At 39.2% G+C, this 144,179-nt stretch overlaps 5 protein-coding genes across 8 annotated transcripts in view; 2 read left to right on the forward strand and 3 right to left on the reverse strand.

Annotated features, from left to right (window-relative positions):
- The first annotated feature begins 1,028 nt into the window (after nucleotides 1–1,028).
- Nucleotides 1,029–26,426, forward strand: nisch (nischarin). The gene is given in 29 exon segments (XM_054617276.1): nucleotides 1,029–1,222; nucleotides 2,596–2,679; nucleotides 3,584–3,766; nucleotides 4,542–4,590; nucleotides 5,742–5,905; nucleotides 6,026–6,121; nucleotides 7,035–7,130; nucleotides 7,227–7,379; nucleotides 8,088–8,156; nucleotides 8,560–8,745; nucleotides 9,357–9,485; nucleotides 9,747–9,860; nucleotides 11,616–11,832; nucleotides 14,190–14,308; nucleotides 14,593–14,681; nucleotides 15,467–15,527; nucleotides 15,529–15,752; nucleotides 16,470–16,768; nucleotides 16,862–17,073; nucleotides 17,758–18,212; nucleotides 18,343–18,512; nucleotides 18,657–18,720; nucleotides 19,655–19,793; nucleotides 20,436–20,586; nucleotides 20,926–21,045; nucleotides 21,185–21,346; nucleotides 22,199–22,371; nucleotides 22,482–22,669; nucleotides 23,987–26,426. Coding segments are annotated over 29 exon segments (4,575 nt in total). The 5' UTR covers nucleotides 1,029–1,141; the 3' UTR covers nucleotides 24,315–26,426.
- Nucleotides 26,427–34,430: 8,004 nt separating this feature from the next.
- stab1 (stabilin 1) lies at nucleotides 34,431–103,671 on the forward strand. Its single transcript, XM_054617810.1, has 70 exons — nucleotides 34,431–34,810; nucleotides 37,554–37,675; nucleotides 37,862–37,977; nucleotides 39,702–39,787; nucleotides 40,057–40,126; nucleotides 40,331–40,426; nucleotides 41,161–41,280; nucleotides 42,781–42,968; nucleotides 43,179–43,315; nucleotides 43,827–43,954; nucleotides 44,846–44,922; nucleotides 46,701–46,823; nucleotides 50,723–50,860; nucleotides 51,117–51,188; nucleotides 52,001–52,114; nucleotides 52,513–52,566; nucleotides 53,427–53,507; nucleotides 53,645–53,803; nucleotides 54,017–54,079; nucleotides 54,619–54,711; nucleotides 55,248–55,334; nucleotides 55,426–55,537; nucleotides 56,191–56,377; nucleotides 57,535–57,628; nucleotides 58,431–58,589; nucleotides 58,997–59,092; nucleotides 61,515–61,613; nucleotides 62,461–62,508; nucleotides 62,848–62,981; nucleotides 63,324–63,435; nucleotides 64,329–64,406; nucleotides 64,801–64,902; nucleotides 65,061–65,165; nucleotides 67,013–67,147; nucleotides 67,744–67,869; nucleotides 69,766–69,819; nucleotides 69,963–70,076; nucleotides 70,883–71,078; nucleotides 72,375–72,470; nucleotides 72,576–72,621; nucleotides 73,760–73,839; nucleotides 73,993–74,118; nucleotides 74,371–74,444; nucleotides 75,435–75,506; nucleotides 76,133–76,252; nucleotides 76,338–76,385; nucleotides 76,618–76,698; nucleotides 76,960–77,106; nucleotides 78,958–79,092; nucleotides 79,188–79,247; nucleotides 80,760–80,936; nucleotides 81,347–81,436; nucleotides 82,051–82,197; nucleotides 82,915–82,971; nucleotides 83,049–83,214; nucleotides 83,927–84,076; nucleotides 85,697–85,801; nucleotides 86,896–87,012; nucleotides 87,945–88,077; nucleotides 88,208–88,268; nucleotides 89,166–89,310; nucleotides 91,963–92,096; nucleotides 92,440–92,605; nucleotides 93,410–93,516; nucleotides 95,629–95,748; nucleotides 96,066–96,200; nucleotides 96,341–96,445; nucleotides 101,474–101,623; nucleotides 102,613–102,717; nucleotides 103,487–103,671. Exons 1-70 carry the CDS (start codon nucleotides 34,751–34,753, stop codon nucleotides 103,559–103,561), a joined length of 7,665 nt encoding a protein of 2,554 aa, XP_054473785.1. The 5' UTR covers nucleotides 34,431–34,750; the 3' UTR covers nucleotides 103,562–103,671.
- Nucleotides 47,082–50,048, reverse strand: LOC129106423 (E3 ubiquitin-protein ligase TRIM35-like). The gene has a single exon (XM_054617814.1). It carries the CDS (start codon nucleotides 49,804–49,806, stop codon nucleotides 48,412–48,414), a length of 1,395 nt encoding a protein of 464 aa, XP_054473789.1. The 5' UTR covers nucleotides 49,807–50,048; the 3' UTR covers nucleotides 47,082–48,411.
- Nucleotides 103,672–114,059: 10,388 nt separating the features above from the next.
- On the reverse strand, nucleotides 114,060–132,018 carry ccdc71 (coiled-coil domain containing 71). Its single transcript, XM_054617820.1, has 2 exons — nucleotides 131,927–132,018; nucleotides 114,060–117,622 (listed from the first exon to the last, which is right to left on the reverse strand). The coding sequence occupies exon 2, from the start codon at nucleotides 117,610–117,612 to the stop codon at nucleotides 116,539–116,541; it is 1,074 nt and encodes a 357-aa protein (XP_054473795.1). The 5' UTR covers nucleotides 117,613–117,622; nucleotides 131,927–132,018; the 3' UTR covers nucleotides 114,060–116,538.
- A 5,468-nt stretch (nucleotides 132,019–137,486) lies between these two features.
- The window catches only part of kctd6a (potassium channel tetramerization domain containing 6a), a 9,695-nt gene continuing 3,002 nt past the window's right edge, over nucleotides 137,487–144,179 (reverse strand). Inside the window, exons 2-7 of one of the 4 annotated variants that reach the window (XM_054617822.1) lie at nucleotides 143,565–143,670; nucleotides 141,506–141,649; nucleotides 141,225–141,394; nucleotides 139,620–139,872; nucleotides 138,155–138,313; nucleotides 137,487–138,034 (exon numbers count right to left, since the gene is read on the reverse strand). In XM_054617822.1, coding sequence (XP_054473797.1) covers nucleotides 137,924–138,034; nucleotides 138,155–138,313; nucleotides 139,620–139,872; nucleotides 141,225–141,394; nucleotides 141,506–141,649; nucleotides 143,565–143,591 — 864 coding nt within the window. In that variant the 5' untranslated portion in view covers nucleotides 143,592–143,670 and the 3' untranslated portion in view covers nucleotides 137,487–137,923. Of the gene's footprint in view, nucleotides 138,035–138,154; nucleotides 138,314–139,619; nucleotides 139,873–141,224; nucleotides 141,395–141,505; nucleotides 141,742–143,564; nucleotides 143,671–144,179 lie in introns of all 4 variants that reach the window. The other 3 variants (XM_054617824.1, XM_054617823.1, XM_054617825.1) reach the window with 3 other exon arrangements.

A 144,179-nucleotide genomic window follows, 5' to 3' on the forward strand; every position in this document is an offset into this window, starting at 1 on the left:
ACACAATGACTATTTAGTCATTTCTTTTACAAAATAAGTCATCACCGTATATACAGTACCAGTCAAAGGTTTGGACACACCTTCTCATTCAACTACTCTGAAGAATCTAAAATATAAAACATATTCTGGTTTGTTGAGCATTTGTTTGTTTACCACATAATTCCATATGTGTTCCTTCATAGTTTGGATGTCTTCAATATTAATCTACAATGTAGTAAAAAATAAAAATAAAGTAAAACCATTGAATGAGAAGGTGTGTCCAAACTTTTGACTGGTACTGTATATATATAAATAAAAAAGATATATATATTTATTTATATATATATATATATCAATATATATATATATATATATATATATATATATATATATATAGTATATCAATATTTATATATTATATATAAATAAAAAATATATATATATTCTTTATATATATAAATAAATATATATTAAACATATATATATTTATATTTTATATATATATATAAAAATAAATAAAACCATTGAATGAGAATATGTCCAAACCTTTGATACAGTACCAGTATCAAAAGTATTTGTTTCGTTGAGCATTTGTTTATTTACCACATAATTCCATATGTGTTCCTTCATAGTTTGGATGTCTTCAATATTAATCTACAATTTAAAAAATATATATATAAAAATAAATAAAAAACCATTGAATGAGAAGGTGTGTCCAAACTTTTGACTGGTACTGTATATATATATATATATATATATATATATATATATATATCAATATATATATATATATATATCAATAGTACAGTACCAGTTTGAATGAAAGGTGTGTCCAAATTTTGACTGGTACTGTATTATAACTATTATATTGTAAAACCAGTGAAACAAGGAACATAGTAGAAAAAACAAGTATTTTAAATAAGTAAGTAAGAAAAATAAAAATCCACAATAACTAAAAACTCCACAGAATGAAGATGAGTTTCTGTCACTGTCAAAGCAAAGCTACACATAAAGTTTGAGGGTTTTGAATGAGGCAGCCACAACAAACATGGCGTCCGGAGGCGGCTCGCTGGGAAGAGACGCTGGGAATCCTGCAAAGCTGTTTTAATTGAGAGTTTTACTGCTTAATGACAGATACAAATACTTCATTCTCGATCTCAAGATGGAGCCCGACACGTTTGCAGAAGAGGTTTCGCAGAGGAAAGTGTGTGTCGTCGGCTCGGAGCTGGTGGAAAACTACACTGTAAGCTACATCCGGGTCCTTAGGGTCCAGCGCCTGTGTAGCTCAGCTAGCATGTAGCCACCATTAGCTCCAGACCTGTGCTAGGTGGCTATGCTAATGAGGTGCCTGCTTGGCTTCCAGGGTCAGGGGTGATATGTTATGACTGTGTGGGGGTCACTAAAGGGCAGGTTTGTGATTGATGAGGCCCAGACCTGGCTGGGGAAAGAATGAACATTGTGTCCTTTTATTCCCATTAGAATATGTTTTTAATTATATCTAATAATGTAAGATATTCATAATGCAAAATGCAGGTTCAATGGTAAATGTTCCAAATATAGTTTGGACACCTTCTCATTCAATGGTTTTTCTTTATTTTTATTTTTATTTTTTTAATTAATTATGTGATAAACAAACCAGAATATGTTTTATATTTTAGATTCTTCAAAGTAGTTGAATGAGAAGGTGTGTCCAAACTTTTGACTGGTACTGTGTATATATATATATAAATAAATAAAAAAATATATATATTTATTTATATATATATATTTATATATATAAATAAAAATAAAATAAAGACAAACCATTAAAGACAAACCATTGAATAAGAAGGTGTGTCCAAACTTTTGACTGGTGCTGTATATATATATATATATATATATATATATTTATATTTATATATATTATATATATATACATAAATATATATATATTTTTTCTATTTATTTATATATTTATATTTATATATATATATATATATATATACATAAATATATATATATTTTTTTCTATTTATTTTTATTATATATATATATATATATATATATATATATATATATATATATATATATATATACACACACACACACACACACACAATACCAGTCAAAAGTTTGGACACACCTTCTCATTCAATGGTTTTTCTTTATTTTTATTTCTTTCTACATTGTAGATTAATATTGAAGACATCCAAACTATGATGAACACATATGGAATTATGTGGTAAACAAACAAATGCTCAACAAACCAGAATATGTTTTATATTTTAGATTCTTCAGAGTAGTTGAATGAGAAGGTGTGTCCAAACTTTTTGACTGGTACTGTATACATTTTGCACATAAAGGATTATTTCTTTGTATTGTTGTGCATTTGGCAATAAATAACCTTAAAACTTACATTATAAGGTGAACTTGAAGGTTCACTATTGAACTTGGACATTAGATTATGGTCTGGAGCTGTCATAGTGATTTTTCAAGTGTTATCACATGCCTTATGTCTGGAACTTCATCTGATAATAGTCGGTTGACTAGAGGAGATGGTATTTAATCTTTCTTCACGTGGTTACTGGAGCATACGTGCAGATTGTAAACAGTGAGATTCCTGCTGTGCTGTTTCAGGTCTATATCATCGAGGTTTCGGATGGAGAGCACAGATGGACTGTGAAGCACCGCTACAGTGACTTCCACGATCTCCACGAGAAGGTGAGGGACTTTTGCAAAGCATGACGGCTCACTAGTCAACTTCATTATTCCACAAGCAACCATATTTAATTATTATTACCCATACTTATGAATAATTAACAGAGATCTTCCCGGTATTGCAAGTGCAATTTTTTTTTTTCCATGGTAGTTACCATAATACATTCAGTCTTTACTGACATCCTTATTATTGTGCAAAGCAATTCATATAAAGTAATTAACTCACCTGTGTGTCATTATACAAAGTCCTTATTCTCATTATACTCGTGGTGTTCATTGACCGACACAGAGGAACCACATGCAACAGCTCTTGTGTGAAAAGGCTCCATATTATTGTATGCAATCATCGCCTGATATTCCATTATCAGAACAATGATTTATAATTAAAATGTCTTATTTATCAGGGGATAATATACTGACCATTGAAATATTGTGCATCCCCACATGTTTATAACCATAATACAGTACGTCAGCAATGCACCACATCTGTTCTTGACCAAAAATGTTGACTAAACATTGACTCTGAGTGATTAGCAAATCTACTATCTGAATATCTGAAATAATTGAATGTGCTAAAACATAAAGACGTTTCTGAGGAGACTCTGAATTCAAACCTGCAATAGAATAAAGCAGGAGCTTCAGACTGTGGAGAAAACATCACTATATTTTTTGGTTAATTGATAAATGGTTCATATAGTGGTAGAAGTATCAATCACATTGTCCCATAGTCTGTTTCAAATGTTTTGTTTGTCTGACCAACAGTCCTAATCTCAAAGAGAATCCGTTTACAATGATATGAAACACAAAGAAGCATCTAATATTCACATTGGAGAAGCTGCACCCAGACAATGTTTGGCATTTTTGCTTAATAACTTCAAGTTTAATCCTGATGTGTGTTTCCCTGCAGCTGACGGCAGAGAAGAAGGTGGACCGAGGGCTGCTTCCTCCAAAGAAGATGTTGGGGAAGAACTCAAAGAGTCTGGTGGAGCGGCGGCAGAAGGAGCTGGAACTCTACCTGCAGACGCTCCTGCAGCAGTTCCCACAGGCCACGCCCACTCCGCTCTCCTGCTTCCTGCACTTTCACCTCTATGTGAGTTCACCTGAGGCTCCTAAAACCTTTGCACCTGTGCAGTAAAGTGTTCAGGTGCTTCAGCCTTCTAGTACTAAACCTGACGTTACAGTTGGACGTGTGATTCCAAAACCATTGGCACTAATCTGGTGCTATAAACAATCCTCTGGTATTCCACCAGATCTTGAACATGGCTGCAGAAAATGTTTGCAGTCAGCCACAAGACCATTAGTGAGGTCCAACACTGATGTTGGGTGATCAGGTCTCACGTGTCGGCGTTCCTGTTCATCTCAAAGGTGTCAGATAGGGTTGATATCAGGGCTCTGCAGACCAGTAACCAGACTGGTAAAACCATTTCTTTATGATGCTGGCCTTTTACAGGGGGGACTACGTACTATTGAGTACAATAATACATTTCTGGTAAATTTCTTGTGATTTATTCTTGTTCTTCCATAAAGCTGGAGGAGTTTTATAAAACAAGTTGCCTCTTGTTCGGGTTCTCAACATGGTGGTCATGTCAAAAGTTGATGAAAGGCAGAAAAGTGCTCTGGGTCCTGTTGTAAATACTGTTAAACTAATCCAGGCTAACATGATGTTATCCAGTTTAAATTAAATTATCAACCACTCCAGTTAGAGGTTTGATTAGTTAATCTTGAATAGATATTTTGAGAGTTGAAACCATGTCCATCTGTCTGCTGTGCAGTGAATAAATAACATTATTTTACTGACTTTTCAAGCTTAACTGATTGTTATAATGAAATGAGTCCAGTTTTAACAAAGTCTTTGTTTCTTTCAGGAGATCAACGGCATCACAGCAGCTCTGGCTGAGGATTTGTTTAATAAAGGTTAGCTTCCTCTTTGTCCTCTGACCTCTTTCCTCTTATCCAATATGTTTAACCGTTAACTCATTTAGTGGAGTGGTGTGTTTCCACTTTGTGTAGCTGCAGAGGCTTTCTTCCTGTAGCTATTGCTACAGTATACTTGTCATTTCAAGAGATAAAGTGAAGTGAGCCAGAATGCTCTGTACTTTATTAATCAGGGACAACAAACATTAATTTAATCACAAGGATGTAAATGTCGCAGATTTAGTCAAATGTCAGTGTCCTTATTAGAACTGAGGGTTGAATTCACAGGAGGATTTCGCATCTTTTGCAGACGCTTAACCTGCACAAATAACACCACATTTTTTTTATTTTTTAAAACACTCGTAAAGGGTGAAATAAATCGATTAGTTCACTGCCAACTAAATAGCGACTCTGTGCACGTGATGAGGTAAAGAGATAATATGCATTGTAGCCAGGCGGAGCCATCCTTATGCTCCCCTCAAAATCATTTATTTTTAGATGCAGTGAAAAGATGCAGTGACAGTAGTGTGATTAAAAATTTACGTGTCATTTTTGAAAAGAATTTGAAAAAAAAAGAAAAATATATTTATTATATAAAGAAAATAAACTTATAATTTCTTCACGCTCCAGTTGCAAAAAGGGAAAATTGCACTCATCTGTAATTTTGCAGCTGTGTTTGAGCGGTAATATGTTTAGTGCAATATCTTTCACACCTTGAGATGTGGCAGATAGCAGTTGCAAGTTCTGTGCAATCCATTGTCGTTACTTTGATTGCATAACGACATCCTGTGACAGCAGTCTGTTTCTCCACATTACACTCTGCGCTGTTTCCTTTCAGTTTTTTGGTTCCTTATAACTTAAAACTGTTCCAATTCTGTTTTTAACAGGGTATAATGTGCTGCAGCTGCATCAATCCAGTTTCCTTAAAATATTTCTTAAAGTTTCATCTGTCCTTGGTCGTCACAGTTCTTGTTAATACAACCACATATGATTTGACTACTATATAAAAAGCAATATTGCTGATTGTTGCAGGTGTTGTCAACATCTGGTTTTGTAGATGTTGTATTGTGAAGCTGTAACTTGTTCAGATGAAATCCTGTGCAGTGAGCAGCATGAAACCGATCTAAGTATGTTTGTTTGTTACTCTGTAGGTGAGCAGCTGCTGCAGGCTGGCGAGGTGTTTTCTCTCCGTCCGCTGCAGCTCTTCTCCGTCTCCCAGCAGCTCCGTCTGGCCAAACCAACCTGCTGTAACGGAGACGCCAAAACCGACCTGGGACACATCCTGGACTTCACCTGCAGGCTGCGATACCTCAAGGTCCCGCACCTCTGTTTTGATCTAAAATCCCCATCGTATAGTTTAGTGTTGTGTCCTGACTTCACCGTTCAGGAGCAGACGTGGTGAATGTTCTCACTGGTTTTTGTCTGTGTTGTTCAGGTGTCTGGGACCAGTGGCCCAGTAGGAACCAGTAACATCCAGGAGAGCAACCTCCCCTTCGACCTGTCAGTCTTCAAATCACTGCTGCAGATAGAGGTAACTGTCTGTCTGTGTCTCTGTCTGTCTCTCCTGGAAATAATCTTGTCTTGTAGAAATTCCTGCCTCATTCATATCACACACACACCTCATGCTTGTTAAAGGGATAAAGAACACCAAGTAAACCCACATTTGACCCATTTACACCAGAGAATGGTGCCAGTTAGTGCCTGGTCACACCAGTTAGTAGCACATCTCATTAGACAAAGCAGGGTTGTATAAGATTAGACTGTGAAAGATAGCTAATATGTTAGTTTATTCATTTTTTGACTGTCAGGCCCTCAACGTTCTGCACTAACAAGAAGGTTTGTAGTTGGTCTGCCTTGCAAATTAGCCTTTGAAAGTTCACCCACGCCTAACTTGTGATGACTCACTGTGGAACTTTTTTGTCCCGACAAATACATCAGCGGTTTCCTGCGATTCTTCTGAAATGAATAGATTTTTTTTTATATTTCACTTTCATAAATGGTGGTGTTAGCATGCTCTTGAGCAGCGTTCACTTAACCAGGTTTGCAGCTGTTTCCCATTACTGATGTGGCCAAAAGCAGGAGGACAGGGGGGAGGGACAGGAAATAGCATGGGTAGAGGTGTAAACATAATTTGCAGGAGCTAGCAGGCAACCGACCTCAAGGTCAACTGCTGTTGCTGTGTTGCATGAAAGTGCCGTCTCTAACAGCAAAAGTAAAAATACTAAAAGAGGAGACAACATGACTTTATTATGATCAAACAAATGCTAGTTGAGGTGATCAGCAGGATGTATCTGAGAAATCGGTGCTCAGTTTACTATGTAATCATGTCGTGTTTCCTTGAGTATATTCCTAAAACAGATACTGATAAAGGTTATTTTTTTACTCAAAAATTCTCCTTAAACCTGCTAATGGATGATAACTTCTGTCTCTCTCTCTGTCTCCAGATCAGTGAGTGCAGCTCTCAGCAGATTCAAGGTCTGTCGTCTCTGAGGTCGAGTCTGGCAACTCTGAGTATCCACCACTCCACGGAAACTATGACGGTAAACTAACATAATACCAATAAATACTCCTCTGTAGCGTTTACGGAGTGTCTTGTACGTCACATACTGATGCGTGTTATTTCTGGCCTCTTCCAGTCGATCCTGGTCCCGGAGGCGAGCGAGTTCTCACAGTGGGAGGCTGAGGGGGCGGAGTCTGGCTGTCCCGTCACCGCCGTCATCCCCGTGTGGAGAAACCTGACCACGCTGGACATGAGCCACAACGGCATCGGCATCATCGACAGCTCAGTGGTGAGACACACGCTGCAAAGTTAAAGACAGTCGATAACTGTGTTTAAAAGTCAGTGCATGTTTTTTTTCCACACTGAAGTCAGTGGAAGAAACACTGACGGACTCTAGTCCATTTCATAAAACATCTCATAGCCATATTATTGATTTTTTTTTTTTACTTCAATTTCTTTATGCAACAACATACCAAGATAAATAAATCCTGTTTCAACCAAAGGATGAGGCGAAGGGAGGATAAATTCACCTTTTGTTGTTGATGATTCTTTGAAATGATTTCCATCACTTCTGTGAATTACTTCTGAGTTCTCATGAAAATCCTGGAAAATGAGTTTTCCAGGCCTAGAAAAGCTGTTTAAAAATGTATTGAAATAATTATGAAGTCCAACATATTTGTTAAACTGACAATTATTACAAGGTTAAAACACCATAACAGTAATTATCTGCTGTAACATACAAAGTCATAGTGTCAGCTGATTAACTTTTTGTTTAATGTCCAGATCATTTTACAATATTTGCTTCATGATTTTTCAAATGAAATGGTATGTTGTTTGATTAAGAATACTTAATACAAACACATGCTGGTTTAGCTAGCTGTTGTATCACAAGCTCCTTGATATCAACCCCTCTGTCTACAAACGGGGTTGAAAAAGTCAGAGTATATGAATAAATGAAAAGTTTAGGTTCCATAAATCAGTTTTTCCTCTGTTGCAGAAACTGATTCCTAAGGTGGAGTTTCTTGATCTGAGCCACAACCAGCTGTCTACAGTGGAAAACCTCCAGGTATGTGACGAAGATTACATCAGCTCTGTTGTTACTTCACAACAGTGTCGGTGTCATTTCTAGAGTTGCAGCTAAAGAAAACAGTCAAAGAGCCCAAGATGATGTCTTCTTATGTTCTGTTTTGTCCGACCAAAATTACCAAACCCATTTAGTTTACTAATAGAGAACTAAGAGAGAAGAAGTAATAACTCACAAGGTAGTTGCTTTGACTTTTGTGCTTGATAAATGACAAACATTTAATTGATTCTGAAACTAATTTCCAAAGTATTTTCTGTCGATTGGGACAAACTAACACTTAGCTGCTGCTACAGGAAGTTTGTCCTAACAGCTGCAGTTTGACACCTCTACAGATGTGTTGTTTCTCATCAGCAGAAGCACTGAAGTATCTGTTCTGTGTTTGCAGCACCTGTACAATCTGGTCCACGTGGATCTGTCCTACAACAACCTGCTGGTCCTGGAAGCCGCTCACACCCGTCTGGGCAACATCAAGACTCTGAGCCTGGCCGGAAACCAGCTGGACCAACTGACCGGCCTCACCAAGCTCTACTCGCTGGTCAACCTGGACCTCAGCCACAACCAGCTGGCCCAAGTAATCACACTGTGGATGTACTGATGGTCCAGTGGTTTTTACATTAAAAGAAAGGAAACATTAAATATGCTTATACCAAAAGGAGGAGATAAATAGACACTTAAAGTCACTGTGAGGAACTTTTGACATGTTATGAAACAGTTTCAATTTAAAAAATTGGTGCCTTAATATGACCTTTACGAAGTTTACGAGACAATCAGCAAGATGGTTGGTTCGTTATTCTTAATACTTGTCATCGGTGCGACAGAAGAACGGAAGAACCAGAACCAGGACAGAGCAGATCAGACTGTCAGAGCCTGCTGCAGTAAAATGAAAGGTTTTCTAAAGGGACTCCGGTGCTCTGAAACACTTCCACTTTTGTCCTCAGGGGGCGCCAAAATATACAGAATAAATAAAAAGTTCCTTGTAGGAACTTTAAAATTACCATCCTGTAGGTGTAATTGATCATCCACATTAATTGCATCAAAGGTCCTCGGCCCCATTGAGTCTTCATAACACATTCAGGAAAAACAAGCTAAAAAAATATAAATATAAATAAAAAATACAGAATTTAACGAGGGATTTGTCAGACTTTGTTTTTGTTTTTTGACTTCATGTGTGTTTGTTTCCAGTTGGAGGAGATCAGGAACATCGGATCTCTGCCGTGTTTAGAGAAACTCAACCTGTCCAGTAACCCCATGTGCATCATCCCAGACTACAGAACCAAAGTCCTGACCCAGTTTGGAGACCGTGCAGCAGAGGTACACCACCATCACACCGTTAATATTACTACTGTACTAGTACTATTACTACTTATTTTACTTCTACAGCTGCCAACAGCACCAAAAGGTTTTTCTTGCTTTACTGTTATTGTTGCTTGTACGGCTGTTCTTTTACTACATCACAGGTAAACAACCAACCACGGTTTATGCTACTTCAGTTATTGCTATTAATACTATTGATTCTACCAATCGTGTGTAAGTGTTGACGTGTTTTTTTTATCCTTGTCTCTGCGTCTTCAGGTTTGTCTGGACGGTACGGTGACGACAGAGAAGGAGCTGGACACAGTGGAAGTGTTGAAAGCCATTCAGAAAGCCAAAGAAGTCAAAGACAGAATGAGCAGCGGCGACAAGAAGGTAAGATCCTCCAGCTTCTGGATACTTTTATGTCAGTTATAGTGACATACGGTATACACCATAAAGAATATTAAATGGTTAAGAAATGTTAAAAATTTAAATGATTAATATTTCATTTATATATCGAGTGTAAATAGGTTATTAAGAATGTCTTTAAAGATTGTGAGAACACTTTTTTCACATAAGAGGATTTTAATATATTTTTTAAACATTATAAGTATCAAAGGAAATTACCTTTGATAAACATCTTTGAGTGTTTTGTCTTTCTTAGTCATAATTTTTTATCATATCTTCCCAATGAATTAACCCTGAAACCTTCTGTAGATGTTTTATAATTCTAACCTGATAATAGATCAATCAGAGGTCATTATTAGAGTGACTAATAATGAAGTTAATTACTAACAGATCTCTGAAGCCTGAAGGTTGAACTCTGTCAGCAGCTACAGTTACCTCATTTGTTGGAGTCACAACATGCAGCTCAGTAACGACAGCTGGACATCAACAATTACACAGATTTACCTTTTAAGATTGATTGAGATTTTGCACATCAGCAGCAGAGTTAAGATGTAATAAAATTAAAGACAATAAATCAGAGAATCATGATTAGTCATTTGAGGTTGTCCCAAAATAAATGAATCAGTAAAGTTTGTGAAATATCTCTGTGTATTTAAACATGCCTTTTATTAGTGCTGGAGTCTTCAGTTGTAAATATGCAGAACATATTTCTTCGATCTTTTTATTTTTTGGTGTGACAAAAGTTTTTTTCACAAATTGTTGTGAACATCAGAAAATATTTGTGGCTGTTTCCTCCTGCAGAAGAATCAGTTTGTTGGTATTTGTAAATGTGTCCACGATGACTTCCTGTCTGGGTGTCCAGCCTTCAGAAATAAGGACCATTTTAAGTTCAAATAGTGATAACCTGTTTAGGAAGATGACAGTCCCGCCTGCGAAGCTCTGATTGGCTGGGTTGTTTGTCCAATAAGGGGGTCAATAAATAGAACACCCAACGTGTTTGAACATATCAGAGACGTGGATTCAGAGCTCTGGAACTGGACTATATAGAAAGATCAAAATTATTTTTCATTTCTCCATTTGTTAATCATAAAATGCATTTGTTAGTTAAACTTTGCCATATTTAGATTTCTGAGTATTCTTTCTTTTTGTAACAAAAAAAAGGCTTAGCAAAGGATCATTACCGAGTGTGTTTTTGGACATACAGTCTGACTGCCATGCATAGTAAATACCCTGCATTTAAGTATTCAAGCTTCATCTTTAAAGCAGAATGTTTAAAACTAAAAGGTTGGACGCCCACACAATCTATTAATATCTCCTGAACATAAACCTTTATAAGGTCTTCCTGCAGAAGGTAACTGTGGTCCACAAATATTCTCAGAGGGTTCACAAAGGCAAAATATTGATTGCAGCTTGTTCACAGAATTCTGCACATTTGCACAGTAAGAAAACCACAACTACAAAACCACCAGACACAACAAGTCTGAAGGCTATGTTTGTACTTACAGAACACAGTTTTAGCTCTTGTTTTTTGTGTTTTTTACACAACCTCAAACATGTACCGTAATTATACAACTAGAGCAGTGCTGGAGTAGTACTACTGGATACAGTCTCAGTAGAATGGCTCTAAATCAGAAAGCCGTCATTAGATGTTTCTCTGCTGCTGATGGAGCTTCAGGTTTGTAGGATGTGATCCGATGGACCGCTGCTCTCTGAAGGCTTCCCTCTCTGTCCTCTCGTCAGATCAGTGAGGAGACCAAGCTGTCTGCCGCTGCTGCACCTCCTCACCTCTCCTCTCCCCCCTCTCCTTCCTCCTGCTGCTCCTCTGCTGTTGCTCCTCCTGCTGTCACCTCTTCTTCCTCCTCCTCCTCCTCCTCCTCCTCTTCTTCCACCTCCACCTCCACCTCTTCCACCTCCACCTCTTCCTGCCCGGCCCAGCAGGCTGCCTGCCCCAGCCAAGGTAATCATGTATGTATCAGGCTGTGCAGAGCTGAGGGAGGGGGTGTTTTTTTATTTCTGCTGTCAGGCATCGAACAGACGAGTTTGTTTCTCTGCTCTTTGTCTGGAAATTAAATCAACTGATTCCGCTGACTGCACTCGCTGGGGCTGCAACTAGTGATTATTATCTTTATCAATTAATCTGCCTGTTGTTTAACCAATAAAATGTCTCTTTAGCTGATGAAGCTAACCCGCTGCTGGCACTCCACGTAGAGAACGTCTTGTTTTAAACCAGATCTCCTCAGCTTTATGTTTCCTGTTAGTCACTTCACTTTCTGCTCTGTCTGAGAAGAAAACAGCTTTCTTTTTTTTTTTTTTTTTTTTTTTTTTTACTGTTTATAGCTTTTAAAATTGTGATGAGTGGCTTGTTGCTTCCTCTTGCCTTATAATTGTGTACTAAGTTGATATTTATCCATCAAACAGTCTGCAGTATTAATTCTTACATAAAACGTAGCTGTAATTATATTTAGCCAAATAAACTTCCTGGTTTTCATGTGCCAGTAAAAAAAAAACACAGGCTGCGTTCCAAATCACATACTTTTACTTTTAGTACACACTGCAGCTGCCCTGTGTATCAAAAGAACGTACTATTGCATGCATTTAGCATTCAATTGGGACGTTCTACTTCCTTGAACTTTGACCCACTTGCTCATACATCTGCTGCGGAAAAGGATTGTGGGTCAGAAAAGCCAGAAAACAAGCTGGCTTGGATTCTGCAAAATGCCACCGGATGTTATAGAACATCCTGGTATTTTTTGGAATACTGCATTTGACATACTATGTTTTGGGACACACTAAATCTCTACTGGCATACTAAATAGTCTGATAGTACAGATATTGAAACGCACAGATGGCAACAGTAAAATGACCACAAAAATGTCTAAATAACCCCATAAAAAAATATCAAAGATGTGTTTGAAGTTATTTAAAAACATTTCCCAGTGTATTTTGTCCACCAGAGGGCACTGACTGTTTATTTCTGAGCAGTTAGACTTGATACACAAACTGAGGGATGGATGTATAAACAACAAGAGAAACACTAATATAAGACTAATATTCACTAATGTTTGTTTGGAGGTCGTGTGACTCCCTGCTTATTCTCACTAACCTCCTTCTGTGACACTAATATCTGTTCTGGCTAAGTGCAGGCTGCTCACTGTGTGAATGTCTGAGTGTTTAATGCTCGTCCAGTGAAGCAGTGTTTGACTGTTATGTCTCATTTATGTTTTGGCTGTTCGTTTATTTGTTTGTTTTTATGACGTTTGAAATTTGTATCCATTTTAAAGTTGGCTTGAAAATATATTTCTGTCAGAACTGAGTATGCATGAATATGTCTTCAATTTAAACTCGGGGCATCCATCATTTTTGATCATTAAGCATTATGTAGGGTTGCTATAAATCATTATTTTCATAACGCAAAATAAATCAGCTCTTGATTAAAGTCAATAGACTGTATGTAAGAGGTGAACGTAGTCACCTTGAAGTCACCCGTTGGTTTGTGGACTGACTGTTGTGAAGCCTTTAGTTCGGCTTTGGGGCTGTTGCCATGTTGTTTTATTTAACCATAAGTGATACAAGAGATGCAGCTAAATACAACACGACATTTCTAGCCATCCAAAAGGTTATAATTAACTTGTATGAACTGAAAACATCGTGAAAGGGTTAAAGATGTAAGACGAAAACTCTGATCACTCCCAGACCGGACAATGCCGTGGTAGCAACCTGTCATTCACAAGGTAGCCCCGCCTTAAAGTATACCCAGCTTTATCGTTTATTTTTCTCTAATTGAACCATAATTTACTAAATGAACATCATGCTGTATTGAAGAAGACTTGAAACTAGAGATTGAGACCATAAACTCATGTTTACAATGTTTACTGAGGGAATAAATCAAGAGAGAAGTAGAGTCATTTTCTCATAGACTTCTATACAACCAGAGGAGTCGCCCCCTGCTGGTCAGTAGAGAGAATACAAGTTTAAGACACTTCTGCATTGGTTTCACTTTTCAGAACCGGACTTCACAGCCTGTATGTGGAAAACTGTGAAATAAATGCCCATCACAAATTCTTAGAGGCCGAGCAACAGTCCAAAACCCAAATATATTTAGTTAACTTATGTTCAAACAGAGAAAAGCATCAGTTATTCATATTTAAAAAGCTGCATCCATCATATAATTGCAGCGTTATTCTGACCACAATTTGTCTTATTTAAGTTAAAACGTACTCTGCACAGAAGTAGTCATATCTAAAGACGTCAAGCTGTCAATCAGCAGACATTCTCCTCCCAGCGTCACTGATCTATTTGGTTTCCTGTTTGCAGACATGACGAGCAGAGAAGAAGAAGCAGTTCCCCCGACTGTTCTCCCTCCTGTGGACGCTGCTCCTCCCCCCGCAAGCTTTAACACTAATACACACCTCCTGTCTGCTGAACCCGCCCAGGTGAGACTCACCTGAAACACCAGGGAGGAGAAGGGGGGGGGTCTGTTACCATGACAACCAATGGGATATATCAGTTAGGGAGTGAGATAGAGGCAGTTTGACTGTTCAGAGATCTTTAAAAGATTTTATGTAATTATGTAAACTAACTATTTAGATTTGGAGGGTACAAGCTTATCTTTAAAGAATATACAATTTAAAAAAAAAAAAAAAAAAAAAAAGAAATGTATCATAAAGAATGTTTGTCTCAGCTGTGATCTAATGTTGCTTCATGTGTTTGTCTTTAGGTACAACAAGCTGCTGTCAGTCTGTCTGAACACAAACTCTGTGGAGCTCCTCCAAGTGTTACTACTACCACTACTACAAATAATATCAGGTCAGTGTCAAATAGAACAATGTAGCATCATTTGAATGAACAACTCGTATAGATTTTTTTATTTGTTTTTCAACTTTTTGCGCAATGATGCCACAAATATGCATCTTTCTCCAGCTTTAAAGCAAAATAACTTGTCTATTGCTACTTTAAAGACTTTTTGATTGCTGTTGAAACCAGACTTTTAATGTGAAACACAGGAAGTGTGGAGTCTCATCATGCTGAGAATATATTCAATCAGGGGAAATAAAGTAAAGGCAAAGTAGAGGTGTCAGTATTGAGTATAACAAGACGCATGTATTAACGTACTCTTATTTATTTTAAACTATTTTTTAGTAGTATTTTTTAATAGTTTGTTTATTTTAGTTTGTCTGTTTACCATATGGTATTGTAAACTCTCATATTTCTATTTTTTTATTATGTCTTATATTATTGCACTGTGATTATTGTGATGCAACAATCACAAAGCCAAATTCCTTGTATGTGTAACGTACTTGGCAATAAACTGATCAGGTGTAGTTCAAGATGCGTCCAACTAGAGGTGCAGCTGCTCCTTCTCCCAAATCTGTCTTTGTCTGTTTTTGTCTTACACTTTTATTGAACTTTATAGACCTAGAAGAAAATAGGAAACATTAAAGAAAATGATGTGGTGCAGTTGGTGTTTTTATGAGCTGATAGGACGACTGAAGCGAGTGGATGATGTCATATTTGCAAAGGCGTTTCTTCTGTGATCATGACATCATGGAAAGTATAAAAACAATCTCCGTCACTGTCTTTCTCTCCTCCAGTTGTGTCTGCTGCTCTCCCTCCTCCAGACCTCCTGAAACCTCGTGCTTCTCCTGCAGCGCTGTCCTTGTTTCCTCATCTTCCTTCTCACCTGCTCTCCCTCTCCTCCTCCAACAAAGACTTCATTACCCAGCTCTCCCAGCGTCTCGGCTCCATCCTGAAGGAGCAGAGGACGGAGACGGAGGAGGAAGAGAAGGAGGAGGAGGAGGAGGAGAAAGAGGATGAGACGAGGTCTGAATCCAGAGAGGTTCAGTCCCATGTGGAGGTCACCGAGGTGGGAAGTCCCAGGTAATTTAACCAGCAGCCTTTTCTCACTGGTTTCTGGGATTCCCAATTCTTTCTGAGATCTCCTAAAATCCAGACTAATCGGGTCTCTGGTTTCTGGAAGTACTGGTTGTGTTTGAGATCCCCTAAAATTCACCATGGCTTCTGGCATTTCTGCAATTGTCTTATGCTTTCTGGGATGTTCTAATGCTCCCACTGCTTTCTGAGAAGTTCCCACTGGTTTCTAAATATCCTCAAAGGTGTCTGATATTTCCTAAACATCCCACTGGTTTCTGGGATCCCAGAGGTTCTTGCTAGTTTCAAGGCTTCCCAGACATTTCTTGCTGTTTTTTATTTAAATTTTTATTTATTTTTTAATCTGACTGGTTGATAAGATCCCTTAAAAGTCGCTCTTCTTTTGATGACTTTTCGACGTCCCCACTGGTTTCTGGGATTCCAGGTGGGTTATTAGAGCCCTCAAAATTCCCACTGGTGTCTAGGATCTCCTAAATATTAGACTGGTTTCAGAGATCCCTTAAAAAACTGATTTCTCAAGGATCCCACTGATTCCTAGGATTCTGAGATCCAATAAGTTTCACATAGTTTTTGGGATATACAACTTTTTTTTTTAGATGATGACCAGTTTGTAGCTTTACAGAATATTAATATGTGAAAAAAGTATCAAAAAAGCACATAAAACCTAATTCTTGATTCCTCCTCTGTTTTATGCTCATTATTCAGTCCAGGCTCTGGGGACGGATACTTCGAGATGGGTCTGGATGACTCTGTAGAGGAGTCCGTCTGCTCCTCTTCCTCCACGTCGCTCGCCGTTCCTCCTGCAGATGAGCTTGATGGCCACCAGGGGGAGCTGTGTGGAGAACATGAGGAGGACGAGGTGCAGCTCAGGAGGGTTCTGTGGTGCTACTGTCTCCAGGTGAAGGAGGAGGTGGAGCAGAAGGAGGTGTGTCTGGTGCTGATGGACCGGCAGTTGGGCCTGCTGTTCCTGTCAGATGATGTCACAGGGACCAATCAGGACGCAGGTAAACACACAGTCAGCTTCAGTTGTTTGTTTGGATTTATTGTGCAAAAATAATTTTAAAAACATTTAGACCGATGTGTTCTATTGTCCTCAGACCCGGAGCAGAGTCGGCCTGTGGAGGAGGTGCTGTCCAGTCTACAGGTGGACCTCCTGCTGCCGTACTCCCAGCTCCTTCTCTCCTGCAGCGCCGACCTCCCTGACTCCTGCCTCGCCTTTGGCCTCCACAACGGTCTGACCCGCTGGTACCTCTTCTCTGAGGTCGAGCAGCTCCGGCAGACCAGGACCGAGCTGACGGCGCTGATCCAGGTCAGAGAGCAACACATGAGGCTTTTAGACTCCCTAAATGAAAGGGCAGTCTTTTTTTCTATTACATTTTTAATTTTTTTTATCACATTAGTAGGTATTTCCTGTATTTAGGCATTCAAACAAATTGGCTGCAGTTCAGTACTTTGAAATGCAATTGGCAGTCATTTCATGTCATTATTAAAGACCTAAAATAGAGACGTATAAATGTAATAAGATTCAAATAATAAACATGTCATTTGACACAGTTCAGTCTATAATTGGGTCAAACTGAGCTTTAATTTCTTCTGTATTATGTAGAAACATGCAGCTTTATTTGTTTTTATTTATTTATTCCATACAGATAATAACAGACGCACATTGTGGTTTGATGTTCTATACTTGCTTTTTTTTATACTTTTATTTATATTATTTAAAACGTTTCTTTAATTTGTCAGGTTTACTGATTGATAAAATATAACACAGTAAAAATCTGTTCAATTATATGTTTCAGTTTTGATGACATCAGCAGGTATTTCCTATATCTTAGCTGTTTTTAAATATAACAGCTTTCTACCAGAAGAGATCAGTACAGTTCAGCACTGAAATGTAATTATTAAGTAGGGTATCATGTGTGAAGCATGAATCTGGCTTGATTTTGTTGTTCCAGCATCTTGAAAACTAAAACCTTCTCACTTGTTTTTCCAGGCTGCAAAGTCTCAGACTGACCCGGACCCTCCCATCACTCCTCAGCTCCTCCCCCGCTCACTCATCAACTCCTGGGAGCTGGAGGAGAGTCAGGGAGCCCAGGGAGGCTATCCTGCCTTTCTCCTCCTCTCCTCCTCCTCCTCTGCCGTGGACCTCCACCCTCTCCTGTCAGACATCCTCTCCGAGAGAGACGACTCCACCCTCCCCTCCATCCTCGTTCTCACCCACCGACACCTCTGGGTGCTGAAGATGGACTTCAGAGAGCTGGCAGAGAGAGAGAGGATGAGGAGTGCTGACCTTCATCACTCCTCCTCCTCTTCTTCTTCCTCCTCCTCCTGGTGCAGGCTGGTCCGTGTGCCCCTCGGCTCCGTGGTGCTTCACCCCAGAGAGAGAGCTTCTCCGGTCGGGGACAGAAGCAGCAGCACCTCCTGCCCCGACCCAAAACACCGCTACAGGTAGAGAGGCTGTGATTGGACGATGGATGTTCTAACTCTATAGTCTGTAGTTTTTGTAAAAACGGATTGATAATAGTGATTATCTTAAGTATTTCCCTTATCTGTATTTTAACCCTCGTCTTGTGTGCAGGAGGACTCGCACTGTGGAGCTGCTGCTGGGCGGTCAGAGGCTGCTGCTGCTCTTCCCTCTGGCCCAGAACAGGAGCTCCTTCCTGGGGGTGCTGAGCCAGCGGAGAGCCTCTCTGGAGGGTCTGAAGATGGTGGCCCTGCCTCAGCCCTGCAGGCCCCGTCCACAGCAAGGTGAAAAACCAACTCCCTGCTCAATCACTCCGACCAAGACGGGAGTTTTATCTCAACTGTATTTCAATTTCTTTTAGTTTTACCCTTACTTGTTTCTTCTCCCAGTATGTTTGACGTTTCACCTCCTTGTGGGTTTGTTCTCAGGCCGTCACAGATCCAGAGACCAGTGCTGTTGTGCCACTACGAGGAAATCCCACAGCACCAGCAGGTAGACTTCTGAAGCACTTCTTTGTACTCCATCATAGATTACTTTATCTTCATGTAATCCTTCCTCTTCTTGTGCCTGCACTTACAGCCGCATTCTAATATCACATTATATACTTTGATTAAGGCCACACAGTTCTGTAAACATAAAGTACCAATCTTATCTGGGCACTCATTTATCAGTGAGTTTACGAGACATTTATTTACATAAAACAAACCATGATGCAGAGACAATCCTGACGGGCGTCAATGAAGCTGTAATGTCACTGCACTATCACAAATAGTGGACCGAATCATTGGCATTTGTGATAATACTAGCTGATATTATCTGTTTGCTGATAAGTAATAAGAAACACCAGAGATACTTTTGAGGTTATACAATTTATTTTATATATAGATAGTTTGTTTCTTGCAATGTAAAATGTCCTTCTCAGTACATTAATTACAGCGATAACCCAAAAAAACGAATTTTCTCACATGTAGGCCGTCTCAGAACGATGTTGATGCATAATTAATAATGTAGAATTGCTAATCTTTATTTTATGAGCTATTTGGGATTTTTGGGGTATTGCAAATATTAAAAAACAAACGATAAATAACACATTCGAACAAGGTTTTGGAAGTTGATTACCACGGCAACGGTCAAAGCGTTAATGACGTGTCACACCTTCACATCTCAGCCTTCCACTGCAAGAATAAGTAAATGAGTAGAATCACACTGGCCTCTCTAACGAGGACGTCACTCTACAAACAACATCTAAGACTTTCAGATTTTAATGAAATATGAGGAAATGATCCATTTTCTAATAATTTTGCCTCAAGAACCACTTTATGTTTTATCTTTTTCACATCATCAGGGAGCACAGAGTTGCATATACTTTTCCCACAGGTTACTTATTGCTGTTGTTGATATTTTTCTCTTTCCTCCTCTTCCTCAGCTGGGACTCCACCAGCCTCCAGGTGGAGGAGAACCAGCCGTCACCCCACCTCAACCCAGGTCTCTCCCCAGGATTGAAGCTCCTGGCTGGGCTCGGAGAACAGCAGCTACTGACCTACTTCCACAGATATATAGCAGTGGTAAGACACGCAAGACACACACACACACACACACACACACACACACACACACACACACACACACACACACACACACACACACACGCTTCCTAAACCAGTGTCACATGATAGAAGGAAGTGATGGAGCTCTTTGACTGTTAATCATCATATGCTGTATTTCATCATAGACCCATCAGATTTCTGTTTTAAGAGCAAAATCACCTCAATGCTGAGTGTTTTCCAGAGTAAACTGTTGCAGTTTAAAATGTTTGTTAACAACTGACAAATATTTATTATTGATTTATATACAGACTTATTTTTTGATTAATTTATCTAGAATGTCAGGAAATGGTAAAAATCGTTGGATGACAAATTCCCAAAGCCCAAGGTGACGATGTAAAATGTCAGTCAAGGAAAAGTCGAAGAGTTTCGTGTCCATAAAGAAACAGAAAAGTAATCTCAAGAAATGTTATCATGCTCGTTTTTATTGATTTCTTGAGATAGAATTTGTCAATCAGATGACTAAGGTCAGTTCTTTTTCATCTATGATGAAGCCCAGTTGGTTCTTTTTTCTGTCCCAGTTGTTGATGCAGCGTTGATGTTCATAAAGAGACACATCTTATGCCGTCTTTGTTTGAATTCAAATGTTCTTTTTTGTGTCAGTCTGAGGCGGAGGAGGTGAGACAGGTCCTGTGGCTGTCTGTGGTTCTCTACAAGTCTCCAGAGTCTGAGCTCACCTGCTGCCTGCTGCTCTCCACGGATACAATCTACTTCCTGTTGGAAGACTCCGCCTCCACACTCGGTCATAACTCAGGTATAATGAAGTGACATTTAATATCAATTAAAATAATATCCAAAATCCCCTCTTTAAAAACTTTCCACTCTAATATATCAACAAAATGAAGCAAGAATTTTAAACCTGGATTTATGTTCAGATTTCTGTTATTGAAATGAAAGCAAATTAGCAAATATTTAGTAATATTACTTCCACTATCTTTGATTTACATAGCTACATGAAAACTTTTGTCCAAATATTATTATTTTGTTTCATCTAACATGGTACAGAGAACAGCAGCAAAGATGCAAAAGTGTCCCTGTCCACTTTTGTCTTTATTAAATCTTTTCTTTTTTTTTTTTTATCTCCATCTGTCAGTGTTGGACATAATGGACTCTGGAGATGTGGACGTCTGTCTGTGCTGCTGTCTGTCCATCAGACTGTCTGACCTTCTGTCTGTCAACGTGGGACTGTTCGACCAGTACTTCAGAGTCGTAGGTCAGTGCATTGCAGGGCTCATAAATATTTATACCAAACTGCTGCTTAATGCTGATATTACACCCTCTTACCATCTGTCCGTGCATCCTCTCTCTCTCTCTCTCTCTCGCTCTCTCTCTCTCTCTCCTTATGTTTGCAGGTCGTTCGGCAGATCACATCGTGTGCTGTCTCAGCAGGGACAGTTATGGGACGGGCGTCTTCCTTCAGGAGCTCATGTCGGCTCTCAGTCTGCAGCAGCAGCTTCCTCCTCCAGAGCCGTCTGATCAGGACTTCTACTCCCAGTTCACCAGCACAAACACAGGTAACCATGCTGGGAGCCTCAGAGATTTACAGAGACGGACATTTATTATCTGTTTTGACATCAAATCCTACCTGAACAACCTGATGGCTGGTCGGATCACAAATAACGATGAGACTTCATGGAGAGAGTAAATCAATAATCTTGCAGAGTGGTGCTCAGAGAACAACCTGCAGCTCAATGTCATTAAAACCAAGGAGCTGATTGTTCATTTTAAATAAAAGGAGGCGGAGCCACACAACCCTGTCTACTTCAAAGGAGGTGGATCAAATGAAAAGTTTAAAGTTGCTTGAAATCACCATCACAAACAACCTGACATGGTCGTCACAGATCTCCATCCTGGCGAAAAAACTCATAAACTGCTGTGTTTCTTAAGGAAACTTAAGAAAGCAACATTCCTACATCAAGTTCATATGGATTTTTACAGAGGAGCAACATAACCTTAAAAACCTAAATATATATTGTACATATTTTGAAAGTGAAAACTAATTGTTTCCAGGATATTCAACCTTTGTTTGCCTTTAAAACTTGACTTCTCTTTTTACAGGGCTTGTGTAAAGGCAATAAAGTCTGTCTGTGAATATGATATAGGAGTAAACAGTTAATTACAGTTCCTCCTTTGCATTGATGAGATCAGTTTATGACGTTTTGCCAGTAACACTTGTCGACTTCTTGCTTCTTCACAGTACATTTTGTTTGCACTCTCTCTGTCGTTTCGGGGAATACTGTAACGCACAGCACATTTAGCATAATCACGTTTTGTGACACGGTTCCTCTGGCAAATATTAACAAAGCTTGACCTGGTGTTTGGCTGAACATAATGACAGATGTGATTTATTTTGTCTACCCCTTCAGGTAAGATGCAGAACTACGAGTTGGTCCACAGCAGCAGGGTGAAGTTTATTTATCCCAGTGAGGAGGAGATGGGAGACCTGACCTTCATCGTGGCAGAGAGGAAGGCTCCGGCCAGCGCAGCATCCTCGTCCTCACGCTCCTTCAACGTCCTGCTGTATCTGCTGGTCTTCCAGGTAAGAGCTTCTCCCTTTTGTGATTTTATAGGCGTTAATGCCCTTTAGCAACAGTGTATCCTAGGGCTACTGTGCATTAATTATAGAACAGTAATGATTCTCTCCTTCAGGTCCAAATCCCTGGCAGTCTGCCCAGCCAGGGCTCCACTCTCTCAGGCCACTCCTCTGTTTCTGGCTCTGGTACGTCTCCGGTCCTCCAGCCCAGGACTTTGATCCTGACCAGCACCGACGTGTTCCTATTGGACGAGGACTACGTCAGCTATCCTCTGCCCGACTTTGCCAAAGAACCCCCCTCCAGGTGAGCACACAGGAAGCCCTGCCCTACTTTATTTTTAATATTTAAAAAAAAAAAAGGTTATCCAATCTCAGTTAAGAGCAGAGTTATTGACAGTGACAACCTTTAAGTCTGGGAGGCAGGGCAACAAAACATTAAGTCAGTGAAACGTGTCGTCTCCCCTGAACACTGGAGAGTTAAGGAGGGGGAAATAAAACAAAAACACTGTTCCCTCATGTTTGTGCTTGTCTGCTGCAGGAAAAGAGGAAGAAGAGTAGACACTGACTGAAATAGTGTGTGTGAGACGCGTAGACGGTTCAGTCAGGGAGCATGGGGCAAAACAAGAGGAAATCAATATTCACTGAAGTCTAAAAACAGAATCAGTCAATGTGAGGAGGAGGAACAGGAGAATGTGACTGAGCAAGAAATGAAAAACTCAAAGTGTTATGATTCTAATAATCAGACTTAATTGCTGTTTTATTGCATTAGTCAGTTTGACATCGTGTTCATGTTCGCTGTTTTATGTACAGAAGGGCGATCGTTTATCTCTAACCAATCAGTGCCGGTGACTGAATATGTCCCGTTTGTGTCATATTTGTTTTCTTGATGTGTATCTCTTGTGTATGAAAAATACATAAGGTGTTGATTTAAGAATTTTTAGTTCAGTAAGTCGACATGTACAGTTGTTGTGACCATTCGCCTCCATTCTTACTACTTCCTACAAAGATCTGATGTGCTTAGTGGTTTTTCCAACCAAGGAGAAAACCACCAGACTTATTTGAATCACTTTTCAGATAAAGGTGGGTGTATTATATTTGTCATTGTGGTTTTATTACAGCAGGAAAATATGAACCACATTCAAAACAGCCCTCTTTTTTTTTATCACACCCATAAACAAAACAATTGAAATCCTAAATTCAGCACTTCTGAGATCCACCTGAGAGAAATGTTGCTGAGACTCAATCAGAGACGGTATTTCTCCGCTGCTGCAGTTTACTGACTTGCTATTTCGTTCAGGAGGAGAGTGTTTTAACTGAGTAACCATCCAAAAGTGATTTAGCTAGATTGCTAAACAGCTGATGCATGTATATTTGGAAATTGTGGCTCAATCCGCCTTCATCCCTAATAATAGACATAAACATGACAATGAAAAAGCGCCAGGCTATTGAATCGTGATTAGAATGGTTTGTAATGTTTACTCTTTTAAGTGTCCATAATCTATATTTTTATAAAAACAATGTATCAAACGACAATGTGACATTGTGAAAGGAGTCGCTCCTTCAGCAGAATGGTATGAATGACCCTCCTCCTCTTCCTCTTCCTCATCATGTCCTCCTGCAGGGAGCGGTACCAGCTGCGTGAGGCTCGGAGGATCCGGGACCTGGACCGGGTCCTGCTGGGGTACCAGACTTACCCTCAGGCTCTGACCCTGGTGTTCGACGACCTGCCCGGCCCAGACCTGCTCTGCCACCTCACCATGGACCACTTTGCCGCCGCAGGGGAGGATGCCCTGCCTGGAGGGGGCGGAGCCAGCAGCGGCGCAGAGGGCGAGGTCCAGTGGTGCGTCTTTGTCCCCGGAGCCGACAGCAGAGAGAGGCTGATCTCACTCCTCGCTCGCCAGTGGGAGGCGCTGTGCAGCCGGGAGCTTCCTGTGGAGCTCACCGGCTGATTGGTGGATGACGGATGGACCTAGCTGGTCGTTGGAGGGCGGAGTCATCATATGACGGGGATCATTTATACAGGGAATCAGGGCTCGGCTGGCTGCTCAAGACCTCAATATGCTTCAAACCAAGTAGTTCAGACAAACTGTGACCACATCTAAAGGCAAAGCATTTTCTAGCTGCTCCAAAAGGTCACACTGAAGGGCATCCTGTTGTCATAGAGACAGGCCAGATGTGATGACTCATTCAAATTATGTTAACAATGCAAACGTTCATTCAAGTCTCTCCTACAAGGCTTTTATTGTGTTGCTTGTGCACATGAAAAGTGACAGAAATAGTTGTGTGAAGAATGAAGAAAGAGTGCTTGGGAGAGTTCAAATACTTACACACCTCCACTCTACATGCCATTTACATCATATCACAGCCTGATATGTTTGTGACTAAGCTTTAACTCGGTCTCAGTTTGGCTTTTCAGATTGTTTAAATGAGGTCTTTACTTTAAGAAGACTAATGTGGAGTCAGTATGCATCAAATTAGTAAGTAAGTAAAAAAGCGTTTTTCCTCTTTTCTGCATGTTAACACTTGTCCTGGCTGCATCCTTCAACACTTTGTAGTCCTGATTTAATGAATTGATCAAATAGACGTAACGAAAAGCACTTTCAGAGACTCCCTCTTTGAAGACTTTCATCGAGTTGCACTCTGTTGTTCACATGAAAAGTGACTGAAGTAATTAAGTAAATAGTGAAGAAAAGCTTGAGAGATCATTTAAAACTACCACTACTTACTCTCCCTCCTCCACTCACCAGACCAATCACTGCATGAAGTGGGCGTGACTGTTGGTTTCGGAGGTCACTTGGTTTGAAGCATACTTTGCCTTTTAGTTGTATTTCCATTGAAAGGGATGTGGTTCGCTATAAAAAAAAAAAAAAAGAAACCTGAGGGTTATTCGGACTCTACAGACACCAGACTGCCATAACAGACCTGTGACATCACACTGAGCCGAAATGATGGGAGTTTCTGGCACAACTTCACTTTGTTGCAAAGTGTCTCACACGAAGGAGATCTACAGATTTCGTTGGATGACTTGACTGAGGAGCAGACAGACGGACTGGTGTTGCACAGCAGGGGGCGCTGCAGACAGTCCACAGGAGTTAAACTAGTTTTAAATCAACATCAACTTAAAAGAACAGTCATTTCTGGTAAATCCTCTTGTTCTCTGTCATCATATTAGAAGATGTATATCAGTTTCATACATGTGTGTGTGTCCAGCACAAATATAAGTGCAGGATGTGTTAGCCTAGCTTAGCACAAAGACTACAAGCAGGGGGAAACTGCTAGCCTAGCGTCATCAAACGAGGAGAAAAAAAGAAATATAAGTGCAGGATGTGTTAGCCTAGCTTAGCACAAAGACTATAAGCAGGGGGAAACTGCTAGCCTAGCGTCATCAAACGAGGAAAAAAAAGAAATCCACCTTCCAAATACTCCAAAGCTGTCTGATGTACATGTTATTTATGTTAAGTTGCTCTTAAAACCAAAAGTAATTTTTTAGTTTTGCACAGTTGGATTCTGTTTGAGGTGACAAGAGGATATCCAAAAATGTTGTACTGTTGTTTTAAGTATCTCACACACACACACACACACACACACACACACACACACACACACACCGACACACACACCGCTGCTCGGCACAATCTGCTCTCTGAACATTTTATTCCTTGCACATTGTAATTAATGAAGCAGTATTATTGAACTGTATAATGAAGCTTTTTATTATTAGTATTATATTAATATAAGTATGTTTTGGGACGGACGGATGTTTTTCCATCCTGAAACAGATTTTGTATTAAACACGTAAGTTCTGATGAAATTTCCAGAAAGAACTTTTACTTGTCATATTAAGCATCATCATTGAGTATTCTTTTTTTTTATACATTTCTTTGTGTTTTATTTCATTGTATGTTGTGTTTTTCGTACATTATTATTATTATTATTATTGACAAATGGGAAGCCGGACAGTGTTTGACCCCCCCACACACATCTCACCACTATTGTTTACGTTTCATGTTTTTGTCTTGTTCATGGGGAATGCCACTGAATTAAAGTGAAAATGAAAACTCCACATGTAGCGAGCAGTTTTATTCTTCAGAAATCAGCAGGGTTTAACCGCAGTCTGCACGCTGTTGAGCTGATGCAGCAATTAAACCAGAAAACCAGTCTCACCATGGAACCGACAGGATACGAGTCACTCCATGTTTCTACAGAAATACCAACTAAAACTGATGCCATGCTGGACACAGTGAATCCACAAATATATGTTATGATGTATTATAAAGTCTCGAAATCTTAATGTCTTACAACAAGTGTCAAAATGTGCATATGGTGTGAATTTATTCCCCATTTCAATACAAATTTAGTTTCAAGATGTTTGTACTGCAGGGATCAGCAATGTTATTATTACAGTGAACAGCCTTATTCTGGTTGCTTTTTTTAAGCCTTCTACTGTTTTTGTGATTGTCGCCATAAAAAAGGAAAATTATTGCTGTCGTGACAACTTTTCCGACTTTTAAAAACCCTGTGTCATGGTCTTAATACCCTCTGGGGAGTGTTTCAGCTTCTGAGAAGTGTTAAAACTCATGGATCTGTTAGCAGGCGTTCAGTCGACCGAAAACGGCCCTGCACTAAAACAATGCAAGGCAATTCCAAGTGCTTTACATAACAGGCATTCAGAAAATAGACAATGTAAAATATGTTTAAATTAAATTCAAATTACAAAGGGTAAAATATATATATAGAGAGAATAAACATTTCAGTGCAGTGCAAGATAAATAAATAGTCCCAAACTGTATTTAATAAAAGGCAGTTGCAAGCAGAACAGTTTAGGCCCTGAATTAAAGAGTTGCAGACAAACAATGAAATATGATCCAGGAAGTACATTTCTTAGAAACGGATCAATAATTCGACTTGGCAGTCCACTGAAGGACTGTTGGTTGCTTAGTCACATGTGGATGCATTTGATTTGCGTCTCCACCAAGAATAACGCTCTTAATTGACTCTCCATTGGCATTATTTTCGTGCTGTGGGATATAAAAAAAGACAATTCGTGTCCCTGGGCACGAACCAATAGATTGAATTTACTATTTCACGAACTTCCATGATACTGGGCTGAAATTTCACTGGCAAGGTGGAAAAGTCTTTGAAACAGTATTTAGACCTTCCATAGAGACCTTGAACTCATTACCTCAGTATTTATAAACTGCTGTTTCCCCAGAAACATTTGTTTCCCAAAGAAAAAATAACAATAAAAAAAAGTTCCTGTCAGCAATTCATCATCCTCAATTCTCAGTGAGATTTTGATGACTTGGCGGACCAGCAGCACGAAAAGGCACTGCCACCTTTCAACTAATTTAACTTCCTCTATTTCCTGTCTGTCAGAGTCGCTCGCCAAGAAATTCAGCTGATTTCCTTTTTAGGGACACTAAAACAGACCTCGGTCAGAGATACTGTACGTGGAAGTGTGATCAGCAAAACTGGCGAACTGACCTCTGATTGATTGGCTCCGGGTGCCAGTAGGTCAAATGACCAGTGGGAAATAATTTTTCGCTCCAGGCTCTGCTTTCATAAGAAACTGTATTAAAGGATCTAATTCAGTTGTCTGAATCTTCATCACATGGAGAGATTGGATCCAAACAGGATTTCTGTTTGGAACAAAGTGACTGTGTGCCAGGATGACATGACAATGCGTTTTGAAGAAACAATAAGGGCTGACAGTCAGGGTCGGAAACAGCTTTACAGATCATGTGCTTGTCACATCTGCCTCTGATGTTTTTTTGTCCCATTAGTTTGTGAGCAGCATCAACTTTATCAACATATTTTCATTAAATTTGGTGGAAAATTCAGGCATTTGCCATGAACATATTCTATTTTGTTGTTTAGGTATTTTTCTCATATTGAAAGTTGGACATTTTTACTATTTTCTCATGACTTACTGGAATAAAAACAATAAGCTTTAGACATTTTGATGTATTCTGCCACAGTTTCTGTCATTAAGATTATAAATTCAAAGGACTGAGCTGGTATGTGCAGCATGAAATGATTTAACGTTAGTGATAGTTCATTTTTCCAGTTTAGCAGCAAATCTTTCATGTAGTTTAATTAACAGTTCTGTTTAGCCTCTTAAACAATTGGCTCATATAAGTTAAAAATGCAGTTTAACAGATAACAGCCGTTTAGTACAGGTTAGCAAACAGTCCAGTTTAATGGCTGTAACAGTTTGGTAAAGGTTAGCAAACGGTCTAGATTAATGACTATCACAATTTGGTACAGGTTAGCTAACGGTCCAGTTTAATGGCTTTAACAATTTGGGTCAGGTTAGTTAATAGTCCAGTTTAAAGCCTACAACAGTTAGTACAGGTTAGCTAACGGTCTAGATTACTGACTACCACAATTTGGTACAGGTTAGCCAACAGTCTAGTTTAACGATTATAAGAATTTGGTACAGGCTAGCTTACGGTCTAGTTTAACGGCTATAACAGTTGGTACAGGTTAGTTTATAGTCTAGTTTAACGGCTATAACGGTTGGTACAGGTTAGCTAACAGTCTAGTTTAACGGCTATAACGGTTGGTAGAGGTTAGTTTATAGTCTAGTTTAACGGCTATAACGGTTGGTAGAGGTTAGCTAACAGTCTAGTTTAACGGCTATAACAGTTGGTACAGGTTAGTTTATAGTCTAGTTTAACGGCTATAACAGTTGGTACAGGTTAGTTTATAGTCTAGTTTAACGGCTATAACGGTTGGTATAACAGTTAGCTAACAGTCTAGTTTAACGGCTATAACAGTTGGTACAGGTTAGCTAACAGTCTAGTTTAACGGCTATAACAGTTGGTACAGGTTAGCTAACGGTCTAGTTTAACGGCTATAACAGTTGGTACAGGTTAGCTAACGGTCTAGTTTAACGGCTATAACAGTTGGTACAGGTTAGCTAACGGTCTAGTTTAACAGGTTAGCTATAACAGTTGGTACAGGTTAGCTAACGGTCTAGTTTAACGGCTATAACAGTTGGTACAGGTTAGCTAACGGTCTAGTTTAACGGCTATAACAGTTGGTACAGGTTAGCTAACAGTCTAGTTTAACGGCTATAACAGTTGGTACAGGTTAGCTAACAGTCTAGTTTAACGGCTATAACAGTTGGTACAGGTTAGCTAACGGTCTAGATTACCGACTACCACAATTTGGTACAGGTTAGTTTATAGTCCAATTTAACGGCTATAACAGTTGGTAGCTACAGGTTAGCTAACGGTCTACATTACCGACTACCACAATTTGGTACAGGTTAGCTAACAGTCTAGTTTAATGATTATAAGAATTTGGTACAGGTTAGTTTACGGTCCAGTTGAATGGCTATAACAACTGGGTATAGGTTAGCTAACAGTGCAGTTTAACGGCTATAACAGTTAGCTACATGTTAGCTAACGGTTTAGGTAAACAACTGTGACAGTTTGGTACAGGTTAGCTTGAAGTCCAGTTTCGCAGATTTGTTTTTTTGATTTGGGTAATCTAATAAAGTAGTTCAGTTTAGCAGCTAAAACAGTTTGGTTTAGATAAGATGATAAGTCAGATATTCAGATTATATTTGGTTCGGGCAGCTAAAACAGTTTGCTTTCGGTCAGTTAAGCTAACTGCCCAGTTTAACAGTTAAAACCGTTTGGTTCAGGTTAGCTAACGGTCTAGCTTAGCAGCAAAAGCTTTGGTTAAGGTTTGTAATTGTCCAGTCTAGAAGTACAATTTTAATTCAGGTCGTAACAGTTCTGTTGAGCAGCTAAAGATTTAGTTTCGATGAGCAAAGATGTGAAGTTAACACAGTGGTCAGTTTCATTGAACAGTTCAGTTTAACAGCAATAACTTTGGTTCACGTTAATTGATTGTTCAGTTTAGCAGCAAAATCAGTTGTGGTTCAATCAATGAAAACCTTTTAAGTTCCCATTAGTAACTAATTTTGTTTAAAATTCAACATGCATAATGGAATTTAGCGTTAGTCACCTTTTTTGTAATGTCACAGTAGTTTAGTTTTCTTTTGTCCTAGCTGTCAATTTTAGTAAATTAAGATAAGTACACTGCTTTTAATACAATATACATATATAAGTTGGGGCAAACATGCAGACACTAGCATATACAATTATTGAAGGTTTTACATGTGGTTTGAAGGAGTGAAGGGGAAAACATATTTAAATTATTGAGCGTGAAAGCACCGTTGTTTATTCTTTCTGGATAAAACAGATTTAATTCAGTTTGAGCACATTTCTTTTTCTCCTTGGTGGGTTACCCCATAGTTTGACAACCGCTGGTAACCCGGTGAAGTAGAAAATAGAAAATGTAAATGTATTCATGGTACATTGAGCTGTTCTGGGTATTCTGTTCTATTCTGTATCTAGTTAAATTCCCCTGATTAACAGTCAGAGCAGAGATATGCCAGGGAACACCAGAGGGATGTGACACTGATAGTAAATCCTTTCTCACTTCCTCTTATCTTTCATGTTTTTTCTTGTCTGTTCGACTGTGTTCCGGTTCAGAGTGCTGATCCGAGGCATTTGTTGAGTTTGAGACTTTCACTGGGACCTGGGCCGAGAGACATCCACGACCTCTGGCTTCGGCCTCTCTCTCTCCCTTTGCTCCTTGATTCATGTTTTCCTCACTTTTTACGCGAGTCAGCAGTTAGTGGCCGTGTGTGTTTGTGTGTGTGTTGGTGCCAACATGCAAGACTCAAAGATAACAAATATCTTCGTGTCCTTCACACAATGTTTTAATTCACTTGTCTTGTATTTAATCAGGCAGTCACAAGGCATCACAGATATGGGACCACATCACAGGAGTCAAAACACAACATATATATCGAGGGTAATACACAATATCAGCCAGTCAGTAGTGCGCACAGGAATACATTATCTCAAACTGACCAGATTTATTTAGATCTTATCAAGGTAAAAGAATTGCCAGCGGACCATATTAGACCAACTATAATCTATTTGAAACTTATTTAAATAGCATAATTTGTCTTAAAGGCAGCATGATTGAATAGAAAATCACTGCAGACGGGAGTTGATGCAAATTTCCCAGATCAGATACACAGTGGGTGCATAAGTTGGTTCAAATCTGCTGTCCAGGGCAAGTAAACACAGACTGCAGAGGTTGCTGTTTAAAATCTCCTTGCCATTTAGCAAGGCAGTAAAACTCAGAGTCCTGCACCGGTGTATTGTCTGCCTGCTTCCTGCTATTGTTCTGTCTGCTTGCAGTTTGACCTTTGACTTCTCTCTCTGGTCAAACTCACCTCGCTGCAGTCTGTCATCGGTTCTTAAAGTCAAGCTAATTTCAAACAGGAAAAGAAACTCAGCTTTCACGTTGGTTCCTTTTCATTCTGCGAAGTAGACGAGGAGTTGTGTCAGCTGACGAGGAAATCCGTCCAAATTGCACCGCTCCGCTGGGACGACCAGGAGGGGAAATCCGCCCAAAACTTCCTGTCAGGAAGAGAGAGGTTCTCTCACAATTCCCCTCTCTCTCTCTCTCTCTCTCTCTCTCTCTCTCTCTCTCTCTTCCTCTCCTCTCCTCTCAGACAGGCCTTATAGTTAGAGTATATCCACTTTATTTGAATCACCCAAAATCACTTCCAATGTCTCAAAGGGTTTAAAACAGCAGCAGTTACTGTCCTCTGACAACCTGATGTGCAGTAGCAGTCAAATGACAAAGTTTTTAGTAAAGTATAGTTATAAATTAAATCCGGGGTCTAAATACATTGAAAACTATGTAAAAAAAAAAATCAAATAAAAACCCTGTAGAATAAGCCCAAGAGACATGTCAAATGAGAAGTTATTTTCTTACAAAATACACCAATCTGTATTTATGGAGTAGTTTTCAAAACAGTTTTAAAGTGTGTTTGTTTTTTCTCCGGTAGCTCCAGATCCATACTTCAGACAGACCTTTATACAATGTGATTTTGTGTTTATTTTTTTTGGCACTGCAAATGCAACAAAATAAAGCACAATATGCTGTAACTGCTGCTGCAAAACAGGAAGTTATTCAAGTACTTCTACTCACATTTTGTAGCTTTGATCAATTTACTGTGGAAGAGCATGTGATCCCTCAACTGATCTGAAAGCAGCAAAATCATCATAATTTTGAGATACGTGCCAATGACAACGTGACACATTCGTTTTTTTTATTATGTAGTATGACACCGCTTCACTGGCTTAATGATTTGAAACTGAAACAAATCGTTCTTCACAGTGATACTTTTGTTATTTCATTATTGAAAATATTGACATTTCTGGAAATGTTGAATGTTTACATTGTGTCGTATTGTTACTTTTAAATGATTTAAAATACTCCCACCAGTGTATGACTGTTGTAGGCCTTTCTTACAGCATTTAAACAAGTCAAAATGAAAACAAAAAAGGTGTAACTTATATGATGACATAAGCCAGGTCCCTGGTGTTATGCATGTTGGCTCACACTTATTATTTCTTGCTTATTAAATTCAATGTTTTAATTATAATCTTTCTCTATGCCAAAGTGCAATGTAGCATGCCAGCTTAGCAGAGGTGCTAGTGAGGCTTCAGGAGCAGTAGAATGCACTTTTTCATGTGTGGTTCATTTAAAAAAGAAGAGAAAGTATAAATCATACTTTCATAAAGGTTATAATGTTTATGTTTATTAAAAGTGTTTTAGCTTGAGCTGGGCGGACCTGATGAACTGAGTGAAAGCGTACAGGTAAGTATGACTCATAAATAATATACAAATACATGATATATAATATATACAGCAGTGTTATCATGTTTAATGTATGTGTGCGGGTTTATGTGTTTGAATATACAGTAAGGTGAAAGACTGTGTAGTCTTGAACACTGGTGACCAACCATTGACCTTATCATGTCACTTACATCTGAAGTTTAACCAGACAGGCGTTCGTTTCTTTAATTGTTTCATTTGAAGAGTTTTTACATTCCTGAGGAATTGAAACTGTATTTCACCAAAGGAAGTCAGAAAAATAACCATAACTTTTCCTCTTTCCTTATTTATTAACTATCACATGACTGCTTGGGCAACCAGTGGTTTACTGTGGTGGAATGTAACAAATAACATTTATTCAAGTAAGTCAATTAGGTACTTTTTGACATACTTACTACTTAACTTGAGTATTTCTACTTTATGCTACTTATACTTTATTACTTGTTGAACCTTAGATTATTAGTTACTTTTTTACAAGAAACTTTTTAAAGAAAGATTTGCATTATGAAATGTTATGATAAGATTGAGTTCCTTGTAATCTTTTTTACTTCTAATCTTCCCAGAAGTATACAAAGTATTTCAACATTAAAATAATCTATCGTATTGGTTAGCGCTTAAAACTGAATAATATGATATTATACAATAATATAACACTGTGAAATGGGCGATTCTACATAATGAGAACTTTTACTTTTGATACTTTAAGTACATTTTGAAATCAGGACTGTATTGTGAGATGGAGTATTTTTAAACTGTAGTATTTCTACTTGTACTTAAGTAAAGATTCTGAGTACTTTTTCCACCACTGCCGGTCCAGAGTATCATAGATGTTGGAGAGGGAGAGTAGGGTATGGTGTGTGTTACTACATGTACAGTATACTTCAGCTGCTACAGTATACTGCTGTTACTAGTACTACTGTGACAAGTGCTACTGTAACGGCTGCTACTACTTGTACTAATACTGCTGCTACTACTGTCTCTACATGGGGAGTAGTAGGAGGAGGAGATGACCTCTGCTGGGAGGTTCCTACTTTGCCAGTTTCTGTTGTGTTCTTTTTTTTCTTTCTTCCTAGATTAGAGAGGAAAAGACGTGACGCAGCAGTCGCTCCAGCCTCTCCGCCTCGCTGGACACTGAGCTGAGAGTTAACTCGTTATAATTTGTCTGTTAGTTACTAGAAAACAGTAATTGTTGCCTTCAGACTGAAAATGAGCAAAGAATACCGCTGATAATCCCAACACTGCCTGGATCCAGCCTGCTGTTATTTTTTTATATATATATATATATATATATATATATAAAAATATATATATATATATATATTTCAAGTACTTATATTTTTATTATTTTTTTGGCATCTATTACGAGCAGGTTACTTTCAGTTTTTACTTTACACTTATTAGAGCTGGAACCGAGGTCTGTTGTTTTCCAATAGTTAGGTTTTTCCTGCACATAGGATGTCGTTATGTGTGTTTTTTCCTGTAGCTACCAGAGCAGGTTGTGTTTGAGATTCAGACCAGATACAAGAGGAGAAAACTGATGTGTTGAACCAACACTGCCTGAAGACATTCTCTACTTTTTCCACTTATTTTTTCTTTGTTATACTGAGTCAGGAGGGTGCTGGTTTGGTGGATTTATTTTCCCCCCCTGGATGTGACACTTTGAGCCATGCTGATGCAGCTGATGCTTCTGCTGCTGCTCTGCCTGCAAACTTCACTGCAAGAACAGGTAACACACCTCCAACTCTGTTACACTGAGAGAACATATCACCTGTTTACATCTCTAGATTGTAAGTGGGTTGCTTTGCTCTCTGTTTTACTTCAAAGGCCTCACAGAATAGTTTTGCTAGTTTGTATTGAAAACGTATGGTCATCATTTGGTCACTGAATGAATGAAAGGTTGTGATGGAGGGGACTCAGCCAAACCTTTATGCATAAATGGAACATTTCTGAGATGACCTACTGTTGAAGGTACAATACTAGTACACTAGTACAGTCCTGACAACCTTAATAGAGTACTCTAGCAATTCATTAGTGTATTTTATGGAAAGTTCGGGGACTTGCAAGAGACGATTCAAAGCAGCAGAGGTCGATCTATGCTGAGTTTTTCTGATCAAACGGATCAAATTTGAGACTAAAAGTCTAAAGTCATGCCAGCTTCTCTGTGAGGTTACATTTAAGAACAGCTGATTTTTTGATGCTCACAGTGACAATGCTAAACTTGCTGATGTTCAGCGGGAAATATTATCCTGGTTTATCCTTGTAGTTTAGTTTTTAGATTGCTTAATTTTTTTGCATCAGTACAGCTGAGGTTGAGGGGAATATCAGCAGATTTGCTAGTATTTGGTCATAAACCACATTTTTAAGCAAGTTTACATATTTACGTAGCGGTGGCGCTAGATGAAATGTCATATGAACAACACAGAATTTTTCCTCTTGAATATCTGAACCAAATTTCATTGCAACGTGTCGTCAAAATATATCACTTAAAAATATATCACTTAAAAATACAACATCTTATGCAGACATGAATATGAATGTGTGTAAAAAGTGTTTTGGTAAACCATCAATAGTTTTAACTCACTAGTGTCTCTACATCAAACACTACCTGTAGGTGAACAGCTATGTCTTTCAAACTGAACCATGGCTTTCTGTTAATTTGTAGTCTCAAAGCCCAAGCTCAGGGAACCCCGATGACATCACTGTGACATCATCAGGGTTATTTTCTCAGACTTGATAGTTGCTCCAGAGAGCCACATAATAGAGTGCTCCTTTAACAATTCAACCTAACCACGGTCACAAATAGAGAGACTTGAACCTTGTTGACAAGTGTTGTAGAAAGTTAATAATACCTGATGCAGCAGCTGCTTTTTATTGCTACGTTGTTCAGAAATATATTTCAGTAGACAGTTAAAGAGAGAATTGACAGCTCCAGAAGAGTATCCATGTTTGTCAAATTTGAAAACCATTGACAACCCAGTTTGTTTGGTCCAGTCTGGTGTAGAGAGGGATCATTTTGTTGTCTAAGTAAAGGAGAGATGTGTCAGTCTACTGTTACTGAAATGACATCAGCTATCTTCATAGAAGCACAGCCATTAACGTCAGGATGAATAAAGTTGTATCTTATTTTAGCTGATTCAAACATAGACCACAAAGATCAGAGTGAACACTGGGGCTTTAATGCAACAATTTGCCTTCAAAGATACGATACGATCAGTACGATCAGATGCGTCCTCACAGTTATTCACCTGTGGCTCAGTGAAAGAGCGGGGTCTTCCTTCAATCAGAGGTTCAGCGGTTTGATTCCTGGCTATGTCCCTGTGTCATTGGGCAAGACACTTAACCCCAAAGCACAAGTCCATTTAACATCTTGAGTAAATCTGAATAAATCAACAATCAACAGCCATTTTTAAAGGGAAATTACACAATAAAATGTAATTTACATTGATTATTGGTATTCAATTGATTCTGAGTAGAAAAAGTAGATTCAAGATTCAAATTGAAGAGGCCATCAGGTGACACTTTTAAGATTTGGTCTGCTGACATTAATGGTTTTTTTTTCATAGAAGAGTTTGATTTTAAGAGTAAATCTTCCAGCTATGAATCAGAAATGTGTCCATGTTCCAGTAAAACCAGCATGGTAGCTCTGGTAGAATCCCAGTATGCCCAGTATTCGCTGTCTGTGGAATTGCCCTCACTACTAAAACATCTCCTCAAATATCTGAGTTGCTGGTTCTCACAGAGCCAAACCTTGCTTTGAAAATGATTCTTCACTTCGGTCATCTTGTGTCGTTTTCAAATGTTTTTTATCCCGTGGTGAAAAGTAAAACTCAAGTACTGTTTGCGTACAGTTTTGAGGTACTTATACTTCAATTTATTGATAAGCCTACTTAATATTTCTACTCCACTACTTTTCAAAGAAAGATATTCTACTTTTCACGTCACTACTTTTGTTTTACAACTTCAGTTACTGGTAACTTTGCAGGTTCAAAGTTAACATGCAAAACATTTGATCAATAACAAAAATATGACATATTTTTATAGATTGAACTACCTAACTTGTTAAAACGATCTCCTCCTCAACTAGTTGCAACATTTAAATACTGCTGACACATGAATACATCAATAAATTTGATAGGGAACCACTTGTTTTGTCAATTAAGTGACTTGTCTGCTGCTGCCACTGCTCCTTATTTAAGCTTTTCCTGAAATCTCTTCCATTCTGTTTGACGTGAGACAAATGAAGATCAACTTTCAGATGATGTTTGAACACACATATCGATATACTTTAGTATCACATGTTTATCGTCTTGTATGTATCGTTAGTATCTTGTGTGCTCATGTGGACTGAGCACCTCGTTGAATATAAGATATCACAGTTCATCCAGTAGCCTGATGTGAAGTGAGAAGAGGAGCCATTGAGAAGAAAGTGGTATCAGATTGTAAAAGATGAAACTCCTCTGCTCCCTCAGACTCCTCCTCCTGGTCGGTGTGATATCTCACAGAGGGTGGACATGCACACCTCCTGCACTTCTTGTGCCGTCGTGACCAGATGCCCCCACGGCTTCAGCAGCGTGGGAACGGCCAACTGCAGGTACGTACCTGGATACATAACCTACAGTTCTTCAGAGCAGCGAAGGAGTGTTTTCACTACTAACACACACAAACTTTAGCTTAATAAATGTGTCATCAATGTAGTAAAAAGTGGGTTTGTATTAGTAGAGTAGTATGTGATGTGAATGAAGCAGTCTCTTCACCTCGTGTTCTTTGTGTGCTGCAGTTACGTGGTGGAGATCGGCGGCAGGGAGATGGTGCTGGATGGATGTCAGCACATCTGTATAAAGGGGTTCATGCAGCCACAGTGCTGCCCACAGCACTGGGGACCTCTATGTCTCTGTAAGACACACACACACACACACACACACACACACACACACACACACACACACACACACACACACACACACACACACACACGACCGTGTTTGTTCAGCAGCGGGGGTCATGGCACAAAGAGCTCGGGCAGGAAAATGTGTCTTGTTAAAAAGTTGAATCTGACTCAACACAATGTGACATCATCCAGTCAATGAATCACACTGGCCAATCAAATACATGCAGAGTCCCATACCTGCTAGATTAACATGTAACATGAATAATTCTCCTGTGCATCTGTAGATCATAATGTGGAGAATACAGTGACTGTCACAGTGATGACTTTAACCAAACAGAGCTGCGAATAATTCATTATAAAATTACATTTCTACTGCTGATTTTTCCTAAATATTCATCAGAATATGTGGTATATTTTTAGTAGAAATTAATTATATGTATTTTTATGTTCATTTAAGTAACTAATAGGCATACATCTCAATTACACACAGTACACCACGGCAAGACTGCTGAGTTTTTTTTTTATTGTTGCTAGGCAACCACATTATCGCTTAGCAAGTTTTCTGAAGAGTCTGAGGAAATTTAAAGCTCAGGTTAGGGAAAAGCATCTGTCAGTCAACATATCACGCTCCTACTGATGAAGTGTATCTTAATATTCAAGGTTTAATATCTTTGACAGAAAATGAATCTATAACTATATATCATTTGGGTTTTTGACTGTTCTTCAGACAAACAACATATTTGAGTTTGAGCACTCCGAATTATGATTTGAAAATCGGTTAGTTGTGAAAACAATCAACAGATAAATCGATAATGAAAATACTCCTTTAAAAATCAAAAATAAAATAAAAAAATATCTTATTTTAAGTCTTTCTTTCTTTATGGTTATAGTCTCAAAAAAGAAAGATAAATCAAGTTTCCTATATTTTTTAAAGAACCAGCCACTTAACAAGAAGGCGGGACTGTTCTGTTTTCCTGTAGCTCTGATTGGTTGTTTCATTGAATGTCAGATCTTTACACCAATCACGTTCCGCGGTGATAACGCCTCACAGCACAGCTCTCATTTTCTGTCACAGGTAGAAGAAATAACGTCAGAAAAGTTTGGCGTTTGAGTGAATTGGGACTTTCAGTTGCTCTATTTCGTTGTTGTGCTGTCAGTTGTGTTTATACGACAAGAAGTAAATGTTTTTGTTAATCACCGGTTTATGAAGGAAGCCGATGTTACACCTGTGCAGGTCAAAAATTATAACATTAAACCTCACAGTTAGGTAAACATTATACAACACACAATTTCTGTTTTGACTCTCTTGCATAGAAGTTATCATAGATCTTTTGTACTCTTGTGTTTTGGTTTAAAGCAATTAGTTTAACTATTACTTGCAGTATCGTTAGTCTATATTCTTTTTTTATATATACAATTTAAATTACTATGACTTCCACTCAATCAAACAATAATCCCAAACATATTTGAATCTGCACAGAGACAAATGTTAGATAAGAAAAAATATCTACTGAGAGCTAAACATTTTATAGAGAAATTATTGATTTATTATTTCCCATTCCATACAGAGCAGTTTGAGTGTTTTTTGGAGCAATGACAAGCATATTATTCTGACATATGAAGCTGCAGTGTAAACAGTACAAAATGGTATCACATAAACAATAAACAGTTATAATTTACTAATCATCTGTCCCTCTGTCTGTCTGTTGATCTGTCTGACTGTCTGTAGCTTGTCCCAGCTGGTCAGGGAAGACCTGTAACTTCCATGGAAACTGTCTGGACGGAGACCTCGGCAACGGGACCTGCGTCTGTGATGTCAGTATCCTGTCTGTGTTTAACTAACCTACCTGTTTGTAAAAGAGTTCAAAGGTCATTATTGTTTATGTATTTATAGGTGACGGTGCCCTTAACGAGCCATTAACAATAATTACCTATGCTCAAGTCTCTCAATGTCTCATCAGTTTGGGATAATGTGTTTCTGTTTTTGGGTTAAGTTGTGGATTTGGAAACACAGTGGTTGTTTTTTTAAAATGTTGTTTAGATTGTTGATGTCTTGGTGATATTGTCTTGGTTTCCCTCTTTAGGACGGCTTCTCTGGTTTTGCCTGTCAGGAGTGTAAGAATCAAAACGCCTTTGGAGAAAACTGTGATAAAAGTAAGCTCTCTCACTTCTCTTTCTCTCTGATAGAAAAACACTCAAATTGTTGTGTTAACATCTGCAAAAATGTCCCACAGTTGTTTGACTCTGTGTGTGTGTGTGTGTGTGTGTGTGTGTGTGTGTGTGTGTGTGTGTGTGTGTGTGTGTGTGTGTGTGTGTGTGTGTGTGTGTGTGTGTGTGTGTGTCTGTCTGTCTGTGCAGAATGTGACTGTGTGAATGGAGTGTGTAATAAAGGTCCAGAAGGTGATGGACAGTGTTTGTGTCAGCTGCCGTACACTGGGAAACGCTGTGACCAAGGTAAGACCATGACACGCTGTTTTAAACTATGTTATATTATATAAAACATATTAAACTATATATCAGACCATATTACTGCATGTTAGTAGGATAAAATATATAATTCACAGAGACTCACTCAGACTGGGTATCATATGAATGTTTTTTAATAATATAAAATAATACAAAATATTATTTTGAAGAAAGAAAGGAAATAATCATGAAACTATTTAAATTATATTTGCTTAGTTTATATCAAACTAGAAAAAAACATAATGCTGAAACCTCCACTATAATAATGGCAGTCTAAAAAAATATGCTATGAACCTACTACTGAAAATAACATTTGGTTCAATTGACATAACAATTTCATAGTTATAGATAAGGCTATATTTGTATCTTTAGATAAACAAGGAATTTCCTGTTCTGCATAATCTCTTATTGATATTCAGTTGTGTTTTTTTGTGTTGTATTTTGGACAAAATAAGTTTTTTTGAGACATTAAAATGGTTTTTCACTGAACAAACAAATGTCAAGCATGTCTCTTTATTCAGACAAGCTTTGTCCGAATAAACTATATATTAAAACTGGCAAAATGATTGTTTAAATCAGGAACTGTCTGATTAAAGAATAAACAAAATAGAACACATTTTGGTTATTGCCAAAAATGTCTTAATGTTTTCTACCCCATGGCGTGTCTGTTAGTATGATTGTTACCAAAAGTGAGCTGCTGTTGTGTTTTGTGTCGTTGGCAGCGAGTACCAGGTGCAGTAAATGCAGCCCGAACTCGTACTGTAAAGGAGAGGGAGACGCCGCCGAATGTGAATGTTTACCCGGATACAGGAAGACGACAGTGGGCATGAAAAATTGTGCAGGTAAACACAAAACCCAACATTCATCTCGGATTTCTCAGTGTTATTGTTTCCCAGATTTTAGTTTAATTTAAAAGTAAGAGGTTTTTTTTGTCTGTCGGTTCATCAGTTGAATATGTGTTAAAGTGACTTTTTCACTCTTCTTTCGTGTGTTATATATATTTTTGTACATGGAAAAGGTCCGTAGAGTGTAAAACCTGAAGTCCTAAAAGGAGTTACCCTCCCCCTCAGAAGCTCCTGAGCTCCTGAAACGGCTCCATTGAATTCTTTCCTTCACTTCTGTAACTTTATGAGGTCACAATGTTACATAAGTGACGTAAAACTCCTTCCGGCTAGTTTGGCCCTCAAACAACAAAAGAGAGAGACGGAACTGAAGCTCCGGAGGAAGAGTTTTTTGAAATGTGAAACGTTGACCAATCACAACAGAGCGGGCTAGCTGACCAATCAGAGCAGACTTCTCTTTCTGGAGGGAGGAGAAAGCGCTACAACGGAGCGTTTCAGAGAGAGGGTGAGAAGAGGTGCCTCAGGACAGCCAGGATGAGAAAAACAAGGAGGATTATGAGCATTAATGCATGTAAACATGCTGTAACTGTAACTGGAGATAAAAATATGCACCCGGAAAATAGCATAATAGCGCCTGTTTAAGATGCCAAAATTAACATGACAATGTTAAGCCTGAAGAAAGTTAATGTAAGTAAAAGTATAGACCCTTTTGAGAGCTGTTATAATAATGTATTTTACTCACTCACTAATAACACAAAGATCTGGAAAGTCAATTTAGGTTTCATTTGTGATCTTCTGCGTAGCTTGACCATAGACTGTCTTACATTGACATATTTTTGTTGCCAAATTGCATGTTTACAAACTGTAAAAGCGTCTACAGAGCTGATATTTGTAAGCTGAATCTGTGATGTCCTAAAATGTCCATCGTACAGAGGGTCAAGGTTTTGCTGTTGATAATGTGACCTTTCCACTGGCCCCACCCTCAAGTACAGACTTTACATTTGTCCCCACTAGTGGTGACGATCCAAGAATAGTTGTTTATTTCTCATCCGTCCAATCATCCAATCATACAGTCTCCCAGAGCTGCTAGCTGATTTCGGCAATTTTAATGGTGTCTCCAAAGTCCTTTAAGATTGTCTTTAGATTTTTGTATAAGCCAGGACTAGAATCTCGCTAGAACTAGGACCAGGAACAGGACTAGAACCTGATATTTGCTCACCAGAGTCTTGCTAAAATCAGGACAAGAACTAGACGCTGGTCTAGAATAAGATTACAACTAGACAAGGACTAGAGTCAGAAATAGACCCAGAACTCACTTTGTCCTATTAACTCAAACCAGGGTAAGAACAAGACCTTGACCCAGAACAGATTCCTTTGTCTCACTCTCTGTTTCTCACCCACTAGAACTAGACTAGAATAAGGACTAATGTTTACTTTTGTCTTGAGAATAAAAAAGAAAATCTCATCTGTACTAAGTTGCATCTTTGTTTTCCTGATCAGCTATTTGCTCAGCGAGGGACTGTGACGTCAACGCCCATTGCTCCTTACAGGGGTCAAAGGTCACCTGCGTCTGTAAGCCGGAATACCAGGGCGATGGCAAGATCTGCGTACCCAGAAACCCTTGCTCCGAGAACAACGGAGGGTGTCCCGTCAACTCGACCGTCTGTGTCTTCAAAGGACCCAACAAGGTTAGGGTACCTCCAGAGCCAAGACCAGAACCAGGTCTAGGACAAGACAAGTCCTTGAACCAGAATGACCGTCAGAACCAAGACCAACAACACAGTTTATGTCGGAACAAATATTTACGAGTCAATATTATGTTTAGACTCTAAACCAGATCTAAATCCTGAAAGTGTGTTTAACCACTGTGTCTGTTTGTCTGTCTGTCTGTCTGTCAGTCCAGCTGCGAGTGCATGTTTGGGATGTCCCCTGTAGGTGGCAGCGCTGAGTTCGGTTGTCATCTGGTCTCTGCCTGCTTAGCGAACACCTGTGACCCAACAGCTATCTGTCAAACTGAACTGGATGGACAACCCAGGTCAGACAACAAAAACACTTTGGATCCCTTGAACTAGAGCCAGGTCCAGGTCTAGACTAGGACTAGAACCTGAAGGTAGACCCAGAGACAGTTTCTTTTGTCTGTCTGTCTTGCTCTGTAGCACTACAACCATATCTAGACCCGGATCTAAGACGAGGTTTCTCTCTGTCTCTCTTTTGTTCTCTAGTACTAGACCCAGAACTAAAACCAGAACTAGCACCAAGACAAGAATTACACCCAGGGGTCTCATTTATAACCGTTGTGTACGCACATAACGGGGTCTGAAAGAGGCCACTTCCCACGCACACGTTGTGATCTATAAAGACAAACTTGACGGCACTATGTGCTCACCTGTACGGAAACTCTCAGCCATGCGTACGGACATTTTCGAGACTGTAGAAATGAAATGTGAGAGACTTCATTACACGTTTAATGATGTCTCTCAAACATCATTAAACGTTTAATTATTTATTTATTATTTCATTATTCACCCTCCCTCCCTCCCCCTCAGGTGTGTGTGTGAGGCGGGTCAGATTGGTGACGGATACCGTTGCTATGGTAACCTGATGGAGCGGCTGATAGAGCTGGACAGGAGTGGAAGTCAGAGAGAAAATCTGACCGGAGCCGTCGCCATGTTTGGTAAAAGAACCACAAATACACTGTATAAATGTTTTGATATACTATATACTGAACTGTACTATTTCAGAGGTGTGAATCACTTAGTGGTGTAACAGACTGAAATGTATCTGTGATCCTTAAAGAGTTGACCCAGTTGTTTGAAGGAGATGTTTTCACAACAATATAATATATAGATATTAAAACGGGAATAATGACACTAGCTCTAAGCAGCTTATTATACATCCTTAAAACTCAAAATTCAAGATTCTTTCTTTTCATAAATAAAAATACAATCTTTATTTCCCTTTTCAATTTAATTCTGTTATTTTTATGCCAAAAGCCACTATAGATGGCTGTAACAAAGTTAAAAGATAACATTCTGAATTTTTGATGGTTTGCACTGACCTCAGAGCATTTTTAATTCTTTTTCGGGACGTTGGTAAAAGAAAATAGTTTGCAGCCTTCTAAACCAGCTGCGAAGACAAAACAACAACAAAAAAATGACCTGATTAAACGGATATGTTTTTGGCCATAGCTCAAAAATTCATACATTAATTCAACATCTCCAATAAGATAAAATAATGAAGTTATGACATTCTGGACCAACTGAATGCAAACTGCAACATGGGTGGTTGGCGGAGGGATACAACCACAAGGTTATTCATAAATAACTGTAGTTCAACTCGATCTATTTATGAATGCACAACTACGGCCAAAACTGTGTAGTCATTAAATAAACAAGCAGCAATGTGAGACCACATAATTACTTTTGTTACTCTGAATGCAAGAGAAATGTACTTTTTTAAATTGTCTCTACCGGGAGCTATTTTGTATTTTTTTTGTGACATTTGACCTTTTGGTGTGTGTGTGTGTGTGTGCGTGTGTGTGCGTGTGTGTGTGTGTGTGTTTCAGAGAAAGGCTGTCCAATGCTGCTGAGTCACAACGGACCCTTCACAGCGTTCATCCCGGTGCTGAAAACTCCTCTGAGTGTAGGTCGCCTGTCTGTCTCTGTAGAATAACCACCTGACTGTCTGTTTGTCTCTACTGCTACAAAGTTTTATTTTTAATTAATAATCTCATTAATTCTTAAACACAAAAAAACAGGAGTCTCCAGGATGTTGTTACCAAACTATAGATTTATGATACTAAAGTATTTCAGCTTTGGCTCTGAAGCCAAGCTGTTTCAGTTGGGAGCAAAGCCCATCATCATAGCTAGCTCAAAATCTCTCTACACACTTCTTTATTCTATTGTTTTGTCTGTGCTGCGTGACACACACATCTGGTTTTCCCAACTTTTCTCAACACTTCTGATGCCTCGCTGTGCAGCAGGTTTCCTCTGAAAATGACTGACATCCTTCTGCAGCTTGTCTCTTTGTGTCTGTACGTCTGAATGTACCACAGCGGCGACCCCAGAATGTAGCTGGAATCGTAGCTCTAATCATCAAACACACTGAAACAGCCCATAACACAAAGTGTCAGATGACAACGCATTTAAATTACACACACACACTAACCCGATCACATCTTACACACACACACACTTTTTCAGCTCGGCGTGACAGATGGTCAGGACAAACTAGAGCAAATCAGTGTGAGGCCTCTGGGTGCACACACACACACACACACACACACACACACACACACACACACACACACACACACACACACACACACACACACACACACACACACACAGACGCAGACATCCTGACTGTGAAATCTGATGTAACCATAGAAACCTTAGTTGGACATTTTAGATAATTAAAGCAAGAATTCAAAACAGTAAAAGAGAAAAAGGAGACTTGTAGACTATAAAGGTTAAATGCGACATCAGACTTAAAAGGTTTCCATCTCGACTAGATAAAATCAATAGTTCAAGTTACGCCTCACGGATGAACAGCACTGAATCTTGGCAATCTTGTTTAACAGTGCTAAGAAAGAAAACGTATTGCAAGTCAACAGTATGGGCGACCTTTAACCTTGCAGAGGTAGCACACCTCAGCAAGAAAACACAAGAAACAAAGAGTCCTCCTGGGGTCAAAGATCATTTTTGTCATTTTGCTTGATTTAGTTTTAGATCTAACAACCACAAAACATTTAAATGCATAATGAGAGTAACCTTTTTCTTTTTCGACATCAAATCAAAATCTGCACATCTCTGCTTCTGACTGGTTTACATACATAACTGATGGAATCAATTAGCATATTTTTTTAAATAAAAGTAATCGGCTCAAAAACCCTGAATGCCTGATTTGTAATTTGATTGCAGTGGTCAATAATTTGGTCAAAGCACTGCTATAGGAAAGGATATTAAAGACATAGCCAACTGATGCAAAAAAAGATATTCCTGCAGTAAAAGTGACAAAAGCAGAAAAAGAGAGCCTCCACATGGCTATGGATCAGAAGGAGTCCTCTATGAGGTCTGAATCATCCTGGGGACACAATGGCTGATGTTAAAAGACCCAAAACACACTTTGATCTATCCCAGGTTACATCATGAATGTGTATCCAAATGCACCACAGGGTGTATCTATCTCTCACTGTTTGGGTGAGATTTCATTTTTCTGTTGCATCAGTTGGACTTCTGTTGGATTCTGTTCATTCACAGTTTTTCAGCTTTGTTTTATTTTCCAGTTTTGAGCCTTTGAACATTTTCACTTTATGCATTTTTTTATTTTATTTGAGCATGCAGATGTCCCCCTTTTCCTGTTTCAATAACTAGTAGAAGAGGATTATTATATCTACTCACATACTCTGGTCTCTACAGGGTGTTAATGAGGAGCTGATGTGTAAAAACCACCTGATCCTGGGTCAGCACCTCTACAAAGATCTGCAGGGACGAGATTTCAACCTGTACGGAGGAGCTGTGTTGAGGAGCAAAGACAACAAGGTACAACCTCCTCTTAAAAACACAACAACCCTGTTAACAACCCTTTGAACTGGATGTTTCTTTTGTTTTCACTCACAAGTATAATGTAAAGGTTTACAATTATTTCAGAGGACAGTGTTTAGTTATAGTGAACTGATGTAACTGGAAGAGCCTTAATTCTAAAATGTTAAAACACTAGTATGAATGTTTAGTCCTCATGAGATATAGATGTTAAAACTGTCTAGATAATTAAAGATGATCACAAGGAAGTTCATTAACTTCATTTTTATTGGTCATAATCACAATGGCCAGAGGAAAAACAGAGAAAACCCACAACAACTTAATAATTTGGTTTCTGCTTCAGCAATTCATTAAATATTATTTCATTTGTTTGTTTTGATATTCATCATGTTAACTTGGCATAACACACATTTTAAACAAATACCCCCCTTCTGCCTGTCCTCTCAACTTACTTTTTCCTATTACTGATATTCCAACATCCTGTTTTTAAAAGGATTTGAATCACATAAAGAAAGTAAAGATGTAACGTCAAGGTATCTGTAAAAACATCATCATAGCTTCATCACCATCATCACTGCTTAACATTTTTTTTCAAATCATCGTATTCAAAGTCAGCATTTTAAACGGTTTGATCATCGTCCAACCCCATCACCTTAAACATGATAACAATATCTTATATCAATACTTCCTGCGTACTTACGGTAATGTGTCCGTCAAAATCACAAACCCTCTAATTGTACAACGTAAAGCTAAAACTAAACACAAAGCGTTTAACAAGTATGGATTATTTTGCAAAACATTAGAAATAATTTGTTGAAAGAAATGTTTATAATCCTCATGGTAAAGTTCAGAACAAAAGCCACGTTATTTTTATGATATAGGTACCCAAACCCAACTTTTATCAGCACGGAAGTTGAAGAAACTCAAACAATACCCAGGCCTACTTCAAACCCCCTGATAATTCCCATATACATTTTTTATTTCAATATTAATCTATACTTCTTAGTCATCAGATCATACACATCTAACGTTTGTCACTCATTACATTTTGATCATTGTCGCTATCATCATTATTGTAATTATTATAAACTGGGGGTGTGGTTTAGCTAAAAAGTCCTTCATCACACTGTATATTATTTCCCTAGTTAAGTATGCCAAATTTTACATAATCTAGTGTCTAAAAGCTGTAACTCACCGTCACTGTGAACCACACTGTGTACAGGTTCATCACTATCTGTCCTGGTAGTTGCTTTTATCATGCATAACAATTATTCTGTAGTATTTGCAGTATGAAAAGTTTAATTCTTGATTCTTGATTTCAGCTTAAAATCTTTGCCAAATTGCTACCAAAAGCCATAGCACACTGTTTCATTAATACATCTAGCCCTCCTAGTAACACGCACACATAATAAGTTGTTAAAATAAAATCATACTGCTTAATAACATTGCTGCAATAATCCTGTAAATCCAAAATTGCCATAATATGCAGCATTGCAACCAGTGTAATACAACCCAAGACATTACTGATATGACTTTCTAAACTTTCTAAAAGTCAATGTCATATCAACCAACCTTATCATAATAATCTCTAACATTGCTTTTCCACCGCCACAGAGACCTTCACTGGTAAAATCTTCAGTGGTTGGTGATCCTCGGTGTAAATGTACGGAAACACAGTGTCCGTGAATGTGTGTGTGAAGGTGTGTATGTGTGTGTTAGTATCAGGATCAGAGAACGACAGTTTTCCTTTGTCAAAGTCCAAATGAACTCTGATCTTCTGGAGGTTCTTCGTCACTGGCAGAACTTTCTCATGATCTGGCATGGAGAACGCTGTGAATTTACCGTCGGAGAACAAAATTCTCCACAATCCAGACTGTAGGCGTCCGTCCGTCTGGATGTCCTCTCCCAACATGCCCAGTTCCCAGTCCTTGTTGTTTCCCACCTCAACGTCCCAGCTGTGAGTCCCTGATTTGAAGCCTTCAGAGCCCTGAACGGAGCAGGAGAATTTGGTCCTCTCCAGGTTTTTTGGAAGCTGTGGTCGCACTCCAGACTTCACGCTTGTCAGATCTTCGGACACCACTAGTGTTGTGTCGGCTGTGTTTGGATCCAGAACCACAGGACTGTAGGAGACCATCTCCTTCATCTTGTTCCAGATGTTGTAGGTCAGGTTGCCCAGGTGTTTGGCCTCGTCTATCAGAGCTCCTGAGAGCAGCTGTGGATCCTCCAGCAGGGGGCCCTGCTGGACTCTTTCCACTGCAGCCTTGTAGTTGTTGAGGAATGAGACGTCTCCAGCTCTCAGCTCGTCCTCTGTGGCTCTGACTGTGTCTGAAAGAGCTGCTATCTCTCTAATCAGAGCCTCCATCTTCTCCTTCATCATCTCACTCTTCTGCTCCTCTTCCTCCCTCAGAGCAGAGATCCTGGCCTCCTCGTCCTCTTGTAGAAACTGGTGAAGCTTCTTAAACTGCTCCTTGATCTGCCTCTCTGTGCGTCGGGCCTGGACCTTAATGTGTTCTGCTGTTTGATCACAGTTTCTTTTTGCTTCATGAAAGAGCTTCAGTTTCTCCATTAAGGGCTTCAGGGATTTCTGGAGCTCCTCTTTGAGATCCTCTGCAGCTTCATCAATGGGTTTGAATCTGTGGTTGTTGTGTCTCCTTGAATCTCTGCAGACGACACACACCGGCTGCTGATGGTCCAGACAGAAGAGTCTGAGTTTCTCAGAGTGCAGACTGCAGAGAGTCTCTGAACCTCTCTGTTCTCTCGCCAGTAAAAAGGCCTCACACAGGTTCTTTAAAGCCAAGTTACGAGGAGGATCACTCTTTGATGATCTTCTCTTACAAACCGGACAGTCTTTTGTCTGTTTCCCCCTCCACCAGTTGTTCAGACAGTCTTTACAGAAGCTGTGGCTACACGACAGAACAACAGGATTTTTAAAGATTTCATAGCAGACAGGACAGCAGAGATCCTCGTCCGACCTGGAAGCCATTTTGTCTCCGAGTGAAGCTATAAACACAGCAAGCAGAATAGAAAGTAGTCAGCCAGGCTAGAAAGTTACTTTCACTTTCACTTTCACTCGTGCCTCACTCAGTTCATCGTGTGAAATCGACAGCAGGTTAAATTTCAAGTATTCAGTGTTCCCATAATTCCAGTTTTCCCTTCTGTAGCTGTCCCCGGTAGTTTTGGTGTCAACAAGTATTCCTCTCTGCCTCTCAGTGTGTCGCTTCTGTCAGGGACAAGGAAGGAAAGCTGTTTCCTGTCAGCTGTTTCCTGTCAGCTGTTACTCTGTTGCGTCAGAGAGGGTGGAGCTTTATCATGCTTCTGTTTATCATTACAGGTGTGTGTTGCAAGCCATTTAACTAACAGGTTCACTTCAATCAGGAGAGACACATGAGAGGAGGAAAAGATAATCGTTGATAATAAACAGATGGTGTATGGTGATAAAGTCTTGACAGAGTCTTTGACGCTTGGGAGGTGGAGGTTCACATGTAACAGCAACATGAACGTACATTTAAAAAGAGAAAGCAGCAGGATGGAAGGCTGACAAAGTAATTGTTTCGCTTGTTTTGCTATTGGATAGAATAGACCAGCTGATCAGAACAGCTGATATCATGATTGACAACCGAAAACAATGACAGCAAGGAAATTATGAGTGAGCATGCGTGAGAGAAGTGAATGGCAGTTGTATGGGAAATAAACTACAGGAATAAGCAAAAAAAATGTCTTACACTAGAGCTTCATTTGTAGGATCTTAAAATGATGAAGTGAGTAGAACGACAGAAAGAGAAAGAAAAAACATCCTGACCCTTTGTTAGAGCTGCTACTTGCTAACTGAAATACTAATTTACTCAACTCTATATTTTAACTGCATAAACCCTGATTGTATCTCTGTCTGGTTGACTCAGAGGTTCATCCTGATGGACAACCCCAGCAGACTGTACAACGTCATCCAGGAAGACCTGCCAGCAGCCAATGGGATCATCCACATCATCGACCGGCCAATCACAAACACACTCTCTGCTCCACCCTCTCGTGATGAACAGGTGAATTTCACTTCACCAAATATGGAAAAATACCTGAAAAAATACTACATCTACTATGTATGGGTTTTTTTAAGCATTTCGGATGCTCAAATCTGCCTTAATGCATTGATATGTAGCTTTTTTGTCAAGTTTAATGTATACTAAATTATTTCATGCTCATCTTTGTGTCATTATTATTAAAACAATGCTGTCTACAGTGCAGTTCATGAACGAGAATGTCGTCATTTGGTCATCTTCTTCTTCTTCTTGTATCCAGTTCGCTGATATAACTATCGGAGAGATTCTGACTAAGGATGAAAAATACAACCGCTTCCTGTCTCTGGTTGATGTGAGTATTTTCTTCTGGCCAATAACATCACACAGATGATTGGTTTTATCCCCAAGTGAGAAGAAATCAGTTGAACGTTATTGGTCAGTAAGATGAAGCAGTCCTGATTCTCCTCTACCAAACAGTGGTGAAATCATAGCTTAGCAACCATAACTTGGCAGAGCAGGTCTTTCAGGGGTTTGAGCTTTGTAGTGGCCTGCAGTGATAACTATTCATTAACTTATTTGGTGCAGGGTTCTGACCTTTATTTACCCGGCATTTATATTGCAGTGAGAGCTTAACAAAACAATGTCAAAGCAGACAATGACAATATTACTCTACTTCTCTCTTGATTTATTCCCTCAGTAAACATTGTAAACATGAGTTTATGGTCTCAATCTCTAGTTCAAGTCTTATTCAATACAGCATGATGTTCATTTAGTAAATGATGGTCCATTTAGAGTCAAATAGACCATAATGCAGGGTATGCTTTAGGGCGGGGCTACCTTCTGATTGACAAGTCGCTGTATGCGGCATCAATACGTCCTTCTCCGCAGTCCAAATATGGTCACTTCTGTTCATTGGTTGCAAAAAAGGCGTAATACCGGCAGCCGTAATCCAAGATGGCAACAGCCAAAATGCGCACTTGAGGCTTCAAAACGGCCTTTCACAAACAATTGGTTGATGTCACGATGACGACATCCACTTCTTATGTACAGTCTATTACTGAAACGCTTCAGTACATCATGTGACACTACAAATGTCCTCATGTGTGATTTCAGTGCTTAATCCTCGGCTCTAATCCGATACGATTTGTTTGTGTGTGTTTGTAGAACTGCGGGTCGCCACCCCCCTTGAAGGGTCCGGGTCCTCTGACTGTGTTCATCCCCACCAACCAGGCTGTGGACAAATCCAGAGACGGCAGCCTCTTGTACATGCTGCACGAAGTAGGTGTAGTTAGCACTTCAATTTTCATTTGTTGAGTGTATTTTTTATAAGTGCAGATAACAGATCGGTAACTTTAAATGATGAGTCCGCTTACACTCTATATTTCTTATTGTCAACGAATTCCATGAAAAGACATCAACCAACTCTGTATTTGTCTGAAACCAAATACTCTATAACTTTCTGACCCTGTTGTTCTCAACCCTTACAACCATTTGTACCTATTGAAGCTGTAAATCTTAAAAAAAAAATGTCTCATCAATATTTATTTTCATTCTTTTTTTTAAAGTATAATTTCTACCACCAATTACCACCCCAGCTTCCAATTGTTAGTCCCTTTATCACCATGCGTATGCAAGGATTATCAGGATTCTTTAATGATATTCTTCTCTTTTTCAAGGCCAAAAATAAACTTCAGGAGCTTCTCAGACACCATGTTTTCACCCAGGCTGCGGTAAGACAACCCTTCACCCCAGGCTTCCTCCATCAGTCTATCAGTTTTCCCTTCTTGCTTCTATCTTACTTCGGTCTTTTTTGCTCTTCTTGAGAAGAAGGGATGAAAAAAAAACTTTCTTTCCAATACTTTGGTCCACAGTAAGACAAAGTGAGCAGGTAAAGAAAGAGAAGCCTAGCACTGCTAGACAGTATGCAATCGTGGCAAACTTTAAAGTATCTCATAATCTAACAACAGGCCACTTATACACACCGTAATCTTTGAAGGCAAACTGTCATATCTCTTGATCACATTCCTGCTCTCCAGAGGATGAACCCTTAAGATTTAGTGATCTTTCCTAAGGAGGCCACCATCAGTACAACCTTTATAGTTGAGCTCCACTGTTGTTAAAGGTGCTAAATTCCGAATTCAGAGCATGTCTACTGTATGTTTAAGGCACTGCCTCCATACGGCTCTCAACATAAAGAAGCTAACGATTCTAACAGCGCGAACAGTGCAAACAACGGCAACAGTGCTTCTGTTTGGATGGCGCTATTAGCAGTAACCACCTTATGAGAGCAGTGCAGAGTGCTGGCATGTAGCTAGCCAGTGAGGCACAAAAAAACGTGCTAACATGCACGTGCAGCTGTACTGCCTACATTAACAAAGAACAGAGAAGCTCTGATTACGACACGCTTAGAGGGAGAGCGACTTCTTTCTCTGCGCAGTGAGACATCACTCGTCTACATCTTTACTTAGGTGAATGTTTGCTGCTTTATTAATGCTCTGAATTACAAATGAAGCACCTGTAATGCACTAAGAAAAGCTACATTTTCATTGTTGTTTGTCCTGTCCAACATGATGCTTTTTTCTGTCCGTAGCTGACAGTCGACGAGTTAACAGCTCTCCCGCTGATTCAGACGATGGCCAATCAGATTGTCACCATCACTGTGTCCAATGATGTGAGTGTCTCTGATTTGCTTTTGATAGTGTTTCTCACAATATGACTTGTTTCCTGTCTAATTTAGAGTAAACATTAGCAGTCTTCCATTAACACAAGGTGCCCCCCCCCTCTCCCACGCCCTTTTTGCTTCTCCAGGGTGAGATCCTCTTGGGCGAGAAGGGCGTCCATCTGTCGAGCACCAACATTGTGGCGTCCAACGGGATCATCCACATGATTGACGGGCTTCTGTACCCGCCCTCCATCCTCCCCATCCTGCCTCACCGCTGTGATGTCACCGAGAACAAAATCACCGTGGTGAGCAGAGCGAGGCCGAGAGTCAAAACCAAACTCTGAACAAACAAACAGCGAAACGCACAGACTGCACTGATTGCTAATTGATATTTTACAAACACAATTGTCAGATTGAATATTTTTGGTTGGTTCAGAAGGCTTTGACCTGCAATGAACGATGACTGACAAAACCAAATCAAACAGTAATGCTAACTCTCTGTGTTTGTGGGTTTTCAGGGTCCATGTGTTCACTGCAGCTACCTCTATGAGACTGAATGTCCAGATGGCACGGTTGAAATGGTAAAACAAACCTGGGTTTGAAAGAAAATGATTGATGTGGAAATCCATTTGCAGAATGTAATATATAGATATATGAAGGATCCTTCAGTAAAGTTGTGTTCATGTAAAAAAATAAGACTTGGTAGGTGACCTTTGACATTCAGAACATACAAGGTGATGAAAGTGTTATGATGATGTAATGTGTTATTTATATCCACTGAATGAAAGCACAGGTTGTAATTGACTGAAAATGCTTAGAATTGTAGTAATCAAAAAGGAAAGGCTATTTTTGTGTCTGTTCAATACAGAATGTGGAAATGTAGGTTATTTTCCTGATACTACTCTCGGCTTTAATTTACCCGCTGTGACAATTAAATACTGTATTACATTATTTTTGTCAAAGAATTATAATTCCCTGGTTCTGATCGGATTGCCAGATCCATATCACAGAAGCTAAATCATGTTCTCAGTTCAGCAATTTGTGTGCAGATGTTTCCTCAATACGTGAATGACACATGAATGACAACAAAAAGCTAACAAATCTTGGTGTCTGTCTCCAGGACAGCCATCAGACGCACTGCACATACCTCGAGTCTCGGGTCAGCATGGCGCACAAGTCAGGCTGCGCCAAATTCTGCAACGCAACCAAAACGGTGGGACTTCATTTGAGCTTCATTCATCTACATTTTGGCCGTCTTTACTTTCTCATGAGAATGTGTTCGCTGTGTTGACTGTGTCTACTTTTTTCTCAACTTTCAGTTTCAAAACTTTAATCAATTATTATGGTTTATTGACTTACATAACCATTTATTTAAGGTCGTAAAGATTTCAGGGATATGAAGGATTTTAACTTTTTAACTTTTAACCAAAAAACCACAAATTTGGCACTTGCGGCCCAATTCTATTGAATTTAAAGGGTTAAAGTGCTGCTGTCTTGGCCGGGACACTCGCGTAAAGGAGATTTTTAATCACACTTGTTAGATAAAGTCAAAAAACACAAACTCACATGCTATTCGAAAGTAGCACAAAGTCAAAATGGACCCACATTAGAAGGGTTCGTTGTCAAGAAGTCCTACTGACACAGTCGATGGTTCTACTGTTCAGGTCCCAGTTTTCAAAAGGTGAAGTAGTATCAATCTATAACATGTAGTATCTTTCTGTTTTAATTTGATGTGTGTGTGTTTGACAGGTTCCACAGTGCTGTAAAGGTTTCTATGGTCCCGACTGTAAACCCTGTATCGGAGGATTCCAGCATCCCTGCTACAACAAAGGAACGGTGAGCAACGATGAAAAAGCTCTTTTACTGGAGCATTTGTCAACTGATGTGTTTTTATTTATGTATTCTTTTTTTTTCTCACCACATGCAGTGTTTTGACGGCATCCATGGCAACGGCTCGTGCAGCTGTCAGCCGGGCCTCAGGGGTATCGCCTGCCACATCTGTGAGGATCCATCCAAGCATGGAGAAAACTGTGACGAAGGTAACATCTCCTCCTCACTTGGAGAGAGACTTCTGTTGAAATGATCAGCATTTTGTTTCTTCTCTGACAGCTGTAGCTGAGTCTCACAACGGTAATTGCATTGTCCAAGCCGTGTACATTACTTTGTCCATTCTATTGTGTAATATGTGAGGGCACTATATAGTGGAAAAATGTACACATTCAGAATTTGGCCACTCAGTTAAAACGGCAGTAAATATAATGTACTATATAGTAAACTGAGTGATTTTGGACACAGCCACGCTAGCGGCTCGTAAATGTCTGTAATAAATGTATTGACAATGCACCAAAAGTTGTCAACCACAAATATCAACCTCATCTGGGGACCATGATTGTCTTACCTTCTGTTGCCAGATGAGTACCTGCCTCATTATTACTCCTGGTCATCCATCTGTCCCATAGTCACTACATTATAATACTGCATATGTATGTATAATGAAAATTTCAAAAACAGTCTCTAACTTACAGTAACAGTTTCGGGAGTCTCAGTCTGTTGCATGCAGAGGCTGCAAAGCACTCGTACATAGAAAAGAAAGTGTAAACCAAGGAGTTTTTTTGCCTGGTGTTACATTGATCCACTACTTTGACTGACTCTTTTTTCACACATTGTGTTTTTTTTGTGTGTGTGTCTTCAGAGTGTCACTGTGTCCACGGTTTGTGTGATAACCGTCCAGGCAGCGGCGGTGTGTGTCGGAGAGGATCATGTAAGGCAGGATACTCCGGAGACAACTGTGACAAGACGGCCACCCTGTGCAACTCTGACGGACTGCAGCAGCACTGTCACATCCATGCGTACTGCACACAAAAAGGACTGCATACCACGTAAGATACTACTATTATTACAGCTGACAGTGCTGAGTTTGGCACCTGATTTGGATTTATTTAAAATCTTTTTAACGAAATTGTGTATTATTTTAGGTCAGTTTTACCAGCCACAACAGTGACTGGTATTGATTTCACCTTGTGAGTAAAATGTGGTCCTGGCAGGAACAACTACAGAAGCAGTTTTGAATACTTAGCCAGATGATTTTTATTTCTGTCTGTCTGTCTGTAGACAGATTTTGTCAATGCGATGGCGTCACATTCTCGCAAATGCAGTAACAAAACTGTGGAAGTGGAAAAGCAGCCATAGTTCCCTCCAATTTTAGTGTCACCAAATAATACAGGTGTGTCGCTGAGATAAAAAATGAAGGCTGAGTTATAAAATGGGTGCGGCCCAAGCAAGGGTGCTGGAAGTTGGTGGGTTGGAAATGGAAAAGCAGCCATTGGCTTCACTTTACGCCCCTGGTCCGACTTGCTGTCACAGCTGATGCGATTCTATCACAACATAGTCTCTAGTATTAATGTTATGAATTAGCCCTCGTTTTCTGGTGAATAAGAAAAAAATTAAAAAAGAAGAAAGAAATAAAAGCAAGTATTGCAAAATTTAAGAAACATAAATATAGAAAAGAAAAAAAATATACAAATATGACAAGATACTATAAAAAATATGTGCAAAATACAGAATATTTATACAGCATGGCTGTCAAGTCTTTGTCTTGTTTCCATCCAACTGTTATTGCTAACATTACTGGCAGAAACCCAAATGTTGAATTATTCAACCTTAAGATGGAGGCTTCTCTTCCTGGCAGGCAGATATTTCAAAGAGATGTCAAGGAACCACCTCACGTCTTTTTTTTCTGAAAGGATGCTCGCTCCGAGACCTGTCAAGCACCGTGACAACACTTTGGGCTAGACAGAAACCTGGGTGTGTCGGTTTCACCAAAAATAGCAACTACAGCTTTTCTTTGTGTACACCGTCATCCTCACGACGGAGGCTCCTGGACCTCTGCAGCTTATTCAATTCTTCTGTGGTTCTCTACAAAACAAAGAATTTTTCAGCAGGGTTTGGCAGATGAACAACACGAGTCACTCTCCAGTTAACTTTAACTGCTGCTGAGTTTGTTAATCAAAATCTTTGTTTGTGTGTGTTGCACCAGGTGTTTGTGTAGGGACGGATATGACGGCGACGGTCACTCCTGTTCTCCCATCAACCCCTGCCTGAAGAGCAACCGAGGAGGCTGCCACTCCAACGTAAGACTGACTGCTTGTGTGTGTGGGTGTCAATTATTTCCAATTGACTTGGAAATAATCTGAAACATCGACTAGTGTTTCATAATAGCAAAACAACAAAAGTACAAGTTATTTCATCATTAATCAATAATGGCAAAACAAAGAACTTTAAGTTGTGTGACCCAATTTAAAAAGACGAAATCTTTTTTTTTATATCTCCTTAATGGAGCAATTGTCTTCACAATTATGAGCACGGCAATGAGCACATTAAAACAGAAGAAACTAACAAAATGGTGCGTTCCATTTACTAAATATGTTTGACACTACTTGTTTTTAAACTGAGCTACCAAATAACGTCTACAAATAAGTCTAATGTGTTTTAGGGACGTTAACCTGGAGTTTTTTACTAAAAGGAGTTAAAAGTTCTCTGATGTACTCTGGTACTTTGCCATGTAGGATTTTAAAATGGAACATAAAAGTGTTAATCATTTGTTCGGTATTACTGTAAGTCAATTTTACTTTGATCTATTTCATATTAACACAATAAATCTAATAGAAGAAGGCAAAAGAAAAATGCAAATATGAACGAGAAGAAAGTCTAAAAGGCCTTTCTGTCCAAAACAGTCGAGCTAGATCCCCTTCAGCATAAAGAAGACTGTGCTAATGATGACTTCATTGGCAGATATCAAATATATCATATTGATAAACTGCCAGTTTTTGTGTTGTGTTGTTGCAAACCATTTAATATCAACCCTTAGGTCTTTATAAAACTGAAGATGTATCTACTTTATAACACATCCTCTCCCTTCCTCCCTCTCTGCAGGCGGAGTGTGTGTACGTGGGTCCAGGTAACGCGTCGTGTGTGTGTATTGAGGGTTGGACAGGTGACGGCAGAGTGTGTGTGGAGCTCAACAACTGTCAGCTGGAGAGTCGAGGAGGCTGCAGCTCCAACGCCGACTGTAACCACATCGGACCTGGACAGGTGTGTTACCAACAGTTAAGGATAGATAACATGCGTCATTAATCATTCATTATCATTAACTAAACAGCTTTTGAAAATGTACTAACAATTTATTAAAAACATCACTTTCCTTTTGTTATTTCCCAGTTCGTCCCTTCTGCCCAGCTGCTCTCCTCTTTCTAAAAGTCAATTTTTTATTTTTGATGTTTTCAATCTTCTGTCTCACGATTCTCTTTTAACAAATGTGACGATCCACATCGACTCAGAGAGAGAGTCCAAGTCTATTCTCTTCTATTCTCATCATCCCCTATTGTGTATTATTTTATTAATTAGTTACTTATCAGCTGCCTGACTGTAAATATTGCGTAAGACATGTCAAGAACTGTTCGTTTATGTGTTTCTCTGTTTATCTGTCTGTGTGTTTGCAGAGTGAGTGTGTTTGTAAATCGGGTTACAGTGGGGACGGTATTGTGTGTGACCCCGTTAACCCCTGCTACAGGAAGAACGGAGGCTGCCATGCCCTGGTAAACAAACACACACACACACACACACACACACACACACACACACACACACACACACACACACACACACACACACACACACACACACACACACACACACACACACGTAGTATATTTGTATGTATAAATATATGTGTCATATATTGTGTCAGCCATTAAAAGTGATTTGGTTTTATTTACTGAGGATTTTATGGATTTGTGAAACACGTCTCCGGCAAAACAGCACGTTGGGACAAGCACTACAACCTGCTAAAACTTTCCAAATAAGCTTCAGTTTGAAAAAAGGAAGTAAACAAAGAAAATGAAACCTCTGATACTGTGACTTCTGCCTCCGGCTTTATGGAGGTAAATTAGTTGTTAGTGCTCAAAATACCCAAAAAGTACAGCTGAAACAATGTTCTGTCTCTCTCGCTGTGGAGATGGACAGCTTTTATGCCTCCATGCCGACTACAATGTTTTGAAAATGTTCGTTAGTTAGTCCGTCCATCTGTTTGTACTTCTGTATGTTCAATTATTGAGAATGCAATATCTCAGGAACGCCAAGAACAACGGTACAAACATCCACTTGGACTGAAGGATGAACTGATTAGATGTTGATGGCAAAAAGTAAGGCCAGAAACGCCACAAACATTATGTTAATTTCTTTTTTCTTTTTTTGGAATTGCATGTATTTCATGTATTAACACTAAACTATAAACGCCAGCAGTGTGATGGTGCTGAACGTCCATTATGCACTGAGTGCTGCACATTTGCTGTCGCAGAGAGTTGAAACATTTTCAACTTTGGTTAAAATGCTGCACTTGTGACTTTCATATTTTAAATAATAAAACTTTCATGTTTGTCATTCAAAAACCAACAATATATGTTGCGGATTATGCTGAACATTGTTGTGGAGTGGTGCTGGAAATGGAGGCTAGTGGTAAACCAAGACAAAACACAAATAGTACATTTTAGACACAAATCATTACAGAGAAGTTCAGTTGTTTTTAGCTTTGGTTCAACAGTACTATCTTACTCTGAACAGTATAAATACCTTGGCATTACTCTCGATGAGCACATGACATTTAAAGAAGCTGTCAATGTTCTAGGTCAGTCAGTGGGAAGAGCACTAGGATCTGTACTGAACAAAGTTAAACATTGTGGTAATTTAGGATTTCATACATATACACAACTATATAACTCATGTGTATGTCCTGTGTCTGACTATGTTTCCGGTGTTTGGGGTTTTGGTGAGCACACAAGTTGCAACACTGTGCACCACAGAGCGATTAGATCATTCTTGGGAGTTAAAAAATCAGTTTTGGCCATTACTGGGGACATGGGTTGAGAATCACCAAAGATCCGACATAAATGTCAAATGCTTCGACTTTGGAATAGACTTGTGAACATGTCTGATCAGAGACTTACAAAAAATATATTTCATTGGGACATTTTGCATGGCCATCCATGGCCTAAGGGTTTGAAATCTCTGTTTTATATGACTGACCTGTCTTTCATTTTTCAGAACAGGTTACTTTGTAATATTCAGGATATTAGGACCAAACTGTTTCTTATGCATAAAGAAAAATGGTCAGTTGACATATGGTGTAAACCAAAGTTATGAACTTATTGTCTCATAAAGAATAACTATAATGCAGAACTTTATGTTAAGTACAACTTAAACAAAAGACAAAGATCCCTATGTGCACAGTTACGCTCAGGAACATTACCATTAGCCCTAGAGATTGAAAATGAGGTGCACTTTTTGTTTTACTGTCCTGTCTACGAGGACATAAGGGATGTCCTCTTCAGTAAAATGACTTCCATTTATGTTGATTTCTTTTGGCTGGATGATTATGAAAAACTTGAGTTGTGTTTTAGGAAAGGAACCTTCTTTGTAGCAGATTTTATTTGCCAGGCCTGGGAGAGAAGGCAGAATGTTTTGTTTAAGATGGAGCGGTGAAGCAACATGTCATTTTGTAATCAAATGCGACCTGATGAGATGTGGATCCACTGCAGCTGGACTGTTGGTGTCTTGTAAACCCATGAGGGTTGGGCACGTTTTTGTGCATGACACGGAAATAAAAAAAAATATCTATAATATAATATATACCTAAATATAGCCCAACAATAACGCTATTATTGTTGGGAAAATTCCCACACAGCCAAAGGTGAAGGTCACTGTGACCTTCTTTCTGTCCCATTTAATGCAATATCTCAGGAACGCCTGGAGGGGATTTCATTACATCTGGAAATTATTTGAATTTGGTGGTTAAGGATCACGGTCACTGTGACCGCAGAAAACACATTTTTGGGCGTAACTTATGACAGAGACACATAACTGTGGAGTTTCTGGAAAAACTTGTTGCTTTTGCAAATGTTTAAGTTCTGATTCATGTGATCAGTGTTTCCCATGATTCTTTTCTGCTGCATTCTCTGTCAGGCAACGTGTGAGAGCTCTAAGACGGGTGGGAATCACACCTGTACCTGTCCTGACGGCTACACTGGAGACGGGACCATCTGCTACGGGTCATTACTGGAGGTAAGTATTCAGACCAGTATGACATCACATGTGGGTGTCCCATAAATGTTTTCTTTAGCCCTGGTCCTGATCCAAGTCCTTCAATATTGTTCATCTGGGAGCGCCTTGTTAGGGACCTTTATTCCATGTCATACCCCTCTCTCTCTCTCTCTCTCTCTCTCTCTCTCTCTCTCTCTCTCTCTCTCTCTCTCTCCCCAATTTTTTAACTCTGTCCTCTTTTAAATAAAAGCAAAAGTGCTCCAAAATATAATCTTCCAATACCAAGTCTGATCTATTACTTTTATTCGCATAGCAGCGGAATATATACAATTTTGATGAAATATGTATCTGACACATTGAAATAACAGCTGTTGCTTACTGACTTTATCTCACCTTTTTTTTTTAAACAAGCTATTTAACCTAAATAATGGAGATCATGTTTCAAAACTATTTATTTATTTGGTTTCAATTATTGATATGATGTGAATGAAAGTTTAATTGGGAGAATGCGACTCCTGACATTGACGTGAAGCGATCCACTAAAGAGAAAATGTCTCGCTCTGTTGGATTTGTTGGAACTACAAAAACAGTCCAGTTAGTCTTCCCTCATAAATGATCTTTGCAGAGACCATACAAACCTGATAACAGCCATGTGGCCCGTTATCAAGTTATTAACAGAATTAACGTTAATTAGCAACAGCTGATACGATACAGCTTGTGATGTGTGTCTTTTTATAGGTGAAATGGGGGGAAATTAAAAACAGGGAGCTGCTACCTGAATGTTTCGTACACTGCTACTACAACCCAGCTTTGTCCACAGTGCTCAGACAAACTAAATACCATAATAACTCTGTGTGTGTGTTTGTAGGAGCTGGACATGAACCAAAAGCTGTACAATTTCTACCGACTGACTCAGGTGTGTAAGACTCAGACTCACTGCTCTGTACTGTAGATACTCACTTATTCAAGTTTATCCTGAAGTTCTAGCATTACTAGCACACTATGTTCAAATTGAACTACTTTTAGACTAGATTACCAGGTGGGGATTAATAAAGTTGTTTAGTCATATCTAAGATAACACTTAGCTTCATGTTAAATGAGCCAAAACCATAAAAAAAAAGCTGTAAAACTTTGACTTTCAAAGTAGGTATTGTAGTAATGTGGCTGGTCAGTGTTTTAACAAATAATTTAACATTTAAGATAATATAAGTTTATTTGTGTGTGTGTGTGTGTGTGTGCGTGTGTGTGCTCTCAGAGGTACAGTCATCTCCCTGAGGACCTGAGTGGGAACCTCACATTGTTGGTTCCGTCCAAAGAAGCTCTGAGGAACATGACTAAAGCTCAGGACATGTTCTGGACCAGCAGACACCATCTGCCTCACTTCTTGCGGTAAGTGTCCTCACACTCTGATCAGGCACACACCTAAACAATGCTCAGGACGTTTGTGCTTGAATATGAAACTACGTGTTGTTAATCCTATGACATCATCAGATGTTCAAAAGAACATTGTTATTGTTGTATTGTATTGATCTGACAAGAAACACTGGGATGTATTATCAGGAAGTTTGACCCATCTGTCATGGTGTAAATATTTTCTGACACCTGTGGAGCATTAACCTTTATGAAACACAGATCCTTCAGCAACAGCCACAATATCCCAGGATCAAAATGTGAGTTTGTGTTCTATGAAGTTAGTGGTAACAATTTCCTTTTCGCTCTCTCTGGTTTCAGGGCCCACATCCTGCAGGGGATCTACTCTGTAGAAGACCTGGACAGACTGGTGGGCAGCAGGCTGCCAACCATGAACCCCCCCACCCACTGGGAGATCAGCAACAGCAGCGGGGTAAGAATGAGGGAATTATTACAAACAGACAGACTTCACATTTGGGTGGATTTACTAAAACTCACATCGCGACCTTAAATGGCTCCAATAGTATAGATAGACTTACACATTAGGCTGTATTATATTTAATGTATAACACATCATTTTTCTCACGTGGAGTTGAACTGCAGCCCCTGTAAATGTGTTAAAACCTTGTTCATTATTGAATATGTCCATGCAGCATCACATGATAGTTATTTTCTGACCTCTGATCTCAGATAAATGCTTTACTCACACAGACTGGTGTAGACTGTGTAATGAACTGCCGCCTCTGCAGATCAGACATTAATTACACGCAATTTGAGAGTGTCTTGTACGGATATATTTTTCGGCCTAGTTCAGAGTTAAATAGACATCAGATTGTCTGATGTGTGGTGGTCGTTACCAATACCAGTAACATTTTACGATTCTTTATACCAATAAGATACCATGGTAAAGAAACAAAAGTAAAACAATAAATCCTGTGTACTTAAACATACACTTCTTTACAACCATTTGCAAACTGTTTTTTGTAGAAGGTTAAACATATATAACATATATCCCTCTAAATGATCTATTTTATATTGTTTTTTATTCAAGCTTCTTGCAAAAAACTATTTTTTCTAGATTATGTTTGTACACATCATGATAATTTTAGAATTTACCTTCACCAAATACACATTTTTACTCTTTAAAATTATTATTTTTAACCCTTCATAATGTAACTCAATGTAGTAGTTAAATAGAAAATCAAAATGTGGAAATCAGTGTTGGTGTTGTTGCAGACCACTACAAATACATCAATGAATGGAAAACAATGCACAAAGAAATGCATGCAGTGTACACCGTATTTAACTGTTGTCGTCTTGTTTCAGGTGATTCACATTGGAAACGCCTCCATCGTCACCCACAACATGCCAGCAATCAATGGCTACATCCACATCATAGACCAGGTAAGAGTCCTAACAACCAGGAGGCTCAGTGGAGCAAACAACATACTGGTTCTTAGAGCTTCACCCAGTGGTGGAGCTGGTTTGTCCTGAAACTGGTACGTTGAACTGAAAGACAACATTATCCACAAAGTTTTTGATTTCAGTTTTTGATTTCAGTTTTTGATTGACAGTTTTTGATTCAGTTTTTGATTTCAGTTGTTGATTGACAGTTTTTGATTGACAGTCATTTTGTATATTTGTTAGAAGGATTTTATCAAATTGTTTAGCAGAGGACTGTGAGGACAAACACAATAAAAGTATTTTGTGGGTAAACATTTTCATTTTGGTACCGACAAAAATATGAACTAAATCTCTGTTTGTTTGTTTATTTATTTATTTTTTTGTTTGTGATCAGGTTCTGGCTCCATCCAGCTCAGACCTCCCCCCCGAGCCCCCCACCCTGATGGCCTTCCTGAACTCCTCCTCCACCTTCACTCTGTTCAGACAGTACGCTCTGGTAGGTTATCTGTCTTTCTGTATCTCTGTCTGAATTCAACCTTATCAGTTGTTTTTTTTAGTATGTTTCAGTGTGTGTGTGTGTGTGTGTGTGTGTGTGTGTGTGTGTGTGTGTGTGTGTGTGTGTGTGTGTGTGTGTGTGTGTGTGTTTGTTCACAGATGTACAATCTGTCAGATGACCTGGGTGTGTTTGATTTCACGCTCCTGCTGCCGACAGATGATGCCATCAGGCAGCACCTCAGCAGGACTAACTCCTCCCTTCTGGTAGGTCCAGATGATATAAACCAGCGCTGGCATTCAAACCCTCCACTGTAATCAAAATAACATAAAAATAGCTGCTACAGCATGCTCTGTAAATCACTTGTACTGTGTTCTCCTTTCAGAAAAATATCAGAAACCGAAAAAGAGAAATTTATATATTTGTGTTTCATGATGGTGGCCAACATCTTGTCCATCAGTTTGACTAAATACCGGTCGTTCTCTGTCAACGTCCATTGAGAACTTGTTTCCGTACAGCCAATCAAATCGCTTAATTTTGAACCATATCGGCATAAAGCAGCAACATCAGCTTTCTATCACAGTCAAATTAGACGGTCACACTGAGCCAAACAGCAGCTGCACAACTCAAGATCCACAGACTATTTCCTGCTAAAGTCTCTTTCTTACCTAACTTCCAACATGAACACACGTCTCATCCTGCACCTCATCTTTTTAAACAAGCTACCAAATGAACATTCACTGGGGAAAAGGGCACAGTTAGCTGATGAACTGAAGCACATTAAACAGCATGTTAGCAAACCTTCATATATCACTTTAGCCCTGTTAGATTCTGGTTTGTCCTTACTATTCAACACTACTGACAACAGGCTGCACATGATACGAAGGCTACAGAGCAGTTTGTTTACTTTGTCTCTCGTTCACTAAGGTGTTACCGACGTTCTGGTAGCCTGCCAGCTGCTGTCAATCAAACACAGAGAACAACCTCTCCAGACGGCTGAGAGGAAACAAAAAGTACTCCTGATATTTCCCCAACGACCTTTTTCTTCCATTTAATAGCTGCAGTCACTACACAGTTGGTTCTGGTAAAATGATTTGTTGTTTTAGCTGAGGGATTATATTAAGTCTTTTGGATATAGTAGCTACTAACAGACAAGAACAAACATAAATGCCTACAAAGCTGTCAATTTTAAAATAACTGGCATTATTTTTTACTGCAAAAATGGGCTGACTGTATGTGTTTCCAGTTGGAATTTAATTCTCACTGAAATCTATCCTGGCCCTTTGGCATTGTTCAGAGTTACGGGCAGAATGTGCATCATTATATTAGTAGTGGCAAATGTTTACACTTTTAGAACTTCAAACTCTACAAATCTATTCATTGTATCCATGGTATGAGGCCTGGTACCAGGTCCGTCAGGCTCAAAAGTTTATCGGTCAATACGTAATGTCAATGATGGAAATATGTTGATTTCTTTCTTTTAGTTGACTTCCACACTCAGACATTTCTCTTGCTCATGAAGAAGACCTCGTTCTTAATTCCACATAAAAAAGTTCTGATTGGTCAGTTGTTTCTCCAACAATGAACACAGCTGCCAATCAACACAACAACAGACATCAGAGATGTTTGCCATTATCATAATAACCCATTCAATAAATACGTTAATTCAATGACAACGGGACAAGATTTTGGTATTGGAAGCATTCTGGTTTCCCTTTGTAGTCTGAGTAATATTGTACAATCACGTTGATTATGTCTTTGGTTGAAAGCAGGTAAACAGTCTGCATAGAGAGTTAAAGAAGCAAAACTCCAAAATTCAATATCAGAACCCAAAGCCTACCATCTGAAGATGATTTCGATATTTGGATGCTTGCAAATAATCTTGTAAACTGGCTACTCGTGGAAACAATCCAGTTGTTTTTCAACTCAAAATCCAGCCTTGCATCTCAAGTTGCTTAACGGACTGTAAACAATAAGCAGTGCATGAAAAAGGATACACACCATAAATACAGCTTGTCACCTCCAGATGCTAATCCATCGTCAGAATGACAGCCAACAGGTTCTGAGATTGATTATTCTTGAACTCACTTCCTCTGTCTGTCTGTTTGTCCAGGAATCTGATGTGTTCAAGTACCACGTGATTCTCAATGAGCTGCTCTTCCCTGACCACCTGACTGACGGCATGTTGAAAAGCACACTGCTGGGCAGCGAGTACCAGGTCCAGTTCCACTTAAACAGCAACAACCAGGTAACGACAGCTGGACAGTCATGTGACCAACCTTCAAGGAGCTTTTCACACCTGAACACTGAAGACTTGTCTGTCAATCACACTTCTCCTTTTGCATTTCTGTCAGGTTTTTAGATTGATTTCCTTCCAGGCAGCCACATGTTTCAGTTCATTTCTATGACAATCAAAATGCAGAGAAATAATCCATCACTGGACATGTAGACACATTTATTTTAATCAAAGTTGCATGAGATTCAGCTGCATTCAGCAAAATGAAAACAAGACACAAGTAAACTATAATTAGCCTTTTTACAAGGTCCTTTTTCTCTGAGTTTGATTGTATGACAACAGTGATTGTCAATAAAATGCTCTTCAGCAGTGGACTGTTCACAAAGGAGAGTTCCAGCTTTCAACTACGTTATCAGGCGATGCTACCAAAAGGTGGACAGAAATGAAAGCTTCCGATTGATGCCTGGAAAGAACGAAATCAATCTAAAAAAAAAAAAACAGATGACGAGAATTTTTGTGAAGTATAGAAGATTTATAGTTTATGTGCTAAAATATGCAAACACGAAATATTGTATGGTGAAGAGTCTGATTTGTTTCTCCTCCTCCAGACAGCTGTGGACGACGTTACCCTCAGCTATTTCACGGAGACGCAGAACGGTGTCATCATAGCCCTCCCTCAGGTCCTGAAAGTCCACCGCAACAGATGCAACAAACAGATCACCCTGCAGGTCAATGTAAGGACGGATGGAGAGATGGATGGATGGATGGTTAAAAGGGGGATGAATGAATACATGAAAAAGAGGGAAAGATGTATGTATTAATGGATCAACGACAGGATGGATGGATAGAATGAATGAATCTTTTCTCACAAAAACAATTAAGCCAATGAGTATGAGGCTCAACAAGTAAAGAAACCGCTATCTCCAGAAAATCTTAATGTTGTGGATGCAGCAGAGCGCCGCACATGAACAACAACACTTATCTGCAGCCAGAGGCAGTTGGTCGTTTTTTTTTTAACAGTTATGAACATCCATTGAAAACAGGAAATTCTGCGAAATAAATGTAATTGTAAAATGTAAAAAGCCTGAAGAGCGAACATGCTGTTAGTCTAAAAGACTTCATTAACTGCGGATGTAAGCCCCCCGTAGTGAGATGATGAGGCGCCACATACAATGCCCCTTCAGCTTTTGAAAAATCACAGTAAATCATGGCCTCAAGTGGCTTATTGCTTTTATGAAACAGTTACTACAGGTATCTTGCACGACTTTATTCAATTAAAATCAAATGGCAACAAAAAATGCAATAACTTAATGATAATAAATTATGATTCCTCCACCAGGAAATGTTGTTCTGCAGCGTATTTAGCAGAATCAGAGCACTGTCACAAAAATGATATCGCATCTGACAACATTGCTCGAGACTGAGGATAATAGACCACAGAGAGAAACATGCAAGCTACATCTTAAGTTGCATCGTTACCTTTTCATACATCACTGGTGTAGTTTGTCTGCTTTGGGTGGAGATAAAAGGCCGGTGCACTGGGCGGCAGCAAAAAAAAGTCTTTGTTTTATTGATTTTTTCTGTGCATTAATTAAATGACAGTGTAGGGTACTCTTGACTGTTCTCATCCAGCAAGGTGATCGGGTCTGATAACAGTAAACGGACCTCATAGTCTGTCCCGTCTTTGATTATTGACTTTTCCAGCTCTTTAATAACTCTATTAATAACTTAATACCTTTTTATCTTCCTCGTATATCCTGTTCATCTCCTACAACGACTTATCAACACTTAGCCCACCTAGTAAATCCAAATTCACAAAAAAATCCCAACATTTTTAGAGAATAGGTGAATAATTGATGAGTGATGAAGGGTTTCGGACACGTTTCATTAAATCATAATCAAGTACCAGAGCTATCCGTTTAATAAATAGATTATAAAAAATGCTGTTGAAGCCGTTTTTATGTGATCACATCAGTCAGATTTAATTTTACTGTATCTCGTGAAATAAATCACATTATATCATAATTGATATGACAGGAGTGTTTACAGCATAATGCATTTTTTAAGAATAAAAAAAAATGAAATGCCACTTTCTTAAAAGAAAATTGTAAAGGTGAGATTGATGCACAGAATCTTTGAGTCCCCGTTAATCTGATGTCTGCCACATAAGCAGGCAGAATACTGAGTTATAACCCACCAGGCTGATGTGTAGTGGTTATTTAGCTGCAACCTGGTGTCATTACCGTTTAATCAGGAGAAACATAGTTAACAACCGTGCATAATGGCATCGTGCTCATCAGAATCAGAAATCAGAGGCTGCAGATTTATGGACGTGTGTTGTTGCTGGATTTAATGAAGTGAAGGAGAAGATTTGTATAGAGAGTAAAGCAGCTGTGGACAACGGATACTGTGGGATTCACATTATTTATTAACAACATTTTACTTTACTTTTTGAAGCAGATATAAATGCATTTACTGGCTGGGGAATGTCTTATTTAAACAGTTTATTTGTTTACATTTTAAGCATTATTCCAATATTGCAGCAACTATTTTCTCGATCTTGTGAAAGAAGTCATTATTTTTGACGTTTATTGTCCCCTCTGTCCCTCCTTCTCCGTCCTTGTCTCCAGGGAAGGTGCTCAGACTGCAGCGGACCACCTCGATGCCTTTTCAACTACAAACCAGTAAGAAACCTTTTACATTTCACAAGGGGTGGACATAATAACATGAACACCTGTGCAGCTGGAATAAATCTGTTTCTATATGTCACATGTTTACCTTTTGAGCAGGTTCTAATTGAGTGTGTTTCTAATGTGTTCTACTGCAGATCAAAAATGTGTTTCCGGCCAACATGCGATCCAATTGTAAATACAGGAAGCGAGTCGGAACCAGGAGGAAGACGATGTCGGGCTGTCTCATCAAATGTCTTAAGTTGACCACGGTCTGATGACACTACTACTACTACTACACACTGTTGTACTACCACTATAACTACTACTAGTAGTACTCGGTGCTGTAGTTTGGGTTGGGGATTGAGAACTGGTTCTGAATTGGGAGTCATTTTAATTTCAATTTACAGACGTAGATTAGTGTCAGTGTTCACTCAGTGTCAACCCTGTTTTCAACTCTTGTTTTGACTTTTGTCTCAACTCCAGTTGGCCTTAAATATTCTTCACTACTATTTGTAAATGGAACTTACACTAGTAGTTATATTATTGCTCAAATGACAGCAAATTCTACTGCTATACCTGCAACAATTAGCTGGGGCTAGCGTTACTAGCTGCAACTACACTCCCACTACTGTTACTACTCAAACTGCTGCCAATACTAAATCTGAATATTAATGTGGAGTACAAAGTTTATTTTTTGTTTTCTTTTTAAGACATTTTCAATGAGAATACTTTTTACATAATCAGGTTAATACAGGGCTATCACAACCCTCAATAGAAACTTAAATAGGGATTTTATAATCTTTGTATTATATTTTATAACAGTTAATTTTATGTAATTATATTTTATTACCTTAAACTAATTACAATTAACCAATTTTTAATTTGTTTATTTATTGTTTTGGGTTGATTTTTGTCCTTAAAAAACACGTTTTATTAAATAAAATGTATTTTTCTTGTAATAATAATAATAATAAATAATAATGTTGTTGTAGATTCCAATCCTGAAAAGGGATTTATAAAAATGATTATAATAATAATAATGATGATAATAGTGATACTGATGTCCGTCCTGCAGGATCATTCCTGTTGCCCCGGTTACTACAGCCACGAGTGCTTCAAATGCCCGGGAGGCATCGGCAACTGGTGCTCCAATCACGGGGAGTGTCAGGACGGTAACCTCGGCAACGGGGAGTGCCGTTGCTTTGAGGGTTTCCACGGCACCGCGTGCGAGGACTGTGAGCCAGGACGATACGGCGTCAACTGCTCCTCAAGTGAGGAACATGCACACAATCATAGATACTGAGGAATTCACAAAAGGACTGCACAATATAAGACAAAAAGAAGAATCTTTGTGCTCCAGTGCTGCTTTTGAACGTATTTTAAATTTGGTAATATTTCTTACCTCACCCTCCTTCCCCAAATTCTTACATTTTTCCTTTTCCTCTTTCTTAATTGCCTCGGATTGGTTTAGATGGGGGCTGCACGGTGGTGTAGTGGTTAGCACTGTCGCCTCACAACCTTCTGTGTGGAGTTTGCATGTTCTCCCCGTGTCAGCGTGGGTTCTCTCCGGGTTCTCCGGCTTCCTCCCACAGTCCAAAGACATGCAGCTTAGGTTAATTGATGACTCTAAATTGCCCGTAGGTGTGGATGTGAGTGTGAATGGTTGTCTGTCTATATATGTCAGCCCTGCGACAGACTGGCGACCTGTCCAGGGTGAACCCTGCCTTCACCCATTGACAGCTGAGATCGGCTCCAGCACCCCTGCGACCCTTAACTGGATAAGCAGGTTACGGAAAATGGATGGTTTAGATGGAAGTGGCATTCTGGAAAGCAGCTCCAGACAAGACTTTTTTCTTTTTTGCAACATGGATAATTGCAATCAGATGCAAAAAAAAGTGCAAATTGCACTCAGCTCCATAAATGAATTAGCATGTTTGCTCTGTTAAATCATTTGCACGAGAAATTTTGTGCAATATCTTAAATGAATCGGTTGTTGAGACGGGGCACATAGTGGTTGCAGGTGATGCACAGTTCTTGGTGCTATCAGCTGCAGCAATACATTCTTTGTGAATCCACCCCGTCAAACTGGACAAATGAGGGCAAGAGGGAACTGAGCCGGCTGGCAAAGCCGTCTTTCTGGACCTCACTGATGGTCATGAGCTTTTGGAAATTACCAAATAATAAGATTGCATGTACAAGCATGTGAAATGAGCTTCCTTCCTAAGTCGGCTGGGCTTAGCCTTAATGATAGGAGCGCTGACATCCGGAGGAAGCTCAACAATCCCATGAGGCAAAACTGTGCAAACCCATGAAACTCGTGAGGCTTACAAACCTTCAAATCATAACAAACCAGCAACACTAATAATCAACATAACTATGGTGCTAACTTATGATGCTAGGAAGCAGTTTAGAAAAAATTGTTATTTTTCTAACAATAATAAATACTGAACTTGTGTATGTGTGTGTGTGTGTGTGTGTGTGTGTGTGTGTGTGTGTGTGTGTGTGTGTGTGTGTGTGTGTGTGTGTGTGTGTGTGTGTGTATGTGTGTGTGTGTGTGTGTGTTGCAGAGTGTGTGTGTGGCCACGGGAAGTGTGAGGACGGTTTGGCAGGAAGCGGCAGGTGTGTGTGTAACAAAGGTTGGAAAGGATCTTCCTGCTCTATAGGTAAGACACTAACACACACACACACACACACTCAGTGAGATCGTAACCAAACAAAATATTTTTTCTAACCTGCTATCACCTAAAATCTATGTGCGTGTGTTTCAGAGATCAAAGACGACGCCTGTGCAGGTGTGTGTGATGATAACGCTAAGTAAGTCAAGTCTAGCCAAGTGTGTCTACAGCTGGTTTGTATGTGTGTGTGTACGAGAAGCGATGGATTTACCCAGAATACACCTGGATGTCTGAGATTGTTTACTATTTACCAGAGCGTGTTCACTGTTTTGTTGTGTTGTCAAAATTTGAGGATTAGTAAACCCTTTATTAGAGGACTCACTTTATCCCACAAAAATCAATGCAGCGTGAAAAGAAGTCCTGAAACCAAAGGCACTAACTGAAAGCTAATCATTATCCTGAATTGAGCTGATGCTCTGCTCAAAAAGTCCCAATTAAAATTTGAATATGTACGACATCACTGCGCAAACTTTGTTAAACTGACTAAAACAAAACTGCTATCATTATTCATGCTGCTTCCTTCTCAACAATATGAATCTAAATCTACCTGTAGTTTCTAATTTTTTAGAGCTGCCATATTGATTGTTGAGCTGAAACATTTTGTGGGATTTAGTCACCGGAATAAAACTAATTCTTGTAAATAACATGGTAAATCCATGAAAGAAAATGTTAAATAAACAAATAATAATACCAGTCAACTAAAGATTTGAAATTTACAAAACGAAGGAACTCCCGGGTCAGATCGTGAAGCACATTTACAGATCATTTGTTGGCTGCTATGTGATTGAATGACCTTGTCATATCTGCCCAAAAAGTCACTATATTTGTTTTCTGAAGAGGCCTTAAAAGTCACTCGAGTTAGTTGGAAGCACCGTCTGAAAATGTATAAAATATTTTATTACTCACACTGTGGCACTGAGCGGAAAGACCCAATGATTCCTACTGAAATCTTTAAAACGGCTGACAAATATAATTTCATTTTTTTAATAAGGCAATCAACATTTTCTTAAAATAGGTGGTCACTCTAGTTTTAATTATATTTTTTATCAAACAATACTGAAACAGACGTAAACTAGCGCATTTGTTGGGGACTATTTTCAGCGGTGGATTAATTCACATTTGATACTCTAGTGAGTGTTTGTGGCAGCAGGACGGTGTGTGTGGGATCCATTTAAAATAAACTACAGTGTGTGTAATTATGTGTTTCTAAAAGTAGGAAGATGTATATATTATAATATATCAACATAATTATTGATCAAATGTGTCCTCTGCTGCAGCTGCATAACTGGACCAAAGGGTACAGCCGCTGCCTGTGTGTGTGTGGCTGGATACAAAGGCAATGGAACTCACTGCAGTGGTAAAGACACACACACACACACACACACACACACACACACACACACACACACACACACACACACACACACACACACACACACACACACACACACACACACACACACACACATCCTGTACAAATCTGATTACTTCTTCTCTCTGTGGTTCTCAGAGCTGGATTTGTGCAGCATTTCTAACGGTGGATGCTCAGAATTTGCCGTTTGCTTGAAGGTCTCGGCAGGAGAGCGGACCTGTACCTGTAAGGAGGGGTACACAGGAGACGGGGTCATCTGCCTCGGTATGTAGTCCTGACCCCTGACCTCTGACCCCACACCCCTCACCTGAACAACCTGACTTCTTACCTGGAAATATCTGAAAAATTGTTAATTTTAAGCCTTGAATGTTTCTAGATATGGAGCCCCTAAATGCTCACGAAGGGAAATACTCGTGTTCCCTTTAAGTTTTGCATTACCTCACAATTTTCTTTTTCTTTTCTTTTTTTTGTCATGATGTCATACAAATGTTTTTCCAACCTGTTGTGTGTTTATAGAGGTTGACGGTTGTCTGGTCAAAAATGGAGGCTGCCACAAGTCAGCAGACTGCACCAGAGCAGGCCCCAACAGGGTGAGACAACAATGTACTGCAGAAAAACGTCACATTTACACGGCACATAATGTTAAACGCATAATGATTCAGCACTGAGGCTTCACTGTAAGTGAAGTTCTGTGTTTTAAAACGAGTGTGGACGTAGCCTAAAAACAGTGTTTAGCTCCCCCAAAAACTAAGCCTCCACAAAACAGCCTCCAGAGTGTGAACATCTTAATAATAATAATTAAGCCTTTATTAGTCCCACAATGGGGAAATTCGTTTCTCTGCATTTGACCCATCCCGGAGGAGCAGTGGGCTGCAATGAAGCGCCCGGGGAGCAATTTTGGGGTTAGGTGTCTTGCTCAAGGACACCTCGGCATGTTGCCGGTAGAGGGGTTCGAACCACTGGCTTTGTGTTTAGGTGTGTTTGGGGAAAACTAAGCTTTTCGAAGAACGTCATGAAAGCTGCCCTCTAAGGGACGTGTGCCACTAGAGCGAGAAGGACTTTTTTCTTTGGTCATTCGTTTTAATGTGTCTACAGCTGAACACAGCAGAGGAGCTGTTATCATTAATCAGTATTTTTATTAGAGGACGTGTTTACAAATTAGGATTTATCACCGCTGCATAGCGTGTGGTGTTTATGGGCACGATAACTTTACTATTTCATACTCTTTCATCTGACACCAGAAACAGAAGAACATGTACATGTGAACAACAATATCGAATAGGTGACCACAGAGAACAGTCCACTGTGCTGCAGAGAAGTGAAGAGAACGACCCCTACCTTTCTCTGGGATCCAACATTTAAAATGTCAATATAGCCCAGCTGTTGTCGTTACAGTAACCTCACTCAAGCAACAATATACATCTGTGTTTACAGCTCCAAAAAGTGATTTGGAGTTTAGGAGAAATTGTTATTTGATTTGTTGTTTAGCAGATCACAGGGGAGGAAACAGATGGATTTCATAATTGACTCTTTAATTGACTTGACTGTTTTTTGTCTGACTGCTCTGTTGTCGTCTCCAGACGGCCTGCAATTGTCGGCTGGGCTTCCAAGGATCCGGGAGGTTCTGTTACCCCGTCAACCCCTGCAGAACTGTATGTCTTTGTGTCATTTTACCTGATTCTCCTGCAGTCATCTGTTATTCTGTCTTGTTACAATCATGTTTATTAGCATCTCTGCCAGCACAGACCAACACTTAGAGACAGATCACACAGTTGGGTATCTTCATTGATTGTTTAAATCACCTGACAGTGAGCTGCTCCACACAGTTGATACAGGTACATCATTTAGATGATAGTGATCACCATTAGGATTCTGCACCACATTTTCTCTGGATAATCTTAATTAATTATGTGGTGGCAGCAGGATTATTAAAGTTAGCTGCTACCTAGCAACAAAAAAATGTTATTTCCCACATTGCACAGATATAATTGTTGTCTTAGATGAGTTTGTGCATATATAATGTATAAATACACACTGAATCAGACCATAATCTTCCTGCAGTTTCCTCCATTGAAGCTTTCAGCTCATTAACAAGATGAAGTGATCACTTCAATGTAACCTGCTGTTTTGAGTGCAACAGCTAGTCTAGAGCCGGCGCTGAGCTAAGACCTTTGTGTCAAACGGACTAACTGATGCCTCAACTAATCAGAATCAATCCAAATCATTTCAGTCTTTTTATCAGCCATTAAAGATACATTTTTGTGTTTTTTTTGTGCAGAAAAATGGCCTCTGCAGTGCGAATGCTCGCTGTGAGTACTTCGGTCAGGGTCAGAGGAACTGCACCTGCTTCAGAGGCTACATTGGCGACGGCATCGATTGTCGGGGAAACACCAACGATGTGAGTCACATGACCTCTGACTTCACCCTGACCTCTGACCTACCGCTCTCTCCCCCCCCTCACAGGAAGTCTGTCTGTCTTACAGGAGGTGATCCGCCAACCAGAGAATGCATTCCTCCGTCGAATGTTATCTGTGAGTCATGTTGAAATCCACACTGTAGATAAAACGTTTGCATCCAGTTATTCGTTTGATACTAGAATTCATTCTAAAACTCATTTTATATTTTTACTTGGTTTAAGATGTCATTATTTCAAGGATAAGTTTAATTTAAATACATTTCTATGCAGTGAAGGCGTCCTCTATGTGAACTTGCTTCGCGATCCACCATCACATGAGTTCACTTTGATTTCTTTGTGTTTCTCAGAAAATAAACTCTCGTGCTCTTCGTAGCGACGGACCGTTTACTGTCTTCGTCCCTCTTGAGGAAACAAACAACGGCTCCACTGTGTGTACAACATCTGCTGTTTTGAAATGATCTAATGTTATAATACTGATGGTTTTTGTTTATCTTTTAAGATTTAAGTGTACTACCTAGAAAAATGATACCGTTATTAACAAGTTGAATCACATTTCTAATCATTTAATAATTAAGTACATTTTTGTGTGTGAGTCTATAAAACTAGATTATGGCTGCTAGTGCATGAAATGTACCTCATGACTGGAGTGTGTGTTTATGTGTCGATTGTGTGTGTGCACATGTTTGTAGGTTGAGGAATGGGAGACGTCCGGTCGTGTCTCTGACCTGGTTCGATACCACATCGTTTCCTGTGAGACTTTGACCTTGAGTGACCTCAAAACCACCAAGTTCGCTTACGCCACGTCAGGACACAAACTGAGCTTTAGCCTGCAGGAGGTAACACACACACACACACACACACACACACACACACACACACACACACACACACACACACACACACACACACACACTAACACACGCATATTTATCTGTGGAGGATGGCAGCTTTACTCCAGCCATAACAGTATTTAAGATGATTTGCCACAAAATCTGTTAATTTAAATGTGGGTGATGTGAATTGTGCAAATATTTAGTGTAAAATGAACTTTGACATCCTGACAGTCCCGACCTTTAAGGTGACATAGAGTCCAAAACAGGAGACGTTATCATATGCTGTGAATACAGGACAGAAGTGGTACAAATATGTCCGTCCACCTCCTTAACAAGACACTGAACCCCAAATTGCTGTAGACATCACAAAAAAATACAAATACACAAATTATTGTGGGCTTTTTTAGTCAAGACTCCCCAAGTGGCCGCTTCTGGTGCTGAAAAATTAAACCATTATGAAAGTGACAAAACCTGCAGTTTTTTAAATGGCTACTTCAGGCTCGAAAAAGCGAGTCAATCCTCATAGACCTTCATGTTAAAAGGCCCAACTTTAAAACAGAAATAAACATTCTCACAGCCTGGTACGAAAATGGCTTTAGTCTCTTTAGCATATTCCCCAGTTCATGACAAATGTACGGCAGGGGAATTCTTATATAACTCACCCGTTTGAAATATTTTGAGCATTAAAGTTATTCATTATTATGGGCGTGGCCAAGTTTGAGTGACAGGAGATTTCTTCAAAGCTGTTAGGCGTCAGTGTTGCTACTTTGAGTCAACGGTACTAAAAGGATCTATACAGAGGTAGAACTTTTTGTTAAAGAGTACAACACTTCTTGTTTAACTAGCAACAGCCGCTATTTCGTTCTTGCCAAATACACCAGTCTCAAATAACCAATAATAAAAAGAATAATTTTACCTTGTTGGAAAACAAACTTTATTTATAGTCGACAGACACAAATTAATATTCATCAAACCCGTATTGGTTGGTCTTTCCACTGTTTCAACAATCACCAAATCTGGTTTGTTCAAATTAAACCCTCAATTCCCTGAGTTAGATGTGAAAATATTCTGGGTCTTCTACCGATGCTTCTCTGATAACTGACTCAGTTTGGCGAGCTAAATTTATTTCCTTCGTCATTGGAGTCTGGTGGTTTTGAAGAGAGCGATATAACTGCTTCAGTTCAGCAGGATAAAGCGGCTTCCAACAGAAGCAGCAGCTAAGTATATTTTAGTCACTGAAATAAGACCAACCTTAAAAAAAATCTGGTTAATTAAGAATATTTTCACCGCTTTACCTTTCCATCAGACAAACCTTTTTCGAGGGCAAACTGAAGCCGTTAACTTTGCTCTGCTCAAAGCCAACAGACTCCATTGACAAAAGCAATAAAATTAGTTTTTACTCGTTGCTGTTCAGCCTTGATTGTTACTCTGCTTAGCTTACATGGCCATACTCCCGTGTGTTTCTCCAGACGGGGAGCATGCAGATCGCATCTTAGTTACTGTATGTAATACACCCACTATAAGTATGTATATTATGGCAGCTTCATGCAGAAACATAAGTCAGGCCGTCACGTGTGAAAAGCTTTTTTTAAGGGCATTTTGATGCTTAAAATGACTTTGACCAAAATGTGATTTGAATACATAAGTAGAAAAGTTTTTTAAAAGAAATGAACGTGACCTACCTCAGTTTTGGGAGTGAACTCTACTCAAAATTAGTTGTGTAGTATTTTTAGTTTGTATGAAATTAACTTTAAATTAGCTCCTTTGAATGTGAACTTCCAAAACACAGCTAAAAACTCACAATCTACCTCTCCTCTCTCCTGGTCTCCACACCTGTCTCTCGCTCTCCTGCAGGGTTCAGTCTGGGTCAACAACAGATCGAGGATTGTGAAGAGTGATTACACCACTTCTAACGGAGTCATTCACCACATCGACACACTGTTGGTGCCCTACAGGCTGCAGGACAAACCAAGCATCAACTCTAACATGGTAAGTTGAGTTTACTCAAAATTAATTAACGATTGATCATCAGTCAGGATTGGAAGACAGGCACTGTGACGTTTCTTTCTCTTTTCTCTGTTTAGATGAACTTCACGACAGCAGCTGCGGTTTATGGCTACAGCCGCTTCTACAAACTTGTGGAGGTAAAAATAAAAAAAACTTCTTCAAGGATATTATGAATAATAATATGAATAATAATAATATTTATTTATATAGCACATTTAATACAGACTATGTAGCTCAAAGTGCTGCACATTAAAAAAATAAAATAAAATAAATTAAAACAGAAAATTCACATTTTTTGTACAAAAAAATCAACAGATGAAAAAAAGACTGGAAAATATTTGACATTTTAAATTTCAAATAATTAATACATTTGTAAAATGTATAGACATAAAAGTGTTTAAATACATAAAAAAAAAAAATTAAGTCAGATGTGGAGCACACATAAAGTGCTCTTAATAAAAGGCTTGTCGAAATAGAGGTGTTTTTAACTGATACTTGAAAATGTTGACTCGGGATGCCTCTCTTGTGTTTTGGGGTAGTTTGTTCCACAGTTTGGGAGCATAAGTAAAAAAAGATGCATCTCCAATTTTCTTTTTTGGGGGATTTTGAGGAGCTAGAAACTCAGCAGTGAAGGATCTAAGGGTTCGTGGAGGAACATAGAGCAACAGGGAGTCTGTGATGGAGGCCGGTCCTTAACTGTTTAGAGCTTTGTAGACGAGTAAAAGGACTTTAAACTCAATTCTGGAGCCTATAGGCAGTCAGTGCAGCGTAGCGAAGACTGGAGAGATGTGTTCTTTTCCTGTTCAAAACCCTTTTTGGTTTTAGTTAGCAGTCTGGCAGCAGAGTTTTGGATGAGTTGCAGCCTCTTAATAGATTTTTTGGGGAAGACCAGTAAGAGTGCGTTGCAGTAGTCCAGTCTGCTTGAGATGAATGCATGAATACATTTGTCTGCATCTTGCTGTGTCAGTAAAGGTTGAACTTTTGCAATGTGTGTCAGATGGAAGAATGCCACTTTGGTGACTTTATTAATAGGAGACACAAAACTTAAGTCAGAGTCTAAGATGACACCCAGACTTGTTATTAGCGGTTTGATTAGGTGAGTTAGCAACCAAGTTTCTCCAGTAGAACATCCCTATTGGATTTGGGACCAATTATTAGAATTTCTTTCTTGTCCTCATTTAATTTAACAAAATTATTATTCAATCCATGTGTTTTTATTCCTGATAGGCAGGTAATGAGGGGGCTTAAGGCATCTTCATCATTTGGCTTAACAGATAGGTACAATTGTGTATCATCAGCGTAGCGATGGAAGCTAACATTATGTTCCCTGATGATATCACCTAGAGGAAGCATGTAAAGTGAGAACACGAGAAGAGCAAGGCAGGTATTGACCCAGATCAGTGTCTGGCAGTCCGTCTTAAGTAAATAATTTTAAATCCTAAACTATTGTAAGATATTTTATTGAGTTTCCTTTCAGCAAAATATTCTGATTAAATTCAAGTTCCCTCTGGTTAACAGTTATGTAGTGTACTGTAAAAAAAAATCACGTTCTTTGTAAAAGTACTCATGACAAAAACAACAGTAAGAAAAAATAAATATTGAAATGTGCTACTGCTGACTGTAATCTTTACTGTCCGCTCTTTTTTCAGGATGTGGGGTTACTCCCGGTGCTCCAGATGTCCATCCATCAGCCGTTTACCATGTTTTGGCCCACAGACAAGGCCCTCAACTCCCTGTCAGCTGAAAGACGGCACTGGCTCTCCAACCCCGAACACCAAGACCAAGTGTCTGCCTTAGTGAGGGCTCACATCTTACGCAACGCCAAGGTAGGAAGAGGAAGAGGAAGAGGTGGAGGAGGAGAAGGCTTCAAAACGTAACTCAGTTAATCGAGCCCCGAAAAGATGAAAAGTTCATTACAGCCCAGAAGGAAATAAAACTATTATGTTTATTATTCATTTCTGAATTTATCGTTTTGTCTATTAAAATATCAGAAAGATTATCAAGATGTCAATCAGTTTTTCAAAACCCGAAAGGAGGGTTTTTTGTCTGATCAAAACAAACAGTTCAAAACACAAAAGTTTTCCATTTACAATAAACGTCTTTATGATAAAAGACAAAGAAAAACAGCAAATGTTGTTAAAACCTTACAGTTCTTCAAAAGGATGAGGAGCAGGAGGAGTTTGTCTGTTGTTGCTCTAAAAAAGACAGCATTATGATTTTCTTTGTGTGTGTTTAGGTGATGACTGTCGGTCAGCCGGAGAATTTCTCTGTGTTCCGCACCATGCACGGATCCATCATCAAGTACGGCTGTGACAGGACCGTGGTGGTGAGAAGTCTCACACACACACACACACACACACACACACACACACACACACACACACACACACACACACACACACACACACACACACACACACACACACACACACACACACACACACACACACACAATTCAAACAGGGTAGCCATGTTGGCAGCTGACTGTTTCTACAGTTGCTGGTGTTGTCTCATGTTACTGTGGCGATGTTAAAGAAGAACACAGTTTCACCCTGACAGCAACAACATCCTGGATTCTAACCTTAGATCAATAGTCGCTATCAATAAACAGCTGTATGAGCTGTAATGAAGTGATCGGGACTAATAAGTAACTCATTGATTGGTGACGCACAGGAGATGCTGCACTTTACTGTGTAGTTGCTAGGTTACAAAACACACCTTTGTTTCGCTTTCTGATGGATCTACTTCTATTTAATTTCTATTTCTATGCTATAATCTATTTTTATTTTATTCTGTTCTGGTTCTGTGGCTGTTGCGGACTGTCTTAATTGATCTGTGTGTGTGTGTGTGTGTGTGTGTGTGTGTGTGTGTGTGTGTGTGTGTGTGTGTGTGTGTGTGTGTGTGTGTGTGTGTGTGTGTGTGTGTGTGTGTGTGTGTTCAGGGGGTGTGTTGATTAATGACAATGAAGCCAGGGTAGTGGAGCGCTACCTGAACTTCAAAGAAGGCATCGCCTACGGCATCGACCAGTTACTGGAACCACCTGGACTGGGAGCGTTCTGCGACAGTGCGGAGAACAAAACCTCTTACGTTAGTAGTGCTAAAATTATTACTTTCAACACTGCTACCACTTTAAAATTCACAATATAAATGTTAAAACTTTTAAAACTAGTACTAGTTGTAATAAAATAAACATTACTACTAGTACAAACTATTATTACCTGTTTGACTTGAATAGTTTTTTGAATAGTCAAAGCTAAGACACATTCAAATGTAACATGACTTGACAAAATAAAAGTTATTACATAATGTGCTGCTACAGTGTGGCTACAAACTAGGTATATTAGTTATAGTATTAGCTCTGCTCATCATAACTCTAAAGGACCAATCACAACAGAATTTAAACCCACAAACCAGTTCAATTCAATGAAAATACTGTGTGGATTTGTTTGTGTGGACAAAGTAAATCTGCGTAAATCTTCAAGTGTTGGCAGTGCTGACCTTTGGGGGAGCAGAGAGTCCAAAATGGAGGAAGCCATCATCACTTTTAAGCTTTTATTTTCACTTTCTCTGTCAGAGTATATAGTGATTTACAAAATAGGAATGTTTTGCAGACAGGTATGAGACAGGACTCAAAAAAAAACTGTGAAGCTTGTTAAATGACAAATGATAAATCAACCTTACCTAATGTTAGTGGTACCACCGTTTCAAGTATGACTCCACACTGCTGTGATTATTGTTTTGATGTCAGGGCTTTGTCCTTGTCTCGGAAGCTGTAATGAAGCTTTCTGTCTTAAAATGTCTCAGGGGCGCTGTGGACTCTGCCTCTCTCCACCATCCTGTTCCTACAGACACCAAGACACGGTAAGATCTGGTAAAAAAAATCTGAACATGTTGTACGATACATTGAGATAAATGTAACTCACGTCTTCTTCTTCCAGGGAAAGACGGATATGTGTTTCGACAGGGCCAGCCAGTTTAGGCGACGCAGCCCACATTGGTACATAAAGGAATCTCCTTTTAACAGGATCGGCTGCAAGAGAATATGTCAGTATCCTTACTGGGTCAATAAGTGCTGCAAAAACCACTACGGCCGAGACTGTCAAGGTAAGGAAGATGATCCTGTTGTCAGAAAATCTTGTGTCCCCCTAGATTCTCCAGTATTTTTTCATGCAAATCTAGATTTCATCCTCTAGAGGAAAGAACTTGGCTCAATTAATGGCAATCTGCACATTTGATTTAGATCATTTTTGACCTGATGGCAGTTGTGTCATTGGGTGTGAGTGTCAAAATGTCCGGTTCCAGAAACAACACCTGTGAATTTTTTTCATGGCGACATTTTGACCCGTCATTGCAGAAGTACATCGAAGTGTCTCAGGAAGGCATTCTCTGTTAAAGTTATTAGTTACTTAAGTTACTTTAAGCTAGAATGTCGAACTTATGTCTCCTCCAGCTGGCAACGCGATAGATGAAAATAGTATTATAACTGTACTAAAAACTGTTGGCTAGTTTAGTTTATAACAAAACAAAATAAATAAATAAGTTCTTCATATGTGTTGTGTGCTAATATCTTAATTTTTAAAGTAACCAAAGCTGTAAGATAAATGTAGTGGGATACAAAGTACATGAAGTACCACAAATGTGTGGATAATTACAGTACTTATGTAGATGTACTTAGTGACATTCCCCCACTGGTTACACCTGTGTTTGTTAAATCTAAATGTCGGCCTTGAGGTAAAGCGGTAGGTTTGAAGCACAGTGACAGTGTGTCTCTTTTGTTGGTCCTCACTCGACTCCACCTCTTCACTGTGTGTTTCAGTTTGTCCAGGTGGCCTGGTGGCCCCTTGCAGTAACCACGGTACCTGCTACGATGGCCAACAGGGTTCAGGAGAATGTTTGTGCTACGTAGGCTTCAGAGGGAAAGCCTGCGAACTGTGTGTAGGCAAATACTACGGCCCCAACTGCACAGGTAGACCGAATACAAGAAACAGTTTTGTTTTCAACTGAGACTTTAAAGTTAGACTTTTAGACTAGAATATACCAGAATAAAGTAAAGGGACTTTCTCTGTGGACAGTTTTCAGGAATATATTTTAGTTCTTAGCATCACGTTTATAGTTTAAAAAGGTTGTTAAGACCCAGATTCTCCAAGCTTCAAACCTTTTATATCTTCCTGCTCTTCTTTTATTAGCGAAATATTCTCACAGCAGCTTCTCGTTTTTAGCCGGGGCTGACCATTACTTCCACCTCGGGAAGCACCGATTGATCAGCCAACGATTAAAAGTGGCCCGCTGATCCTTCATCATTCTCATCAATCAGATGTTATATTCACTGTCTACAATCTCAGAAACACAAAGCAGGCAGAGCTTACCAATCACAATCCTTGTCTCCACGTGGTGCTTCAGTTTCTGCCGTAGCCTTTATGTGTAGTTACGTTTTTGAGGAGGCAACGATTAGCTACGTTGCATTTAGGCAAAATGACCGAAATGCACGGCCCTTGTTAACCTACTTCTCCATCCCGTAATAGCAGAGAGTGCAGGTGTAGAGCGTTTTTTAAATTGGATATATTATTCTAGACTGCCTGACTCATTGATCCTGTATCTGACTGAGGTTCATGCAAGTTGGACGCTATGGCCCTGAACACGGCTCTGAAGTATCAGTAGCCTAAATCCATGACGCTGTCCTTGGTGCTGAAGTAGGATTTTTTTCATGCGACTTATTCTATAAATCCTGCCCTTGAATCTTTAATATTCTCTAAACTATATTGCTACTATAACGCTCCATCCCCCCCCTGTTAAAAATTAACAAATCGCCAAATGTAAGACCACAACGGACATGAGAACTTTTCTCTCTTCCTGATTAATGTCTTGTTGTTTTTCTCCCTCACTCCACCTCAAAGCAACCAGCAACCCGACTCAGAAATTTTTTGTCATCAGACAGTCTTATCCCCGTCAGCCCTCCTGCAGTCTGTCACCATAGCAACGCTCAACACTCACCATCACACAGCTGTTTGTGCTTCCAGCTCAGGACAAACCTGCCAGATGTTTTCACTCAGAGTCTCACGGCAGAACAGCTGCTGATCATCTTCTGTTTGGGTTTTCAAAGTTGTTTCCTTCAAACGATTGATTTAAATTTTGAACAACATTGACGATGAAGACAGTTAAGAGATGTGGCAAATTAAAAAAATATATATTCATTGTTGCAGTGAGAAACAAAACCCGTCGCCGTGGTTACTAAATGAATCCCAAACTGATCCAGGATGTTAAAGTGAACTGATTTAAACGAATTTGAAGCTCTGTGATTGGCCTCAACTTCCCTCGTTCATGTTTTATGATGGCAGGCTTTCTACCTTTTGACTTTTACAGAATTTTTTTCAACACAGTTGTTTCTGTCTCGTCTGAACTGACGATTCAGCTAAGAAAGTTTAGTATCGATCAAAGTTTCAAAGAGCTCCAACTGTACATCGCCTCACAAGTTAACCAGACTCAGGAAACCTCTTACGTAACTTCTCCATCTTCACAACTTTATTGTGAGATTATTTTTAAATGATCATAGTCCGGGAGGTTGAGTCATGTCTTTCCTCTCTTTCAGCCTGCAACTGTGGGCAGCAGGGAAGGTGTGAGGAAGGCATGGAAGGTTCTGGAAAGTGTGTCTGTAACCCGGGCTGGGAGGGTGATCAGTGCCAGATCAATATCGGTGAGTTTCCCTTCTGAATGTGAGGAGACCAAAACAAAGGTGCATAAATGAACATTGTTTAAATATCTGACAGCATCTCACCTAAAAGGGTTTGTCACAGCAACATGATTCATCATTGTACACACCATTGATACTCCCAGACAGTATTTAGGTATCATCAGCCTATAAGCTTGATTTTGATTTAATTTGATTTTGATTGATTGAGAAAAAACTTGCTTCTATTAAATCATTTTACAGTTTTAAAGGGACCGTGTGTAACATTTAGGGGGGTTTATTGGCGGATACTGAATATGATATTCATAACTATGTTTTAATCATTGTACAATCACCTTAAACTAGAAATCTTTATGTTTTCCTTAGCTTAGAAAAGCCAATTATATCCACGGAGGGAGTGGTTTGTGTTCCACGGAGTCCGCAATCTTGCACCGCCATTTTTATACAGCAGAGAAGCCAATACTTTATCAATACAGCTGTGAACATTTGAGACAAAAGCGAAACCTAATTCACAACATAAATGATCGGCCAAAAGCTTTTTGTTTTTTTAACTTATCTGCCGGCTGAAACAAAGCAGCCCGGTGGACAGAAGAAAGGAGGAATATCTGATTTGTACAGATGTCAGTGTTCTTCATTCTCTATGATCTTCACTCAGAAATGTTATTTATTTTATTGACATTTTACATTTATTTCCAGTGGGATATAAATTACTTTATATAATGACTTTATATAATGACTTTGTTGTTGTAAACATAACTGTTGCTTCTCTAGAAACAATATTAAGCTATATCTAAATTATAAATAACTTCTTATTCTGTTTTCTGAATTTATTTGTTTTTAAAATCGAATATATATCTCATATATGTCAGTTAGAAGAACCGAGTATTGATACGAGTAATCCCTCGTTGTACTAAAATCCTTAAGATACCTTTTCCTACCTGTAGGCCACCATAGTTCTAGGGCTGAGCTGAGGGGTATTTAGTTGGTTGCAACCTGCCTCAAACCACTAAATGCCTCTACAACTTACACACTGTCCCTTTTAAAGCCCTGTTTACCTTTTTCACTTTCTTTTTTAATGAATCACCCGTCTGTCTGTCCAGGCTCGATCCCAGAGGAGTGCCGGCGGTGCCACGCTCAGGCCGACTGTGTGGCAGGTGCTGGTTGTCAGTGTAAATCCGGTTTTCAGGGAAACGGCACCTTCTGTGATCCAGAACCACGTGAGTTTACTGCAGCCCAGGACGACCATGAACCAGCCGAAGATACTGAGTTTCTGCTGCCTTTTGTCAGCAATATAATAGTAATTCCAGTTGCAACATACTGTAAAAGCAGGTAGCAACATAGCAGATACATAAAAAAAAACAAAGCCTGATAATGATGTCAAATAATAACAATTATTCTTAGTATTGTATTAATTCAATTTCAGTTTATTTTGTATAGCCCAGAATCACAAATTACAAATTTGCCTCAGAGGGCTTTACAATCTGTACACATGCAACATCCTCTGTCCTTCCCTCACATCGGCACAGGAAAAACTCCCCTAAAAAAACCCCTTTAACAGGGAGAAAAAAGGAAGAAACCTCTGGGAGAACGACAGAGGAGGGATCCTTCTCCCAGGATGGACAGAATGCAATAGATGTCATGTGTACAGAATGAACAGCATAACAGAGATACAACACATTCAATGTATATGACATAAATGATTCATATAATAAGACTACTTATAATAACAGCAGCAATTATTACAGTAGAATTATAATTGTGAAAATAGGGATAGTAATGTGATTAATAATAATAATCGAAGTAGCAGTGGGTGGCAGTCGGCTCACAGCCTGTATATATATATATATATATATATATATATTAATTCTCTTTATTTATTGAATATTATGTCTTAGCAATTTAGAAAATGTGAAGAAAATGATTTGAAGATCATTTATTCTGGCATGAATCCAGCATGTGAGCAGACAGATGACAGTTTAGTTGTTGTTTTCCACAGAAGAGGAGCCCTGAAGGCTCTGGCTCCCATTAATATACTCTAGGAACCACAAGTAACCCTGCATTAATTTTTGCTGTTTTGCATCTTTGCATAAAATGAGCTACACAATTAAAGTTGTTATTATTACTATTATTATTATGAAACACTCTTCAGCTCCAGACCTCTGCGCCGAGTACAACGGTGGCTGTCACCAAAACGCAGACTGTAACCAGACGGGCCTGATCGTCAACTGTACCTGTAACAGTGGTTACCAAGGAGACGGCTACTCCTGCGAGCCCATCAACAGGTGGGCTTGGCTCGTCATTTTTTTCTGAATTAAAATTCCTGTTTTGCTTCTGTGTTGTTGTTTTTTTCTTTATCAAAGGATATTTGTATATGAATTTAAGCTATTTTCTTCTGTCTGTTTTGTATTCCAGGTGTGTTGAAGAGCAGAACGGCGGATGCAGTGACTTTGCCTCCTGCAAGTTCACTGGTCCAGTGAGTAAAAACACTTTCTTTTGTTTAAAATCTTTGTTGTGTTTAACTCTGTTATCAGGATTAGGAATTAAAACAATGTGTGTTTTAAGGAGGGATTAGTTTTTGATTTAGGTGCAGGCGGCAGTCCACCAAACTCAATAAATTAAATCTAATGATCTTCCTGCCCCAGACTGCCACAAGTCAAACTACTTAATGGGCCAAGTTTCTCATTATGACTTATATGCAGTGTTGGGAGGGTTTCTTTAAACATGTTTTTTGTATTACCTTTTTAAAAAATATACTCAGTATTGCCAAATATGCAAATACAGCCGAGAAATGAAAGATCAATAAGATGACATATGTTAAAAATGAATACACACAAATTTTGTAAGACAACAGAACTATGTAACCTTAGAAAGGTTGGCATCAGAAATGCTAAAAATTTACTTTTCATCAAGCAAATACAGGCAGTGGTTGGTCGTACCTATTGAGTCCCTGATTAATGAAGCATTTTCACCGCTAGGAGGCAAAACTTAGGAGGCAAAACACAGTGAAAGCATTTTTTTCACGGACACTAGAGGGCATTGTGTTGGAATTGTGTGGTGAAGTGTTGTAATGTATGTACATGATAGTATCTCTTTCTTTATTTCAAAATGTATTTTAAAATTGTCTTGTTTTACTGCCTTAAATTGTATCGGTAATCTAATTATATATTTTTTTACTATAACTGTGACAGTATAGAGTGAACCTTTTTTTTTGTGTCTTTTATTACGTCACGGCATTTAATTAATTACTCCCCAAGCCTGATTATATGGTAAAATAACTTAAATACTCACGCACTAACATACCAATACTGGTTGAAAAAAATATCAGCACCTGATTTAACCTGATGATCACTCAGTAATCTGGTTCCTCCAGAACGAGCGCCAGTGCGAGTGCCTGCCGGGGTACCTGGGTAATGGAGTCCAGTGTATGGAGAAGGTGGTGCCCCCTGTTGACCGCTGCCTGGAAGACAACGGAGGCTGCCATCCCATAGCCAACTGCAAGGACCTGCATTACCATGGTAACACATCTTTACTGACTTTTTAAATCAGAAAAATGCTTGTCACCATGGTAACACATCTTGGCCGAACCAGTAGCTGTAACTATTGATTCCATAGGGTTCTTGTTACCATGGTGATGTGATGGTGATCATTGTTTTAGTTCTAGCTTTTTTTTGGTACTCGCAATCAAACATGTAAAACAATAACGTGGAATACAGCAGGTAACGCCCACAGATTGTTTAAGCCACGACCTCGTAGGGCTCGTTAAGCACAGAACTCGTTAAGCACAGAACTCGTTAAGCACAGAACTCGTTAAGCACAGAACTCGTTAAGCACAGAACTCGTTAAAGGGAAAGTTTGAATGTTTTGATGCAGGGTTGTATCTTCAGTAGATGACGGTCAACACGCCCCCAATTTAAGAAACAGACAGGAATACAAACACAGAAGATTAGCCATGTACAGCTGTGGATGGGTGCAGCGGCAAAATGTATTTTAGCTACCTAAAAGAAAGGTCCATGGAAAAAAATAATCTGTGTACCATCATTACGAGGATGTTGACACTGACTATTCACATGACCTCCAGGTCATTAATGGAAGTTAAGTGACAAGTCACCAGTTTATGACCGGCCTGGACAAACAGTACTAAAGCTACAGACTGAAGGTTTATGACCTCACCACTCTGTTTACAGCCAACCTGACATTCCTCTGGTCATTCAGCCCTCAAAATCACACACAGACACACAAACAACCTATTGTGTAACTTTGTTGAATCCAAAACTGACCATTAAAACACCTTAAGTCACACAATAAACAATAAATACAAATAAGCTAACCGATCAGATGTTTGGCTTTAGAGGGACCAGAGATAACAGCCTCAGTTTACCGTCTCAAATGTCTGGCAGCAAAGTAAAGTGGTGCAAATATACAAAATATAACACTTTAATAGATTCAACTTTACTATAAGGTGGCTTAAATGTGTTTACATTACATTACATTACATTACAGTCATTTAGCAGACGCTTTTATCCAAAGCGACTTACAGGAAGTGTATTCAACATAGGTATTCAAGAGAACTACTAGTCACCAGAAGTCATAAGTGCATCTCCTTTCTTAAACAAGCATCTTAAAGCATAAGCCAGAGCAAAAGTATAGTGCAGAGGCAAGTTACTACGAAAAAATAATAATTGCAACAGACTACAAACTACTACGAATAGGATAAGTGCAGTAAACGAATAGTTTACTGCTGCCACCTGTCCACAGCTGTACACTGTTTAGCTCCTGTGTTCGTACTCCTGTCTGTTTCTACTGTAGGTAAGGGACTTGGCTATACTCAGACAACCCCACTTCAAAACATCCAAACTACCATTTTAAAGGTATAAAATGCAACAATTCTCATAAAAAACAATCTATATTTGTCTGTGGCTGAGTCTGTATCTGCACAGATCTGACTGTGTTTTCTCTTGTCCTTGTTCGGGACGTTTATGGATGTCAGCAAAAAGCTTTTGGACCCGTCAAACACCAGAGCAGAATGAAGCATGACTAAGACTTCACTCATTGAGAAAAGATCCCTCGTTTGTAGATTTGTTTATTTGTTCTCCAGAACGTAACCGCTGTGAAACTATCAAACAACTTTAGTTCTTCTGATTCACGGCTTTGTTCTTACTTCATGAAAGTCCCTCTCTGCATTCACTCTCTAGCTCACTCCACCACCGCTTCCTCTCTTCCCTCTCCCCCCTTTCCTCTCCATCTCCCTTTCTCTCTCTGTCTCTCATCTCTCTCTCTCTCTCTCTGTCTCTCATCTCTCTCTCTCTTCCTCTTTCTCTCTCTCTCTCTCTCCATTTATCTCTATCTATATATCTCGCTCCATCTCTCTCTCCATCTTTCTCTCTCCTCTCTCTCTCTCTCTTCCTTCATCTCTCTATTTATCTCTCTATCTATATATCTCTCTCCATCTCTCTCTCTCCATCTCTCTCTCTCTCTTCATCTCTCTCTCTTCTCTCCATCTCTCTCATCTCTCTCTCTCTCTCATCTCTCTCTCTCTCTCTCTCTCTCTCTCTCTCCTCTCTATTTATCTCTCTATCTATATATCTCTCCATCTCTCTCTCTATCTCTCTCCATCTCTCTCCATCTCTCTCTCCATTCTCTCTCTCCATCTCTCTTCCTCTCCATCTCTCTCTCTCTCCTCTCTTCTCTCTCCATCACTCTCCTCTCTATTTATCTCTCTATCTCTCTCTCTCTCTCTCTTCCTCTCTATTTCTCTCTCCATCTCTCTCTCTCTCTCTCCTCTCTTCCTCTCCATTTATCTCTCCTCTCTTCCCTCTCTCCATCTCTTCTTCTCCATCTCTCTCTATCGCTCTCTTCTTCCCACCATCGCTCTCTATCTTCCCATCAATCTCTCCTCTCTTCCTGTCCATCTCTCTCTCTCTTCTTCCCTCCATCTCTCTATCTCTCACCCACATCTATCTCGCTCGCTCGTTGAGCCAGAGATTATACCTTTCAAGGCCATGAGGATGTGAATACCCAGAGGTGATTCTTACATGGTGCTCATTGATCCGGGTGTGGTTTCAATATATTCAGTATATTTTTTCTAGAGATCAAATTGTTGCACTGAGCTGTGCAGGGCGACAGTAATCTGAGGTTAAGGTAAAGGTAACGTGGTTATTGTGGTTCAGCCAACACAGCCGGAGTTTTCCACCTGCGCTCTCCAGACGGGAAGTACAAGATGAACTTCAGTCAGGCCAACGCCGCCTGCCAGGACGAGGGCGCCGAGCTGGCCAACTTCAAGCAGCTGGGAGATGCACAGCAGGTAAACCCGCCTACTGAAGGGGTTTCCATGGAGACACCAGACGGATCAATACACCTCAGTCATATAAACACATACAGCGAACACCTTAATGACTCCTGTTGTGTTCAGTCACTCATTCACTCTCAGAAAGAAAGCAAAAAAAAGTATGTTTCCTCAAATGTGAAGCCAGATTTATGCTTGAGGTAAGACGTGCTGATTCTACCTGCTGATAGAACCACCACAACACCAGACAGATGTTTTCCAACACATTATAATTACCTCTTCTAGTTAGTTTAAAGGTATTACTTTCAGCAGTGCATGTTGTTACTTGTGATGAATCATGGTTCTCCTCTGGTCCTGACAGCTGGGGATGCATCTGTGCGTGGCCGGCTGGATGGAGGGGGGGAAGGTAGGATACCCGACCCGCTTCGCCTCCGTCAGGTGCGGAGACAACCACGTGGGCCTGGTTATCTACAAAGAGCCCGTGGACCAGAGCAGCAAGTACGACGCCTACTGCTACAGGCTCAGAGGTACTAAAGCAGCACAGCCTCTGTGTTCAGACAGAGGAAGGTCTGTTGTTTTAATTTGTTGTTTTTTAGTCTGCTGGAGCACCACAGAGCTCCCTCTGGATTCAGTTTATATTGCCTTTATTATCCAGGGCTGCAATTATTTTAATACATTATTCTGTCACTTATTCTTTCAATTAGCGGATCAACTGTATTTTCTTTAATATCTCAGAAAATGGTTCCTGGAGCTCTAGGTGACATCTAAAAATTGAAAACATTTAGATTACAGTGATTTTATGTTTGGTTTATAGACAATATTTTAATATACTTATCAAGCCCTACATACGTATCATATTGTGTCAGGGACAAAAGAATAAAGTCATGGACTTATTTCCATTATTGTTCATGTTGATGGAGAAAATATTCAATAGCTGACGAAAATAAGAACCAAAAGCTCGAAAATTTAGAAGTGCAGATCCTCATATTTGAGAAATTGGAACCATAGATTGTTTGGTGTTTTTGCATCACAAATAACCTAAATTATTAATCCTTTGTCATAATTGTCGCCGACTAAACTAGCAATGTAGGGTATGTGGCTGCTACGCTGCAATACAATTAAACAAACCAATCGATAAATTGTATTCTTGTGGAGCCGTGAGTCTTAAATCAACAGTTTATTCCACTGTTGGAGGATTTACCCAGAATATTGATAAATAGTGAGAGCTGACCTCTAGTCACACTTTCTATGTTGAGGTCAGACATCAGATCTAAAAACTGTGTGTGTGTGTGTGTGTGTGTGTGTGTGTGTGTGTGTGTGTGTGTGTGCAGATGTTTCATGTGAGTGTCCCGGCGGTTACATTGGAAACGGAGACTTCTGTAACGGCGTCCTGACCAGCATCCTCGCAACGTACAGCAACTTCTCCATCTTTTACAAGGTGAGAGTGACAGTCGGTTGTAAAAAGATCATTCTGGTTTATTATAACTTGGATCAGTATTTTCATTCCTATCAGTAATAATAACATACTTTTTTTTATAATAATAGCAATAATGATAATAAACTTTATTTGTATAGCACCTTTCATGAATACATACAAAGACACAGAGAGCACATAAAACAGGGATAGAATGCCATAGTTAATGGAAAATAAAATATACTTGATAAATCGAGATAAACAACTAGAAATAATAACGAAAAAAAATAAATGTAATAAACTTGAGTACAGTGTTTGGTTTGCATTAGCTGATCAGGGGTTTTATTCATATTTCACCATCAGCTGCATTTGTTAGCTGTTTGACTGCCAGCTGATTAATAACAACCATTCATATTCAAACAGGTGTCTTTTTTTATACTCCTATTGTCTGGCGCCAAAGAGTGAGATTTTCAAATCGTAAACAACCCTATTTTTAGAAAATTAGTTGATTTCATTTTTACATCATTGATTATCTTCATATAAAAATTAGAAGCTTATCTGGAGCCATCAGTCATTCATTCTGCTATCAAGACTGAATGACAGAAGACATAAAAATATATATATATACTGCACAAAGACGACAAGAACTTTAAACTATATATAAATTAGTAAAATTAGTCATGTGCCCGTTTTGGAGCGCTTTCTGAATACTTACTGAAACCCAGACCCGGCTGCTGCACTGAACTTGTTTATTTCAATTTGTCCCGTGTCAAAACTGCACCAACTTCGACAAAGCACTCTTTTGGGTCCACATCAATACACCCACTAAGTTTGTAGTAGATCAAAGGAGTGGTTCTAGAGGTATGCGAAGGAAGTACTCCTGAAGACCCTCACATTGTTAATCAAACCCTATAGATAAGAGAGACGACACCCCCTGAAGATAACATGAGCTTTGGAAGACTTCCAGTTCACGAGTTAATGAAAGGAAAAGGCAGCTGCTTTCTGCTGATACTGTAAGGAGGGAGGCTCAATGTTGACCAAGCCATCTCCACAACAAAGAAGGTGGAGGAGGATTCAGTTCATCTACGTGTTGACCTCATATGTTTCAGCAATAAGGAAGGCCTCTGACTCAGTTGTTTTGTCTTTTCATTTCCCGTCTACACTGGAAAAGAGGATGTGTCGGGTTGTGTACATCTGCTGCTTGTGAACAACTTGAGGGTTCATTTCTGCAAATACCTGACCAGTTTTATGATATAATGTACAGCGTGATAGACTCACAGTGCTGGATTGAAACCCGGATCAGCTGGTCATGTTACTATAATAACAGAAACGGTGTCTAATCAATGTGTAACAATGATGATATAATTATAGAAGAGCGTGGCCGTTAAAAATGTGTTAATACAAAATCAAAAACACACAGTCGGTGCAACAAGCTAGTTATTCTTATTCAGCTTCTATTATATTATCAATAAAAATGTATAATATAATATAATATAATATAATATGTTGTTAGGGGGGAAAAGATGTGAATTTTAGTTGCTGATTCAGATTCCAGACCAACAAGTAAAAAGTGAACATAGCTCTGATGAGTTAGCATCAGTGCTCTACTGTAGCACACAGTTAGCTAGTTAACGCCAAAGTAAACATTTCAGTCGTGGAGGTGTTCTCGTCAGGTCAAGACCTGGTCTAAAAGGTGTGTTCCCAACTTTGAGAAATGTTCCTTAGGCTATGTGAACTAATCAGGACTGAGGATTTTGAGATGTACTTATTATGGCCGGCAATAGCGATCGTTAAGAGATAAAGTTAAGAGACAAAATTGAGAGAAACAAACTGAGCCGGCCTAGGATCAATATCTGGATTCCAAAAGACTACACTACCCGACAAGACCGGGTCCAAAAACTCTTATACCTCCGTGGTCTGCGTCTGCTGCAGGAGTGTTCTGTGGAGCTAAATCACATATTCACCTAAATTAAAGAAAAGTACATTTTATGAGTTTCTGCAGAATAACAGTTTAAGGGTTTTATAAAATATGAGCATGCATCACATATTGATTGGTTGGATTTTAAGCTCTGACACTCAATCAATTGTAAATCTAAATAACTTAATTGTCTTCTCTCGCTCTCTCTCTCTTTGTAGTTTTTGTTGGACTACAGCGGCCGGTCCTCAGAGGGCAAACAGCTCGTTGAATTTATGTCTCACAGGAAGTCCGAGGTCACGCTGTTTGTTCCTCATAACGCCGGCTTCGGTCCAAACCAGGTGATGCAACCTTCAATTATTACTAATTATTCACTAAATACATTAGAAATGACCAACACTAATTCAACTTTTGGTTTACACGATCTCATGCTTGGATTTTCAAGAAATGGACCGATTCACTCCAACACATGTATTAACCTTTATTTAAAAGTTCCTAATTAGGTTTTTCACCTTTTAGAACTAAATTAGTTCAATCAGAATACCAGCAGGATCCAACTGGTGGAGCCGTGACTGAAATCTGATCTGTTTCTACTGTGTGTGTGTGTGTGTGTGTGTGTGTGTGTGTGTGTGTGTGTGTGTGTGTGTGTGTGTGTCAGACCCTGTCTGGTAGAGATCTTGAGTATCACATCTCAACCAATCACAGCGTTAGAGCATTTACGGATCTGAGGCACCAGGAAGTCATCTTATCCAGGCTTGGATTTAACCTGACTGTTACCCACGGCAACAACGAGGTCAGTATCACACACGCACACACACATACACACCTCTTAGGTTAATGAGTCCAAACACAGAAATAAAAGTAAACGAGCGGCCATGTTTATTGACATAAGTTTATTGATTTTGTGTCTTCATTATTCTTTTTAATGATCAGAGCTTTAAGCTTGTGAACAAACGGATGCTGTTGGAGTGGGACATTCCTGCTGTAAACGGGATCATCCACGTCATCGAGGCCCCGCTGACAGCGCCCCCCCCACTGGTGAGTGAACATGGTTTAACCCAGACCTGCTGACTATTAGATTAACTTCTACCTCTGGTTCTGAACCATCATGTTTTCTGTCATTATGCAGCATACATTTTATTTTTCATGGTGCAGATTCACCAAAATGTAAAGCTCAAAGATAATGACATCACACTTCCTGTTGACATCTGTAGTTCCAAATCTTACAATCACAACGGTAACAAAAGCACAAGTGAGACACAGTTCATCAAAAATATCTGACAATGGTACATTTATTTTTAATAACTGAGGCTCAGAATGTCCCATCAACTGACACACTATCCATTCATATATAGATATCTAATGAAGATAAAGGCAAAACAAAATAATACCATTTCATTTATTTGAAATGATGTCCCGGAAAATTAAGTAATTTAACATTTCTTTAAACATGTTAGGTTAGCTTAGCATACATGTTTCTGTTTATAGTTTGAATAAAATAACTTATTATAATTAAACAACAGTTACATAATCATGAATAGAGAAATATTACAGACAAAGCTTTCACCTCTCAAAAAAGCAGAGATAATGAAATTCAAAAAACAAATCTAAGAAAGAAGAAAACACAGAAATCTTTCTTTATTGCCTTTGACAGTCTTTCATCAATACTTCAATTCTATCCACCTCAGTGAATCATTCCTTAATAAATTAAAAATAAATTGTGAAATTATAATTTTTTTTAACAGTTTTATTAGTTAATAAACAAATTCAAAATGTAACAATACGCAGATGGAAATTACCTACTATTTATCTACTATTGTACTGTACTGATATGTAGCAGTACCAGTAATTGTACAACAGCAGAGCTAGCTCGGCTAATAGCAAATTCTTGCAAACAAGACAAATCAAAGAGCGGCTGTATGGAGTCTAACTGGTTGGATAAGTTTGTTCTCAACTTCTCTGCTGGCTGAGACAAAGCCGGCCTTCTATCTCTACCAGCATCAGCTGCAGGCAGTAAATCACATCAGAGGGAGGAGGAATGACAGATACTGACTGAAGTTTGTTTTCTTCATTCTTTATAAACTTCACTCAGGAATGTTGTTTATTGAAAAGACATTTTAGATTTATTTTTCAGTGAGATATTATTGAGTTTACTTTGATGTTGTAAACATTACTGTCGCTGCTCTGGAAACAATATTTAAATATATTTAAAACATGAATAAATTCTAATGCTGTTCTGAATTTACTTGTTTTTTAAATAATAAAAAGCAAGGGTGGCTGTGGCACATGAGGTAGAGCGCTTGTCCCATAACCACAAGGTTGGTGGTTCAATTAATTAATTATAATTATTATAATATTTAAATATATTTAAAACATGAATAAATTCTAATGCTGTTCTGAATTTACTTGTTTTTTAAATAATAAAAAGCAATTATTATTCTATCGATGAAGAGCAGAACCGAACCGAATATTGATAAGAAACAATACCCATCCTTAGTCATGTATTTTTTCCACTGGTATGTAACATCACAGTAGGACGGCGTCACCACGCTGAGTTGTGTCAACATTCAGAAAAGACTGTTTGTGTTTAACCTTCAGTAGTTGAGTTTAGTTTTATGTTCCTGCTCTATGTTCTTTACTTATCCTATGCACAACAATCAAAGATATATATATATATATATGTGTGTATATATATGTGTGTATATATTAAAAAAAAATTCTGGGGATTAACTAAAATAATAATTCATCATTAGTTGATTTTTTTTTTACGTCCTAAACTGGCTAACAATGAGATGAAATGTTTGCCAAATCGTGAACTGCTGCAGTTCTGAGTGCAGCCACTAGGATGACGCCATGACGACCGTTTCCTCTCCGTTCTGCAGCGCTTCCTAAACTGACTGTTCCATCTGTTGTTGCTCGGCAACAGCTACAGCTGTGGCCGCCGAGCAGATGGCTCTGTTTAGCTTCTTGGCACAGTTTTCAGGAAATGAAGATTCAGATCAGTTGAGATAACGTCGCAACCCAATCAATATTCATGATGTGGGACACGAGAAGATGATGAAGACTAGATCACAACAGATTAATCTAAAGCCTTTAGCTAAATAATCATTTGATTCCTTCAAAATGACTTTTCAATTTTACAGGGGGGGTGTCAAACTCATTTTAGCTAAACCATTGCATATTAACCTATAAATATAAACCTTTCTAATTATTTTCAAGTACATTCTGAAAACATTCATAATTCATTTACAAAACAGATGATGAACAGCTTGACAATATCAAGTTGAGTTCTCGGCTACGACTCAAAACAGAGTGCTGTTCTCTCTAACCTGCCAACAGTTCATTAATCTTCTCTGTTCTCAGTCGTCCTTGCAAATTCTTTGATTTTTTTTGGCGCTGAATTTTGGCATTATATACAATCATACCCGCGTTTTGTCTGAATGCCTAAAAGCATAGTTCTGTTACACGATCTCCAGAATTTCGATCAAGTCAGCTGTTACTACAAAGTAATGATACACATTTAATCAACATTTAAGTTTCTTAATGACCACATGATTACAGTGATGTTGACACAGTTCATCTGAAAACTGAGACATCACATTACATCACAGGTCGCATCCTACTGTGATGTCAAAGTTGCTGTGCATCAGTACAGTCCAACAATGGACATGTACTAATGCATTTTGAATTTATTCTCTGATTAATGACCCTGGATAAATTATTTTTTGGGGTTTCTTTTGAACACGTTTACTTGGACGTCTTTTATAAGGATATTTATATTTATTGTGTGTGAGTGTATGAGTAGCGACTACATGGGAGAGCTGCTGTTTTATGGTCTTAGTTATTACACATCAAGGTCACAGACTCTCAGAAACCACCAACAGTTTATTGCAGTCTGAACTCAAAGCCTTCAGTCAGGAAAAAAAGTTCAAGCTCAGTGTCAAAATACGTTCATTTTCCTAATTCAGACATGTTTGTTAAAGGAGCTTGATTTTGAAAAGCCTTTGGGTGCACCTAGCAGGCACCTCTTGTCACCAATATCACTGTTAGATAGGTACCAATGATCCTGGCCGGTTTAATTCACCTGCTGGAGAAACCTCCTGTCCTGGGCCGTGAACATCCCATGCCAGTATGTACCGTAGGAATTTTGCCTTCTTAGGTGTCATTAATAAATATAATAGTATTTAGTACTACTCTTTTTGCACTAGGACTGAGATATGTGATGACCATAACAGTTTTTTGTAAGGCTGATTCCCAGGAGCTTAAGATCCATTGATGTAGACAGGTTTGTAATCCGGCTAATGACAGAAGTGTCATCTTGACAACAGAGTTTGTTTAATGCCTGGGGTTGCAGTCGTGTTGGTATAATGTGATGAAGAGGGGGCTGAGCACACAGCCCGCGGGGGCTCCGGTGGAGGAGGTGTGGCTGTCAACCAATCAGAACTACCTGGGGTATGTTTGTTAGGATTTCTAATGACCAATTGCAGAGTGTGGTCATAGAAAGTCATAGTATAGTCACAAAATGTCCTGAAAAAAGTAATACATAGTATGTTGAACAAATCCTGAAAAAGTCATAGTATAGTATGTCGAAAAAAAGTCTTTGTAAAGTATGTCAGAAAATGCCCTATAAAAAGTTATAGTATAGTATGCTGAAATAATGTCTTGACTTAAGTCTTAGTTTAGTATTTAGAAAATAAATTGTGGAGTATGTAGAAAAATGTCTTAAAAAAATCATACATAGTATGTTGAACAAATCCTGAAAAAGTCATAGTGAAGATTATTGAAAAATGTAGTATAGTGTGTCCAAAATGTCATGAAAAAAGTCATAGTATAGTATGTCGAAAAAAAGTCATACTATAGTATGTCGAAAAAGTCTTAAAGAGTAAAACATTATTGTATGTCATAAAAAGTCATAGAATAGCATGTCAAAAAATGTCAGTATAGTATTTTGACATTGAAAAAAAAAGTCATATTGTAGTATTTAAAGAAAAAAATAAAGGTCATAGTATACTAGGTCATAAAAAGTCATAGTATAGTAAAAACAAATCATGGAGTATGTCGAACAATATCACGAATGTCATAGTATAGTATGTTGCAAAATGTCCTGAGAAAAGTAATTAAAAAGTCTTAGTATAGTATGTCGATAAATCTAATGAAAAAATGCATAGTAAAGTATGTCAGAGAAAGTCATAGTATGTAAAAAAAAGTCATAGTAGAGTATGTTGAGTATGATATGTAAAAAAATAAAGGATGTTGATATAGAATATTGAATTTTTTAAGAAAAAGTCATAGTATAGAATGATGAAAAGTAAAAAATAATAATCTGAAAAGTATGTTGAAAAAAGCCATAGTATAGTATGTCATAAAGTCATTATAGTAGTAGTTCAAAAGTAAGAAAGTCAGAGTATAATGTCAAAAAGATTCTAGTATAGCATGATGAAATCATTCACTATATAGTACGTACAATTACAAGGTCACAGTATAGTATGTTTTTTATAAGTCATGGTATAGTAGTCATAAAAACAAAACCTCAGCCAGAACCTCAACTACTAACCTGGAAACATTCAGCCTTTTGATGCCTTAACTTTACATGTGAAGTGTTGTCGGCCATCTTGTTTTCCTCCACTTCCTGTTAACAGGATTTCTTCTTCCTGTGAAGAAAAACAAAATGGCTGCCAGGGTCAGTCATCCGTCATCCCCAGTTTCTCTCCCCAGTGGATTGTTTACATTAATTATTCATTCTAATTAGTTGAATTTTTTCATCTTCCTCTGGGGAAATAAAAGCAGTCACGTCTCCATGGCCACAGAAAGAAAGTCATATGACACGCCATAAAAATGTCATAGTAAAGTATGTCATTAAAAAAAGTCATAAAAACACAAGACAGAGAATCGCGTCTCCATAACGTCAATGCCGCTGTTGCCATTGTAATTAGAGCTGGACAGATAGTGTGTGTGTGTGTGAAAACATCCAGTGATGAGGATAGAAAGGTTTGCTTTCATGTTTTTTATATATATATATATATATGTAGTTATTCTTTGTGTGTGTGTCGTACCTGTCATCTCCAGATCTCCCCTCACGCTTCCCGAGGCTACGCCCACTCAAGCGGCACGGTGTCGGCCATCTTGGTTTCGATGTTGCTGGCCTGTGTGTTGGCTGCACTCGGCTACTACATCTTCAAACACAAGACGGACGCCTTCCGCTTCCACTACTTTAGGGTGAGACACACACACACACACACACACACACACACACACACACACACACACACACACACACACACACACACACACACATACATTGTGGTCAAAGGTTAACAGATGAATCTCACAGCCAAAAAACTCAAAAGTCTGACGGAGAAGAGTTTCTGTAACGAGCAGCTTCACCACCCAACAAATCAATCATTCTAGTAACCTGTAAATATGACTTTTGGGTGGTTTACAGGGACAGACAAACAGAGCGTAGATTTTCCTCAGTGTCCAAAATGAATAAAATACACAAACGTTCAGACACTTTGTATTAGTATGAGTTTTAGTCTGACTTTGGTTGGTCTAACTTTTAATAAAAGTACGCATGACTCTGTGTGATTACCTTTCCTTACTTTCCCTGAACATGCGTCCTTGTAAAGAGCAGATAAAGCAGATGTCACATGTGTACATGACGTAGAAATCCAGTAGTGAAAATCAGATTTCTTTAATCCCATACCCAAGCTGGCTTGTCATTTACAAAAATTTAAAAGCAATCATCTAACTGGACAAAGCTGACTGTAACCCCGGTATTGTAGTGCATGTAAACACACACTGATTGAAGAATCTTAAAGCTCTAATTTATATATTTTGTGGTAAATAACTCCATCAGTATCTTCTTCTAGTGTTCCTGGTTTTAGTCATATTTGTTCTGCAGTAAAATCTCACTTGCCAAAGAAGTCTCTGACCTTTAAAAAGGGACTTACTCGGTTAAATTAAGGTTGAACAAATAAATACACATAGAAAGTCCTAAATACACACAGAAATATAAACCATGATTTTAAGTGTAAGACAGTTTAAACCTGGACGTTAAAATGTCATAAGACCAAATCGGTGCGTAATGGATACCTTTCACATATCGAAGCCTTCATTCAGTGATCTAACGTTACGAATGTCAATCATATGTTTATATTTATATATATATATATTCTGCTAACAGTCATTTGTTTCCTCTGTGACAGGATGAGGATGAGGACGGTGCGCCCAGCGGCAGGAAGAAGCCCACGTTGGTCTCCATCCCCAACCCTCTGTACAGCGGCTCCAGAGCCTTCAGCGAGCCGTTTGGGGTGAGTCGACCAATCAGAGAGCGACTGAACGGCTTCATCAACAGGAGCTGTTTCTTAAACTAAACCTCTGAGGATCCAGTCTACACAGCCCTGTGTTAAAACAAAACTAGGGGCTGTTTCTGAATTTTTTTAAGAATAAAGTCCAGTTTGAATAACAGAGACTCTGCAAAACTTATTATATTACTATAGGATGGGATTTTCCAAATCTGCAAGGTAATCAAGATGGCAACTATTTTATCTTTTACATGATTGCAAGGTAAACAGTAGGAATACAGCTTTAGTATTACAAAGTTATCTTACTGAAATGTGTACTTGTATTTATATCGGTCACCAAAGTGCCTTGACAGTTGATGCTTCATATTAGCACCAGATAAACTTTGGAATACATTTTTACACAAAACAAAGAGGATTTTGTCATTCATCACTTATATTTACTTTACATTACAACTGACTGTTGTTTTGAGACGAACTTGAGTACTTGTGAACCAATCTTTAAGTACATTTGTGATTCTGTCTGTTGTGAATCCTGTTATTTAAACCCCAGTCTGGCTCTCTGTTTTCGGCATCGCTAGGGGTCATGACCTCTCTATGTAACTATAAAAGGTCAGACCAACTTTTAAACGCCTGGCCACCACTTAAATTTACAATCCATGAACACTCTGAGGTGATGAATCTGGGAATGCCCATAAATATTCCCTTTATGACCAGCTCTCCACGTTCTTTTTGTGTGGTTGGTTTCTGGTTTGTTCATTTTCTCTCCTTCCTACAGGAGGCCGCTCAGGGATCGGAGCCAGCTGAACCTGAAGAACCTCCAAAGATTCTGGACCTGGACCTGGACCAGTAGAACTGGAGCTGTCTGTTTACATACCACAATAACCTGTTTGATTTTACATGATTCAGCTTTTTCCTCAGATCATCTGTATACATATAAGAAATAAAAGTCAGTTAACTTAACCCAGATGCTCCATTTCATTTTTTAAATCAGCAATGGATCATATGTTTCTGGTAAACTGTCACAAACTCTGAAGTTCTGATGTGTTTTAGCCTCTTTTAGCTCCTAGTTTTACATTGACTGTTTGGTTTTCAGAAAACAATCTTTGATAAACCAACTGTACACTTTCTGCTCAGCACTCAACAGAAAAAAGTGAGAGAATAACTTCCATAAAAAGTCATAAAAATGTAATAAAGAAATGGTACTGTATCAAATAAAAGTCTTAGAACAGTCTTAGTTTTTTGTTATGTCATAGTATTGTATGTTATATAAACATATTAAAAACATAATATAGTATTTCATAAAATAAGTTGGTTAGGCAGCCCTAAATAAGTGTGCCATAAAAGCACAAATAAAAAGGCATACTATAGTAGGCTATAAAAAAGTCATACAAAGCACTCTGTATAAAGTAAAAAAAGAAAAAGCCATAAAAAGTCATGGAAACTCTTAGTATTCTATGTCATAATATGTCACAAAGAGCCGGTATGAGTCATGGTGTGCCATAAATTGTGGGAGAAAAAAAGTAGTGTCCCATAAAAAAAAGCATGTCATAAACATGTCAAAGTCATAAAAAAACAGGCCACGGGTAGATTGTGATTAAAAAGTCATGGAAAAGTTATACGTCATAAAATAGTCATTCTATAGTATGCCATAGAAAAAGTCAAAAGTATTTTAGTAAAGTATGTCATAAAAAAGTCATAAAATAGTCATAATATAGTTATTTATTAATTATAAAAAGAGTTGCTCAAATCAAGCAATCTGATTGGTTCATAGCCGTGATAAGACATAATTGCACCGGTTCAGAAACCTGTGAGAAGGAGCAACACAACGTCCCTGTGAGAAGTAGCAACACAACGTCCCTGTGAGAAGTAGCAACCCAACAAGCAACCCAACGTCCCTGTGAGAAGAAGCAACCCAACAAGCAACCCAACAAGCAACCCAACGTCCCTGTGAGAAGAAGCAACCCAACAGGCAACAATCCGTCTGGAAGAAGCAACACAATGTCCCTGTGCAAGAGAGCAACACAACATTCCTGTGAGAAGAAGCAACACAACGTCCGTCTGGAAGAGAGCAACAACGTCCCTGTGCAAGAGAGCAACACAACTTCCATGTGTGAGGTCCTGCTTTTGTCCACTAAAGTATATCTGGTCTATCTTCTTCCTGATTCCATGTGAATGCAGCATAAATCGAAATAACGGGACTAGAATTCGTCCCAGCCAGTGCGACTTGAAAATGTTTCAACTTGATCGACCAGATTAGGGTTTATCTCGGGGCAATCTGTTTGATGTCTTACATCAAAGAATTAGACAGATTAAAAAAATCCTGGGGGGGGGGGGGGGGGGACAATAGAAATCTGCACCACAGTTGCTCAAACCCTTTTCTACAAAACCTGAAAGGTCAACCTAAAGAAAACATCTGGATCAACAAACTCATCAGTCTTCCTCCTCTGGACAGACAACAGGAATGTCTACAAAGTTTCACATCAATCCATCGAATAGTTGGACGCAACAACACAGCATCCCTCGATCCACGCTGCTAGCATTAGAAAAGAGCAATGGTTGGTAAACGTAATCACAGTCCTGGTGTTTGGACCTATGACAGTGTTTGTTGACAGGACAGGGTTCAGTTTTTCTTAATGAAACACCTTCAACAGCTGTTAAAGCCAAAGACTAATCTTCAGTTTATGTACCAATAAAACAAGAACATGATCCTTTGATGGTTTCTTCTTTATTTCTTTGCTTCTAGAGATTTTTTTTTACAGTGTTGTTTTCATTTAAACCCGAGATGTGCTTCATTATTCGCTCAGATTGTGTTTGATGTGTCGTTGGCCTCCACATCGGTTCTTTTCACACACGTGTTTCTTCCATGGCTGTCTAAACAGAACAACAGTGTTTTGTTGACAAAGCCAGCTGATGTTTTCTGTGTGAAAGCAGCCATGTTGTTGTCTGTTTAGAATCTCCAGGCAGACAGAGAGATTGTTGTTATTCTGCTGCGTCTACCGCTGGCTCGCACCGAAAAACCCCAAATGCTTCCGCTCTCTGTAGACCTTCACTTTAAATAGCTTTCCTTCTCTGCTGCCGACATTCAAGACGCACAAAAACAAGCCTGACCTCCTTCCTCTGCCGTCCATTAACGCTGTCAGACACTTTATTGGTTTGACAGTTCAGCAGAAAGCAGTGTGATTACACACCGAAGCCATATTGAGATTAGAATTTCTGGGACCAGTTAACCTTTTTCCAAAATGGAGAGCGAGCACTCATGGAGGTTACTGTTCCGGCTGTTTTTCCACCCGCTGAGCTCCCTTCCCCCCCCAACACACAAAGAGCTGAGCGGCAGCGCTGCCTGCAGAGCAGAGCTGAGCAGCTTGGAAATGGTTTTGACCGAGAAGCGACGCTGTGGGGGAAGAAAAAAGGGGAGGGAGGGGGAGAGATCGGAGACCCTGACCTCCGCTGCTGCTGGCTGGCTGGCTGAATGCCGCCACTGCAGACCTCATTTAAAACCGGTCTTCATGGCCGACATCCTGTTTGATGAAACGTCCTGATCAGCTCGGATGTTTACGCCGAGCCAACGCTCAAGTTCAAAGAGCTGAGAAGTGACAGCTGGTTTCTGTGGAGAGGAAACCGAAAAGAGCTCATCTCCAACAAAGAAAAGAGTCCGTCTCTGTGGGGAGTTATTTTCTAACGATGCCGATACTTGCACACAACAGAGCGCTAAAAAGGTGCAGTTGTGAAGCCGTTGACTTTTCTACTCCGCTGAACTACGTTAAAGAACTACAAACAAAATTTGTACAAAATAAATATGGAAAAGAAAAACAACTTCTGTTTTACGAGGGAATCAAAAAGAGCTGCTTGGTCACCACATTTTCGCTTCCGCACGACAGCGGACATCTGCTGAATTTTGAACCTTTTCCAACTGCTGCTGATGGATGACGTTGGAGCATTTGAGTAGAAGTGGATGGTGGCAGCATGTTTTTCAAGGTTCAGTTCAAAATGAACAAACAGGGAGGGAAATTGCCGGCGTATTTAGCATTAAGAAACGAAAGAATTACACTCCGATTGGGCTATTTTCTCCCAGTGCCACAGTGCTGTATATGACCTTGAGTTCACGCCTTGTGTTACTGTAGTTGAGTAGAGGGCATTTAACAACTGTGCGTCTTAATGCATGGATGTCAAACAAGAGTCCTGTTGCGTCTACAGGATTTGAGTCTGTGGGTGAGAGCGGGACGTAAAGAGCAAAAGGCATCACTGAAGGTCTAACCCACTTTTCACAAATAAGGATTCAAACAGTGGAGACGCGGCAAACATCTCCGAACATTGAAATAACCTTCTTGGACTCAAATCTCAAAAAAGGTTCCCAGCAGTCTGACATGAAGAAGATGAGAAAGGTTCAACTCCTTGCAAACGGCTCCAGCAGAAAGAACAAAGCAAAGACTCCCTGGAGGCAAACAAGTAAGCCTCCGCCTTGGTGGAGCAGCAACAGATTTCCAAAAACTCCCTGGGGATGGATCATAGAAATAGAATATAGCAGTAGAACAGACAGTCTGTTTTCTGTAGTCCTTTGACGAGTACAAAAGAAAATGGCGTCAGTGAGGCTGTAAAGCCGGGAAGAAAGCCGATGAAGATCTGGAGACGGATGACTCCCTTTCTCTGGAGCAACGAGGAGTGAGGCGGAGGGAATGTTGGTTCATTTTGTAACCAGTGTAGCATTGAAGCATGGTGGATTTAACATGCTAGCTAACTAGCCAACTGCCAGCTAGCTTGCCAACTCCACATATTGGCAAGCATAATGCAAGATCCTTTTGGACCAAATAGTCCCAGGAACTGTAATAGGAAGTAATACCTAATTTGGCAGGGGACCAAGAACATTTTTAAGGAACTTCACCTAGCTTTTGATCAGAGGAACCAGGGGCTGGATTTAGTTCCTCTGTCCTAGTTGGTGCTAAAATAGTCACTATGTGCATTGGTTCTTTCTGATGGTTCAGGAACTATCGGGGCAGAGTTTGAACGTTGCTGATTGGTCAAACAAAGGCAAACAATCACGTGTGCTAGGATCAATATTATGACGAGAGAGTAAAGCATAATTAGCTTCCTGACAAGTCGTAAGATTGGGAGATACATTTGAGAAATTAGCCTATTTCAAGGCAGTTAGGTTCTGAAGCAGAAATTATAACTGTAATACACACGGGAGATTGTCTGATCGGAGACGTGTGGAGTTTTCTGTTTTCTACATTTATCTCAAACATATGAAAGACGTAGCTGTAAATTTGTGTAAAAAAATAAATAAAAAAAAGTTGTCTTTCGCCATTAGTACACATATTCTTTTTACAAAATAAGGTCCGATGTGGGACGCAGGTAGGGACGTGACTTTGTCTCTCTTAGGCAAATGTTTCAACACTCGTTCTCAAGATCACACAGCCTCTTTATTTAGGTCTTAGTCGAGAAGTCAGATTAATGACAATACAAGATGTTCATTATTGATACTAACGAAAATCTGAGTAGTTTGAGGGTCGAAATGAAGGCTGAGCATTGCGGTTTGTGTTTAACCAAACAGTGACAGTCAGTTCAGCCAACTGCCCTGATAGTTTTCCCCTGAACACGAGCTTCAACCGAGGAACTAAATTTAGATCTAAGTTCCTCCTGCCAAAACATGTGGAAGTGCTTAAGTCTAGGGACGAACGATTTGAAACGGAGATAAGATATCGGGCAGATGCTGACTCAAACACCTGGACAACGGGGCCAATTCATTAAAATCAATGTTTACGTCTGATTAAACATGCACGCACTACGCATGAATTCAAATTGTAATTCTTGTTGATTTTGATTTTTTTTTTGCAAATCGCTTATAACTTTGTATATATTTGTTACATTATACTAAGTTTTATAAGAAACATTTATTTCCTCTATGTTAGGAAAGAAATGTTTTAGTTAAGCCTGATGTTACCTTAAACATAAAAGAAAGATCAAAGTCACTTCTACACAGTGAGGAATACGATTTATTGATTAAACACTGGTACCTGATGGGCACCGGCCAAAGTATCGGTATCAGGACTGAAAACGTTGGATCGTTGCATCCTTCCTTGAGTTCATTAAAAGGTTCATAGGTTCATGGATATGTTCCTGTAGTAGAAAAAGGTCAATAACTTTGCACAAACTGCTGGAGAGAGAGGTAAGTTCCTTTCAGCCCCATGTTTTTAGTTTCCCAATAACCCTGTTGTTCTACTCTGCACAGGAGACAAACATCTGCCGCCCTTCTGGGATCAGCATGAACTTCACGGCCTTGGAATACAGATCAATACCAACAGATCAAAGATCAAAGCCTCAATGACACTGTTCCTCTAAAAAGGCAAAGACGCACTAACCACCTGAAGCTAATTTATTGAACTGAAATACAAATCAACAGACTCAAGACAATCAATGGTAGACCTTGCATTAAGCAATGCTCACACCAAGCATGGCAGAGTCACGCGTGAAGATCAATATGGAGGTCATGCATTCTGTTTGTCAATCGAGCCCGATCGATTGGCTGCCAAACAAAACCGGGCGATATTCAGCTGATTAGCAATGACCGGTGACCAGGCCATTCAGATTTATTTTGCCGGTCACATGATGGTTTTAAGTCGGCCCGCAGCAGCAAGGAAAGCTCGCAGTTTGTCACAACTAGATGTCAAATATAAAATAAATTTATAGTAATTCATTCCCATTCATGCTGTTCAGAGTGATAACAGTGACCGTCTGACGGCAGCACAGAGCTAAAGAGCTAACATTAACGGAGGTTGCATTGAGTTACATTATGATGCGTTCAAGCTCTTAAAAGTAAATATGAGCATTGGGCAAAGGTAAATTATAACTTTAATATAATGTGTTTAATAATAACCTTGCAAAATGTCCTTTTTGATAAGAGACGTCAACCTTGAAATCATTATAATTTTAAATATCTAGGAAATCAGCAGGAAATAATTAAATCATAATCGGACAAGAAAATTGCAATCAGTGCATCTCTAACCTGGACGAACACAGACATTTTTTGTGAATTTGCTTAAAAGATCATAATTTGATACTCAGAACTGTCCAATTTTAAATCTGACTTGGTTCCCCTTGTGCAGTTTTCCAGAACGTTTTAAGAAACCAACACAAGCCTTCGGTTTTATTGCCTGCATTGAGACTACAGCTGGTCTTAACTGCGGTCATCTAACAAACATTCCTGAGGGCTGAAGTCACTGAAAACAGCAGTTTGACCTGTTCTGAGTCAAACATGACTTAAAACAGGTCAATAAATAACTCACTGTCACACTTTTTATTGCAGGTAGATTATTACTGCTGATGGTATCAGGCAGTATGCAGAGACAGATGTTTGGTTTGAATTCACGCCATTTCAGTCCTGGTTTAACCCCAGTGTCAGGGGCTGGTTCCAAATGTCCCAAAAATTGCCAATCTTGTGTGCTGGTGGACTTGATGGACCAAGAATTTTAGGATTAAAAAAGGCAAACGCCTGCATTCTAGGTTGGGGCAGTATTCGTTTTATGGTAAACCAGGATATTAAGAAATTAAATAGTCATTATTCAGACACTAAATACAGACGTACCAAACTATGTCTTTTTTTGATGTACTTTACTATGATCTTTCCTGATTTTATTATGTACTATACTATGATTTTTTTCTGATATATTATACTAGGAATTTTTATGACATACTATACTGACTTCTATACAAGCAGACTTCTTTTTGCAACCAGAGGAGTCGCCCCCTGATGGCCATTAGAGAGAATACAAGGTTAAGACACTTCCTCATTGGCTTCACCTTTCAGAACCTGACTCTGCCGCCTGCCCGAACCTGATCCAACAGCATATTTTTAATTAATTTCATTCATGCCAAGCTGATGGATGTCACTGACATTGTTAGCTACCAATCTACAACACACAATACAGATGGGCGCAGACAATTGGCTCAGTCTCAGAGAGAAACATAAATTCTCAGTAGCTTAGAAAATAAACTTAACCCCCACCGAAGCCCAATTTAGGCAGCAAATAATTGTGGCGAGCCTGAAACACAGGATTTGTTTGTATAGCGTTGCTGCGGAAAAACTACGATCAATTGGAAGAGAGAGAAGAGACTACACATACAGATTTACATCAAAGGATATTTTGACATTTTCGTACTGTGCCTCTCATTAGAATCAACCGTTACAGCTGTGAGTCAAAGGTCAAATACCAGCCAGCTGAGCATCTTGCTTCGCTCAACGTGTCACCCCCCCTCAACACTGAAATGTCACCTATTTCCTCTTTGGCTTTGAAATCTGGTCTCCACCTGCTCCACCTCCCACAGCAGAGATAATGCCATCAGGCTGAACACATAGCTCTGATACATTACGCCTCAGGATTTATTTGCTCATGGAGCATTATGACGGATGTAAAATGTTTTGCATTAATCAAACAAGTTGAGGCACTGAAATAATCCCTATTCCCATTTACAGAAGCAAATAAACATTATGAACTGGAGGAACAGGTTGCTTAATAAACATTTTTTAAATGATCTTATTTCCTCTAATGATGACGACTGTAGCTCGCTTAACAAGTATGAGAGGAAATTGTAATAAAAAAGAAGGGCAGGATTACAGATTGGTCTTTAACAGATCTTGAATAAATTAGTGGTGAATTCAGGCACTTCCGGTCAAATATCAGTTAAAAACTTCTCAACAGTGATTTGTCTAATCGCAGCTTAGCAACTGTAACTAGGCACAGCAGTTTACCAAACCTGTTTTAGAAGAACATCTTGTTCTGTATCTAGCCATTATTTGCATATCTAAAGACTCTTGTTTCCTTCCTCTTCAAGGAGAAAGACGCCATGTTTCTACAGCAGCCCAGAAGGGACAAACCAATATATAGATTCGCGCCATTCGCGATGGCCCCCCGTGGTTCTCCTCCACACTTGGCACAAGGGAGACGTTACAGTTCTACATAGACTGGCCCTTTAAAATACAGTGGTAGAATAATGTTGAGGGTAAAAGGGTGGGGTAAATATATGTAATGTTTTTTCAATATTTATTTGTTGGTATGAAGATGTTCTTTCTTGTCTTTCTTCATGGAGGGAAAGTGGTTAATATCCAGACGGTAAACATATCCAGGTGTACTTGATTCTTTTTATTTTATTTTTTTAAATCAACCACCTCCGCCATTCATAATTGATGCTAACTAGCTTCCTGCTAGCTAACGTAAACTTCGCTGATACCGTCACTGAAACGCCCGACTAACTTCTAGCTCTCGGTTGTTTGGTTTTGATTGTTTGAACAAGGCAGATGATGGTGATCACGGTAATGTTTTTAATTAACTTCACCTGGCTTCGTCTCTTTATTTAATAGAGGATTGCAGACGGGCGGAGCTATAGCGCCACCAACAGGAAAGTTGCGGAATTACTCTGTTCTTATTATCAGTGTTTTCAAGTCACTTATTGTCATGATTACAATTTCAGAGACGCAATAGTTGGCAATGAAAATCTTAGATATCAGGCTCACTCCAATAATGCTCAAACTAATATATATTATTTATATTATTCAATCATTTATTTTATAAAATAAAACAAAATCAAATATATATTTGTGGTAGACTGGTGTACATTGATTGCAAAGTGAAAAAAGCAGTAAACAGGAATGTAATAAATGTATATGTGTAATGAGATGAAGCCTTATAAATATATAGTCTATGCACATGTAAACAGGTCGTAAAACAGGTAGTATATAAAAAGGTGTAAAAGAATTGCCAGATGAATTGACATTCGAAACAGAGTTTCCACAATTGTTTGTGGATATTGTTATAATATCCATGAGTTAAACCCCTTAACGTTCTTCTTTGTTCCTGAATAACTGTCTTTTATTTCCATGTCTAGGAGTAGAGATAATTATAGTTTAGTAGGCCTTTGTTCTTTCCTATGCTTCCCAAGTGACCTTCCCACTTCGACGACTTGCTGGATCTGATACAAATTAGAGGCCGATAACGGGATTCCTGAGATTCCTGTGAGACGGGTGCGTGCACCATTAATCACTTAAATGGGACGGGACAGAAAGAAAAGGAGGCAGGACGGGAATGGACAATAGGTCAGTAGAGATGCATATATCACTAGCTCTAAAATGTGGGTAAAACCGCCAATATTCATAACAGTTGATTTCTCGCTTTAAAAATGAGTAAAAGTAGTGCCTGGTAGCATCATAGCTAGGCTAAAGTTAGCATTTAGCAACAGCCTGGAAGGGCATAGCCAATCAGACGCAAAGGGGCATATCGTAAGGGCACCCAGCGAGTCAGTTTAGTCTACTGAACCCGTCTCTTTGACAGGGTTTCCGTGGATACTTGCAATGTCTTAAATTAGATCTCCAGTAATATGTCGCCACAAGATTTTTTTAGTTTCACTAATGGCGCTGTGATAAGTGATGAAGGTGCTCTGTAGATGCTTGTGAAGCTCAGAAACCTTCACACAAACATCGTTTTGTTGTAGGTGTCTATTTTCCCCCAAGCAGATGCATCGGGAAGCATTCGGATTGGGAGTCGAAAATACGGACTCAGAATCATCGACTTCCGACTTGCAATGGATCGCAGCGTTATGGACACGGGCTGGTTCAGGTTTATGCTGCGTTCTTCACCTAGTTTACTGCGTTTCAGAATAACAAGTCTGAAAACTTGAAAAATGGTGTTTGACCTCGCCAGGGTCTGCGCATTACCCGGTATTTTCTACATACAAACACTGTAGCAACATGTACACAGAAGTTGGACTGTTCTGTGTATATATGACTGATTTAATGAGACACAAATATGACTATTGTACTGTTGATGCGTGGAGTAGCCATCTTGGATTTTGATGGGGTTCGTCCACCTTTCACTAGGGCAAAGTTGAAATTTCTAACAAATGAACCAGGCTTAAAATGGAAACAAATATCACACGGGAAACCGTATTCAACACAACACTGGTCACATTTTCACACAGGGGATTCAGCTGCTGGGTTCAGCTCACAAGGCTTTACTCTAAACAGCAAAAATCTGATGTGATATGGTCGTGTTCTGAGTGAAAGGCCCTACGGACGCTAACCGGCGAGTCATTGCATGTTTTTAAATCTTTGGTCAGTCCGTCTTTGAGCCATTTAATAGGCAACATACAATTAAATTTTCCATTGGAGAAAAGTCACAACAATTGCTGTCAATTATAGTTCTTAGAAATAATTTGGAATTGGCAAAGAAATTTATATATTTATATATAAATACTTCAACAAAACAAGACTTTTTGCTTTTTAAATCAGGGGTCCAAGAACAAAAACATCAAATAATGTAATGAAACTAAACTTCTCAAAATAAGAGAAGAATTATTTTCAGAGCAGTTTTATTGAACAAAAAGAGTTTTCAAAGATCATGTAGGAAATACAATATTATACAAGTGTGGCACAAACAAGACTAACAGATAGAAGATCTAGAAAAGGGAGATGTCGGTGGGCATGAACATGACCGTGTACAGACAGATTGCAGGGGAGGGCGCAAGGAAACAGAGACTCTTCCAGAACGTTAAATTCATACAATCAGAGAATTACGAAAGAATTTACAGAGAAATCTGTAAAGCCAAACACTGATGTGGCCTCAGTTTAAACGGAGGAACAGGTTGCCAATTCCAGAATAATGCATGGACTTTGAGCCAAAAAGCAAAGATTTCCACTTTAAATCTGCTTAGTTCTAGTAACAAGTGGCTGGTTTTCTTGGGGAAAAAATTCTAATAAACTAAAAAAAAAAAGAGAAAAGAAACTTGTAAAGGTCCAGTGACTGGCTTTTTCGTAAGCTTACATTCACATTGAATGGTCTTGAGATCAGTAGAAGCTCAAGAAAAAGCTAGTACGTGGACTAAGAGACTATGATTTTGTGTTTAAAGTACTGTTTTTGTGATTAAAACAAATGCTTGTCTCGTTCAATGTGGTCAAACATCGCAAACACAACTTTTAGGGTAATTCACAGGAGATTTAAACAGATGGTAACATGAAAACGGATTCAGGTTGCTCCTCACAGTAAAAACCCTTTGGAAATCACACACGGCAGTTTAGCATGCTCATCCCAACCTGCAAAGGGCAACAGTGCTATCAGCCTGTCAGAAAAAGAACTCACCAGAAGTCACTGCTCCTAAATGCTCCAATCTGAACTACAAAAACAGAAACATGACGACATTCTTGTGCCGGTCATTTAATTCAGCACCAACGTTGCAAAGTTAGCACCTGTTGCAGAAACCAGTGTGGGCCCAAAGTAAGTCGAACCGTAGTTGATATTATTTCACACTTTTTCTACAGTACGCAGGAAATAAGAATATTAATGACTTTCATGTTCAAAGAAACGGGGCGACAATGACGCACTGTCTCACTCTCAAAGTGCAATTCCTGACATAGACTCAACAGAGCCTGGACGAGTTCTGATGAGAGATTGAACCTTTTTTGCGCCAAGTCACTTATTGTCCTGCAGCTCAAGTTACACTTTTTATTTCAGCCAAACAAATGTTTTACTTCAAGTCTACAAATGGCAGTTGGTTGCTTGTGAAGTACAGAAATGTATTGGACAAAAGTAAATCTTGAGCAGCATTGGACCGACAGCTGAAGGTTGTTTTTGTAACTGGTGTAAAACTCCTTAAACTCATGGAGGTAGACCGGGGCCACATCATGAGAATAATTGAACATTTGGAAAATTGTAAATATATGATTTAGAGATTGTTTAATAATGACACTAAAGTCTGAAGAGTGAGGTCAGAATTTTTGTATTTTATAATTCTCAAGGATTTCCTAGAATTAAGATTAAAAGACCAAGTCTCCTTCCATACCCGCCATTTTCTGCAGTTCATTGAATCATGTTTTGTTACTGTAAGACATCAAATCACCCAACAGTTGAAAATACTCCATTGTGTGTGTGTGTGGATAAACTAAACCAAAAGGAACACTTTGTGAAGGACAAACAAAACATCCAAGTATCAATCTGTATGGGCCACGGGTTTTGATTCCCTGCTGTACTCGCTCCCAGAGCCTTCCCAATTTCCAGTGGAAAAACAACAAAAATACAAAAAAGGAAGACAAACTAAACGCTTTTCTCTTCCCCCCCTCCTTTTGTTTAGTTCATTTGTTTTGCTGGGACCAACCAACCAACCACCATGTCTGCTCCTCTGAAGGCTTTGGAAACCTGCCCTGCTCATCAAGCCGTTCATCTGTCCAATGGGATCGCCTTGTCCCACCACAAGCTTCATCTTTTTCCTTCTTTCAAGTGGGAAAATGGGGCGCTTCAGATTGACAGCACTGTTTGTAAGCGCTACAAGTAAAAAATACTTTTCAACAAAACAGCGGAATACTTCAAATGAGTAATAGAAACTATTTAAAAACAACTGTGAGCACCAAGTGCCTTGTTGAAGGGCAGAAAATTCACCTTTAACCTAACAGTCACAGTGGATGCTGCGCCCTAAACTACATCAGCAACATCGGCTAGCAGGCGGTCAACTCAGAGCAGAATGATGGTTGGTTGAAGTATTGTATAGTGTAAACTAAAGTGGACCGTGATAATGTACCAGCATTCGGCCGATAGTCCTTTCCCAGCCTGCTGAGAAGAGCATCACCTGACTTCAAATGCCTTTCAATCCCAAGTGCCCCTGTCAGGAATCAGGACTTCCACAGACAGACTCTGACTTCTCTACCGCCAACACTCAGCAGAGATCACAAAAACCCATGTAAGACGTCTGCTATGAACACTGGGGCTCAGCCAGGTGCAGCCTAATGGATGTAAAACACTAACATCTGCTAAAGGAAACAATGGTTGTGGGTCGTGGGGAGGGGGGGTATTGTCACTTGTTCTGGTATCTGAAGTCTCTCAGCACATGGTTGAGAGGTTGGATCTGAATCATTGGAGACAGGTTGACCTGTAGGATCTTCTGTGCCTTTCTGCGGGCCTCCGCCACAGAGCGAGAGTCATCCACTTTCACCACTTTCCATCGAAGACTTTTTTTGTCCTTCCACCCGTTTCTTTGCCGGGTGGGGATGTGAAGTTCCTTCGGGCCCCGACCATCTCGGTGCACGCCGTTGCTCCTCCAGCCGTTGCTGGTGAGCTCTGTGTGAGTCTCTGGGAACGCCCGTCCATTTGCGTAGAAGACCGGTGCAGAATCTCCGATGAGGGCGCCGTCCAATCGGATGGGGCAGGACAGGCTCTTCTGGCTGAACAAGGCCACAGCTTTGGTGGGCGCCCCACCACAGTTCTGAGAAGGCTGCGAAGGTATTCCTGAAAGCGTTGGAGGGTGCTGTTGCTGTGAAAAGGCAACAGAGGGTGCCCCAGAGGACGAGTCCCAGGAAGTGTGGATCTGGAGTCTGGCCGTATGGAAGCCAGATAGACCCTCAATGTTGGTCAGTCTGAGACACGGCCGCACTTCCAGCGCCTGCGACATCTCTACAGTCCGACCGGTTGTCCTGCTGCAGATGATGGCACGGTGGTCCACCAGCAGCTCTGGAGGGCGGACCCCTTGAATCTTGGGGTTGTTTTTGTCAGAGGCGTTCCACGACGGGTGCACCTCTCTCTTCCTGACCATTGGCTTCCTTCCCCTCCTCTTGGCGGTGGGTCTGACGTTCCTGTTCTGTGGCTTCAGCATGTCTTCGGTCAGCGGTTGGTTTGTGCTGGAGCGGTAGCCATACACATCTTTGCTACGCAGCACAACGGGCTTGTGGCCCTCCTCGCCCAGCTCCTTCAAGAAGGTGACCAGCTCCTCACTGCTCGAGAGGTCGCGGGACATCGGGCTGAGGATCTTCAGAGCATCCAGGAGGACGTTGTGCCCCGCTGACGAGATCCGGGACCAGGAGTGAACTGCCCGCTCCTCATTGGCAAATGCCAATGGCCGGGCAACCACGGGACCTCGTGCCGCCTCAGCCATGTTTCTAGTCCTGCCGGGAATACAGAAAGCATTTGGTTAAACTGAATCACGGAAATGCAACCTTATTTTGTTACAACTGCTTTTGAGCCCCATTCTTTTAAAAAGAGGAGGAATTTACCACCCGTAAATTCCAAAGGTTTGTTTTTTAATAAAAGAAAAAGAAAAAGAATATATATTGTTTGCTGTTGCTAACCAATAAAAAAGGCATGAAACTCCCAGAGACATGACAGGAAATAAGGAAGAAGCACAAGCTATAAGGTAGGTTGCAGCCAGGCACACAATAACATGAAACAACAAGAGAAAGTTGACCATTTTGGGTTCACTCCCACCCAGAACAACCACGTCTGACAAAGCTCCTGCTGAACATGCCCGTATGCATTTTTTTTTTATGACACTTCGTGGCCTCTTCATTCATTTATTTTTTTCTTACATCTGTGCAGTAATAAGCACAGCAGCACACGTTCCTCCACAGACGGTATGTTTGGAGATGCACATTTGTGCCAGCTGGGCCAGGCCTCGTCATTTCCTTCCATCCATCTGTCCATTATCTGCAACTTCTTATCCTATTCATGGTCGCAGGGCTGAACCAAATCCCAGCAGACATTGGGCGAAGGAAGGGAACACCCTGGATAGGTTGTCAAGCTATCAGAGGGCTGACACATGGAGACAAATAACCATTCACGCTCAAATCAACACCTATGGGCAATTTAGAGTCCACAATTAAACTATACTGCTTGTCGTTGGACTGTGGGAGGAATACACAGAACCCGGAGAGAACCTAAGTTGACACGGGGAGAACATGCAAACCTCACACAGAAGGGTCGGCAAGCCCAGAATCCAACCCGGGCCCCTGTGGCATTTGCGTTTGCATACTTGTGTGGACCATGTTTCTGCCCATATGGATGTTTCTCCATGATGGACCTCAGAGATACTAGTACCACTGGAAGAAGTAATTTCCACTAATTCCTGGAGAGGATTTGCTTTAATTACATAATGTGCATTTTCAATTTTTCGGCAGTATGACTCGGACTCTGAAGGGCTGACAGATTGAGGCAAATTGTGTCTATCAGGCATCAAAAGACAATCACAAAACCACATGTTCCCATCTGTTCAGAGTGCAATATCTCTTCACATCTAAATAATATATGCTTCAATTCTTGTTTTTCCTAAACATTTCTCTAGCATCATCATTTCTGCAGGTTCTGGGTACTGACACCAGAAACTGAAGCAGCTGAGTTCACTCCGTCATGTTATTGTTAAGTCACCTGAATATAAAATGTTAACATAAACATGTACTGTTGCAGCTGTGAACACAAAGGCTGGGGATTTTTTTAATTGCTAGATTAATGCTTGGGGGAGAAGCTAGTTTGCTTTCAGCAGCAGTGTAATCAGACACCTCACATAGTCAGACCATCAGACAGCAGAGAATATAAGAAACAATAAAGCTCCAGGATCTGCTGATAGAACGACCTCAGCTGGCTCGTTAACACTTCGACCTCGTCTCAGTTCAGCACCAATTCTGCACCTTTATACCCTCAATCTAAGCAAGCGTCGCTAGCTAACATGGCAACCAGGACCTCTGGGACAGTGGAAACAACGCCCTGAAAAAAAAAAAAAAGAAAAAAAAAAGAAAAAAACTTGCCATGGTAGCCTCGAGGGAGGGAAACTCCCAAATGTAATATAATTTTCTTTTATTCGCACCACCACCAAAAAGAGGACAAAGGAAACAGCAATTTATCAGAAACAAAGCATGGAAGGAAATGTAATAATAAATGTTCAATTTATCATTCAATTGATCAAAAGTTGTTCTCATTTACATAAATATTAGTGTCGAAAGTTTTGCAAACAAAAACGTGCAAATCATGGTTTGGGAATGCGGACGAGGGAGATCTACTTGCCACAACATCCAACAAACTATGTTACACTCACACCGGTTATACCGTCTATGGTTAGGTACGAGCCACCTTTACCTGTGGGTGTTGCCTACCTAGCTGAACTGCTCCGGCCCATCCTCAGCATTGCTGCTGTGGTGCCGCGTTAGCTAGATAATTCTCACTGTCTGTTGTTACTGAGAACCTCGTGCATCACGCGAAAAATATTTAATAGGTTTAATGTAATTCCTACTTTAACTGGTATGATGAACTTATATTTAAGAGGTGACAATAACCTTACAAGGCCTTGACAAACGAGTTCACACAATGCTGATTGAGCGTAATAATAGCCTAAGCACCGCTAAAGTACTGCTGAGTTTATCTCATTAGAGTCGATTGACTTTCGTCAGAGTGTACAGAAACCCCCTCACGGTTTCAACCACACCCTCAGTCTTGATTAGGCACATGGCATTGAAATTGAATATTTGATAGTCTTAACAAAGAATCTTCTTCTAAATTGACCATTATTTAATAACTTTTGAACACCAAGTACATGCCAAATGTTCTACTCTAGATGTCTATCCGATAGTGCTGTAGCTAAATTTAAGGAGGTAATTCCATCAATGTTCTATCTCAATATAACTCCTATGCTAAATTCAATCCCACCCAAGTTGATCATCTTGACGAAAGTGCTACAGGCTTACTGCTGATAACACTCGACGCCATTGTCGCTCTAAAACAGAAGATAGTAAAACAAGTAGTTTTAGCTCCATTGTTTAGCTCCTTGGTATAACCCTCAAACCCGCCAATTAAAGCAAAAATCACTAAAACTTGAAAGGATATGGCGTTCCACCAATTTGGAAGAATCCCAGTTAGTCTAGAGAGATAGTCTAATAAACTCCTTGAAACAACTATATTTATCGAAGTTTAATGTCAAAAATACATTTTTAAAATACTCAGTTTTAATGAATAGAGCCTAAACGCATCACATCACAACATCCGTTAACGTTCGCTGGTTCATGGCTAAACATTAAGTTTTTCCCTTCATTTTTGCCCCATTAAGAATCTCAGAATATTATGAAAATCCATTAGCATTTTCTTCAGTCCGTGGTGATTTTGTCCGTTGCTTGTTCTGTCTGATCAACAGTTCAAGACCCAAAGACGTTCAATCAACTATCAAATAAGATAAAGAAATGTAAAAAATATAACTAACGAGCAAGTAGAAGAGAATGTTGAGCGACAGGGTGACATGTTTCTTCATTATTATCAATATCTGAGGAAGTTACTTTTTTTTAAATAAAAGAGAAGCTAAATTTGTGAGCATTTTTTTAGATTTTTAAGTCTTCAGTAGGAACAAATAGGCTCGGGCTTGAGTGCCACAGACAGAGAGAAATATTTAGTTTAATATGACTATTTATCACGGACCTGTAGACAAAACATAGAATGACCTCAGAATGACCCTTTAAACATTGTTATTACTGTACTTTTTTTTTTCCCCAATTGGAAACGGCCCAAAAAATTGCAATCGGTCCTTCTCTAATTGTCAGTGGCTACAATCTGTATAATGAACAAGAACATTAAGCTAGATTCAATACAGTCTTACTTTCAAACTGATGCTTGCTTTTTTTGCTGGGAGAACTTGCTATATTAAGACAACGTATGTTTTCAGATCAACAGAGGTCAAAAGAACTTCTCAGCCATCAACAGCATTATAAAACTGTAGAGAAAACAGGTCAAGATGCTAATTAGCTGCCCGGGAGACAAAGTCTGCCTCTACATGATCACAGCAGCAGTCTGCTGGCTGTTGGTCATTTTCAACCTCAGACATGATCTAACATTACAAGCCTTGATCTGTTTAACATTCAAGAACACTGAACACAAAGAATGAGATAGTAGCTAGAGATAGCATATCGGGTAACAAACTGCTCTGTGTCTACTCCGCCCCCAAAAATGTTAATTCATTTATTCATTTTGCAGTTTAAACAGCGCAGCCTACAGGAGCAGAGCTGGCCAAAAAGATCTCTGGCGACTCTGCAATTGAACATCAGGCCCATTAATCACACAAAGTATCCATACTGCTGCCAGACAGACAGAAGGACTGCACACCTGCAACAGAAACCTGCAGAGTTCCCATCCCCACCTGGTGTTTGTAAGGTCCAATGATTTCTGTGATGCTGATAACATGGACTGAATAGCGGATAACATGGACTGTGAAATGCAGAGTATTGCAGAATTTGTCAAATGTAGAAATGTGGATGCAATTGATAAAAAACAATACTTTTGAAACAGATGATTGAACAACTTCCTCTACCATTCAGTGCCGACAACAAAGGCTGTACCAAATAGTCTGACTCTTTGAAGCTTAGTTCATAATCTGGGCGATCAAATTAAAATTCTAAAATCAACATTCGAATGCTGCACAGCTTCTTCTTTTTTTTCCTGTTGAAACACAGTATTTCTGCACAGTTGCAGATCATTTTGTAGAATTTGATTCCTGGGGCCAACCCATCAAATCTGGAGACAACCTGCTTGATGGTCTGGTTCGGGTAAGCATACAAGAAAATATCACTAGTTCAGTTGGGTCGGCAACAAAGCAGCATTCTGGGTGAGTTCTTAATTACTTACAGAAACACTGGATGCAATAGTCCACCTCGAGTCCCTCTCAAACAAGCACAGACACACATGTAACTTGATAAAATATGACGGCAGACATTCAAAGCTTCCAAAAAAAATAAAAATAGTTACAGACCTTCTGACAGCGCTGCCAGGAGCCCGGCAGGAGAGAAGCTTCCCAGCGTGATAGGATTTTATCACTGAACTAAAGCCAGGATGCACATTTTTTTTTTCTTTGACTATGTGGAAATCTGATTATTCCAAACCGCAGATGATGAACCAAAATCATTCAAAAGGAACAGTGTGTAAGATTTAGTGGTTTAACAAAATAAATTCAGAACAGGGTTAGAATTTATATTTAAAACATATCAAAATATTGTTTATAGAATAGCAAGTTATGTTTACAACAGAAGTCTCTATATAAAGTCATCAATATCTTACTGGAAACAAATGTTAAATTGTAATAGATTAAATAACTAATAATTTCTGAATTAACATCCTGATACTGATATCTGTCAGTATTATTATTCCTCTTGTCCTTCTGGCAGCTTCGTCTCAGCCACAGGGTGGTTTTAACAAAATGCTTTCGGCCAATCTCGCGTGCAAAGCTTGTTTGGTGGCATTCTAAAGAACGAACAAATAATCACCCTGTCATGTTGACTTACAAAACAATAAATGTCAGTACCGAAATGTCAACAATTTGTTGCTCAATGTCTTGTATTTCGAGTTCAACATAAGGGTGAATGACGTGGACAAAATAGATCCCAGGCTGTCCCACTCAGGCAAATGGCCAGTTAGAGAATATTGTTCTCGACTATTCCAGATTTAGCCAACACATTTTTGAAAAACATAAAAATGTTTAAGCCCAGACAATATAACAAAATAGATCTTCCTATAGAGATTAAACAGTGAAGAAAATTGTATGGGTCACATGAAAAATAATGATCAGTTTGAGATAAAGCCAAAATTCAAAGTAAAACTAAAATTGTGACGACTCCATGATCTGATTATTTTCTACTAGATTCTATGTAAATCACTGTTTCATCACAATACGTTATACAATTTTTTTTGACTACAATTGGTGATTCGCTGACATCAGCAAGTTTGCAACAACACAATTTAGACTTGGGCCTGCCATCGATAGACGTTTTCATATGCCTGTTTAAAACAATCAGTTACATTTATAAACTCATTTAAACAACTAAAATATGTTTTGACAACTTTATTCCTGGGCTCTGTAGGAAAGAGGTGCGCTTGTTTATCTATGATGCTTGGTACTCAAACATCGTCAAAGTTGATGGACAGTCTTTCCCTGAGGTCAACTTTGTAATGACAAGATTCCCGCTACATTGCCTAGAGTATTGTTTTTAGCTCCTTTTGATCCTTTGTTTGTCATGTGTTACTTGGGTAGCAAATGGGCTGCAACTGCATATTGTTGTGAAACCATGTGTTGCATAATTACAAAAAATAAATGTTGAATCCTTGAAAAGGGATTTTCAAAGTCAAAGCATTGTTTCAATAGAATAAAGCGCATGGGAAAAAGCATGGGAGGGATTGACCAAGAAACAAAACTTAGAGACACTAGATAAGATACCGTTATATTTTGGCAACAACTCCAAACATGGTTAAAGATAAGGGCAAGTAACATAACACTGTACGGAACGGAGCAAAACGTTTTGGTGGTAGGTTCTCCCTAGTAAGCCCCACAAAAAGAGGACACCGAATTTTATGTAATGTATGTATTTACTTACTCTGAATTCCGTGTGCCGCTTTATGAACCAGCCAGTCCTTAAATTCTTTTTTCAGGTGAAAGAAAATTTAGACATCCATCTTAATGTGGATGTAAAAATTTTGGTCTAAGATCACATCAACATTTATGGACTGGTTTGAAGTCTTTTACCTTAAAAGACTGAAGCCGACAACTGAAAAAAATGACATCTGTTTTATCTTTGTTTAACTGCACATCAGGTCATTGACTTACTCAGTAATTGTGTGGGAAAATAGACACCCAATAATATCTTTATATAAATCTGTGTGTCATCTGCATAATAATGCCAAGAAAATTTGGGAGCATGTATATGTTAAACAGAAGAGGCCCAAGAATGGAGACTTTTTTTTTTTTGACTAACGACAAGTGGAGTATACAGTACCAGTCAAAAGTTTGAACACACCTTCTCATTCAATGGTTTTTCTTTATTTTTTTTTTTTTTTTTCTACATTGTAGATTAATATTGAAGACATCCAAACTATGAAGGAACACACATGGAATTATGTGGTAAACAAACAAATGCTCAACAAACCAGAATATGTTTTATATTTTAGATTCTTCAAAGTAGTTGAATGAGAAGGTGTGTCCAAACTTTTGACTGGTATGTATAAAAATAATAATCGCCCGAGCGTTTCTCTTCAAACTGTTGGCTGAGACCCAAAAGAGGCTGGGTGACGAATAGAAAGCCTGAATGAATAATTTGAACACAGAGATAGTCATCACAAAGAAAAAACATGAATGATCTCAAAGAGCAACATCAGCCAGCACAACCTTTTACTCAGACGTTAAGACCCTTGGAGATGACACAAGTCCACAGTGTGGCCCTCATTATGTGTTGGCCTGGTCACATGCTGATTCACTCCATAGTCATCCAGAATACAATGGTTCTTTAGTGCAGCCATCCTGGAAGTTGTCAACGTGAATTTTATAATCATCAACAATAACTAAGAAGTCCATGCAGATGATAGAAAGCGCTCTTTTTTTGGGTGATCTGTACTTCGAGTATCTTCTTTAAAAATAAAAATAAATGACATGTATTGCATCTGATCTCCCTCTAGCCAGCAGCTACCATGTTTATGTTTTTGTAGTGAAATGATGAGGCAACTTTTAGATAACTTCAGAAATCAGCGGCCACTTGTCAATTGCGGGGCATGCTAGGCATTCAAGGAAACAAAGCGTTCAACAAAAGTTCCACTCAAAGCTTTAGGTTTTTTCAGGGGGTTTTGGGAGATGTTTGTCATTTTATTTTGCTAATTTAAAAGCCACATTTTCCCTCAAAACTTTCCCTAGGGTTCGACCAAAACTCCAGTTAAAAGTGTGGTTATCAAAGACAATCATCCTCGACTCTAGTTGCAAAATGTAATTACAGGATAAAACACAGCTAACAAAACTGGCAGTATTTGTAAAGTGACATATTTGCTAGATTGTAGGGACAAAGAAACCTAAAATGTTGTCACCACAGTTAAATTGCTCAGTTCTGATAAACTCCTCGGTTCTCTCAGGTGGACACACTTTGTATTGAAGAAACTTTCTAACGTCATCAAATATTTCCTTGGCATTTCTGTTTGTTTGTCAACGACCAACATGTATACGATAGCAAAATGTGTAGTCACAAGACTCTTTATCTAACAACTACATCCGCAACAATGAGAGAGAAAGAGATAAAGGCAGCGTACACTTTGTGCAATTCTATAGATTTTCAGAAGATGCAAACAATATGGATATTTTAATAGCAGTCATGATGGAAATTCAAACCATGGAACTGCTAAAACTGACAGACAGCCGACCCAAATTTACCCGAACGTCTTGATCGTACAGGCATCTTGACCCTCACAAACTGTTCGTCAAATGACAACCAATCAAGATGAATTTCAACCCAATTCTAAAATTAGCTTGAGGCAACAACTTCAGGGCAAAAAAAATCTGGCTTATAGGACAATAAATAACATGGTTGACGACGAGAATTGCCCTCAAAGTATTCCGGAGTGACTTCCTCAATTAGATCTGCACACGTATCAGGGGCAGAAAATAAACCACAATGGCAACTTATCAGGAGATCATCATTGTGTTTGTGGCTTCAATTGTACAAATGACAATGGCATTATTATTTTGTGAAATTAATTCATAAAATGTATAATATAGTGTCTCATTAAAAGTCACAGCCTAGTACATCATAGTAAAGTCAGAAAAGGTCAAAGCCCAGTATGTCATAATAAAAGACATAGTATAGTACGTCATATAAAAAGTCTTAAAAAGTTGTAGCCTAGTGTGTCATTAAAAGTGAGTCATAAAAAGTTTATAGTATAGTATGTCATAAAAAAATCATTATATAGTATGTCCTTAAAAAGTCATAATACAGTATGTCATAAAAAAAATGAATACAAACCTATAAAGGCTGTTAGAAATATCTTTGCTAATAGCTGCTGCTGCTTCTCACTGGAATACGCATCACGTTAGCTAGGCAGAAGTGATGCAACAAATTTTGCCTTGAAAACAGTCTCTTACAATTTTTAAGTTACACCAGTTTGATTTTATACCAACCAGCATTTGTCATTATGGCAAAATAAAAAGTAGCCCACATCAGCAACCTGTGCCAATAGCACCATGGCGCTATATCTAGCTTGTATTGCCTTAAGCCTTGGTTATAATCCCAAACAGACACAGATTCACAGAGTCTTTGTAGTTCCAAATACTGTCAGCTTGGTCCTTAAAAAAAGTCCTTAAAAGGTGGACCAGCTCCTCCGAGTTTTGGTGGAGCTGCTGCTGAGTTGAATTTGACACCTAGAGGTCAATTTCAAATCATGGTCTGGTCCAGTGGTGTGCTATACCTTTAGGGACAAATTAGCTAAATACTTAACATTTTCATAATCAATACATTGTGACAACGCATTTTCTACCCCCATGCTGATCAAGCCTCCTGGATTGTTTGTTGACAAAAACTTGTCTACAGGCCCTATCAGACCAGAAAGTAGCATGGCAAAATGTATCCTCACATCTTTGAGAAATAGGCTGAATTGAGAGGCTTGGTGACCTAGAAACGTTAATGTTGTATTCACACCAAACACGGCACAAATGTTTGGCGCGACGAGATTGCAGACAAAGTCAATGCAAAGGTACGAAGGGACGAGAGTAGACACCAAATCACGCTGGGCGGCGCCAATGACGTGACCCGAATGATGCAAAATTCGCCTCATTCGCGTATCCACTACAACACATAAACAATAATGACCATGTTATCAAACTCCTGCAAGTCAGACAATGCGAAAATTCACTTTGTGTTTGGTGTGAACGAAGCATAAGGCTTTAGCTTTTAAAAAAAAACGTTTATTCAAGCTTAGCTAGCTAGCTTACATGGTGATCAATATGTAGACGTATTACTTGATGTTAACGGTCTGCTGTTGATGGCGTATTTAATCATTATATTATATACTGCCTACTAAGTTGAGAATGTAGAATGCAATACGTTAGTCCGTGACTTCAAATACAGCCTTGTTGTCCTAGCAACTGCAAGGCTCCCAAAACATTTTTTGCAAGGTAACATCTAACAAGCTTGCAAACCGGGAACATGCTAACACTACTCAGTTGTCCGTAGGCAACAGGACAAGGTTTAGGTATCAGACGTATACTGGTTTCAAGCGATCGGCTATCATCTGACAATGATTTAGCATTTGATTGGTTCAAAATGATCTTGTTTACTGGCTACTTGTGAAACAATCCGTTCGTACACGTCGTTTCAACTCCATATCCAATCTGAAGTTGCTAATCGGACTGTTAGCAAAGTGTAGCGTACGGATAATGATGTCTTGGTCGAGCTATCCGCTGGCTACACTGAAATAAAGCCCTTCACCTTCAGAGGCTAATCAATCCTAAGAAAACTGATGAGTCCCTTGGCTTCTTACTGTCAGGATTGTACATATTTTCATGGAATAAACAGTTATTGACGAAGGCAAAAGCTATCCTATTAAATTACAAAATAGATCTCTTCTCTGATCCGGGTCCAATAACCCGCGTGGAAAATATGATATTGCAGAGAATGTATTTACAACCCCGGCTTTTAAAGCCTCTGTGGAGACATGGTGAAGATTATTTAACACAAAACTCATAAATTAAATTCCATCAACAAAAGTATCAAGAAAAACCAAATCAATAGCAACTTAAAAACTAAATCAAACCATCCGATTCTTAAAACTAACTTGATCTGAAATTAAAATATCACTATTTTTTATGAATTGTTCAGAAGGCAACGTTATTTGTCCGACATTAGGCAGACGGCGTGTTTCGGTCTAATCACCTATAGCTTTAATAAATATTGATCTGAGCGCATAATGGCGGTTGATCTGATGCTACCTGATTGTTAGATGCTTGTTTATAAGTACATATACACAGTTTAGGATTCTAGCTTTGAGACAGGATTAACTATCAGGAAGTACTCGAGTGTTATGAATACAATGTGCAAGTTCAAGGATAGTCAGTTTATGCATTTTTTGTTCAACTAAGTAATATTTCCTACGTTTCACTTTGCAGTATCATTCCAAGCTAAGTGACAGTTAACCACGCCAACTCACTAACAACTTTGTTTTTCTTCAGTCAGTCATTTAGCAGACGCTTTTATCCAAAGCGACTTACAATAATGGCGTGTATACACCAAAAGCGAAGCGAATTTTTCGCGCGTTTAGTTTACACGTAAAGTCAATGCACAGACACGAATACACGCGAGTAGACGCAAGCTCGAGCCTGGCGGAGGCGAATGAGGCGAAATTCCCCCTTATTCGCGCAAGTTTAAATATTTCAACTCGGGTGAAAAATTTGCGTGAGCATTTTAAAAGTGATTTCCTTGTCGTCTTGCAGATAGAACTAACAAAATATGAATTCTGACTTTTTACAAACAACCATCATTGTGTTGTTATTTCGGCATCCCTTTTTGTACAGTAAAAAAAAAAAGTATATTTTCGGTCCATACAGCTGTAGTAAACCGACGTGTGGCTTGCTGGATTCACTGAATACGGCGCCACCGGATGATGTTATGAACCCAGACAAGACGGCGTTTAGTTTCCTGGGATATCTGGGACTGCCACACAAGTATAAAGCAGATATAGTAGTTATTTCTTGCATGGTTGATGGTGTAAATATATAGCTGAGTTGACGACGGTTTCCATGGAGATAAGCCCCTCACCCTCTCCAGCGAGTCTAGCGTGAATGAAGCAAATAAACACAAATGGACCTGCGAGTAAACTGACGAGAGGACGCGTCGCAAATATTCGCTTAACACGGCATAAGTGTATTCAACATAGGTATTCAAGAGAACTACTAGTCACCAGAAGTCATAAGTGCATCTCCTTTCTTAAACAAGCATCTAAGAGCATAAACCAGAGCAAAAGTACAGAAACAAACTAATACGAGAACAATAAGTGCAACAAACTAATACGAATACAATAATTGCAACAAACTAATACGAATACAATAAGTGCAACAAACTAATACGAATACAATAATTGCAACAAACTAATACGAATACAATAAGTGCAACAAACTAATACGTATATAATAAGTGCAACAAACTAATACGAATACAATAAGTGCAACAAACAATAAGTGCAACAAACTAATACGAATACAATAATTGCAACAAACTAATACGAATACAATAAGTGCAACAAACTAATACGTATATAATAAGTGCAACAAACTAATACGAATACAATAAGTGCAACAAACTAATACGTATATAATAAGTGCAACAAACTAATACGAATACAATAAGTGCAACAAACAATAAGTGCAACAAACTAATACGAATACAATAGGCAACAAACAGAATACAATAAGTGCAACAGATTAATACGAATACAATAAGTGCAACAAACTAATACGTATATAATAAGTGCAACAAACTAATACGTATATAATAAGTGCAACAAACTAATACGAATACAATAAGTGCAACAAACAATAAATGCAACAAACTAATACGTATATAATAAGTGCAACAAACTAATACGTATATAATAAGTGCAACAAACTAATAAGAATACAATAAGTGCAACAAACAATAAATGCAACAGACTAATACAAATACAATAAGTGCAACAGACTAATATGAATACAATAAGTGCAACAAACTAATACGAATACAATAAGTGCAACAAACAATAAGTGCAACAAACTAATACGTATATAATAAGTGCAACAAACTAATACGAATACAATAAGTGCAACAGACTAATACGAATACAATAAGTGGAACAGACTAATAGGAATACAATAAGTGCAACAGACTAATACGAATACAATAAGTGCAACAAACAATAAGTGCAACAAACTAATACGAATACAATAAGTGCAACAAACTAATACGAATACAATAAGTGCAACAAACTAATACGAATACAATAAGTGCAACAAACTAATACGAATACAATAAGTGCAACAAACTAATACGAATACAATAGGTGGAACAGACTAATACGAATACAATAGGTGGAACAGACTAATAAGAATACAATAAGTGCAACAAACAATAAGTGCAACAGACTAATACGAATACAATAAGTGCAACAAACAATAAATGCAACAAACTAATATGAATACAATAAGTGCAACAAACAATAAGTGCAACAAACTAATACGAATACAATTAATTAATTAGTTAATTTCGACTGTGTTTGTTCCCTCAAAACGTTTGCGAGATTACAGGTCAACACATCTAACCAAAAAAACCAAAAAACACACTTATGTCTTAACTCAAATGACAAGAACAAAGAACCCAACAATTCCATTAAAAAAAAACGACATCCAAAACCCTTTAAAAACGACCCAACCAGGTCAGCCAATGAGCGTTGAGCTACAAAAACGAACCAACCAGGTCAGCCAATGAGCGTTAAGCTACAAAAAAAAAACGTGTGCAGAGCTCACGAGCGCCCCCCCTTCACGAACTGGCCGTTACACTCGCACCAACCGCCACCGCAGAGAAGCTCATTCACAACTTTCAGCGGTTTGAAGGGAGACGTCGCCATTTTTCACAGTGCAACAAACAATAAGTGCAACAAACTAATACGAATACAATAAGTGCAACAAACTAATACGTATATAATAAGTGCAACAAACTAATACGAATACAATAAGTGCAACAAACTAATACGAATACAATAAGTGCAACAAACAATAAGTGCAACTGACTAATACAAATACAATAAGTGCAACAGACTAATACGAATACAATAAGTGCAACAAACTAATACGAATACAATAAGTGCAACAAACAATAAGTGCAACTGACTAATACAAATACAATAAGTGCAACAGACTAATACGAATACAATACGTGCAACAAACTAATATGAATACAATACGTGCAACAAACTAATACAAATACAATAAGTGCAACAGACTAATACGAATACAATAAGTGCAAGAAACTAATACGAATACAATAAGTGCAACAAACTAATACGAATACAATAAGTGAAACAGACTAATATGAATACAATTAATTAATTCGTTAATTTCGACTGTGTTTGTTCCCTCAAAACGTTTGCGAGATTACAGGTCAACACATCTAACCAAAAAAAACAAAAAACACACTTATGTCTTAACTCAAATGACAAGAACAAAGAAACCAACAATTCCATTTAAAAAAACCGACATCCAAAACCCTTTAAAAACGACCCAACCAGGTCAGCCAATGAGCGTTGAGCTACAAAGACGAACCAACCAGGTCAGCCAATGAGCGTTGAGCTACAAAGACGAACCAACCAGGTCAGCCAATGAGCGTTGAGCTACAAAAAAAAACGTGCGCAGAGCTCACGAGCGCCCCCCCCCTTCACGAACTGGCCGTTACACTCGCACCAACCGCCGCCGTAGAGAAGCTCATTCACAACTTTCAGCGGTTTGAAGGGAGACGTCGCCATTTTTCACGCAGACTCTCCCAGAAACCTTCTCCTCTGTCTGGGCAGATACTAGTCCCGACATGGGTCCCCTTCGGTTCGAGCGGCCTACCCGACGTGTTCGGTGAGACCCGTTAAGGTTACCAACGGGGAAGGGGTACAAAAAAAGGCAGAATTACCTTCCAACGGCGCTCGCTACGGCATCCTCGGCGCTCCACGGTAAAATGGCTGCAACAACAGCGGTGTGGATGACAGACCAGGGAAGGGAGGCGGAGGCAGCCGGGGAGGGAGGGAGGGAGGGCGGGCTCTGTTAACCCCGCCGCCGGGGTGGGGGTGGGGAACACGGGCGCAAGGGACTGGAACATATAATATTTTTTTTTTGATTTTTGTTTTTGGGGGGGACGACGACGACTGAGAAGATAAAAAACATAATACACAAATATACATTTTTATTTTTTATTTTTATTTTCCGCTCTCAACCATGACGCCATAAGTAACTTGTGACGTCACGACTGGGCGTGGCTTTTCACGACTGGGCGTGGCTTACACGACTGGGCGTGGCTTTTCACGACTGGGCGTGGCCTACGCGACTTTGACTAAAACTCTTCGCATCGACAACCAAACCAATCAGAGGTCAAACAAAGGTTAACTAAGAACATACGGTAACGCAAATATTTACTTTAAACCACATTTATTAGTTACTTTGTAGTTTCAGATTATTAATACAAGAAAATCAGCAAATTATGATCTATTATTATATATTAATCTAACCACTTGAAGAGCAACTGCACACTTAAACAATTTATTTTAAGTCATATTATTTACAAACCAATCAGAGGTCAAACAAAGGTTAACTAAGAACATACGGTAACGCAAATATTTACTTTAAACCACATTTATTTGACAACGTTAGTTATTAGTTACTTTGCAGATTCAGATTATTAATACAATGTAAATACATTTTTTTGAGTTTTATTTAATTTCACAATAATTATTTTTTTGGTCCGCTCTCAACCGTGACGCCATAAGTAACTTGTGACGTCACGACTGGGCGTGGCTTTTCACGACTGGGTGTGGCTTACACGATTGGGCGTGGCTTACATGGCTGGGCGTGGCCTACGCGACTTTGACTAAAACTCTTCGCATCGACAACCAAACCAATCAGAGGTCAAACAAAGGTTAACTAAGAACATACAGTAACGCAAATATTTACTTTAAACCACATTTATTTGACAACGTTAGTTATTAGTTACTTTGCAGATTCAGATTATTAATACAATGTAAATCAGCAAATTATGATCTATTGTTATAGATTAATCTAACCACTTGAAGAGCAACTGCACACTTAAACAATTTATTTTAAGTCATATTATTTACTTTAAACCACATTTATTTGACAACGTTAGTTATTAGTTACTTTGCAGATTCAGATTATTAATACAATGTAAATTTTTTTTTTACAAGACAACAAAAGAAATATGAGTTTTATTTAATTTCACAATAATATTTTTTTTGGTCCGCTCTCAACCGTGACGCCATAAGTAACTTGTGACGTCACGACTGGGCGTGGCTTTTCGCGACTGGGCGTGGCTTTTCGCGACTGGCGTGGCCTACGCGACTTTGACTAAAACTCTTCGCATCGACAACCAAACCAATCAGAGGTCAAACAAAGGTTAACTAAGAACATACGGTAATGCAAATATTTACTTTAAACCACATTTATTAGTTACTTTGTAGTTTCAGATTATTAATACAATGTAAATACATTTAAATACAACAAAAAAATATGAGTTTTATTTAATTTCACAATAATATTTTTTTTGGTCCTCTCTCAACCGTGACGCCATAAGTAACTTGTGACGTCACGACTGGGCGTGGCTTACGCGACTTTGACTAAAACTCTTCGCATCGACAACCAAACCAATCAGAGGTCAAACAAAGGTTAACTAAGAACATACGGTAATGCAAATATTTACTTTAAACCACATTTATTAGTTACTTTGTAGTTTCAGATTATTAATACAATGTAAATCAGCAAATTATGATCTATTGTTATAGATTAATCTAACCACTTGAAGAGCAACTGCACACTTAAACAATTTATTTTAAGTCATATTATTTACTTTAAACCACATTTATTTGACAATGTTAGTTATTAGTTACTTTGCAGATTCAGATTATTAATACAATGTAAATCAGCAAATGATATATTATTATTGATTAATCTAACCACTTGAAGAGCAACTGCACACTTTAACAATTTCTTTTAAGTCATATTATTTAGCTAAATTAAATAATATCGTTGAAATAAAGCTGGTGTTCCAAATTTATAAAAAAATATATATATATTTGTGTTAGAAAATCTAGTGTTTTAAATCAGTCCTAATCTTCTAAATATTACGTTTATGTGCTTTCACATGTTAACACCATATCTCGTTTTTTAGAAACTGGGATAAGCCCTTATCCTGTGTATGGGAAACACGAATACGCTAGCTGGAGTACACAAAAATAAATCGGGATACTGTTGCAGGTGCGAGTGACATTGGCCCAATCCTAATGTCCCCCCTACCGACTGTATATAAGAAATGGACATAGTCGTGGTGACGCCACCCATTTGTTTGTGGAATGCGATTTTGAAGCCTCGGTTTTGGCATTTTGGCTGTCGCCATCTTGGATTATGGCTGTCCCCATTTCGTTTTTTTTGCAGCAGTGAACTGAAGTGACCATATTTGGACTGCAGGGGAATGACAGAGACGCCGTGTCTGGTAGTGACCTATCAATCACCTATCAGCCCCGCCCTAAAGCATACTTCGCTTTATGGTCTACTTTAGACTAAATGGGACCATCATTTACTTAATGAACATCATGCTGTATTGAAGTAGACTCGAAACTAGAGATTGAAACCATAAATTCATACAATTCTTACAATGTTTACTGAGGTATAAATCAAGTAAAATGTAGGGTCATTTCCTCATAGACTTCCATACATTCTGACTTCTTTTGCAACCAGAGGAGTCGCCCCCTGCTGGACATTAGAGATAATGCAAGTTTAAAGCACTTGCCAATTGGCTTCACTTTTCAGAACCAGAGGTTGCCGCCTAGTCCCCACTAAAGCCTGAAGTCAAACACCAAAACATATCATGTACAGTTGTTGGTTTTTATTTTACGTTTTTATTGCCCGACTTAAACATCTTCCTGGCTCTTGCCTCACGTGAAGAGAGGTTTTTGTCAAAACCAAAAAAACCTGGAATTGTAACCAGGTGTGTAATATAGTCTCTGCTTGCATTCCTCTGCTTTAATGTGTTTTTATTTACCATCATAAATTCACTATGGCAAGTACAAACCGAGTGAAGACAACGCGGAAGTGTCTTAAAAGTTGCATTTTCTCTACTGACCAGCAGGGGGCGACTCCTCTGGTTGTATAGAAGTCTATGAGAAAATGACTCTACTTCTCACTTGATTTATTCCCTCAGTAAACATTGTAAACATGAGTTTATGGTCTCAATCTCTAGTTTTAAGTCTTCTTCAATACAGCATGATGTTCATTTAGTAAATGATGCTCCATTTAGAGTCAAATAAACAATAAAGCAAGGTATACTTTAGGGCGGCTTACTTTGATTGACAGGTCTCTACCAGAGACATATACGGCGTCACTCCTCTGCATTCCAAATATGGTAACATCTGTTCATTGGTTAGCCAGCCCAACTATGTCAACGAAGAAGGGACAAGCGATAAGGGTTCCTCACCCAAACGTTGACATGTAAAGTGTTTGCCATTTAGTCCTCCGGACATTTCTAGTACAACGTACATGCCCTGGGGGGTTTCTAGGTTCAAGGTTGAAGGATCATCTATTTACAACACATGACAAACAAAACAAAACAAAAACGTTGTACAATCTTGTAATGCATTTGTTGAATTTGCGTCATAAGGAATGTAAACAGCAGCAACAAAAACAATTCTCTGGGCAGATGATATGGACAACACCTTCACATAAAAAATTAAACATGAGAAAAAACATTTTCCATCAACTTTGACTGTGTTTGAGCACCAAGCATCATGATGTAAACACAGAGTCCACCTCCTCTCGTCCCACCGGAGTCCTGTTTTCTGTCCTGCTGTCCGCCAGCCCGATCCGATCCAGGATGAACGATGGAGCCAGTTCTCTGTGAAGATGTTGGCTCAATGGTTACCGCCCTCCTGCTGCTTTCATCCATCCCATTTACTGAGACCGAACATCAGACAGCCAGGAGAATGCTGGCTAGTGAAATAGTCTTACAGGTCCTAGCTGGGTTAGCTTAGCTTCCATGGGGATTGGATTACACCAATCCCCATGCTTCCTTTTCAGATGTTGATGAATTTATTCTGTCATATGCCATTAGTGATCAACAAAAATGCAAGAATATTCATTGGAGCTACCGGCCGCAGCATGTACAAGCACTGCCGTTGCCATAGCAACCTTAGTGAACACGAGCACATTACAGACATAGCTGGCCTGTGCATTACACGCTATCTTCATTTTGATACGGAATTTTGTTCTGGTTGCGCCCACGACACGCAACTAGACAGTCATTTCAAGTTATGTGAGGGCCTGGATTGTAAAGAAAGGTTCATTGCTAGGAACACATGACCCATACATCCTGTATCCTTGTGATTTTGTCACAAAGCGTACGACACAGGAGGAAGCATGGAAAGTCTTCAGAGACGTAGTAGCTGGAATTATTGCTCTTCCAGCAGCGGCATTCCAAAGGCTTGTTGTTGCTCTACCTTTTGACTTAGACACTCGTAAGCTTCCAATTGGGTCACATCCAAGTCTGTCCAACTGTCCCAATACAGTTCCAGTAGGGAGAAAAACCATAACTTACCATTTCTGGAGGCTAACATGTCCACCTTTGGAGGCCAAGTGAGAACCGAATCTGCTGTCGGTTGAGCAACAACAGAAGGGTCAACCCCGAGAGTATCCCCATCATCAGAGGAAGATGCCTCGTAACAGAGGTCCTCCTCAACATAACCCTCAGACACATTCTCCTCTACGTCACTTTCACTGTTGAAGGACTTTGCTTTGAGGTCATTTTCTATTGAGACAGAGCATAAACATAGCACACAGAGCACCAAGTGCGATGGTTTACAAGCCTGCTGAGCAAGCTTTTATATTTTTGACCTTCTCCGGTGTTGAGTGAACTATTAATGTCCTCGAAGGAGCATATTTCTGGTACCACACAAAGTAGGAAATATCAGGGGTTCTCACACTTCTACAGGCATTATGGTGTGATGGTTCACTTTTTCCAAAAGTGAATAATTTTCCAAAATGTCTACTTTAAAAAACATTGATAGCTAAAAATGTTTCCCTTTCCAAAAAAGCATTTTTTGCAAAAATGACTTCACTTTCAAAAACTGACTTCATTTTCCAAAAATGTCTTTACATTCCTAAAACAACTTTACTTTCCAAAAATGACTTCATTATTCAGAAACGACTTCACTTCCAAAAGAACCTTAATTTTTCCGAAAAATGAAATGACTTCACTTTCCAAAATGACTGATATTTCAAAAGAAAGTCTTCACTTTCCAAGATTGGTATTTATATTTATACAGCTTGAGGGTTGTGGACTTTGTCCCAATCACTAACATTGTGCAGGAGGAGGAACCTTTAGTTTCAATTGGTCAAAAATGTGTCCATTTCTGTGAAAAATGGTGGACGAAAGGAGAACTGAGGGTCGGTAAAAAAACACCTGAGATCTTCCACATTGTTTTATTTGCAAATAATATTATTTCCCAGACATTGGTGTACAACATATATGTGATACTTCTGATATGCCAGATATGCAGTATGTAGCTACCAAACATACGTTCATACGGTGGCCATACTTTTACCAAAACATTGCAGCTAAATGTGATAGTTGACCAAAAAAAAAACGTCTCAGGATTATGTACCACATGTGGCAAATTTGCTAGCCCTCCAAAAAACTCACGTTCTGAGGTAAATATCAATGAGTCAAAAATGACCTCACTTTCCCCAAAGAATGACTTCATTTTGAATAAAAAACAACACACGTCATACAAAATATGGACACATAACAACAATGCCACCGCTAACAAGTCTCTGTCTATTTGTCTGTTTGTCTGTCTGTTGACGCAGCGATGACATCTTCTGTCAGTTAGTCCAACAATCAGTTCATCCGTCAGTTGTTCACTCTGTGAGCTCGTCGACAGAACGTCCAGTGATGTTCCACTGTGTTCTCATTGGCCCGTTCGCTCATGTGATGAACACGAGTGTTGCGTATTGTGAAACCCTGGAAAACAATGAGACAGGCAGTTAGCAGTTATTAAAAAAAAAATGATCTCAACAGTGTTTTCTATCAGGAAGATCATTTCTACACATGATGTTAAAGATGAGATAAAAAGCCACGTACAGCTTTGGAGATGAAGTCCAGCAGATGGACACGCAGGCTGATTTCCTGTTGGTGGTCACATGGTCCAAAGGTGAAGGACACCTGGTAGTCTCTGGTGTCCATCATGTGTTTGTTCCACTTTGTGAAGCTGCTGGAGATGGACTCCAACACTGCATGGACCTAAAAAAAAGAAGAGAGTCATGCGACTACTGGTTGTGTCTAGATGGTAACCAACAATTCGTATCTACATAGGGAGAGGGTTGTCTTCCACGGAGTCCACGATGTTGCACCGCCACTTTAAGGTCATTGCCTAAATTAAACCTTTCCAAGTCAATGTTTAACCTTAAACATTTAGAGGTTAATTCATAACTTTAAACATTCAAGGTCAATGCCTCACATTAACAATAACAATTAAGTGCCTAACCTTGACCATTGTAGGTCGATGCAATGCAAATCTATTCTTGCATTAAATCTCTTTCTCATTGATTTGTGACCTTGGCCCAAATGATCTCATACAACCTGATATACTGTATTTAAGGGACATATATTATAGTATAAATTATTATTAACAATTGTGATGTTTGTCAAATTTTGTCTCATTGATATTCCTTCATGTCAACCAAACCAAAAAGAGAACCCACACACAGGAATAATAACAGATTTTAGTGATAAAACAATTAAATGTGCTGACCTCACAGCACAAAAAGTAGTAAAAAAATATACAGTACCAGTCAAAAGTTTGGACACACCTTCTCATTCAACTACTCTGAAGAATCTAAAATATAAAACATATTCTGGTTTGTTGAGCATTTGTTTGTTTACCACATAATTCCATATGTGTTCCTTCATAGTTTAGATGTCTTCAATATTAATCTACAATGTAGAAAAAAATAAAAATAAAGAACAACCATTGAATGAGAAGGTGTGTCCAAACTTTGACTGGTACTGTATTATATATTAATATAGATTGGCAGTTGAATCATCTACAACCAACCTGTTATACTGTTATTACATTTAACAGAATATAATAAAACAATAAATGACATTATTTCAAAAGTATATTTTTGTCAGAATTAAGGGAAAGAAATGTATAGATGTGAATGTGCCCATTAAGAGAAGGGGGCGGCAGCTGTGGCACACGAGGTGGAGCGCTCGTCCCGCAACCACAAGGTTGGTGGTTCGAACCCCTCTCCAGTCAACATGCCGAGGTGTCCTTGAGCAAGACACCTAATCCCAAGTTGCTCCCCGGGCGCTTCTTAGCAGCCCACTGCTCCTCTGGGATGGGTTAAATGGGTTAATTTCCCCATTGTGGGACTAATAAAGGATTGATTATTATTAAGAGAAAAGACAAATGTATGAGCCTGGATTGAAATACCTCAGTAGAAATAAGATTATAATGCATATAATAAGGTTTTGGTATCACAGAATATTCTGCCATGATATCTCTACATATATCTACACTGAGCTGACCTCTAAACCCACTGACCTTGGTGGTGATGGTGAGCTGTGTGATGATGACTGCGACGGGGTTGGAGTACTTTGACAGCTTCCTGGTGCTGGACAGCTCCACCATCTCCTCATAGGTGTCAGTGGGGTAGGACAGCAGGGGTTTGGGGTCTCCTAGACACTGAATCAGGGGCTCGATCTGATAGAAGTCAGCCTCCTTCCTGAGCAGCTCAGCCTCCTTGAAGTCGCAGGGCAGCGTCAGCTCAGACGTCCGCAGGAAGTTGAGGATGTAGCTGAAGCAGCAGAAAAACAGAGACAGGATCAGTCCAGACTGCTGAGCGGAGGATTCTGTAAGAGTCTGAACTGTCAGTTTAAGTCAGGACGGGAGGAGAGAGAGCAGCTGGAAGACTTCAGAGTGAGAAAAGTTTGTCTTAGTTCTTCTGACATTGAAGTTTGAGACTTTATTCTCAAAATATTTTCTGAACTCTTAAGGAGAGGCTTGTTTGTTTTTATTTTTCATATTGTCAACAAATCCCATGAAAAGTCAAAAAACAATAACGCGTCAGTTCATCTCTCAAAACTTTATGACTTCTCTACCAGGCGGCAACTCCCGGTTCTGAAAAGTGAAGCCAAAGAGGAAGTATCTTAAACTTGCATTCTCTCAACCAGCCAGCAGGAGGCGACTTCTCTGGTTGCAAAAAGAAGACAGATGTATTGATTTATTACCTCAGTAAACATTGTAAACATGAGCTTATGGTCTCAATCTCTCTAGTTAGTTGAGTTAATTATGGTCCCATTTATAGTAAAATAGACCATAAAGCGAAGGATGCTTCAGGGTGTGGCTACCTTGTGATTTAAAGGTCGCTACCGCTACCAGAGCCATCATGGTGACTACATCCACTTATCATACACAGTCTAGGTCCCCTAACCAGTCTGTGGTTCTCGACCCCTTTGGTTCCTACTGATGATGTAAATCTTTGAAACAGCTCACAAATGTATAAAGACTCAGTCATTTCCAAAACCATTTGGTCACCTTTTGAAGCTTAAGGCCAGCTTCCACCATCCCAAATAAATGAGAAAAAAAAAATAACATGATGAAATAATCAGAAAAAAATGAAGTAAGAAGAAACATTTTTATTTTTTATCACAGGGAGAAAGAGAAAATCAAAGGCGACTGAAGCTCGTAAGGAGACGGAGGTTCTGCTTTGACAGTCTATCTCTTTCCTTCCCTCTCTCTGTGTGTGTGTGTGTGTGTGTGTGTGTGTGTGTGTGTGTGTGTGTGTGTGTGTGTGTGTGTGTGTGTGTGTGTGTGTGTGTTAGCCTGCATATATGTGCATGTGAGTTGAGACCAATATTGTCCCACAGTGAGGTGGCCTGTACCTTTTGGTAACACATTTCTGTATCGTATATGTACACTTCATTACGGGCTCATAATGACACGTTTTTAATTTTAAAAAAACAAAACAGTTTTGTGTCTGCATCCTAGAGAAAGTTAGCTAGCTAACCAGCTAACTAGCAAATCATGTTTTATCTTTACCTGATGATGTGTTCTTATTGGCTTGTTGATATTCAAACGTAACTATTCAATTAAATTATGCAAAAGTGTAAATGGGATTCATTTGATCAGCTAGCTGCACGCACTCACCGAAACAAATGGCCGTCGCGGTCGATGAAGTAGTTCCCGCGTGCGTCCCTGACGGTGGGGAAGTCTCCTCCGACCATGGCTCCCAGCATGGAGTCAGGGTAGCGCTGCAGCGTGGACATCGACGTGTTGTACACACAGCCGCCCACATTCAGCGTCACTAGCTCCCCCATCTGGAGGGAGCAGGAACAGCAGTTAAGAAACAACACTTAAACAAGCCCTATTATGTTATTTTCTGGGTGCATATTTCTATCTCAAGTTACAGTTACAACATGTTTACATGCCTTAATGCTCATAATCCGCCTTGTCTTTCTCATCCTGGCTGTCCTGACGCACCTCTTCTCACCCTCTCTCTGAAACGCTCCGTTGTAGCGCTTGCTCCTCCCTCCAGAAAGCAAAGTCTGCTCTGATTGGTCAGCTAGCCCGTTCTGTTGTGATTGGTTAACGTTTCGCACGCGTCAGAAATGTCCCCGTCTTCAGCCCCGTCTTCCAGAGCGGTTCAAAACACTGTTGAAACTGTCTTCGGCGAAATGAAGCGAACACAACATTACGTTTTTGTCGTACTGCTCTGGCAGAGTGTTAAAAATTAAATGTAGCCACTTTTTATTATTTCATCTGCCTTCGGAAGTCCAAATGAAGGACATTTCCTCTGGTAGAGCAGAGCACAGCGTCTTCTCGACATAACTGCCCCCCAAAAAAAATCTTCCTTCTCCGCTCTCTTTTGTTGTTTGAGGGCCAAACTAGCCAGAAGGAGTTTTACGTCACTTCTGTAACATTATGACCTCATTATGTTACAGAAGTGAAGGAGAGAATTCAATGGAGCCGTTTCAGGAGCTTCTGAGGGGGAGGGTAACTCCTTTTAGGCGTGGACTTCAGGTTTTACCCTCTACGGACCTTTTCCATGTACAAAAATATATATAACACACGAAAGAAGAGGGAAACACCAAGAACAAATTTGTACACCAAGAGTACACCAAGAACACCAAGAACACACCAAGAACAAATTTGTGCTCTCAAACTTGACTCGTTGACTTCTGGAGTCCAGTAGAAGTGAAGAAGAGCAGAAGTCCTTTTATCCCACATGGATTTTTAAAATAAAACCAAATCTGATATCACACATAACACAGGTGTTCTCAAGTGGACCATATTGAACTCTAAAATGATAATTAAAATGACTTCACGACTCCCGAATACAAGACAGCAAGTTTATAAGTGTGAAGAGTACAGCTATCTGACGACCTTGATAGTCGTGTAGTGTGAACTTGGCTTTAGAGAGCTCTGGTATCACAACTTAACCCGGTATCAGCAATTTTTTAGTTGATTTCGGGACAGAAAAAGTAGGACTGGTACATCCCTAAACTGAATCTTAACTTATCCCTTAAACCAAATTTTAACCCTCTAACAACTATTTGAAGGTCCTCTGAAAGAGAGATGTACAAGGATACACACCACATACACATGTGTACTAAATTGCATTCGGCATACTATTTATAGTAAGTAGGAAGTCAAATTGAGTATGTTGGGCGTGCCCAGATATACCATCATCCGCTCTAACGGCAAAGTAAGTGGGTGCTCATACAAGGAATTTAACTCCTTTTTTTGGTACTGTCAGAATACTTACCTAGAAATAGACATAACATCTAAAAACAAGGACAACAAAGCTGAGCAAGGTGAACATGAACAATGACTACGTACATGGGATGCTTATATTACTATTAGTAGTGATGATATTAACATTTCAAACAGTTGAAACCATATAAATATATAATTTAGCGTTAAAATATTGACTCTTTATGAATTATATGTGAAAGTATATGAAAGTGCAAGAGACAAAACATGTAAAAGGCGAGCCAAAGGCTTGAATCTAACAGTGCTAACAGTGCTAACAGTGCACACTACAGCAACAGTCCTGACAGAGCTAACAGTGAACTGGAGGGTGGATTCACTGCTTTCACGATCAACCTAATTCTCTGCTCAAGTAGACATTACTCCTCTGTATCTTTACATAGCTAGCAGTTTGTTAATGCTATATCAATGTTCAGAATGTTAAATAAAGCTCTAATTAACATTCATCAGTAGCTTCAACCTGTAACGTTGCTATCGATACGGTCATGTGATGCAGAGAAGACGTATTGCTGTAGTATGCTTCAGTGTGAACAGTGTGCATGTAATGGAATACTTAATCGTTCATTTAGTATGCAGTACATACTGACAGAATATGTAATGTGTACTATGTAGAACGTTAGTATGTGATTATGACATTGTTCCACTAGCCATAGGCTGAACTGCCAGAAAGCGGGGACAGTTCAGACCGAAAAATGTCTGCAGGAAACAAGGACATACCATGTGACCCAGGTCTCCATTCTCCATCTGCAGCCCTCGGCTGGCTGACTGACTGTGTTGTTTCTCTTCAGGGTCAGGCTGTTGAGGAGATCATTTCCACCAACACCTGCAACAAGAGGTCGATGAGAGGGTTGCCATGGAGATAAGCGACCAGCTGATGCTGCGTTGCCGTGGTCCAGACATCATCTGGCTGATTAGTCTTGTGTAACTGATGTGTTTGCCAGCCAGTGAGAAACAGGAGGAGGAGCTGTGGACCTCGTTTCTTAGATCTCAGAAACAAACGGTCATTTTTAAAAGAGGAATTGATCAATGACACGCAGCATTTTAACGAGCTGTGATTAAACCGTACATCACATATGAGACTCAGCTGTGTTTAAGGCTGACAATCTCTCAATTTCCATCTCAATTTTCAGTATGCTGCAAATTGATGCAGCAGCACCAGAGATATTGTCTTTTTTATCGCATTCAATATCCTTCTTTGTCAAAACATGGCGCCTACATTACCCACAATGCAACTCGACTGGTGAGACTTTATTCAGAGATTTGTGTGTGTTATGTTGGTTAGCCAAATAGCCTACAGAGGTCTCACTTTCGCTTTCTTCCCTCTTTGAGCTA

The sequence above is a fragment of the Anoplopoma fimbria genome, chromosome 17 (assembly GCF_027596085.1).
Source record: "Anoplopoma fimbria isolate UVic2021 breed Golden Eagle Sablefish chromosome 17, Afim_UVic_2022, whole genome shotgun sequence".
In the NCBI taxonomy this organism is placed as follows: domain Eukaryota; kingdom Metazoa; phylum Chordata; class Actinopteri; order Perciformes; family Anoplopomatidae; genus Anoplopoma; species Anoplopoma fimbria.

What these genes read in the sequence shown, in the direction of transcription:
- stab1 (XM_054617810.1), top strand. Translation starts at nt 34,751, where the DNA reads ATGCTGATGCAGCTGATGCTTCTGCTGCTGCTCTGCCTGCAAACTTCA. An exon ending in GCCTTTTCAACTACAAACCA is followed by an intron (nt 69,820 to 69,962) that starts GTAAGAAACCTT and finishes GTTCTACTGCAG; the next exon opens with ATCAAAAATGTGTTTCCGGC. An exon ending in TCCGCTTCCACTACTTTAGG is followed by an intron (nt 101,624 to 102,612) that starts GTGAGACACACA and finishes CCTCTGTGACAG; the next exon opens with GATGAGGATGAGGACGGTGC.
- LOC129106423 (XM_054617814.1), bottom strand. Translation starts at nt 49,806, where the DNA reads ATGGCTTCCAGGTCGGACGAGGATCTCTGCTGTCCTGTCTGCTATGAA.
- ccdc71 (XM_054617820.1), bottom strand. Translation starts at nt 117,612, where the DNA reads ATGGCTGAGGCGGCACGAGGTCCCGTGGTTGCCCGGCCATTGGCATTT.